Source organism: Gopherus flavomarginatus, chromosome 21 (assembly GCF_025201925.1).
Source record: "Gopherus flavomarginatus isolate rGopFla2 chromosome 21, rGopFla2.mat.asm, whole genome shotgun sequence".
NCBI lineage: Eukaryota > Metazoa > Chordata > Testudines > Testudinidae > Gopherus > Gopherus flavomarginatus.
Window position 1 is genome coordinate 13382153 of NC_066637.1, and position 121896 is coordinate 13504048.

General features: G+C 39.5%; 1 protein-coding gene and 1 long non-coding RNA gene across 8 annotated transcripts; both read left to right on the forward strand.

Annotated features, from left to right (window-relative positions):
• Positions 1-11662: 11662 nt before the first annotated feature.
• PRDM2 (PR/SET domain 2) lies at positions 11663-111344 on the forward strand. 7 transcript variants are annotated; one of them, XM_050931518.1, is made up of 12 exons: positions 11666-11744; positions 24559-24626; positions 27909-27957; positions 29840-29928; positions 30306-30379; positions 46729-46846; positions 50319-50422; positions 57142-57294; positions 71977-72103; positions 101351-101455; positions 103135-107575; positions 109741-111344. In XM_050931518.1, the coding sequence occupies exons 5-12, from the start codon at positions 30371-30373 to the stop codon at positions 109751-109753; spliced, it is 5070 nt and encodes a 1689-aa protein (XP_050787475.1). In that variant the 5' UTR covers positions 11666-11744; positions 24559-24626; positions 27909-27957; positions 29840-29928; positions 30306-30370; the 3' UTR covers positions 109754-111344. The 7 variants fall into 7 exon arrangements, with proteins under 7 accessions (XP_050787479.1, XP_050787475.1, XP_050787476.1 ...); XM_050931519.1 differs by lacking the exon at positions 27909-27957; XM_050931520.1 differs by lacking the exon at positions 27909-27957 and having other exon boundaries at positions 29882-29928.
• On the forward strand, positions 95402-96901 carry LOC127038733 (uncharacterized). Its single transcript, XR_007770773.1, has 2 exons — positions 95402-95543; positions 96838-96901. It is a non-coding gene; the product is annotated as an uncharacterized LOC127038733 (long non-coding RNA).
• Positions 111345-121896: the final 10552 nt, after the last annotated feature.

Sequence of the window (121896 nt, forward strand, 5' to 3'; positions counted from 1 at the left end):
AAGCTTGACGGTTCAAGCTGGGAGTGGATTTTGCAAGCCAACCTGCAAAATAATTTGAGGGACTTGAAATCTTAGCAAAACAAATAGGTGAAAATTTCTGCCAAAAAACAATTGACAATGATTTCACCTAGCCCTAATTTTTATTCTCATATCACAGATAGTATAAATGATGCACAGAGAGGTGAAGTGACTTGATTAAAGTATCTAAATGAGTCAGTAGAAGAGCCAGGAATAGAACCCTGTGTCCAAACTTTCTAACCTACTAGACAAACTCTACTTAACCCACTAGACAAACTCAACCCACCCATAATAGACTGTAGCCCTACATCACATTTCCTCCCACTCATTCATCTAATGTAATGATGTGTCTCTATGCAGAAGGTTATTAAAATGGGCAAAGAAAAATACAGGAAATAAATAAAATAACAAAGGAAGGGTAATGCTTAAAATACTCACATAAGAGTTGTTTGCTTATTCCTATGCATACATTTATATTTATGTAAATTAAATCCTTATTATGATAGTCTCAGTTTCCTCCTATAAAGAAAAGGAATGAACTGCCAGGTAACAAAACACCTAAATCCCATTCTACCTGGATCCTTCTGGCTGAATAGAAAGATTCATTTAATTGATAACAAAATTTGGTTCAGTCAATATCCGCTTTGCTGTTAAGCTCAGAACCCCACTCTGCCTTCTGGCTATTACACTTGGGTCTTTGTTGAAACCTTTATTCAAAGCTTGACTGGTTACAGTATTTCTCCCCAACAGGGTAAGACCTTGTGGTGATTGTAAGTTTACACAATGTCCTTCGGGTTGATCAGACTTCCTGATTGCTGCTCAGAATTGAGTGTGTTTCCTCTGATGCCCAATCAAGTTTAATATTTAGGCCCTTTTGAGACAGATGACACTCCCAGCCTGGCTGATGCGTAGGACCTTTGAGACTGGTTGAATTAAAAAGCAGAATCTTCCCAGGAAGCAGGTAAAGGCAGGATGGGTGCTTCTTCAGCTCTCTCATGATTGATGTAGCTCAGTTTTCATCAGCAGTCTTAACAGAGTCAGTTGGGTACACTCCCGAGCATTTGAACTGGATGCTAGCAATCTAAACAGTTCAGAGAATTCTTTCATCTCACCAGCATTCAGAAAAGTTCCATTTGAAAAGTAGCCAATATGTATAATTCAGGCCTAGTTTGAAAAATAAATCTCCCAGTGCTTTTTGCCAAACAAGCAGTTAATTTGTGTCTTTATTGCTATTGCCCTGAGAAATTGCTAACATTAGCCATACTAACAACACCCAGCACATTGTCTCCTGTGTTTACCAAAACAAGCAGGAGTGGCACAGAGAAGTTTGATAATATGGACCTTGTTCCAATTAGCAAAAGAAAAACTTACACATATGAGCATATCTCAGGTCAAGTTATTTTCAAGGCTACTTCAGACAGTATAGCTCATAGATTCCTTCCTAGTGATCCAAATTTCATTTGCCTCTAGTTTTATTAGTTACTGTTCAGATTAAGGTTCTGTAACACACATGGGGTTGGGGGAGAAGTGTGATCATGGATAGAAAAGTGATTATGTAAACAAGTCATCTTTTCAGTCATCACATCTTCTCCCTGTATGTATTCAGAGTCAGATCTGCTGATTCTTCTGAGAAAAAAAATTTTTTTATTTCTACTGGCACTGAATATAATATATTATACGCGTGCAGGCATGGATAAAACAGAGAGGGACAGACATTTTCTTCCTTTAAGAGAGAGTGAGTTGGATTCTATTCTTGTTTGTGCAACATATACACAATAGTTAACTGAGTTCGTTAACTCAGAAAATGCAGAATTTTTTATATGGTGCTGGCGTATGGAAAGGATCCAGTTTGACTTTCAAATCCCAGGATGAGTGTGCTGGGTGCTCATTTACCAAAACCACCTCTTTATTTGTAAGCCAGCAAACAATGAACCCTGCTATGCTATGTAAGTCACTTCCTTGAATAACACCACATGTTAAACAAATTTCGATTGCGACAAGAGGCTCATTCTGACAAGAGGCATTGCTAGTTTTCATTGAGCTGATAAAAAGAGGTGCAGAAATTAGAAACTCAGGGCTAAATATAGGGTTATTTTAACGAGAGTCAAAAAGAATGTGTGTGCTCTGTGTGATTCATTCAAGTTACTCTTTGGGAGAGGAGACTAAGGTCTGTTTTATATCTATACTACAAGGGTTTTTGACATAACTCAACTTTTGCTGACAGTTTTGCATGCATCTACAGCTAAATTTGTCTCTCAAGATGTAGTCCCCCTCATTACATCATCTCCTCAAAAGACTTGAGTCCAAAGCTGACATACTTCCACCGACAAAACGCCAGGATGGACACTGCTTTACCTGTGTCACCTCTGACAGTCCTCCAGCAACAACGCCCGTGTCCTCGTGACAGTGACTGCTCTGATCACAAGTTTAAACTCCACTACCCAAGGGCCACGGATACTGGAAGTCTGTCCCCTCCTTTAAAATCCTCAGAGTGTTTTGGAATTGCCTTTTTCTGGTTGCCCGCCTTGACGAGCATACCTACTGGCCCACCTTTGTGAGCAGCCAGCCATGCCGGCTCAGTGTAGAAACAACAGAGCCATATTATGTTTATTTTTCCTTTCTCAAGCTAAATGCACAACAGTTTTCAAGTGGAAAAAAAACACTAAGAGTATAATTTAAACAAATGAGCCTATGTGACTCTTTGGATTAAATGACAGAGTTACTAACTCTCACAATTTTATCACGAGGCTTACAGTATTTGATGTGTTTCTTAAAGCCCAAGCTCTGAGAGACAGGTGATTACATGAGACACTCAGCTTTCATTTAAACTAAAAAATAAGTTTCTAGCCTCATGGCTGCGGACTGAGAACAGGAACTCTAAGGGCAAGACTACAAGAAAAATAAAATGAAACCGACATTTATTATTTTATAAAATGCCATGACTTTTAAGCCAATCTCATAACTTTTCGGGTCTGACTCATGATTTTGGAAGGCTTGGGGTTGACAATCCTGAAATCATGAAACACATAAATATGGCTTGCATGGTCGACATCACTCTAGTCTGTGCCTGTATTCAGGTAAAGGTCTGGGGACTTTACTGAGTGAAATAAAATGGAAATTGAATTGTATGTCTGCAGGATTGCCACCAGATGGTGCATATTTTCATACAGAATAAATGCAGGAAAAAAGAAGAAAGCATTTCTTATGTGTGAGTAGCCAGATTCACGTAAATGACTTCAAATAGAAGCAAACGTGGCTATCCCAAGAAAACAAATCAACGAAGCCAAACAGGCTTGCAGGCAGCAGAGTCTAATGGCATCCAGTCTGACATATTCTATGCCAAAGCTAAGCAACCCAGTTTGGCTCAAAATGGCTGAATGATCAACCACTGAGAAACAACACAGAGCTAAATCATTGATGGACCATGAAATACAAACAACTGAGTCTTGTATTAAAATGCTACAGAGGGAAGAGATCCTGAGTTAAGTGTTGCATGAGACAGTGAGGTTGCTACTGGAAACTCTTCTGTTTTGAGCTGTAATAACAGAGTTAATAAGGTGTCATGTTCACTGTCTGTTTTTGATTTGTTGTTTTTTCCTTAATGCTGCAGACCTGCTAACTTTCACACATTCCGTATGAAACTCACTCAGCCTGGGTTGAGTCTGAAGTCTTTTTTTGTTTTTTAAAGTTTCTCACTCTTGTGAGGAAGAATTTTATGATTTGTTTTGACAAGACATTTATTATCTCATATTGCTCATTTAAATGATCACAGCATAAGGGCCCTGATAATGCATGAAGGAATTGTGCTTCACTTATACATATTTTAGCAGCTCACAATAAATGTAGGTTTCAAGTAAGTAGAAGCACCTGGCTGGTGATATTGAATTGTTGTGCATAAAGATGAAAGTATGGCCTCTACTATTTTTTGTCTTCCGTACATAAACCTGTAATGTCACTTCTGAATTGCAAATGTCTTGGTTTACAGCAGGAACTCCAATTTATCTAGTGTCAATACCTTTGTTATTGCAGTTATGATATGAACCTCGGTTATTTCCAGAGACAAATGTCGCTTTTGAATTCTGGTGAAGGTTCTCTCTCGTGTTGGAGACTATGACTTTGAAAATGTACTGTCCACACTGCAGGGTTCACAGAAGTCCCCTTTCACATGCTAATAAGACTTTGACAGCAAAAGGAGTTGATCTCATTAAAGTTTTTTCTCTGGTGATATTTCTTCCCCTTCAAGGTAAACACAGACTCAAGAGCTAATATTCTACCTGAGAAAAGCACCAGTTATTGCAATTGCATCGGACCTTTGGTTTTCAGGAGGACACATGGCAGCCTGCCATGTATTTTATGTGGTCATCATAATTGTTTAAATAAAAAATTGTTTTAAATGCCAGCCAGTAACACGCAAATATATCTCTCACTTTCTACATCTACTATAGTTACGCTTTATCGAATTAAAGCAGCAAATGGCAAGAAATACCAGAAAGATTTAGGCAATCTGGAAGGGAGTCAGAAAACAGCAACAAAAACCATGAAGGGGATGATCTAACTTACAAGGAAAGATTAAATTTACATTAGGAACGTTTTTGAAAATTTGCACCAGTGAGGTATTTATACCTGTGCACATTTCTCTAATGTCCCCAGACCTAAATATTTATAGCCTGATTAAATAAAAACTAATGAGACAATACAAGCACTTTTTATTAGTATTTGAAGGATATGAACACCAAGGAGGAGAAGAATTGTTTTGGGTCTAGTGAGCTGTAAATAGGAATAATGGGATAAAACAAGGAAAAGGTAAATACAGGCTGAAAAGTTTTGTAACAGTGAGGTCACTAAAGATTTCCTTTTCCCAGGGAAGGGGGTGGAATCACTATGATCTGACACATATAATACTGACAAAGCACCGTTTATCTGTCTCAGGTATTTCTAAAATTGCCTATTGCTAGGGTATCTTATGTGCTGAGACTATGCATTAAGGAATAGAACTGTTCGAATAATTCCAAAAATAATAGATGAATATTTACACATATAAAAGGGGTGGGTTCAGTTCATTGGGGTTGTATTGTTGTTTTTGAGTATTTGGCTGGCTAATGAGTATTTGTGAAAATTCACAAATCCTAAACAGTGTCAAAAATTTTAGCATGAATGATCACTCATTCAAACATTCATACTAGGTGTGTTACTCATTATTCTTTGTTTCTCATCATTTACCATTTGTTTGTCTGTTTAAAAAGTTTCAGTCATCAAAACAGGGAGCAGAAATACTCCTAAGTGACCAATCACAGACCATGAATAATGATAATCAAAGTAAAAGCAAGCCCTAAGCAAAATGTGTGTGCATAAGTCATTCAATGAAAAATTATCCATAATAAATGTTAGGTGTTTTGGCTTTTATATGTATATAGCACGCACTACTATATGTTTATACTGGAAAAGTCAAAGTCAAAGTCAAAGAAATGCACCTTGTACTTGGAGAGAAAGGTAGTGAGGTTTGTGATGATCCTTAGTTCTTGTGGGCGTCCATTCAGGCTTGGGTTGGTCCTCTACATTGTATTTCTCTTGTGGACTGTGATTTATATTGTAGCTTCACATGCAGTTCCCAAAATCTAAACAAGTTCCTACTCCCTTTTAAAATATGGCCTGCCTAGAAGTGTGGGGGTAAATTCCATTCAGTAGGAGAATCCCAAATATTTATTAAATATCAGGGTATTCAACAAGGACACAAGATCTGTGGGGAGGAGGTTATTTTAATCTCATTTGTTTTTGGTACTGGGCTAGACTGTCCCCATTTCTTACTTGGCTGAGCACAGAGTAGGGGATTCCACCCTATTCCATTCCCCCAGATCTTGGACCTGAAGACCTCTTTCAGAGCACGATTCCTGCTCTCCCAATATTCCCTGATGTGAGCAAATAGACAGAGGACAGAACGTTGGTCCTACCCCTGCCTCACCTTACTCATTGGCTACAGTAGCTGGACAGGTAGAAGAACTTTCTTCCCCACCGCCCATGGAGCAAGAGGGGAGGTAAGCAAGGAATTGTGACATAATTCAGTCCGGAGGCCAAGCAGTTACACATGTCCCCTGCCTAAAGGCTCAGACTGGCCCACCCATATGACTCAATGAACAATATGAAGATTCCAGCAAGAAAACATATCTTCCAAGAACTGCAATGAAAACCCTTGGTCACAGATGACCATTCAATTTGTGGGTGAAAGAAATGAATACCTTTTTTCTAATGCTCACCATTGCTTCTGTTAAGTGCTAATCCTTCGTAAAATGCATTAAATATCTCAATTTAATTTTTTATTTTCAATTTAAATAATACTAAGCCAGGGCAAAACCAAAAGCCTGGATCCAAATCCACTGATCTTTGGATTTGATCAAAATCTGAACTTGGATCAAAGTTTTGCAAATGACTTCTATATATAGAGTGGATTAGTCATCAAAACCTAGATCTGAACATACCAGAACCTTGGACTCTTTAAAACCTGGATCCAAATTCTGCAGCTTAAGCCCATCTCTGGTTTTAAAAAGTTAGTTATGTGGCTACAAACAGAGCTAATTATTTTTAAATCATGTTGTTTTTCTTGCTGTAGTTTAGAAACTGCACTGATTATGTTTTACTACATTTCATTGTGATCCCCAAACTCACTTTAAATGAAGATTTTAGTTTAGAAATGATTTGGCTAATGCTCTCTCTCTCACTCACACTTTTTGAAAAGACAGTGATGGCCTTTCAAATGAACAACTGAAAACATTAGGCTTAGATAAGAATATATGTGAAAGAGAACAGATGGACTGCAGACAGACTACCAGTACATTGGTGCATCTACCATCAAAAAGCAGACCACACAATGATATTAACCTCTTAGTAATGTTTAATTGGAAGAGTAAGACTAGATTAGTCATCCCATTGTTAACATGCTGGAGGTGTTAATTATCTAAAGAGCTGATAGACTGACAGCTTCTGATGAAGAGTTTTATACTGAAAAATCCTTTTTCTCTCTTCCCCTTGAAAATGTGCATGTAACCCCATTAATGATTATTGCAGTTCTGCATATGTATTGAAAGGCTAACGATACCTAGTGCTTTATATCTTCGAAGTACTTTACAAACATGAGCTAATAAATCTTCAAAACAAACTTGGGAGGTAGCTTATGTAATAGCCTCTTATTTTAGTGAGGGAAACTAGCAGAGAGGTTAAATGATTTTCCTAAGCCAAAGAAAGAATTATAGTTTGGCAGTTCCTGGGTCCCAATCCCATGCTGAAAACACTAACTCATACCTTTGTCTATTTCCCTGACAGCTAATGTAATCCTGTCTGTCTATTATCAACTAACCAGCCTAACTACTTTGGAGGGAACTATTACTGTATTTGAGTTTTTTCTGTTCATATGATCTCTGTTGCCTGTTTTAGTGTTCTGTTTTTGTTTCTTAAAATAGCATACAAAATATTTCTTTTTGTAAAGACAAACACTTTAATAAAGTTGACTTTATGTTAGAACAAAGCTTTATTTTCTCCTTCAGAAGCAATGCTAAAAGTGATTTGGAATTAAGATATATGTTAGTTCACAAGAATTTATCTAAACAGAGTTCCATAGCACTTCTAACACTAAATACCTAAATGGGTAAAAAGAAAAATGACAGTAGGTCATTGCCTTAGATCAAGTATAAAGCCAATTCCAATTTAAAAAAAATAAGAAGCACAAACAGTCCCATAATGTAACAAACTACCAAACAAAATCTGACTGCTTCTCCAATACATAAACTAAGCCTACATTTTATTTTAAAAGGTGTATATGGCTTTCTTGCCCCTTTATAGGGAGACAATTTCCCAGAATTCCCACTCACCTGTTTCCTTATACCACCATCTCAAGCTTTAGCTTCCAGTTTAGGACTACATTTCCCATGATGACCTTTAATCAAACATCCTCCAATCAGCTACAAGCTGTGTCTTTAAATAAGGCTTTCATAGGGGGAGGTTCCTCCCTTAAAAAGGAAGGAAGGTTGAATCAATTCTAATATATGGAAAAAAAAAAAAAGTTCTTTCTCCTTCTCTTCCCACAAATAGGTGAGTAAACACAGATCTATAGGTAATAAACATTGTAAAAAAACTAACAGGGTTTAAAGTCTTATGGAAAAATATTATTTTGCATTTAGTACCATAGCTGTGCATGGTGCTTTACAAGTGAATAAATAATCAAGGTCCCCTATCCCATGGAGTTCATAATCTAAATTAGACCAGATCATAAAATGCCAGCATCTGGGATATAAGGAGTGAGAAAGGAGTAAAAATGGAGTGGGGAATTCTGCTGTTAGGACAGCATATATTTTTAAAGATGAATGAAAATCTACTTTCATATGGGTAAGTATAATATGTAAAGGTTATATGTTGTATTTTACCTGAGGATAATTGGTAATTAATTAAAGAAACCTTAATTCTAAATGAACTTTTTTGTGGGTGGGAGGATTTGTGTACGCTGGCCAGGTTCCCTCCCTTCCCCATTTGACTTCATCCCTTCTAACACAACAATTCTCCAGTTTCTCAGCATATCTGAGGCTTGGCTTCTATTAGAAAACTCGCACTGGTAGAATTAAATTGATTAGTAAAACCAGTACAGCCCCTAATATAGATGCACTTTAAGATTTTTTCATTTATGCTTAAACCAATTTAGTGTACTATAGTAAGCTAGAACAGTTTAAGCCTGTCTGTTAGTTGTTTGCTGCTGGTGTAACTAGACTAGTTTTAAATTGGGTTTGTTACACTGGTGCACATTTTCTAATGTAGACAAATTATGAATATTCCAGGTGAGAAAAGTGGCTGATCAACCTTCTAAAAAAAGAGGAGGAAAATAAGTATAGTAATATATTTACATTTATACAGAGCCCCTTTCTCTCCAAAGTGCTTAACACACTATGAACATATAAATCCACTGAAATGCATCCACCTCTGGGTATAAGCGAGGTAGGGATCAGCATAATAATGGAGGAAAAATTTTGCCCAGGACACTGGAGCATGGTCCTACTCTTACAAAACTGAGTCATATAGAGGCTGAAGTTTTCAAAGCAGTACAAAGGAGTTAGCCATATATCTTCCACAATAGAAAAAAAAAATCCTTTGCACTCACTTTAAAATCTCAACAAGGGAGCTTTAATGTCCATGAGGCAGAAAGGGCCTCCTTAGTTATCAGATCATCCCATGCAGACTACAAGGAAACTCAATTTATCTGTCTTGAGAGAAGGGATGAGAAGATCCTGCTAGGAATTGAATTTCTGGTTCTGAAGAATCTTGCCATTACAAACCCGAATTTAGCTTATCTTGTCTCAAGAGCTTTGTAGGGTCTAACTTATAAAAGGATAGCTCATAATCAAGAATGTTTATTTTGAAAATACTTGTCTTTGTATATTCTGTACTGTCTTTGAATTTACCAGACACCCAATAGCCTGAAGTAACTACAAAATGTAAAAGGGGGAAGGGCATCGGTGAGGAGCAAGGAAGTGCTGCCTTGGTGCCACCCAACTTCTGGGAATGGTCCTGGGATTTCTGACAGGCTGCTCAGGATTTCATTTCTGAATCACTTTCCAGCTAGCAGGAGTTAAATTTGAAACTCTACTCACCTCTCTGTGCTGGAAGGGAGAAGGAGTTTTCTGCCTTCTCTCCTACATTCAGAGTTTCCTTTCCTGCTGCAAGGATGGAGGATTGGGTTTTGCTACTTTCCATCCCTCAGAGATTCCTAGTTATTGGGAGGGAGAAATGGTCTGTTCTTATTATACACTTCTTCTCCAATTTTGTGTTCTTGGGACTGCCTCCGTGAATAACTCCAGGACCTGCTTCAGCTACCTGTAGTTTTGACAAGCTGCTGCAGTGAGAAATGAACATTATTTTTAACTGTTTCACTACTAACCACAGGGATCTGATTTCTGAAGAGCAGCTGTGAATCTGGCTTTTGTCCTGGTAATTTCACACTGCTGTTGCATGGGAAAGCTATGGACAAGAACAGAGGCACGGGAGTTCTGTCTTCAGACTCTGCACTCTTTAAAGTTGAAACCATAAGTATCAGAAATTATCTTTGCAACCATAAGTATTAGAAATTGAATGGGTTATTTTAAATTCAGCAAAAATTGTCAAGTTAAGTAATTTTTCCTTGCTTGCTAGGGAAAGTTTCCAACTCATCATGTGGAACAGTATTCTTAAAACCAAATATTGTATACTTTGTAATGATCCTTTGCTCATATTTGTCAGTAATTTTATTCTACCATTTTATGTACATGCAACAATTAATATGAAACCAAACCAAATCAAACTTCAAAAATACCTTACTACATTTTAGATCTCTAAACCATAAACAGTCTGGTAATATCAACCCTCTCCATCCCCAGCTGTGTTTAACAGAAGAATCCTTTTCCATTTATGTTTGTGTTATGAATGGCACATTCTCAGCTTGTCTGTGGAAAAGGGAAGAAACTCAGGCCACCTAATTCTCCTTAGAGGGGTTCCTGTCATTCAAGGTACTATGTATACAGAATTTCAAGTTCAAATCATTATAGTCAGTGTATGCAGAGCCCCTATTATACTTGATGATACATATGCATAAATGTATCAAGAGATGAGTCTACTCTGGTTTTTCATTAAATACCTGCTCAGAAATTACAGTGAGAAATTGTTTGTTGCTACAGGACAATACGTGGCTATGTATCGCAATATGTTTGCTGTTTCAAAAGGACATTAAAATTTCACGTTAGGTCCCAACAAGTCAGGAATTTCACCATCACCCTCCCTTTCTACACCTGTGAAATCTTACTTTTTGGGAGTAGGGAGGTCTCCCAAACCTGTGCCCCCTGATAATGAAGTGTTTCTCTGACATTGAACATCTCCATTCATTCCAGTTAGTTTCTGACAGCCTTGACTTCAATCAGCTTGAGGGGTGAGAACTCCCTTGTGGAGCTGAATTACTGAGAGGAGAGAAGCAAGAAAGGGCTAAGAAGGGAGAAGAATCTACTCTTTGTGGGGTCGGGGGTAATTATGGAGGTGAGCCCTGGCAATGGATTTGTCAGGAGGGATATTGAGGGAGGGGACAGAGTCAGAGTTTGGGTGTCTTGTGAAACAGGGCCTTTTGAACTGCTCATAAAATGGGCATTTATATTTTTTAAATTGTGAAGAAATTGTCCTTTTTCATCCCAAAATGTCAATGTTTCCCCAGCCATGGAAGAAGGGGGTCAAGGTTGAAGTTTTGTGGGTCTTGAGAGTTTGGGAACAGGTAGGGAGTGGGCAGAGGCAGGGGGCGGGGAAGGAGTTTGGGATTGAGTAAGGAGGAGGCAGAGGTGGGTTGAGGGAGTAGGGAAGGGTTATGGGGAGTGGCCAGAGGTGGGTTGGGGGGGGATAGGGAGGGGGCACAGGCAGGTTGAGGGGTGGGAGAAGTAGGCCAGAGGCAGGTTTGAGGGGAGGGGCAGAGAGTTTTGGGGAGGCAGTTAGGACAGTGGGGAGGGGGCAGAAGCGGGTCGGGGTGACCCGCAGGAAAGCTGGGGGCGGACGGGGGGGGGGCACTGGCTCGGGGTTCCCTGCTGGGCAGGGGGGCCCGTTCCTCAGCGCCCCCCTCCTCTCGACGTCACTTCCGAGGCCGGAGACAAAATGGCGTCCGGCTGGTGCCGGAGCCTGGGGCTGCTCCGGGACACTTAGAGGCGGGCTGGCCGCAGGCGGAGGTGGCGGCGGCGGCGCAGGTAAGCGGGACCCGGCGCCGCTGCCCGCAGACGCCTCCGCTGCAGGAGGCTTTGGTTCCCGGGCTGGGAAACTCGGCACGGGGCCGCTGGGGGCGCCCTTCCCGGAGCCTGGGGGTGGGCCCTATGGGGGGAGCCCGGGGACGGCCCTCCGGTGGGAGGGGCGGTCAGGTGGGTCCCCTGGGGGAGCGCTGTGGAGCCGGCTCCATGGGACGATACCCCTCGATGGGGGCTGCCGGAGGGCTCCGGGTTGTGTGTGTCAGGTCCTGGGGTGGGGGCTGTGCGGAGTAAAGGCCCCCCTCAGCCGTGAACCCCAACGTTGTGCCCTGGAGGAGCAAGCAGGGCTCCTGGGACACCCCCCTGCCCGGCGCGCTGGAGCCTGGAGGAGAGGGTCGAAGGCAGAACTATGACGGGTTGGGGGACAGTGGATGGAGTGTTGTGCGAAGGGGGTCAATGAAGGGTGGCAATCTATTGGGAAAGTGGTGCTTTCTTTGCGAAATAACGTTTTTGCAGTGGTCTGGGGTGTTCGGACAGATGTTGGAAATGCCCCAAATGAAATATAAACATCCCAAATGCAATGACAGTCCCCACGGCCAGTTTGAACTTGCAAAATAATAAACCTCATTCCAACACCTAATAATCTCTGGCCTACCGTCTCATCAAACGCCATGAGAATTGATAAGCCTTGCAGCTCACCGAAAGACCAAGAATCCAAGCTCTGTTTGACCAGAGACAAATTAATTTCAGAATTAAAGGCCTGGTTTGCTCATAAAAATTAGATCGACCTAGCTACGTTGGTCAGGGGTGTGAAAATCTTCAAGCACTGTGCATGGAGTTGGGTTGCTAAATTGGTTGATGAAGTAATCCATCAATTTAGCTACCACCTTTTGAAGAGTTGTATGCAGACTCCTCTCTGAAAATACCCTGTAACAGACTCTATTGCAAAACCAGAGAGCTCTTGCTTGGAGGTGAAGCAGTATCATTGAGGAGAGAGAAAGATGGTTCCTCAGGTTGCCTCAAACATAAAATAGTTAAGGCTGTATAGGTCAAAACTCCAATTCCAGACTGATCGGAAGCCAGTGCAGGACACGGAGTGCTGGTATGATGAAATGTTCTCTTTACAAAGCACTGTGTAATGAACAGATAGACACATTCTGCACTAAAGTTTTCAAATGATCTTAAAAACTATAGAGTGTACTGCAGGACTTCGATTTTGAGGGACAAAGAAAATGTCACACCCTTTAATCAGTTGCAGATGGAAAAAAGCTGCTTTTGTTAGTCACTACCTGAACATCCAGATGCAGCAGAGGATCTAATAACCTCCATATTCTGAATTTGAGTAGTAAATAGAAGACATGCTTCCCGGTCTAGTGGAGCTGCTAACATCTCTCCAATTTGTTCTCCCAATTTACCAATGGTCTCTGTTGTATGAGAGTTGGTAGCTGAATCAAGACAACTCCTGTTCTTGGCTAGTCATCCCTCTGGCCAGCTGAATCAGAGAAGATGGAGATGGTAGAGTAAGGTGCTGTCAGTGTCCAAAAGGCTCAATAACTCATAGCATCCTCTTCACACACCCTGCAAAGTCTAATGTTTAAACAGTCTTTTCATTAAGATTTTCAAACTGTCACTACCACTGGTGTAGCTCCGCTGTTAGAAGCATTAGTAAAGCTTGACCTCCAGCAATTTAACTCCTGTGCTCTCTAGGCTTGCTCTGTTCAGGTGAGATGACAGTGATTAAAACACTGGTGGGGGTCAACATTGGCGCTCCCACTGTTGCTACTACAAATGGAATTGCTGACAGCAGTGGTGGGTGATTTTAAGAAACAAAAGACCTCTCAGACACACTGAATAGTAGGTATGACAAGATAGAACTCTGTGATGCCCTGCATGAAAGGCTTCAGGCTGATGGGTCAGCACTGTCCCCTGGGATCTCTTAGGCCACGTCCAGACTAGGAATTAAAATCGATTTTAGATACGCAACTTCAGCTACGTGAATAACGTAGCTGAAGTCGAATTTCTAAAATCGAGGTACTCACCAGTCTGGACGGCGCGGCATCGATGTCCGCGGCTCTCCGCGTCGATTCCGGAACTCCGTTCGGATTGATGGAGTTCCGGAATCGATGTAAGCGCGCTCGGGGATCGATACACCGCGTCCAGACTAGACGCGATATATCGATCCCCGAGCAATCGATTTTAACCCGCCGATGCCGCGGGTTAGTCTGGACGAGGGCTTAGAATGAAAGGAATAAAGCAACCCTCTTTCTATCTTTGGCCACATGTCTACAATAACTGCCAAAACTTCAGGCTCAGCAACGTTGTAGGCAACTTTCATATGTAAAACATCACACTTATTTTGTCTTCCCCGTGATTTTCTATGATGGATGTGTTAGTGGGGAGACAAAGGTTTAAGTTCCTGGGAACGGGACTGTAGATGTACAGTTGCGCAGATGTGGGGATTCTGAGAACAAAGCCTCTTTCCAGGGGGGCAGATGTGAAGGGGATGCTGTTTGTGTGTTTAGCTGAGGGTGACAGGTTTTCAGGAGTTGAACTGGACATCCTCAGTTCTTCCCTTTTCAGGAGTAGGAACTGTCGAGATAGAAACACTGGCTTTTGTTTTAAAAACTTGTATATGTGAGTTTTTATTGTTAAAAAATAGGTAACGCATGACTCTGCATGTGTGCAATGTATGTATGCATCATTGGAGTAAAAGAAACACACATGGACAAGTCTCCTTTATTTTGGCTTTCTGTACCATTTTTAGGCAGGGGTTGAAAGTGAAAGATACAGTAGTAAATGAAAGTGAATCTAAATTTCTCTCAACTTCCTGGGCTGTTAAGATTTGAAATGGTTGATGAAGGGCTGATGCTCCTGGTCTCCACCCCTCTCCTTTGAAGTCAAATGTGTAATTCACGGACAGTGAAGATCTCATAGAACTCTGTGTAAGAGCAGTATTGTGTCCTGGATTCTTTTCCCAACCTTCCTTTCCCCAGCACTATTGTGCAGATTGTGATAGGCCCATTAGTGTCAAATCTCCACTGCAGAAATGGCTGCGTTTTCAGTGCTTTATGCAGGTACTTTCTGAAGCACTTAGGGATGAGAAGGAATGATATAGATGTAAAATATTGTGCTTTTCTAGGTGTCTTTCTACTGCAGACAGAAATGTACAGGCTGCGCACTGTAGCTGACAGGTGTAGTAAGATTGCTCTATACCCTTTCCAGGGGTATATAAACTCAGCTGGAAAAAAAAAATGCATGGTGCTGAAATTTATATGTCAGATTTTTTCTTCAAATTTAAGTTAAATCTTTTTCTGTTTAGTTAGCATTGCTATTGTATTTAATGCTTTCAGATGTGTAATTTTAACACTCCTGTCTATTGTGCCCTTCTGGATCATGTTTTCACAAGCTTTACTAAATGGTTTAGGTACCAGTAACATTTTTATTCTTGTGCATCAGTATATTTGAGATACTTTTAAGATATACATTAACGTTTTACCTGTCACAGGTCCTACTCAAAACACTGACTTTCTACACGTCATGGAAATATTTGTATATGAACAAACAGTTCAACGGTATTATCAATAGGTTTCCTTCTGAAACATTATTTGTATTGTGCCTATTATTTCAATGCAGTACTCACAATTTTGGGTGCCCTACCTACGGCAGATTTTTTTGAGGCTGCTTTGAAGTGTGCCTTTGACACACCTTAGGAGATCCTTACAGCACTGCTTCTTATTTCACGCTGTCTTTGTTCGATTGTTTAAAGGGCAGCCATCAACTCAAAATTTAATAATTAAAAAAAAAAGTTGCCATATCAATTTGTGGCTTGGAAATCATATGTTAGCTTATTTTTTCTTAATTTTTGCTATATGAAAGACCCATAGAAGCTAAAAAGGGGGAGAACTGATTAACTATATAAAGGAAAGAGTGACATCGATCATGTATAATGTGCTGTAAAATCAATAATGTAAATATCTGAAAAAAATAGAAACATATTCTTTAATATGTCAATTACACTTAAATGCTGCTTGCAGCAATGGTAGTCACATTTTTTCAGGCTGAAGTGTAATTTTTAAGTTAACTGTGTTCCTGTAGATTTCTTTTGAATTGTATCTTTAAAACAGGCTTCATGAAGCAAAGAAACTATCTATCTATCTATCTATTTATTTAAGGGGGTTATAGTCTTTAGGGTTTGTTTTTTTGTGGTATTTAGAAAACATGGTTTAGAGGTTAGAGTAAGGGATTGGGAACTTGGACTGCTGAAATCAGTTCCCATTCTGTTGTTGACTTTTCTGTGTGACACAGGGACTAATCACTGAACTTCTCTGTGTCTGAGATTACCTGTCTAAAATGGTCATAATACTTATCTCAGGGGTACTGAGAATTAATTGCTGATTATAAAGGGTTTTTTGAGATCCTCTGATGAAAGACTAGATGAGCACAAAATGTTAACATTGTATTTGTAACATGTAAGCGTTAGCTTTTTGCTTCAGTTCTTTTCAGTTTTATTTTTCTCTATTGTGTCCTAGTTTGTAGATTGCCACACAGGTAGGTGTGAATGTGTCCTACTTTGTAGATTGCCACACAGGTAGGTAGTCAGAAAGAATGGGGAGCTTTAACCCATGATTACCTGGTTTGGGTAGTAATCAAACCCTAGTTTTAAAACAGCTTTAAATGTGTGTAACTACACTGCTACCTTGATATAACGCCACCCAATTAACACGAATTTGGATATAACGCGGTAAAGCAGTGCTCGGGGGGTGGGGGGAGAGGCCGCTGTGCATTCTGGTGGATCAAAGCAAGTTCAGTATAACATCCATGCAACAAACCTCGATGCCAACTCTGCCCACATATCTACACCAGCGACACCATCACAGGACCTAACCAGATCAGCCATACCATCACCGGTTCATTCACCTGCACATCCACCAATGTAATATATGCCAGCAATGCCCCTCTGCTATGTACATCGGCCAAACTGGACAGTCGCTATGGAAAAGGATAAACGGACACAAATCAGATATTAGGAATGGCAATATACAAAAACCTGTAGGAGAACACTTCAACCTCCCTGGCCACACTATTGCAGACCTTAAGGTGGCCATCCTGCAGCAAAAAGATTTCAGGACCAGACTTCAAAGAGAAACTGCTGAGCTTCAGTTCATCTGCAAATTTGACACCATCAGCTCAGGATTAAACAAAGACTGTGAATGGCTTGCCAACTGCAAAACCAGTTTCTCCTCCCTTGGTTTTCACACCTCAATTGCTAGAACAGGGCCTCATCCTCCCTGATTGAACTAACTTCATTATCTCTAGCTTGCTTGCATGTATATACCTGCCCCTGGAAATTTCCACTACATGCATCTGATGAAGTGGGTATTCACCCACGAAAGCTCATGCTCCAAAACGTCTGTTAGTCTATAAGGTGCCACAGGATTCTTTGCTGCTTTTACAGTATAACATGGTTTCACCTATAACGGTGTAAGATTTTTTGGCTACCAAGGACAGCGTTATATCAAGGTAGAGGTGTAGTCTGTTGTTTTCAGTTTTCAGATCCTTGCTTATGTAACTGTCCTCTGACCTTTCCCTGACTATCCTATTACTTAGTCTACAATGGGAAGAAATTTGTTGTTGTGGAGAGCTTGATGTGTGGATTTGGTGAACTCAGGTTCTATTTTTGCATTGAAGATTTCTTAGCATGGGTATCAGTTAGAAGTATTTATTTAGGTTAAAGCAATTCACTTGATTACTTAATATACTGGTGCTAGTTGGGGTCCCCCAGGGTTAATGATGCAACAGTGCTTACTTATGGTTTCTGTAGGATCACTGATTGACTTTTGCATCCCATCTTCACTTTGTTTTTGTTCTGGCAGTCCGGAATGACTGAAAATGTCTTTGTAATTAAGCTCCCACAGACAATGCTCATTGTTTCTATTTTTTTTGAAGGTCTGAATTTAAAAAAGCTTTTTAGGGTTAACATCAATTAAGATATTTCTAAAAGCTGTATTTCACTGAATTTGTTCAAAATTGTTATTTATGTTAAAAATACCTCATTAAATAGTAGGAATAAAAATGGAAATAGGACTGTCCTTTTTCTTATTTAAAATTTTTGTGGTATAATTAAAAAAAACAAAAACAGCTTTTCTGGTCACAAGTGGTGGAAAATCACACTGTATGGCTTGAGTTCTCTTTTGTCTTCTGTCACTGATTTTTAGTGTGAGCTGGGGCAAGTCGTATAAACTGTCTGCACCCGGTTTTCAATGTCTAAAATGAGAGTAATCTTTTTCTGTTTTTCCTATCTATAAATTGGAGGTAGACGTCCTTTTTTTGGATTAAAGAGTTTCCACATGTACAAAGATGATTAATATTGCTTATATAATCAGAATTTACTCTATTTAGTTTAAACTTAGAACTTTTGCTAAAAATACTATAAAATCTAGATAAAAATATGGTCTGCAAATACAGTTTTTTATGCTGGATGACTTTTGTTTATTTCTTAATTTTTTTCCATCTGTGGTGGTTTTCCTTTTCAGTGTAAAATATCTTTTAATCATAAACTTTGCAAGTAAAATTCAGAACAAGGCCAAGGTATTTTGTCTGTAAATTAAGCCAGTGGTCTATTTCAGAGCTACTGCAGTGCTTTCTGTACTAAGAATGTCATGCATAGCTTCCTCAAAATAAACATAACTTGTTGACTAAGACTGAATGTTTCTAAACAGGTTTTTCTGAAACTCCAATCAAGGTTATGAGATGCAGCAATTCTTGTTTTACTTACAACTGTTTATTTCCAGTCAATTTTGTAACTAGCAAAGGGACCTAGTAATTTTGTAGAATTGAATCTTGTGGCAGGTTTTGGTTTGAGGTGACTATTACTCAGCAATACTTGATTTAAATTAGTTTTAAAAAAATTCAGATTGCTGTATTAGTGAGAGTGCCACCTGGAAAATGCTTGGCAAACCTTTTCATTCAGGACTTCTTTGTATTTCAGGTGGACCTCAGGGGGTATCTTTTTTTTTTTTTTCTTTTTTATAGACTTACTTAAAACTGTTTATAAAAAGCCTGAAGACTATTTTTAGGCTTGTGCATTAAGTTCAAAACCTACTGATTTTTGTTTTGTTCTGTTTTGTTTTTGGTAAAGAACAGTGTAGCAGAGATTCTTGTAGCCAAATTCCTCCCACCCACATGGTGAGTGAGAATTGGGAGCCAGGGCCTTTTACCATATTCCTCTCTACCAGTATGTGAGGTAAGAGTCCCATCCCACTCGTTTAGTTCCTGGGAAGTGCCTGTAAAAGGGCATGTCTCCCTAGGAGGGCCGAATAGCAGGGGCCATAATTTCTTTACTGCAGCTATCCAACTGACATCACCATCTGTTGGCTTTTGGTGGTGTTTTGTTTAAAGGGGATCTGGCAATTTGTAGAGGAGCTGAAGTGACTGAAGCTGAAGGAGGAAATGGTCGGGAAAAAAAATGGAATAATTAGGGACTGACATTGCTATCATAGGCTTTTTAATTACAATTATACTAGAAATATAAGATCTAAAGCAGAACATAAACAGGGACTTCTGGAAATAAAGCAAAACAATTAGTAATACTTATAAAATCATTGAAAATATTTTGATCTAGAAGAAGCTTATGATCGGAGTGGGGTAGAAGGATGATAGTGAATATATGAAAAGAACAAAAACAAAAAAACTTTTGGGCAGAGGCTAAAAAAACCCCAAATAGAAGAAGCTGTGGACTAAGTACTTGGACAAAATGGGCAATAGCAAAGAATTAATATTTATTTTAAAAGTAAAATATAATAGATACATAAAAATATAACAGAACATGAGCTTAGACCTGTGCTAAGCATCCTGACTGCTTTACCTGTATGTTGCATCGATTTTTCTCCTCTCATCTTCTGTCTTGTCTTTTGAGATTGTAAACTCTTAGGGGCAAATATCATAGAGTCATGTCTGAAAAGTGCCTAGCACTTTGCAGGTGGTACCACAGAACAGATAAACAGTAATAATTTTGGCTCTGATGCATTCTCCACCAGAGAAAGAGAAAATAGCCCTCAAGTGTAGTGTTTCTGTAGGAGGGATAAAAATGTGATTCCCTGAGGGAATGGGTCTGAACAATATTATAAAACAACATTTCAGCAGAGGATACAGAATTTACAGTGAAACTGTCTTTTTAGGTTAAATTATCCAGCTCTTCATTCAAAATTTATATTTATACCTTCCTTGAAATGGTTAGTGGGAACAGTTCATTTTTATCCGGATAATTTTAAGGATTTCTGGGGTTAATGAGCTGGAGATCAGTGCTTTTCTGATACCACTTGTCTGTTTGCATTGTGTAAAATAAAAATAAAGCAATCCCTCCCCCCCAAAAAAAAAACAAAAAACAACAACCCACAAACAAACAACAACCCACCCAGAACCCTAATTGGAACTCTAGTTTTTAGACATGTATTTAGTTTTGAGAACTTTGCACTGCAGTGTTTTGCTACAGAAGCAAGCAATATGAAACATACTATATAAAAGATTAGGCACCCCCTCAGAAGAAAAAGGGCCTGTTTGCTCAAACTGCTTAATTGGAGACTTTCCCTCTGATGTTTAACCACATACAGGGCCCCCAGTCTGCCTTCTCTGTGCAGGGGATGCAGTGCTCCTACTTAGGAAAAAGTGATGATATTCTACAACATTCTCCACTTTTTCCCCTCTTTTTTAAATTTAGCAACAGTGAGTGAGATGTTGGCACAACCGCCCATGCCACTGGACTTTCTATTAGAGTAGTGGTTCCCAAACTTTAACAGCCCGTGAACCCCTTTCACTAAAATGTCAAGTCTCGCAAACCCCCTCCTAAAAACGAATATTTCTAGGGATTTTCTCCTTTACCTGAGTATAAATTATAAAAGCAATGATCTTGGAAATACAAAATTTGTTTTATGACATGCTTATTATACACTATTTATTATTATTTATCATCACAGTATTTTTATTACATTATGAAAATGGCAACATTCTTCGAAGATCTCACTTTCGTAGCTTGTATCACTTTGAATAAGCCTGTTATAAGACAAGGCTCCTATGTTTCATGAAGGAGTGTCAGATGTGAAATGGCATGAAGGTATTTAAGAAGCCAACTCGGAATTCCTCCTACACAAGCATTCAGGTCTTGAACAGTCCAGGCAAACAACGTACAGTACAACAAAGCTTAAACTGGTTCTTCATAATAATTTTAAAAACAATACTAGTTGCCTATTTAATTTAAAACCAGCAAAAAATATCTACCTCCCTTTCCATTTCTTATAAGGAGTCTTGAAGTTTAAATCTCCGCAGTCTGATAGATATGCTTGCTTTGATCTGCTTAGCCCTTGGAAGCCCAGGGGCTCCAGGCTGCTGGCCCCATGCTGCCCGGGATCCCTAGGGACAGCTCTATCCGCCATTAGGGAATTTTTTCCCAAGAACCCCCTGTAACATTTCACGAACCCCAGTTTGGGAACCTCTGCATTAGAGCATTATGGGGGTGGGAAGAAGAGAATATTGTACCTAATGTGTAACTAATAAACATGAAACAATATCTGAGAATACTGCAAATTTTGGGGCAGTCTGTTCATGCTTCATCATTTATAAGGTTTTATTGAAAATGCAAACCTAGCCAATATTACTCATTTTAAGAATAAACAAACAAGAAAAACTTTCTTCATAAAGCAGCTGTCTTAGAGTGTATTGGAAAAAAACTCTAAGCCTAGGTAACAATTAAGTTAAAAAAAGATTTAAAAACAGTTTTGTTGGGTTTTCTCAACTGAGGCAACTTAAGCTTCCATCTGGAGTTTCTTAACTATTCCTTGGTTCAGAAATCCCCTGAACTGTAAAACAGATACTGCTTGTTGAGGATTCTCCTCAGCTAAGTCATATTATCATTATTTTACTTTTGCATGTGAATAGCTTTCTCAGTCTGCAAGGCATCATTCACACAAGAAAACAGTCTCTGCCTTGAAGAGCTTGCAGTTCAGGTTGGTTACTTCAGTGGTATGCGAAATTGTCACTTTGGAGAAGGAGAGCAAAAAGCCTTATACTTGGCATTCATGATTGGTCCTGGGTCTGGGAAGCAAAACACCTTTGTGCCCTGTATTAAATCATGCTCATTATAGGATTTTTATCCTTCTTTGGGGTGGGAGTTGTGAATAGTAGTTTTAGCAGATTTTACGTTTTTGTACTTAGTGCTGTAAATGGTGTGATTTTAAGAGGATGTGAACATTTATTTTCTTTTAATAACACAAACAACTGGCAAAGAGGTAGCTTTTTCAAGTTTTTGTGAATGGCCTGGGTGAAAGTTAAAGGGAGCAGTTAGAGATGATACACAGAAGAAAGTAGGAGGGGGATGTGGGAAGAAATGAAAGAAGAGGTGGGATCAGGCACAGAATTAAAGAAGCTTGAAGGTAAGGACAAATGGTTATGTCTAGTGTAGAAGGAGAGGAGAGGCTGGTTTTCCTTGCAGTTTCCAAATAGTGGGTCAAATTCTGATCTCAGTGAAACCAGTGCAAAGCTAGAATAACTCAATTGATTAATGTATTCTGGTGTAACTGAGAGAAAAATTTAGTCTAACCGTACTTCACAATCTTCTTTTGCATTGATGAGCCCAGTATTTTAAAAAGAAAATGATTGCTTGGGCATGGGTGTTTCACCTTCTTCCTCACACATTTTTACAGTTGAGCCTGTGTTTAGTTTTCTGAAAGTTCCTTGTGGTAAGAGAGTCTTCATTTAAAGATGGAAAAACAACCAGCATTAAGGTCAACCAGCAAAACATCCTCCTCTATCTTTCTATTTCCTCTTATTCTATATAGTTGGGAGTGTAAAGTTTAAATGATGCTTCTGAGAATGTTTAAAAGGTAAACTTCAAAGGGAAACTCAGTATTGAATTGAGCTTTGAAATTTGTGCTGAATTGTTTAATGGGGAGTTTGGGAGCATTCAACACTTAAATGTAGCCTTAACTCAATTCTAAGTTTCTCTTTGCAGTTCACCTTTTACGTGGCTTTTAAAAATTAAGGGGTGTCGCACGTTCTTCCCAATTCTAGTGGAGAGAACATTTCACAGTCATATGGCCATAATGGAAAATAATGGTGGACCATAGTAATTTTTATTGACAATACAGTGGAAAAAGAAGTAGAGTCAAGCCTTTTTTGCACAGTAATGGTTTGACAATACATATGTTTCTGATGCACTGTAATTTTATGATAATTTAACACTGCTCTGATTATTTAGCAGAATGATTTGGGAGGCAATCGTGTAATGAATCAGTTCATTTTGATCTCTCAGTATCATTTTATGGCAGTAGTATGCTCCTCTTGGTAGTGCAGTGGATTTAAAATCTCAGGCTGCATTAGATAGGGTTATATTGCTGTAATCTAGTGTGAGAATAGTGATTGCTGTAGTCTTCAGCAGTTAATGTATTTTATCACTGTTGCTGGGAAAAGTGAAGAGATAATACCTCTTAGTCAGAGGGCAGTTGTAATTGCAGCTACTAAAGAATGTGAAGATTATTAATTTAAAGCTAGGTGGCTGGAGATGGGGCATATGACAATTACAGATGTGTTCACTGATTGTCTGCTACACTGTTGTTAATATCTTGCCATGTAATGGAGATAGAAGAAATGTTAAATAATCTGTGTGTGTGTGTGTTACTAGTAGAGAGAATTTTTTTTCCATCTGGTGAACAAAGGCAAATATGTAATATACCAAAGGTCTGTACATTTCACAGTTAATGTCTAGGCAGGCTGTTCTGCAGGATTGAATTATTTCTTTTACTTGTGTTTTTAGATGGAGGCGGGCATTCTTATTTAATTCTTAAGCCATGCTGCCTTGTGTTTCTCCCATGTTAATTTTTATGTATTGGCAGCACCCTTTCTTCTGCTAGTCATTGCAGTGATTGCTTAATGCTGATCAGAGTACATGGACTGTTACGTTTAAGGAATTACATGTTAAACAAAGGACAAGTTATAGAATGTCACTTCTGGTTTGAGGAATTTATGATGTTGGTATCAGGTTACGGCTTCCTTAAATATTTTCCAGTTTTTAATGCTTGCATTGTATCAGTTTGCCAGCAACGTTTGATCAGTTGTTTTTGATGAAAGACTGAAATCTGCTGAGCAGGTGCTGTAGGTTTATCCTATAATAAATATAACAACTTAAGATATTTTTCAAGCATACAGCTTAACCAGTAATGAATACAATATTAATTTAACCTTAATCTTGGAATCATTCGTGTATCTGGCCTGTATAAGCCTTGCCTTTCATAATTACAATGTATTTGAAGTTTTCTTGATTTGATCGGCCTGTTGCAGTTATCCTGTCTGCTGATCAGCAGCATCAAATGGGTAATGCAGAGTTTTTAAAACTTGAAAGTGACTCTTAAACCCCTTTTGGAAGTTGCAATTTTATTTTTATTAATAAAGATTTTTTATAAGGATCTGGGATTTTTTGGTTTCTTTGCAAGTCATTTAACAACTGCCTGGAGAATTAACTAGATGGCTATTAAAAGTCCAGAAAACTGTCCAGGTGGTGAATGGTATTGCTTTCATTATAGCTGTTTGTTGTAAAGGAATCTGGATGTCCTTCCAAATTCTGATTTGATCATGTTACTACTTGTTAATGATTATGTATTCTAGCATCTAGAAATAGTATTATCGGAAATGAATGTTATGAACATGAATTAGCAGAAATAGAATGTTTAAGTTGCAGCCATAATTTAGAGGACCATAACTGATATGGACCCTTTCAAGACTTTGTTCATTTCCAGTAGTGTAGTCAATGTCTGAATATTATATTCTGATCTAGGTTATTGACTGAGCTTACCTGGTGGATACAACTGTATGTTACTGCTGAACGCAACAAATGAAAACACTGTGAGCTAAAATATATTTTACCTTTTCCTAATCTGTTACAGCAGTTGATGTGAGCTTTTTCCGTAGTAATAACACAGTTGTAGTCTATTAACATTTTTAAATATTTCCTTTTAGTATGTTTATGCTAACCTTTCTGAATCTGGTATGTCAGGAGTCTCATGATCATGAATAAGGGTGATGTGATTTCCTTTATTTTATTTTTATTTATGTAATTTGTGAATTTAGTCCAAAACTTACCATATATATGGCATAAAATCATTTCAGGGTAAAAATCAATTATTAAAAAAATCAGATTTTTTAATTTAAATTGGATTTTTTTGATTTCCTCAAAAAGCATTTTATCTAAAGATAGTTTTAATTAAGATGCATTATAGCTGAAAGATATCTTATCATGGAATAGGGTTCATAAATTCTAATTCTATAGTATAAGACAATATATTAATGAAATGTAAATTTTGTAAATGAGTTTCAATAGTTCATGGATTAAGAACCCAATCTTATGAGGTTCCAGGGGCTTCTGTATAGATTATTTAGGTTAAACTATCTAACTAATGGGACTCGGTGCTCAGTCTAGAAGATACCATCAGAGATGCTTAGTTTTGCAGTTCTGAAACTGGATTTGTGTCTCCAGAGATACCATGCTTATTAACAGCAAAAATGTTTTAAAATAAATAAATATATAGAGGTGAGAAATAACAGACCTCAACCCTGTTGTCTATCTGCAAATTTGTGTACCTGGAGTCAATCTCTTACCTCTCTCTAAAAGCTGAAAGTTTCAAAAAGTTCAATGAATAGAAGATTGTTGGGGGTGGAATAGATCTGGACAAGGAGAAGGCATCTGGAGATAAATGTGAGAAGCGAGGGACAGGCAGTAGAAACAAAGGTCAAACTCTTTGAGCAACATATTCCAGAAGTTTTGAGGTCTTTCTGAGCGTAAGCTTCACTGATTTGAGATCTGCCATACCATTGTCTCGCTAGAAGGGAAAACCTATAATGGCAGTGAGCCGTAAAAGAGACCCCGTTTGGGAATGAGAACCATTCAAGAAATATGTTTGCTCATGATGTTTTAAAGAAAGTCACAACAGTGAATTGGTGGAAGTCACTTAAGCACTTGGATTCGGAGACGGTTGAAGTGATAATTTCACTTTTACCAGCAGTAACTTCTTCTGCCGGTGTAAAAAGAATATTTTCTTCCTTTGGACTAATTCATTCCAAATTGAGAAATCGTTTGGGACCTGAAAAAGCAGGAAAGCTTGTTTTTCTTTTCCAGATTATGAACAAACAGGAAAATGAAGGAGAAGACAACTGAGTTAGCTGCAGAAGCCGATATTTTAAGTTTCTCATGTTGAGCTGGCTAACAGTCAATTTAATTCTGTTTTTAAAAAAAATATATTTCATTTAACTATTTTAGTTAAAAACAATTTTAACAAAAACAAATGATTTAAAAAACTTGAATGTTTAACTAAATTCAAAAATTCATATGCTTTGTTAAAATACTATGTTTGCTGTTGAAGAGAAAAATCCAGAATACATAAGGTTGTTGTTTTTAGTTAAATAAAACAATGTAAATGTCTGTCTGGTGATGTTCTGTTCCTAATACAGCATGGCAAGAAAATCCTCCAAATATTAATGATAGTTCACCTCCCAATTACTTCATAAATATCTGCTTCAATTATCTTTGGTAATGAAATAACCAAACAATCGTTCATTTTGTGATAAAGGTGTAAAACTAATCTGAAAAGTTTTCAAAATAAATCACTTTAAAAATGTATAGTGTGTACCATTTAAAAATGAAACTTGCACCTATCTCTGAGTTGTGAAGAATATGTATTAAGACTAGAACAACCAACATGAATGCACTTTTATGTAGAAATCCATGATTAAATTGCGTCTTCCTGACTAGTGATTTAAATCAAATTGATTTAAATCAAATCCACCCTGAGTCATTTTATCTGATTATGTAGTTAGGTCCTGATCCTGAGAACATTTGCATGTGTTGAGTAAGAATTTGTCTCCACTAGCACTTTTGCTGTCAAAACTGTGTTGGTTGAGATGTGAAAAAAACACCCTGCAGCTGACATAAGTTTCACCAACAAAAGTGTCAGTGTGGATAGTGCTGTTAGTGGGACATGCTCTCCCACCAACCTAGCTACTGCCACTCGTTGGGGGTGGCTTAAATATGCCCTCAGGAGAGTCACTCTATGCTGGCAAGAGAGAGCTATATGGGAGACCTTACAGCAGCTCAGCTTGCAGTGGTGCAGCTGCGTTGCTGTAAAGCCTGTAGTGGAGACACAGCCTAACTTTACATATGAGTAATCCCTTTGTATTCAGTGAGACTTGGTACATGTATGAAGTTACTGACATGCACAGGTGTTTGCAGAATCAGGGCCTTAGTCTTTCATTTTATTTGGTTTTCTAATTTTAAAATGGATATTGATACATTTTTGTAATGTAAGTTATTTACATTCTCTCCTAGCAGTTTAACAGTGAAATTCACTAATCACAAAGTATTGTCAAATGCACCAAGTTAAAAAACTGAAAAAGGCTGAAGAAAAATTCTCAAATCTCTTTCCATTATAGATGGGACTTGTAACAAAAATACTTTTTAAAAAAAGAAGTGTAACTCAAATTTCAGTAGGTATCGCTATAAAATCAAATTCTAGCTATACTTCTGCTTTGAGCTTAATTTTATTTTCTCTTCTAGTTTGATGCCTTGATGGTACCTAGTTCTCGTCTTTGGTAGCTTGTAGTAGTTTCAAAAGTAGCCAGTAATTGTTGTGTATGTTTAGGAAACTGTCTACAAAAATATATATATACATTTTTTTAAAGCAGTACATTGAAGTTCACTGTCTTCCCCTCATATTGTTAGAGACATTGTCAAGAAGTGTAGACAGCTAGGTTTTAAAAAAAGTTTAAAACATTTCTATTAGTACCTAGTTTTATTGAGTTTTTCTAAAAAGACCGTGACCATTTTTTGTGTGCTGGTTTTAAATACTCCTTTATAGTGTTCTCAGTATAAACATAACAGCATTAAGCTAGTATATCAAAACCAGGGAGAGAGAGTCTAGCTTCATTGTCCAGATAGAATAAAGTTAAAAAATTAAATAGCATGACTGGGGTAGAGTGAATTAGATGTTTACAGTTCTTTCAGTGTTGATAGTGTGTCTATGATTACCTTATTAACATAGGTAAGAAAGCTTTTTTAAGAAATTATTTTAATCTGACAGTTTTCATTTAGTACCTACCCCTCAATGGGTACACTGTGTTTACACTTTTTGTCAGGCTGTGTCAAATAACCAACATTCAGTGTGGGTGAGAAAGTGGTGCTGAGGTAAGTATGCCTTTTTCAGGGAATGTTTTTATTCCTCATTGTTTGCATTAATATGTCTGCAGTTTCATATGTAAATAAATTCAAAAGCTGTTCCCTATGCTTTCAGTTTTGAATTTGAGAAATATTTACTGCTATTGTGTCCAGATTGTTCCAGCTCAACAAGATCAAACACAAATGCTAACCTATCTGTTTAACAAAACAAAACCATGCTGGTTTTATTTTCTTTATATCTGGATTTTCTTTTGGTCTGAAGGCAAAATATTGTGAAAATAAGACCTGTAATTTACTAAAAATATAAAACATGGAGTCTTTCACACCACGAAATGTTTTGAGTCCTATATTAGTCCACAATATCTCATCTATAAATTGACTTAGATATGGATACATGGCCCAGTGAAACAGTTAATAAATGCTTTAACAGCAATGCTGTTAAAGTACTCTCAAACTTTTTCATGGTATAGGCTGCATCTTAACAGAGAAGTTTGTTATACTATCTACTTTTGCTTTACATATGATCACCGCCCTGTGTGACAAGCCATCTTTCCATAGACCACTTGTACGTCTCCATGGAACCTTAGCAGTCCATAGATCATATTTCAGGAGTAAAGCATTTACTTAAAAGTATCTGAAGTAAAAACTACATTATTCACGAGAGAGAGGCAAATAAAGGTATCGGAGCTGAGGACACTATGGGAGGCCCCTGTAAAAAAACGGTGATAATACGTAAGCATATGGAGCTCAGCCCAAGGACTAGGGGACAAAGGGACATATTGATGTCACTGCAGGATTTAACAAAATCAAAATGTTGATGCCATTTGGAAGCTGCTGAAAACAGAAGTGAAAAGCATTGAGTCTTATCTATTTTTCTTGGATCTCATTGGTGCTGCGAATCTGGAAAGTCAAATTTGTGGGTCAAGGAAAGATGTGAACATATTAGGACTGAAAATGAAATATTTGTGCATGCTTGAAGGGCGTGCTGAAATCTTTGGAATATCATAGTTAAGTTCCAAAAAGAGGTCCCTTCTTCAAACATCCCAGAGTTATTTAAAATTATGGGGCTGATCCTGCAACTGGTTTTGTTCAGACAGAGACCTATACCTGTGGAGCAAGTTGCCAGATTTAGGCTGGATAGCTTCCCAGCCTTTTGTCTAAACTTAAGTGTAGTAAGTGGACTGGAGGCCAAAATGAGTTATTCATAGAAGACTAGAATACAATAAGAGATTCTCTTTTCAAGGAAAGTTTTTCATTCATTATAAATCATATGCTCCTCTATTCTTAAGAAATCATTATGGGTATATACGTGACAATACCTGCTATGTTATTATGAGGCTTTTCAGCTTTTGTATAATTCAGAGAAGTGAGGAATTACCAGTAATTTATTTTGAGTATTTTGCTAAAACATTTTAAATTAATTGTAATTTTAACATAATTTAGCCCAAGCATTTGAAAACACATATTGTTAATATATTAGTGATTGTTATCTTGCTTAAGAAAACTGAAGACAGGAGAATAACAGTAAAAACTATACTTCCATAAAATACAGACACCAGTTAATCTCCAAGAGGAATAATGTGGTACATACAGTATATTTAATTTACTGCATGGTACTAAACAATGTTCATGTAAAAATTACAATGCAACTTCCAATAATGCTTTCTTGTACATAAATAACATCAGATAACTACAGTCTAAGGTGTAAATATAGACAGAAGTCGTTGGGGCCCCAAATTTAACTTAAAGCTGTGTGTTACTTATGGGAACACGCTTGTTCAAACCTGGGGCTGTTTTATTTTTTTTAAAAATGCTAGTATGCAATAAAAGAATATCTGTAAGCACCTTAGTGAAAAGTAGGCTGAATTTCAATAAAAAATCTCTGTTTTAGATGTGGTAAATGGAGACTTAGTTGCCTAACTCTTGTTGATAGTGGGAACTGTGCAGCTAAATCCTTTCAAACTGCTTTAAACCTATGAGGTAAGCATCATGACTGTGTACCTTAACTAAAATAAATCACTAAATTAGACTAATTCTTCAGCAGTGCTTTGTATTGCAAAACACTAACAGACCTGATTTGTTTATAAAAACTGATAAATCAATGTCAGTCATCTGAATACAGCTTGTCTCAGATTTAAAAGATGCTGTAGAAAGATCAGTGATAGAAACCTTTTTTGGGGTTTTAAGATTAAATTTGAATCAGTTATAATGACAATATAGTAGTCTGAAGCAGATTTGATATAAAGTAATTAGCTTCTTTTTGATAAGCCCCTTTTAAATAGAACTTTACAGATCTTGATGTAGTTTCAAATCACTGTAGGTAGGTCTGTATTACAATTGTCTGTTTTTCTTTTTAGGGCTCATGTAATCAAAGGAGTTTCTTTGTTGTGTGTGTCTTTTCAGAACACAACAGGAATTCAAAATGAATCAGGTGAGTTTAAACGTAAGACTTTCAAAGTACCTTACTTAGATGTTAAACCAGTTAATTATTATCAGGAATAGTAATAGTGATCTACTAGAACAGTGGTTTTCAAACTGTGGGTCGCCACCCAGTATTAGGTCGTGGAATGTAAGGCACTGAGTCACTGCGGCTCTGATCAGCACTGCTGACCAGGCCATTAAAAGTCCTGTCGGCAGTGCTGCCGAACTAAGGCTGGCTAGTCCCTCCCTGTTCCAACACTGCGCTGTGCCCTGGAAGTGGCCAGCACCAGGTCCAGCTCCTAAGTGGGCGAGGTGTGTGTGTGCGGTCATGGGGCTCAGCGCGCTGCCCCCGCCCTGAGCATTGACTTGGCTGGGTGGGGCAATGCCTGTGGGTGAGAGTGGCGTGGACCTCCTTACACACCTCTGCCTGGACCTGGACCTGCTGCTGGCCGCTTCCGGGGCACAGCATGGTCTGTGGTGCTAGGACAGGCAGGAAGCCTGCCTTAGCACCCCTGCTGCACCACTGACTGGGAGCCGCTTGAGGTGAGCCCATGCCCGAACCCTGCGCCTCAATCCCGTGCTCCAACCCTGAGCCCCCCCAAACCCAAAGCCCCTTCCTATACCTCAAACCCCTCATCCCCAGCCCCATCCAAGCGCCTGCACCCCCAATCCAGAACCCTGCCCTCCTCCCACGCCCCAACCCAGAGTCCCCTCTCACATCCTGAACCCCTCATTTCCGGCCCCACCCTGCAGCCCTCACTCCTGCACCCCAATGTTCTGCCCCAGCCCAGAAACCTGACCCCCTCCCACACCCCGACCCCAAGCCTCCACTATGAGCCCCCCCAAACCCGGAGCTTCTTCCTACAGCCAAATCTCTCATCTGTGGCTCCACCCCAGAGCCTGCACCCCCAGCACAAAGCCCTGACCCACTTCCACACCCCAACCCTCTGCTCCAACCCAGAGCCCCCTCCCACACCCGAACCCCTCATTCCTGACTCCCCCCTGCAGCCATCACCCCCTTACCCCAATCATCTGCCTCAGCCCTGAGCCCCTCCTACATCCCAAACCCCTCATCCCCAGCTCTGTTGGGTCGCGGGCATCAACAATGTTCTTCAACTGGGTCGCCAGAAAAAAAAGTTTGAAAACCACTGCACTAGAAAGCCAAAATGTTAGTCCTGTTCTTTAAAATCTTTGATTTAATTACATCTCATAGTCCTTTTCCATCCACAGTGTGGGTGTATGTGAAGTTGATCTAATTTTATTGATTTTAATTGGCTTTCCTGTGTGAGCTCCTGTTAATCAGATGTAAGATATTGAGGCTGGCACCACCTGCAAGAAAACCTCTCCAGGAGACCTGTCTCAGTTTGTACTTTACTTTTATCAGTTTACCTGCTTATAAGAACATTTTGAAAATTGCAGCCTTCTGTCTATTTTCCAGTTTCAAACCCACAATCATCAGACCCTATTATGATGACTGAAACTGATTCAAGAAGAAACCTTCACGTTTGGTCTAGATCCCTAAAATCTCTTTATTCTGAAAAGTTAAGAACATACATTGAAATATAAAAAGAACAGGAGTACTTGTGGCACCTTAGAGACTGATGGATTTGTTTGTTAGTCTCTAAGATGCCACAAGTACTCCTGTTCTTTTTGCGGATACAGATTAACACGGCTGCTTCTCTGAAACATTGAAATATAAGCATTTTTCCTTATAGCATTCCTGGATATATGAATATATTAACATGAGGTTTTTGTGTGTCCTGTAGTGTGGTGTTCTAAGCAGTGCTACCTATATATGATTTTATTTATCCTGAATATACGTGTAATCAATATGAATATTATATTTATGCTTGCCAGTTGGGTTAAGTAAGAAGACTTATGAAATAGGTAAATTCTTACAAAGGCTTCTCTTTGGATGGAGCTAAAAAAATCCCTTCTGACTGTGAATGGAAGAATAGGCTGTTACACTGAAGGGATGTAATCAGTTTTTGAGTTGACTGAAAAAAAATGACCATGAGCAGATGTTTCTTGTTTCTCTAACCAGAAACAACCTTGGTTGCACAATGACATAAAAAACGTAGTTGTGCACCTTCTTTTTCCTTGATGTTCGCTGTTTCTAATGACTGGCTTTATCACCCTCATGCCCCAGACATGTCATTGAGGAATAATGTAATTAATTTATATCCATCAACATACAACATGGATGCTACTTCAGTGAATAACACCAGACCACTACCATTACCATGGACTAAGTATAACTAATTTGGAATTGGTTGTTGGGATTTCCCCTCTCCTGCTCCTTCTTGTGTGGAAACCAAAAAAAAAGATTTATAATATTTATAATAAACAGTAATATAAAAAGATCTCTACCAATGGAGCTGTCCAGCTTGTAAAGTAATATGATAGTTATAGTTTTTGCATTAACACTTGTGCTAATGTCCTTTTGCAGTCATATATGGGATGGTTGGGGGAAATATCACATCACGGTTACATGTATAATTGCAATCAGACATCTTCATATGTGAGGTTTTTTTGCATGTACTCAGCAATATGAGAGAGGAGAACAGCTTGTTGCTGTGTTGCTGCTTGAATAGTAACTGGTTTAGTTCTTATTCTGATACATTTTGGGAATTGCTAAGATTCTGTAAGCTCCAAATTTTTGTTTTTGGTAATTACGGTTGGTGGTTCTGCTTCTTTCCCATATTTTTCAACAATGATTTATTTTTAGAATTAAATATGGTTTCCACACATTATGAAAAAACCATCATCCTTATGTTGAACTGCTAACGTTATTTATTCAGTGCCATATGCGTGTTTGGTGTTCTGCAGTCAAATAGAGGTCCCTGCTCCAAGAAGTTTTTCCTTAAATCTTCGGCATCTCCCACATTCAGATTTGGCCTTCCAAGTGTACAGAGTACACATGACTTCTTATGATTGAGTTGCCATTCAGATTAATTATATATTTAGCATCAACCCTGTGTTGATTTTTTCTTGTAGTGATTTTGTGATTTCATTCACTATTGACAAGTTATATAGTGCCAGGTCTATATAAGAGCTGTCTTTGATGCCTGATGCCAAACATCTCTCAAGTGTCCTGTTCTTGTATTACTTTCATTCTTCCTATTTCTGCTTTTGGTCTAACTTAAATGATCCTCAAGTTAATTGGGTTTTTTTCTCACATTATGCAGAGGGACATTGTGGTGCTGCCTGTGGGTGCTCCTTACATATTATTCACACATAAGTTTTTGTAATGATTATTGGTAGAGACCTCACATGCCATTCTTTGTTGAACTATTATGCCGATATCTGATCTGGGGCTCCCTGTACAACCCTATGCACCCATTGTGCACTCTGCCAGTTGGCGCCAAGGGTCCCTGGTCACAGACATTTGTTTCCTGGATCTCTCTATAACGTTCTTGAGGTAGACATGGAAGATCTTCTAAGGAAATAGTTTAGGTTACTAACTTACTTAAACAACATACCTGGATCTAGCAGAGGATACTAACCAAGTAGACTGCGAAAACTACAAAAGAATCTCACAAAACTGGGTGACAGGGCAACAGAATGGCAGATGAAATTCAATGTTAAGTGCAAAGTAATGCACATTGAAAAATATAATCGCAACTGTACATATAAAATGATGGGGTCTGAATTAGCTGTTACCACTTAAGAAAGAGATCTTGGAGTCATTGCGGATAATTCTCTGAAAATATCCACTCAATGTGCAGTGGCAGTTCAAAAAGCAAAGAGAATGTTAGGAATCATTAAGAAAGGGATAGATAATAAGACAGAAAATATCATATTGCCTTTATTTAAATCCATGTTATGCCCACATTTTGAATACTGCATGCAGATGTAGTCACCCCATCTGAAAAAAGATGTACTGGAATTGGAAAAGATTCAGAAAAGGGCAACAAAAATGATTAGGGGTATGGAACAGCTTCCATACGAGGAGAGATTAATAAAACTGGGATTTTTTAGCTTGGAAAAGAGATGATGGGGGGGTATGATAGAGGTCTATAAAATTATGATTGGTATGGCAAAAGTAAATAAGGAAGTGTTGTTTACTCCTCCTCATAACACAAGAACTAGGGGTCACCGAATGAAATTACTAGGCAGCAAGTTTAAAACAAACAAAAGGAAGTATTTTTTTCACACAATGCGCAATCAATCTGTGGAACTCCTTGCCAGAGGATGTTGTGAAGGCCAAGATTATAACAGGGTTTAAAAACTACATAAATTCAAGGAGGCTAGGTCCATCAATGGCTGTTAGCCAAGACGGAAAGGGATAGTGTCCCTAATCTGTCTGTCAGAAGCTGGGAATGGGTGACAGCGGATGGATCACTTGAAGATTACCTGATCTGTTCATTCCCTGTGGGGCACCTGGCATTCACCACTGTCAGAAGACAGGATCCTGGGCTAGATGAATCTTTGGTCTGACCCAGTATGGCCGTTCTTACGCATGCATTTCAGACTGCATTAAGATTGTATGGAAAAGAGGTTGCATGCTATCTGGGATACACCTCTACTCTGATATAACGTGACCCGATGTAACATGAATTCAGATATAATTGGTAAAGCAGTGCTCCGAGGGGCAGGGCTGCTCACTGCAGTGGATGAAAGCAAGTTCGATATAACGCGGTTTCACCTATAACATGGTAAGATTTTTTTGGCTCCCAAGGACAGCATTCTATTGAGTTAGAGGTGTATTTGTATAGGTGGCCATTTAAAAAAAGGGTGGGAGTATAAATTGCTTAAGTGAGCAAATGACACACATTCTTAATTCCCCCCTCAATCAAATCAGAGTTCTGCTGTGTGCATTCAGTTGTTACTAATATCCTTTCTTAGAGACCCTTTCAGAAACAGAGAAATTCAGGCCTGGTCTACATTGTGGTGGCGGGGGGCTCGATCTAAGTTACGCAATTTTGCTACGTGAATAACGTAGCTGAAGTCGACGTACTTAGATTGACTTACCATGGTGTCTTTGCTGCAGTGAGTTGACTGCTGCCGCTCCCCTGTTGACTCCACATAAGCCTCTTGCGGAGGTGGAATACAGGAGTTGACGGGAAAGCGCTCGGGGTCGATTTATCGCGTCTCAACCCCTGCTGGATACATCACTGCTCGCTGATCCGTTGGGTAGTGTAGACATGCCCTAACATCACTGCCAATAAGAGCAGCTGCTGCAGCAGCCAAAACATGCACCTTTGGACATTCTGAGAACTTCCTACAGTTTTGACTAGATTGTCTCTGGCCTGTTATAACTGGTTGTTTGCTTCAAACCCTCACTTTCTCACTCCCTGATCCTTTGTAGTATCTTCACCTCAGGCTCAGTGCGCCCCTGGCCTTCTCAACCCTTTCTTTTCCATGTCCCCTCTTCCTTGACTTTGCATTTGGTTTGTCCCCTCCTAGCAGCACCTACCTTAAAAAAAGTGGAAGTAACGTTTGCTGGCATCATATTGTATGGTATACTCTTTCCCTCACCTTATATCTGTCTTGTCTATTTAGTTTATAAGCCCTTCAAGGCAGCGACTGTCTACTTCTCTCTGTAGAGTGCCTAGCAGAGTGGGGCCCCATTCTTGATTGGGCCTTAGGCACTAACATAATAAACATGATTAATAATAATATTGCTTCAGAAATGTCTTCAGAGATTCTGTCAAGGACGAGTAGTTGTGCTCAACATTTTATTGTAACTTTAGTCTTCAGTCTGCTGTATATATAAGATTCTCTTCCACCTCTTCAAATGCTTTCTTGCGATGTTTTTCTACCATTTTACCCCCTGTAAATTTGAATGCCAACAGCTCAGTATTTATGAGCGACTTCACATTAACAAGTGTAAAAAGTAGTAATGAAACTGATTAGTCACTATTTTATTCAGTGAGTGCTAGCTTTCTTGAAGTATTCAGGTGGTGGACTCTGTGGAAAACGGTAAAACAATATCCACTATTTTAGAATTTCTTTTTCACTCTTTCAGGCTGGTTTTATCCAGATGTCTGTTAACATTGTTTGTAGCACATGGACTTATATAGTAGCCCCATAAAATATCCCTGAGATAAACAAATTCATTTTATATCAAAAGTTATTTGAATACGTTTCTTCAAAGTCTGTGAGAAGTGACTGAAGCCGTAGTATTTCTGGATTATGTTTATGCAACTGCATTCAAGTTGTAAATAAATGGGTTGCAGTGATTTCACTGAGAATAGAATTTGATCCATTGTTTATTGTATTGAATAGCATATTTGGTTACTTATTAAGAGTTTTGTTTTGGAGGTGTAAATCTACAGTGTCATGAAACAGGCCATTGTCAATGCTCTTGAATAAATAATTTGTGAATTCCATTAGTACAGTGGAGGTGGAATTCAAACTGCTGTGTTGAATGACTTTTAGATGCTAATCTCTTTGATTTATGTAAGTAGAAGTAAATTTAGGTACTGATTTGTATTTTAATACCTGCAGATACATGCAGGTTACATACTCTGTTACGTGCTAGGACTGTTGTGAAGCTTTTGAGGCTGAAGGATAGTGCTGGTATTTAGGGAAGAATTTCTGACAGGCATAAGTGGATAATCTAGTAAAATGCCATACAATTTTTGTCCAGACTAGTTGACTCTATACTATTTATTTGAAAAAAAAATTCATGAGAGAGTACATACTTACATGGGGATTAACATTTTTAAAATGAGCAGTACTGGGAACATGTCCTGGTCTGCTAACATTTTCTGGTCCTGACATACTGGGAAGAGTCAAACCTTAAAATTATGTAATTTTGCTTACTACCTTGCAGTTTTTCATGTATTCTAGAAGACACCTTCTAGCCAGAGACCAAGATGAAAAATAAAATGAGGGGTCACTAATGAAATCCATGTCCAGAGCCCTGGTGCGGAGCCCAATCCCATTTGTCCCAGATATTGGGAAGGGGAGAGGTGCTGGAATTCCAGTCACCATGCTCTGTCATCTCAGTTGCCTTCTGCTTCTATATTTGTTTAAGGCTAGCAAGTGTCTGAAAGTCACAAAACCTCCCCGTTACTCCTGCCTTTCTCTGCCTGTTGAAAGAGGAGAAATTACCTTTTCTCTTCCTACATGGACTTGTAGCTACTGGCAGCTAAGAAGTATGGTAAGTCTTTACCCATCCCCTGACCTCGTGGCTGCTGTGGGTAGCAGGGGATCCCTGACATTCTGCATCTTCCGTAGTTTCCAATTTTTAGGTCATCCTCCTCTGTGTACATGTCTTTGCAGCTGTTCCAGGCTTACTGAAGCACAAGGCAATAAAATTGATATGACCACAGTATTGTCATTTTCGCTCTGCTGCTGTTTGGGAATGCTGTAGTAGTGGCAGAGACACTGAAACGAACTTTCTGAACTCAAGAAATAGCACTGTATCATTTCATATTTGGCGAATCACAAACATGAGGGTTAGAAAGTAAAAATATTTTAAGATAAAAGTCTAAAATAAGCAAAAACTATTGGTTAGAGCTTGCCCACTTACTGTGCTTCCCAACTCACTTCTGCTGAGATTTACGAAACCCTGTGCATATTTGCGCTATGCTTGTACATAAATGGGGAGGGAGGGAGAAGGAGGAGGAAATTCTTAATATGTCTTCAAACGTTATAGGTTGCTACATCCAGCAGGGCTTCAAAAAGTCTGTACAATTCAGTGACCTCTAACAGGAAGAAATACACATTTTCCACACTTTGCTAATTAATAAATGGATTGAAGAAGACTGATGTGGCTAACTACTGTAATCCTGACCTAAAAGATTTTCAAATGATGTTTAGCTGACTGCTAAATTCTGCCGACCTATGTTTATCATTTTTAAAGGAATGGTTCTCCAGCATCATGTTATGATGATGAGTATTTGTTTTACCTGGCATTTTTCTAATTAATATTATAATAATAGGCTGGACATATTACACTAATTCTGTGTAATTTTTTTCCAGCCTCATCGAGTAACCTAGTCTGTTTGTGAGAGACATTCCCCTGGCTTTGTAATCACTGACTATGAGGCTCTGTCAAGGATACATACCTTTGAAGGAAAGGAAATTGCTATATTTACCTGTAATAGGAGTTCTCTGAAGGTCATTTCCTCTGTACATCTACATTTCCCCTCTTAGTTTTCCATGAGAGTTAGGATTTTTGTTATTCCTTGGTACTTAGAAAAGTTCTGTTGAAAAGGAACTGGCAGTTAACGGCTGAGATGTGCTATGTATGTTTATATGTCCATCCGCCTGGGCACGAGGCATGTGCATGGCCTGCTTCACTGTCAGAGGATGTTAAACTACACTGTGCTAGGCTGTCAGCTCTCCAGGGCATGAGATGGGGTACAGATTTATAGTGGAGCCTTCCTTTAGAGAATTGCATTTACAGGGAAGTAATTTTCCCTTTAAAAGTGCAAATGAGCCAAAGTCTGCATTGTTATATAGACTACTACATTTAAATAAAAATATTATTTGGTCTTGAGCCCCCAACCCTCTTCTTGGTTGAAGCATTACAATAGGGTCAGAATAGCCATTCAAAAAACAGTTGTTATATAGTTTCACAGGCCATTGCAAAGAACAGAGAAAGTAGAAAATGACCCTCTTTACATGTATTAAAATATTTGTACATTTCTGCCTTTTAAATGAAACTACAAATCTAAGATTGGTGTTTTTATTTTAACTGTTCAGAACTCAAATCATATTAATAATGTTAGTAAACGTCTGATTTCAGCAGATCTTGCTTATGCTGCGTGTGTGGATAGGTATACATACAGACACACTGGTTCACAATCAACAAATATGAGAATTTTAAACTTATTTTAGTATTTAAGTTTGCTAATGTGCAGGACAAGCCTCTCTTTTTACTTATTTTTTGTATGGAATAAAAAAATGGCAAAAAGCCAATATGTTCAACTAATGGGGGGAAAAAGTATCTAGTGACTTCTGCTGATGAGTCAAAACAAGTTTAAAACAACCTGAGGTGCAGGCCTCTCTTTGATACATTAATGCTTAGTGTTGATTTACAGCAGTGGAAGTTTATATTTTAGTACTGTGATAGCAGTAGACATTTTGGGGTGTACTCTTTAAACTGCTGGATTGATGTTGATACTTTACTGGTTTTATTTAGCAATGGCCACACAAGTCTCAAATGTTTAAATGCACAGCTGTCACAGTAAGTGTATAGAAAATGGTATTCCTTAGCCTTATCACTATTATATGTTTTGGTGTTTGAATCTTAATATTGCATGTTTTTCCAAATGCTTGTTACTTATATTGAAAATATCGTACTACAAGGATATATTTTTCATTGCTTAAGTAAGATATGAAACATTTGTAAAGAAACATCGCAGGGATGGGGAAAACTCTAAGAAAACAAATTTGTGATGAGGAGAAAAAAAATGTTCTGAGGACAGTACCAATGGTTAAAACTGGCTAGATTACCCCATTATCTTTACAGTCTACATCTGCCATATTTTTTTGCTTGCAGTCCTTGCTGTCTTATCATTACTCTGTCAGTACTTCTGGCCCAAGGAACTGTAGCCTTCTCAAGGGTATGGTATAGTCAATGTTGCTGATTAAATTACAGGACCTAGAGTTTTCAAATCAGTACAGCTATCCTTCTCTTGAAAACCCTGCTCAGGAAATATTGTGATCTTCCCTAGAGAAAGGGGGTACTAAAGATTATTTCCCAAACAAGGCGTATCATTTATTTTATTAATGCTTGTCATGTTCAATTATTCTGTTAATGATTAAATTTGTAAAAAGGAGGGCCTAGGAGCACTGCATATACTCTACAGTCCTATGTGAAAATACAGTTAAATGTCAAAACATGGTCTTACACATTTCAATTTTTAGCTCAGTTTATATAGTTGATTCCAAAAATTTTCAGCAATGCACCCAAAGTTTCTCCTAAATTATTTATTTCTTTGGGGGTCACCTTATTTATTGACTGTAATTGATATGTACAATGTACACAATATCCCCAAATTGACTGTTTTGTTTGAAAAACTTAAGTTTTTATACAGTCATGTAGCAGTGATCAGTGTGATACAGTTAGTATCAGAGCTACAAAGTTATAATGTCAAAAATTGTTGAAAATGCTGCTTATACTGATTGGTTATACTGTGTACCTAGTACTGGGAAGTGTTTTACTATTTTTAATCTCAAACCATATCTTAAGAATTGGTCATTTCTGGAAAGATCCCTAGTTCACAAAGTGTTGACACTGGAGGTTCGGGGCAGGAGGGTGTCTTTTTATCAGTTTTGGCTTGAAGACACACAACTGAATTTGGTGCATACACAAATGTGCCCATAATTTCTTTTCTCAAACATTTACCTTTTCGTTGGTTTAAAAAAAAAAAAAAAAAAAAGCTGGGCACTGGAAGACCTTTTTGAGTATTGGTATGCACATGAGCATTGTTATCATCCCTCTGCTTTGTCTCCTGTGTAGAAGCAAGGAGGATTTCAAAGTAGAGCAGGGTTACCCAGGCCAGTTGTGCAGTCCCTTTGTTTTGGTTGATATTTTGATACCTTTCCTAGATATTTAGATTTGTTGTTTTCATCTTTGCTACTGCCTTTTTCTGTGGCCTAGAACAAGTAACTGTGGCCAGAATTATCAAACCTGGATGCCAAAAAATTGGTACAGATACTCCCTGGGTTATGCAAACCTGACTTACGGAAATCTGTTTTGTTTTGTTTGTTTGTTTTTTGCATAATTGTCGGAGATACTTTCCAGACTTATGCAAAATTCGACTTACGCAAGGCATTCTGGAATGGAACGCTTGCGTAAGTCGGGGAGCTTCTGTATTTACAGATTTTCAGTTACCTGAACATCTTCAGCACCTACCTGACGCAGTTCTATTAAAGAGCAATGACCTCAGTGGGCGTTGTGCATGCTCATAACTCTGAAATGAAGGGTACATTCATAAATAGCTTATAAAAATTAACATGTTAATCTACGTTGGAAGCATGTTACAGACATGTAGTACAAATGATGAGCATAACAGAAGATGTTATAATTGATTAGAAGTAACCTATTGGGCTTCTTAACAGTTTAAAATAATTGATTTGCCATTTATTAGCCTTTTAGAACCTGACTTTTCCCCTTAATACAGTCTGACCAAATGATTATTTTTATTTGTTAACTATTTGTGGCTATTGGAGAATTCTGACTTTAGAATGTTCATGATTCAAATTCAGAATATTAGAAACATTATTTTTATTTTGTGACATTTAAACAAATTAGCAGCAATTTATAATGTTTTTGTACCAAAGTAGGTAACTGAGAAGCAAACCTAGCACTAAAATACATTTGTTTTCATGCTAATTTTTGGAGCTACAAGGTTTGTTGTAGATAGGAATTGTTCCAGTAATCCGCCCAGCACTCCTGCAGGGGGTGCTGTGTGTTTTTGGCTTTTGTAAGTTTCCTGGATGTAAGCTTGCCTTTCATTTGTTGCCTTGCTGGTCCAAATCATTGTATTTTGCAGAATTCAAAGTGAACCTTCCCAGTGTCTTTTATCAAGTTGAATTGTGCAGCCTACATCGTGCTTGGAGCAAAATGGTATGGACTGGCAGGGAAAGGCATATGGAGAAAGAAGCAATCTGTAGTGCCTTCTGTGAAGTGTCCATAAAGAGACACCATCAACTTAAAAAATCACCTTATTCTGAATTTTTTTTAGTTACTACAGTAGAACCTCAGAGTTAAACACCAGAGTTACAAACTGACCAATCAACCACATACCTCATTTAGAACAGGAAGTATGCAGTCAGGCAGCAGCAGAGACAGGAGGGGAAAAAAAGGCAAATACAGTACAGTACCATGTTAAACATAGGCTACTAAAAAAATAAAGGGAAAGCAGCATTTTTCTTCTGCATAGTAAAGTTTCAAAGCTGTATTAAGCCAATGTTCAGTTGTAAACTTTTGAAAGAACCACCATAACATTTTTTTCCTAGTTACAGACATTTCCAAGTTAGGAATAACTTCCATTCCCTAGGTGTTCATAACTCGCAGGTTCTAGTGTATTGAGACAGGTAACACCAAAGATTACAATAGATGAAAGAGAAACATTTTCCACTACTTTTCAATTTACTCTGGGCACTTCACAGCACTTTGTTTGTAGTCAGTTTCACTGTTTGTCCTGTATAAATGACTTCCTCCTGTTTTGCCTTTGTTTTCCACACAACAGAAAAGAAAAACTTGTAAAATTAAGAAATATGATTGCAGAAATTTACAGGGAGACTCAGGGTATGGTGTGGTACCTGAAACTACTTATAATTTGTTTTTGTTTGTTTTGTTTTGTTTTAAATTGAATAGATTTCAATGTAATGTCCCTTAAAAAATCTGCATCTACCATAGCAGGGTTTTTATCTATTTGTGGTTTCTGAGTGCTACTGTAATACAAATAAGTAGGCTAATCATTACCCTAATCACTGTACTTGCATGTTGCATCTCTTTTTCTGTCTCTCCTTTTTATGTCCTGTCTTTCATTTTTAAACTCCTTTGGACCAGAGCAACAGTGTAGTTGGAAATCACGTACCACATTGTGTGGCTGTTACCACAATATAAATAGTAAATATTTATCTAGTAGATAGCATAGCCCAGCCAATGTGTGACACCTTCTTCAACACAATATCATTGCCATCTCTTGGTATCTTTTGACTCATTATATCCTAAACATAAGTCTTAGATATGAAAAACTGTTTGTACTGGTATGAAAACTATTTTATAAATCTGTAAACAAAAGTAAAATAGGATATGTTTTCTTTAGCCATGTTTTTCACTTACACTGTCAATTTATGATGAAGATAGATGAATTACAAGCCAAACATTTGAGGCAGATCCAGCAATCCTGTGTAAAACTACTCTCCTGTTGAGGAAAATTGCTTTTACTAACTTCAGCTGAAGCCAGCTTATTGTTACAGTCATTTTGTTCAATTTCATAGAATTTTAAGAATCATAAATTTCATGATTCAGCCATTTAAATCTGAAATTCCACAGTGTTGTAATTGTAGGAGTCCTGACCCAAAAAGGAGTTGGGAGGAGGGAGGGGGGTCACAAGGTTATTGTAGGGAGGGTTGTGGTACTGCTACCCTTACTTCTGCGCTGCTGCTGGTGGTAGCGCTGCTTTCAGAGTTAGGTAGCTGGTGGCTGCTGTCCAGGAGCCCAGCTCTGAAGGCAGAGCTGGCACCACCAGCAGCGCAGAAGGAAGAATGGCATGGTATGGTATTGCCACCTTACTTCTGTGCTCCTCCCTGCAGAGCTGGGCCCTCAGTCAGCAGCCGCCACTCTCTGGCCACCCAGCTCTGAAGACAGCAGTGTAAAAATATAATTTTGCCACTCTTGTTGCTGCCAGCAGGGCGTTGCCTTCAGAGCTGGGCAGCCTGCCAACAACTGCTGCTCTCTGGCTGCTCCGCTTTGAAGTGCAAAAGTAAGGGCGGCAATACCATGCCCCCCCCCAGTTACCCCTCTCCCACCTGCAACTCCCTTTTGGGTCAGGCCCCTTAACTGGAGAAATGCTAGTCTCCCCCTTGGTATCTTTATAGTATAGGGTAAAAGCACACAAAAGACCAGATTTCATGGGGAGAGACCAGATTTTCAAAGTCCTTGATGCAATTTTTATGGCTGTGAATTTGGTAGGGCCCTACTTATTGTGGATCATAATTGAGTAGATGTGTTCCTCATTCCCCACAAATTTATTTCATCTGGATTCATTTTTCTCTAAAATCACCACAGTGCTAGGCCGTAAGAGTCAAATCAACAGACGAAAGTTAAAGGAGAAGTATATCAGCTGCTCTTCACTTCTTAATAGCATAGATTTCAATTTTTTTTTTTAAGGCAAACAAGATAGCTTAAGAAGTGGGGTTTCAGCAGTGCTTTGAGAATAGTTAATGTAAATAAATGGTTAATTTAGTGGTGACTGAATCTATTTTAATATGGAGTCCAAGTGGGCATAGTACCCCCAGTCCAGTGGCTTTCTCAGGTTTATATTGTCTTTTGGGTACCTAACAGGTAAAATATCTTCTCCATCAGTGTTGCTTTATAATATACAACTGTTTGAGCTGTATTGCTGATACTAATTTGAATTAATGTTCTTAGCACAGCAGCTGACCAGCTTTCATAGTTATCTTTGCTGACTACAAGGTTGTGCTGTATCATTTGTACAGATGAAAACAGTGCCTTCTCTGAAGAACTCACAGTCTAACATGATTCCGTTGTCAACTTTCTTCAAGTATTCAAAGCTCAAAATAAAAATATTGAACTACCAAGTTAAATTTTATAGTCAAAACAGTCATATTAAACTTAAAACATGCTGCAGCTGAAGAGTAAATCTCAACACTTGCCTTACTCAACTAGCTTCTTTGGGCAAGGGTTAAATATGTAAAAAATGCACTTCACTATTAAAACCCAGTTTCTTCTTTTTAAAACCTGTTTAGTGTCCGTTGTCATATACTCAGAGAAGGAGGATAGGCCACTGGGTCAATATTTACTAACCTTTCTCTTCTCTGGCTTGGGGCATGAATCTTTCTGTTTATGTACGTCTTGGCTAGTAGCTGTGACACAAGCTGTAGGATAAGCCAAACACCTTTGAAAAAAATCCTAAAATTTAAAAAGCTTTCTTTCCTTACTGCTAATTTTTAGAGTAGTTAAGTTCTGAATGCATATTTGTAGCACTTCCTATAAATAAAGTTATGTATGCATTTTCCCACTAAACTGTCTATTTCGGTGACTTAAAACTTTCTCAGAATATTACCCATGGGATGCTATTTGCTTGGGATTTTTTTAAAACTAGAGCAAAAGTTGTGCAGCCATTATCCAGTTTGCAGAGTGTGGAAATAATTACACTTTTTTTTAATCAAACAATTGTTTAGCAGATTTAGAACAGCTCTAGCACCTCAACAGGAAGCTGTAGAAATTTTAAATTTCATAATGATAATAGTCCACAGGCACTAAACCTCTTCATATACCAATATTTATATTAACTCTTTTTTTAATACGAATTTATTCATCATGATATGATCCTGCAGTTGATGGAGTGCAGGTGGTCTCCAGTGCTTGTACAGAGTCCCATTAAAGTCAATTGCAGGATTGGGGCTTTTATGTACCTCTTTTATGTGTCCACAGCTTTGAAAAGTGGGCGGAATTAAGAACTGAGTCTAGCCATAGCAAAAGTAACTTTGCCTGCTTATGCCTAGGCATTGCAACATGCAGGATATGCAAACTTACCTACAGTTCCGAGATCTCTTCATAACAATTTGAGCCACTATGAATTGAGAAGGGAACGTTATACTGAACTGAATATTCTTAAGAACACTGAAAACTAAACTTTTTGGAAAACATTTTGTTAAGGAGGAAGGATGGTCTTGTGGCTAAAACAGTGGACTATGACTTAGGAGATATGGGTTCAGGTCTCAGTTCTGCTCTAGACTTCAGTTGTTACCCTCTTATATTTCTTTTCCTTCAGAAGGAAAGAGGTACTCAGAGGGGCTGTATAAGTAGCTGGACTCCAGACTCTTGACCAAATAGTCAAACTTGTGTGCACCTGTGCCTAACTATGGATTTCAGATCCTACTTAGAACATTTTGCTTCTAATGTGTGGAATGCTTGTGTAATGTTCTTGTTTAAGATTGATTTATAATTCTGCTCTGTAGACCAGTTTTTATTTGAGTAATACATAAATTTGCACAGTTTTCAAAACATTAGCTGAACAAGAATGAAAAACACACTTGAAAAATGAGTTAATTTAGGTAAATTGAATAATGGAAGAAATATAATTTTTTTTCAAAAGCATAGAAAGAGCGCAACCTTTGTTTTTGTTCCACTTTTTGCCTTTAATATTACTATTATAGCTATTGTTAATAGCGATCAGGTAACCCATACCAACACTGTTACGTATACCAAGTTCAGGCACATATGAGATTAAATATTTCTGAGATGGAAATTCTGAATTTTAAATAAAACACAAGGCTGAAGTAAGTGGCAAATGGCCTTTGGGGTATAAACAAACCTAAGTTGCATTTGTTTGCCAAATAGTGACCATAGACAAAATACATGCATCAACTTGTCAATATCAAACATGAGCATAGAATAATTGGAACAAAGCAGAAAGATTTCCAAAGGAACAATTCAGTACATTTCTCACTAGGAAATTTAACATGATTTTAGAACTGTCTACAAAAGTATAAACAAGTGTGATGGGAGTACCAAAGACCCTGCAATGCCTTCATGTGGAAGACACTTGCAATATTGAATCCCTAGTTGAAATGCCAAATTAAAATTTCACTTTCGTTTTGTCACCAGTTTTTCTGTCTTGTATGGGTTGATCATCTGTTGTGCTAAAATGTTTTTCTTTCATCATGGTCATGGCCCTTCTGTTTTTTGACTTGTAGAACACAACTGAATCTGCAGGAGCAGCTGAGACCTTGGCTGATGTACCTGAGCATGTGCTTAAAGGACTTCCTGAGGAAGTGAGGCTTTTCCCATCTGCTGTTGACAAGACACGGCTTGGTAAGTGCTGTAACTGTGAAAAGATAATGGAGAAATTAGAAGACAAAAATCACATTCTGGCAGCTATGGAAAGTGAAGCATTAAATTAACAAAGAAATGGTGCAGTCCCATTCCTCAAAGAAAAAACACACAGGAAGGAAACTGAAATGGGGTAGGAAGTTAAAATTAAACAAAGTGTGAATTATGAAAATGTTTGTTAAAGGACAAAGATTGCAATTGTGTAGCAATGAGATTGTGTTTGTAGTGGAAAAAGCCTTTTTGTTCTCCTGCATCATGCATTTTATCAGATCAGAAATGATGTTTAATAGGTTTCTAGTGTTCACCAGTTAAACTTGCACTGGTAAATTCTTCACAATCTAGAGTTAAGATTTTCCTCTCTGTGTTGCTTGTGAGTCCTCCACAGTCACCCTATTGGACACCTTCTACTTGTACCACCGGTTTGTACATAGTAACTCAGATAAGTTTTTTTTCCACTTTTTTATTGTGGCAGCTTGATTCCCAGATGGAGAGTAAAGGCAAACTTCTGTTGAACTTATGACGAATGATCCACAGTGGACTGGCTAGCAAGGTCTCTGTGAGAATGATCCGTCACTGCACTTCAACAGACCATGCTTGTCTGCACTGAATGAACATCAGAATGTGAATCGGAGTTAAATTTGATCTTTCTGCATCTTGGCTTTATTAAGGAATACTGTTACATCACTAGGCTGAATCACCTTCACTCACTGCTCATTTACCTCCTCCATAGCTTAATTTTTTGCTAATAGTTCTGTGCAGTCATCTTGCTGTTCCATCCAAACCCCAATTTTGCTCTCTGATGATCACCATACAGCTCTTTGACTTCGGCCTGCAAGAGGGGATTCACTGCAGATCTGGAAAATACAACACAAGATTGACGTCCTTGCTGCAGATATTTTCCAAGATATGGCATAAAAAAATGCAGTCTCTCTGGATATTCAGCAGCTGGTAGAGTACAATGAAGAAGTGTTTTGAGAGAGAGCAAATTTGATAGCAGAAGTACTTCACCATGCAGCTTCACTAATGCCTTTCGAAGAGGTGAAGTTTCCATTATGAGCTTTGGTGGAGCTTGTTCTCTCTATAGGGTAGGGAATTTGTGCAGAAAGCTAGCAGCTTGAGAGTACCAATTAGACTGTAAGTTGTTTGGATCAGGGACAATGCCTTCCAGTAGGACCCTGATCCTAATAGAGGCTACACAGTGCTACAACAGTACAAATTATAAATAACACCTTGGACTGATTAAGTGACCTGTTGATCTTTAAAGTATGCAAGGACTTATGATAACCTACTAATGGAAAAATATTAGAATCAATTTTGAAGAGTCTTGCTTTTCCAATCTGAGGCAAGGAAATACATTGCTGAAAATATAAACAAGGTCTAATTAGAAATGTCATGCCTTGAGTTAAGTCAGATGTGGGGGGGAACTTAGAAACTTTCTTTGGTTATAAAGGTTATAACAGTATATAAGTGTTATACTGAAATGAAAAGTTTGGTAAAAATATTTTTAAAGCAAGTATCAAATTGTCAGTGAAATCAAAATGTTTTATCTTTGTAGACCAACAGTTATGTACCTACTAAAGGTTAATTGTCTGAGCATGGAGCTTGTCTTTTAATTCTAGTGAAGGATGGGTAGCTTTAAGAATTAAGGTTGCTTGGAAGACATCAGTTTTGTGTGTCCATATATAATTAATTTTCTTATAATTTGACAGCTTTTCAGAGTAAGATGTTTTGAAATGATCAAAATTCTGTTAAGGTGTAGTGTGTGAATAATAATTTAAGGGCCAAACATGTAGATTTTGAACAAATCTTAATTAAATTTTCTCTTACTATTAAATACCGCCTAAAAACTTCTGTATGCATTTTATTTGCCTTTCTTCCATTATTATATGTAAAACAGGTGAAAATGCGTTTTTCCTAGAAGTGTCTTCAAATAACTTTATAAGTTGTTCTTTAACAAGTTAAACAACCCTACATAGTAGCTGGCATATGGGTCTTTACTATCTTAAAAAAAAGACACTAAGATAATATAGAAAGGCAGCAGTTCTCAACTAGGGGTTCGGGGCCCCCTCGAGCAGGTTTCAGGGAAGCTTCCAAGCAGGGCCAGTATTAAACTCACTGGGGCCCAGGGCAGAAAGCTGAAGCCCCAGTCCCTGAACTCCGCCACTCAGGGCTGAAGCTGAAGCCGAAGCCTGAGCAATGTAGCTTCGTGGGGGCCTCTGTGGCACAGGGCCCCACATAATTTCCCTGCTTGCTATCCCCTAATGCTCGAACTGGCTTTTATATGCAGAAAACCAGTTATTGTGGCACAGGTGGGCCATGGAGGTTTTATAGCATGTTGGGGTTGGTGGGGGGAGAAGGGGGATTAGAAAGAAAAAGGTTGAGAATCTCTGTAGTAAGGTATTGTGAATATGATCAGATAAACAGACGGATTGGAGTGGTCACCTTTACCTTACTGTATAAAGACTGGGATAATGGATACAAGATAAGATGGGGAAATGCCTGAGTTCAGTGTATGGTACTAAGTAGAGAGTTCTCTTCCTTTCCCTTTTGTCAGTTGTACATTAAAAACCTGGGATAAATTACTGTAGTGTAATTCCAAAGTTCACTCCACTGAGGTCAGTGTAGTTGCTTTAGTTTTTCAGAGGTATATTTGTATGCAGAATTTTACTTCATATCTACAACACAAATAGCATTTGGTTTTTATTCTGAACTGGTCTGAGACAATGGAGGTTGTTGCCTGGGTGTGTGGGCTGCCTGTATACCATCAGCTGAATAGTGTGCTTAACTGAAACAGTGCAGAAAGTGGTTTGACAAGCTGTTTGTGTAGCTTTATAGAAACTTACCATAAAATCTTGCATACAGCACTATGGGGATTCAATGCTTTTACCTGGTGATGTGATACGAAGGATTCAGAACAACATTTTTTAGATAAATACCGTTTTTCATCCTTCTGAAATAGATTCTGCCATTCTGCTATTGCTTTAATGAGATAGAGATAATAGCATGCTGGGTGTGTGTGTCAGAATATCGCCTCGTTTGCTTCATTTCCTTCAGAAGACCACCTCTTTTCCTCTTCACCATCCCAACAGTTGATCAGTTAGGACATTCCAACTAGTAGTCTCCAGGTTTGAACTCTGATCAGTAGAGACACTGCTCTCATTTGTGAGTAAGGAAACTGGTCTGGAATTTGCTTGCCATTCCTTTGGTTCAGCAAACCTGGAGTTTATTCATGTCAGGTCTATAAATTTACTGAAGTCTTTCATGGGTAAGTTTCTTTTCTGGGCTCGGAGTTGGCTTTGTAAGTTGACTGAGTAAATTTTTATTTTTCTGTTCTGATACTGTAAATGCTCCCTGAAGTTAATTGGCATGTATTTGATAATTTTTGGAAATGTTTAAGAAAGCTGTTTGTCAGAAATAAAGTAGACTAATTACAGTTACTGATTTAACTCTCCAGGTGTCTGGGCAACAAAGTCAATTTTAAAAGGCAAAAAATTCGGACCATTTGTTGGTGACAAGAAAAAAAGATCCCAAGTTAAGAACAATGTATTCATGTGGGAGGTAAGAAACAGCTGGTAAAGGAAGTATCCAGGTATAGTTAAGTGATTATTTTTTATTTGACATTCAATTTTTTTCAGAAATTATAGCTATTGATCATTGTGTATGATTATTTAAATCAGAACTATTTCCTTTTCAGAAAATATGCTTTGTTGAAACTACAGATCAGACTGCAATTGTTTTGAATTACACAGCTAAAACCCTGCCATTGTCATTGATAAAATATTAAGTAGATGTTTTGTAAAACAACATGAAGTACACCTGACTACAAGCTATCTTAACTTCAATTCCCTCTGTCTTCCTGAAGGCGATAATGTAGGGACTTGTAATAGATCTATTAATAGATATTATTTCCTACTAAGATCATTGACAGGTGTGGATGGGTCCATGGGCGGCATTAAAAGTATACAGTGTTGGAGAAAAGCTACCTTGAAATTTTAGACTAGTGGGCAAACTTGAAAGTAGGAACAGCAACTTTTAAGAACAATATGCAGCTGTAATCTCTCAATAGTAATGCTGAGAATTTATTAAACAATGAACAATAGAAATCCATGCTAAAAGTAAACCTAGGCTCTGAAAAGAGATTTTTCAGTTCATTTGTGTTTTTAAATTAGAAGGCTTATTTGGTGACTGTACAAAGCATTAAATATGGAAATCTAATCTTCCCCAGAATCTCAAGGTAAGAGGTAAATCTATAACATGAATACCTTCTGTAGGAAACTTAGTGGTGGGAAATTACCAGATAGGCACTGTAGCTCCATTAAAAGCCATTTTGTTTGCTGTAACATTCTTACATGTTAAAATTATTTTAGGGGACACTTTGGTTTGTTCATTTTTCAAGTAGTTCATAACTATTCAAGTCCTGAGTTTCGTTTTGGCAAGAAGACAGAGTTAAGACTGCTGTAGAGGGAACGAGTAAGGGACAGTTCATTATACTGTCCTAAAGAGTTTATAAACTATTTAGACTGCGCAACGAATGAGCGTTACAAACAAACTGAAAGAGTTGGGGGAAGGATGGATAACAGTGATAGCAAGTCTATTAATGTTACTATGTGCACATTTTACAGATTTCAAGAAACTGATTTTAATGATATCAGTAATCCCTGTTGGCCACCTGCCTAATAAAATAAAACAAATTGTGAAGCACTGTGTGCACACATGCATGCACACACACATCAAGCTACTTGGTGAACCTTGGCACAGAAATGGACCTAGAATGGTAATTTCCCATATAAGCAAACTAACAGCCAGTAGAATCAAAATAATTCAAGTAGAATGCCTGATAAGCCATCAAGTGCCTCTAGGCATTACAAGAGGATATTACAGTCCCATGTATCTCAGACTTAGATCTAATACAAGGACAGTTAATAAGATGAAATCAGTCAGGTAAATTATTTACCTCAGCTGCACGTTTTTTCTCTCTATCACATAGTGAAAGTTCATACAGCAAAAACCTCTTACACCAAGTAAATTACTAATTCTGTTTGACAATTACATCTTGTATTTATTTGACCTTTCTGAACCACTTGTTATAAAGTGATCTACTTTGCAATGCAAGTAATGAAAGCGTCCAGGGCCAGACTTTAAAACAGTTACAGCTTGCTTTAGTACTGGTTTAGAAATTGAAAAATGTAGATTGAAAAGATTTGTAGGCTGCAGCAGTTGGCCCCCATACACATATTTACCAGCTCTCTCACATCTATAAACCATTCTAGCATCTTAAGTGGAACAAGGTAAATTGTGAAAGAGGGTGCTGCTCAGCAGTGGATCTTTAAGAGAGGTGACCATTGCTGCCTTTTCCAAAAACAAAACAAAATAGCAAAGCTAACAAAAAGAACACTGAGGCTTATCTGGAGAAAGGGGGAGACCCTTGAAGTCAGTATCTCCATCTAGTTAATAATTAGCAGTACTTCAGGCAAAGTGGGCATTTCTGAGTCAGCTCTGTATGGTATAGCTATGTGTCTGTATGCTCAGAGCCTGGATGAAGAAAGATTGTAGGTGTTTTCCTTCCTTGTAGGAGAAGGCAGCTAAAAGTGGCATTGCTAGAAAACCCGTGGAAGAACGGTTATCTGCTGACGAGCCCAGAATTTGAGGCACGTTGTGGCGAGCCATCTAGATTCTGTCCAGCAGGAATTCTGTTTAGTCACAGCATCCTAGAGAGTTGCAAATGCTGTTTCCTTGTCCACTGTGGACAAGACCTAAAAGAACGTCCGACAAGTGAAGACTGGTTGAAATAATAAGTAATCTAGTTATGTTTGGCCCTGCATTCTGTATCTGCTAGGTCTTCCATACTGGGATTGCACTCCCTAACAACGTTACATTGCGCTGTTCTTCCATTTTAACTACACAGACTGATTTTATAATCCTGATCTGTGGAAGAGTTTATTTTCACAGATGTAAGGATTTGGTGCACTTACAAGCACAATCCTAGAAATCAGCTGGTGAAATCTGAGCAATGACAATGGTCACTCTTTTTCTATCGGTGATATAACGAGAAGACTTACAAATGTGCAGATATTTTTGGCAGATTCTGCTGGGATTTTACCCTTAGTCATCAACACCTTATAATTCATTACAAACCAACATGGTGTGGGCACCACAGAACTAATAAACTTTAGTAAATCATCCCTGTTTTAATGAACTTTGGAAGTATACTTTCAAATGAAGATGTGTAAAATATTGGGGAGGAACAAAAATGTATACTTCAAGTGTTTTTAAACTAAACATCAGAAATAATTCAAATGATGCAACACCATGCAACAAAATGGAAAACCTGGGGTGAAATCTGGCTTTGGGTTTATCACTTAGGCTTTGCAAAGATACTAATTGAAGGTTCATAGTGAACCACATGTCTTTTCACTGTGTAGCATCCCCCTAGCCAAAGTATTTCTGAAGCTGAAGAAAAATGCCATATTGAAAATTTTAGAAAGAGGATTGGCTCATTACTTACAATTTTTCACCCAATCTATGCTAAAATATCCAGTTATTGTTTTTACCCCATCCACATCTTCCCCCACCTCCTCCCATTGTCTGTCTTTTGCTGACCTTTTTTGTCTTTTACAATTACACACTATATTCTGTCGCTTATTTATATACTGGAGTAGTGCTTAGCCTATGGTGCCCTGCCACGGTTGAGACCTTTTGGTGCTGCTGCAGTATACATAACTACTAGATAACACATCATCATTCTTGCTAAATATATGGACAAACAAGTAGTTCTTACAATTCAATTTACACTAAAACACCATTTAAAAAAAGCAGGTTTCAGTTAGCAGGTCTATGCTGTAGATAGGGCCCAGGTCATTTGTTTTATTCAAATGAAGACTAGACATTCCCTGGCTTTAACAGAAGGAAAACATTTTAACAAAGTTATGCCCCATTTCCAGAGGCAGCACAGCCTAGCCTCTGAAAAGGGGTTATTTTAAAATGCTCTTTGAATAGCACAGTGGCATAGGCCTTGTATAGCACAGGTGCAGGCATTTTTGCCATTGTCATCTGACCCTATGCCTTGTAGGCAATAGCACTTGCACTGTTGCTACTATTGGGAGAACTGTGCTTTGCTAAAAACAGTACAAAAAGCCAGGGCCTAAGAGAGCTTGGGGGTGGAGAAAAGACAGGTTACAATTCCAAGATATAATTGAGAGGAGTAGAAGCAAATACTAAGTTTAAACAAAACTTTCAGAATCTATCTGTACTTTTCCTTTCTTCTTTTTCTAGTTGTAGCATGTGTATGTAAATCTTTCCCCCAAAACTTCTATGTGAGTAGCCCAGTACTTGTACTGTACAATCCACTATGTGTATCAAGGTAGGAAAAACAATTTTAAATTAAAAAAAAAAAAAAAGGATGTCTCCAACTTCAAAAAATGGTTATTGCTGTAGTTTGGAAAGAATGTATGACAATCCATGATACCCGTATAGACATCTGTCTTTGATTCAAATAGTAAATGTGGTTGGCATATAGTATATCTTAAAAGCAAAGGATGATTTATATGTTGTCAGTGAACTGATTTTATTACAAGCTGTCTTTTGATATGTTAAAGTTAATTAAATGGAGTTACAGCCCACTTAAACAATTTATACAAGATCTTGGAATATCAGACATTTCAAACCCGTAGCTGGATAGATTTTATAAAAACCTCACAAGATCGCCTTCACACGGTAAAATGGTACTTTATCCACTGAAACAAGATAAAAAGTAAATTATTTTAACTTCCAACTTTTCTGATTGATTACTTTTTTCAACCCATCAAATGGTGAGAATAAAAGTTAATGCATAATCTAACATTTAATAGACTTTAATAAATCATTTTAAAAATTCCTTGAAGACTTGCCAAATTGATAGATAAATAAATCATTTTGTTCATTAACTTTTACATTTCATAAAACAATGTACCTTTAATTTAAAAAATCATGAACAGTACAATTTTGTTCAATTCATTTTAATTGCAAGTATTAGGATTTGTCTACATGTGAAAGTAAATCGGAATAAAGTGGAGAATGAATTTAAGGGAGATTAACATTTTCTGATGAATGCCATGTTTATTTTAAGAATGCTTTCACAGCAGATTTGACAAAACTCAAAGAAGGCACCAATGTGAGATTTCTAAAAATTGCTACAGTGCTCAACCCAAGGTTTAAGACTCTGAAGTGCTGTACGAAATCTTAGAGGGATGAAGTGTGGAGCATGCTTTCAGAAGTTTTAAAAGAGCAACACTCTGATATGGAAACTTCTGAACCTGAACCACCAAAAAAGAAAATCAACCTTCTGCCTATGGCATCTGACTCAGATGATGAAAATGAACATGCATCGGTCTGCTCTGCTCTCAGTTGTTATCGAGCAGCACCTTTCATTAGCATGAACGCATGTTCCCTGGGATGGTGGTTGAAGCATGAAGAGACATATGAATCTTTAGCACATCTGGCACATAAATATTTTGTGACACCAGCTACAACAGTGCCATGTAAACACCTGTTCTCACTTTCCGGTGACATTGTAAACAAGAAGCAGGCAACATTAGCTCCTGCAAATTGTAACCAAACTTGATTCAGTGATTGGCTGAACAAGAAGTAGGACTGAGTGGACTTTAGGCTCTAAAGATTGATGTTTTTTTTTTAATTCCGTTTTTGTGTGTGTATAGTTTTTATATTTGTAAGTTCAACTCTCATGATAAAGAGATTGCATTACAGTTTCTGTAATGGGGGAATTGAAAAAAAATACTATTTGTTGTATTTTACAGTACAAATATTTGTAATAAAAATATAAATTGAGCACTGTCTACTTTGTATTCTGTGTTGTAATTGACATCAGTATATTTGAAAATGCAGAAAACATCCAAAATATTTTTTAAAATGGCATTCTATTGTTTAATAGCATGATTCATTGTGATTAATGTTTGTTTGACAGCCCTAATATTAATACAACATAGATACATTCAGCACTGAAAGTATTCCACTCAGGGAATCTGAGAACTATTATAGGAAGAAAAGATGAGCACATTAGGTCCCATTGTAATGTACAATTCATTGCCAAAATTATAATGCACACGATTACATAACCCTTTTGCGACTTGGTCAAATTAATTTTGATCTCTTAATTTCACAGTGAAAAACATTTTTCTCTTCCTAGAGCAAGAGGTTCTTTTTACTTTTACACACTCTCTCTCTCTCTCTCTCTCTCTCTCTCCTCGTTCTCTTGCCACTCCACTTCTGGAGAAAGGGAAATCTAACAAAATACTAAAACATTGATAATATAAAAACAAGTTTCTAGATTAGCATGTAAGGATATACATAGACTTGAATCAGAAATCCCAGTGCCGAGCATGAGGGATGCACCTACAAAGTACTAGATTAATATGTGGCTAGGTGGACACAGTCATTTGAATTTTTAAGGCTCATTTAGTTCTGTTCTGACTGCCAGCATTGACCCAGGTGGTGCTATTTCAGAGTTCACAGTTATGTAATATACACATGAACAGTTAAAGGGTCATATTTCCCAGTTTGACTTCCCATAGTTTTGCATCCACGGAACTGCAGGTACCTTATATAGCACATATCCTAGCAACTCACTGTAAGTATAGTCAGAGAGAGTGTTAAGTGCTGTAAAATACATCTCCAAGCGCAACTGCAAAATCAGAGGCCCCTTTTGAAAATCAAGCCCAAAATATGCCAACTCGATCAAGTGACTAGTTCTTTGTCTGCAGTGCACCAAACACTGTTACTTGAGGTAAACAATATGCTCTGCATTTGAGAGGATTTACAAGTTTATAATGCTTTCTGACCTTTTCCTAAGCCAATAGCTTCAAATAACGTGAAAGTGAATTCCTGGCCCCACTGAAGTCAATGAGAGTTTTGCCATTAATTTTAGTGGGGCCAGAATGTCATCCCTTGTGTTTTAGGATTAAAATATGCCATTAATATTCAAGAGCCATTTAGTATAACCATCCCCGCCACCCCTCAAAAATCAGTCAAATTCTATACAGACTGAGGGAAAGTGCCTGTAGATTTCTATTTTCCAAGCTCCCAGAGGTCAGGGGTGTTATCTAGTTTGGCAAATTTCAGTAAAATATTTACTTTGTACCATTCTCAAATCTCTATAATCAAGCAATGCCTTTCTGTCATAAATTATTGAACATGTTTTCCTGTGTATTTAAGCATCTATATTTAAGGCTAATTCAGTTGTCCCTTTACTTACCATGAGTAACTCATTCTTTTCTATTTCTCAGGTATATTACCCAAACTTGGGATGGATGTGTGTTGATGCAACTGATCCAAGGAAAGGAAACTGGCTACGATATGTGAACTGGGCACTTTCGGGAAAGGAGCAAAATCTATTCCCTTTGGAGATCAACAGGACCATTTACTACAAAACCTTAAAGGTAGCACTGTCCATTTGTGAAGTGTCAGTGATGACTTTTTGGTATCCATTTCTTCTTTCAAGAACCTGTTTTATTTTGGTACTTCCTGTGACGGATTTGGGCCCTTTAGGGGGTAACCTCATGTGCTGGAGTGCCGCTGAGTCAGCCTGTTCTACCAGCCTCGGTCTCCTTTACCTTGCTTTGCTGGGGTAGACTCACAAGCCTCTTCCAGCCAAGCACACAGGCAGGGCCACATGTAGCTGCACAGAGAGACAGATCGGTTCTGGAAAGATTCAGCATTAGGGCTTGCTCCAGCACTCTGGTGCCCACTCCTTTTAAGGAGTACAAACTGAAGAGGTTTTAAGAAATTCGCCCCCTTCCTCAATGTGGAGGGAAATATGCACAACTTCTTGCCCTCACTCCCCAGTTAGAAATTACATAAGTTGGGTTATAGTAGAAACAAGAAATTAGCTTACTAACTACAGAAGGGTGAATTTTAAGTGAGCACAAGAGATAACAGCAGAACAAAGCAGAGTATTGAGCAAATAAAACAGCACGCAAGCTAAGCTCAATATACTTAGGAAACAGGTTACAAAATGTAAGTTCTCACCTAAATGTTATTTTAGGCAGGTTGCAAAGTTTCTGTGGTTCAGAGTTCGTTACATGCCTTTCCAGACTGGACTCCTGACTCTCCCCTTGCCTTCCCTTCAGGTGGCTTTAGCAGACTTTCTTCTTGGGCAGACAGGCCTTGGAGAGGAGAAATCCCATTTGCCTTCCTCTGCACCCTTAAATAGGATTTACATAAGGCGGGAATCCTTTGTTTCCCAAACTTGACCCCTCCTTCCCTTCCAGTGGAAAGTTACAAGAAGTCCCAGGTAATGTTTAGTATCAGGTGACCAGACCACCTGACTGACTAGTCAGTCATGAGTCATTGGCAGTATGGAGCAGTCCACAGGAAGGCCCAACCTTTTCACAGTCCACTGTCCTCGCTGATGAGCCATCAACCCTGTCTGGCTTTTCCATTGTTGTACCCAAAGTAGTATAGTTGAAATACAGATATGTAGTCAATACTCCTTACTTCAGATACAGAAATGATACAGGCATACAAATTGGATATTTTCATTCAGTAAATCATAATCTTTCCAGTGATGTCTCACATGAGCCATCTTGCGTAAAGTATATCTCAGTTATGTCATTCATATCATAAACATACACCTCTACCCCGATAGAACGCTGTCCTTGGGAGCCAAAAAAAAATCTTACCTCATTATAGGTGAAACCGCATTGTATCAAACTTGCTTCGATCCACTGGAGTGCACAGCCCTGCACCCCAGAGCACTGCTTTACTGCGTTATATCCAAATTCGTGTTATATCGGGTCACGTTATATTGGGGTAGAGGTGTATTTTCATAAAGAATATGGAATGAAATGTCACACTTCCCATCTTAGCAACCAAATTCTTGAACAGTGAGAAAAGGTACTTGAAATGTCAGTTCTAGCAACCCAAGGTGTCTTTTTTTTTTTTACTATATAAATAAAATTGCAAGCCACTGTTACAAACTGAGATACGTATGAACACTCTGTTTTGTATTTGGGCTTGTTAATGGTTTGATACAGCACAACTGTCAATACTGAGCTACAGCAAGTGACTACTAGTGATAAGCATTTCTCAATTCCTAGGCATGCTCAAGGCACACAAATCATTACCCAGCACAACGTGCCTGCTTGAGATGGATCCTTTCAGACAATAACAAGAAATCCATAGTTCCTATTGGTCTTTTCATCATTTAATAAAAGATGTAGGCAGGGTCTGTATTTTACTCCTCTCCATTTTTTCATTTCATAATGCATAACCTTTGACAACTCTCAGATCTCCAACTTTAAAAAAAAAAAAAAAAAAAGGCAGAGCTGTGATGGCTTACATATATTTTAAAGACGTTAAATACTGTAACCTCAGTTTCATGAGATACACTTTGTTTCTCTGATTAAGGGAGGGATTAACCTACTAGCTATGAGCATTGGTATCATTGTTCCAAATAAAGGCAGTATAGCTTCATGTACACCTAATCTTGTCATCACTCTTATCGCTTATCTAATGTCTCACTTTAATATATGAAGTGCCCTTTATCTATGGACTATATTCTGCTCATTCATGAGAATTGATTCCGTGCTAGTGGGTCTTACTCTGTCATTAATAGTCATCTCAACTTGTCCACATAGTCAGTAAACAGCATTTCCCAAACAAGGGGTCACAAACAACATAGATTATACCAACTATCAGTTTGGAAAACTGTCTGGGATCTGTGCTATATACACGGTATGTGCGCTTTGATCAGTTTGGAAGCCTGATTGGAAGATCCACAAGAAAAATTGTAGTTGCTTTTGCATTTTCCTAGCTCCAAACTTCTCAATCAACCTTGCCAAATATGGAAAGATTTTTCAAAAGAAATCAGCATCTTAACGTATGACGATGAGAATAATTAACCATTGGAACAATTTACCAAGGGTCCTGGTGGATTCTCCATCACTGATAATTTTTAAATCAAGGCTGGATTTTTCTCTAAAAGTTATCCTCCAGGAATTATTTTTGGGAAGGTCTGTGGCCTGTTACACGAAGGTCAGATTAGATGATCTGAAAGGTTTTTTCTAGTCTTGGAATCTATGAATCTATCCAGATTTTGAAAAAATTGTTTGTTGCATTCTTGCAACTTTACTGCACAACGAGATCTGTTCATAGAGGGGAGAAAATATTTTGCAAAAAAGATCACTGACAGACAACATGGCCATTCTCCATCCACTGAACAGGATTTCAACAAAGATGTACTTAATGCAAATTTTAAATATAGATGTATGGTTTGCTTTTAGGACTTTCAATAAATGGGAATAACACAGATTCTTCTTCGAGTGATTGCTCATATGCATTCCAGTTAGGTGTGCGCGCGCCGCGTGCACGTTCGTCGGGAAAACTTTTACCCTAGCAACCCAGTCGGGTCGGCTGGGCGCCCCCTGGAGTGGCGCCGCCATGGCGCCCAATATATATCCCAGCCGACCCGGCCACCCTTCAGTTCCTTCTTACCGCCCGTGTCGGTCGTTGGAACTGTGGAGCGCGGCTTCGCTGAACTCCACACTCCCTAGCAGCTCATTTAGCTTTCGTGGTATATAGTTTCTCATTGTATATAGATAGTTTATAGTTGTCAATAGTTAGTAGTTTAGTGCTTTAGTTTAGTTTTTAGTGGTAACGAGGGGATCGGGGTACCCCCCCCTCCCCTCCCCCCACACGGGGAGCCGGAGCCCATGCCCGGCTCATCAGGTTTCAAGCCCTGTGCGGCTTGCCATAAACCTATGCCTGTGGGAGACTCTCATGACTCCTGCTTAAAATGCCTAGGGGAGTCGCACTTAACTGCTAAGTGCTCAATCTGCAAGTCCTTTAAGCCAAGGACCAAAAAGGAGCGGGACATTAGATTAAGACAGCTCCTAATGGAAGCGGCCTTGACACCTTCGCCCTCGGCTCAGAGCGCAAGCAAGCCGGTGAGCAAGGGCACCGCGGCACCGAGTACCTCCTCCAAGAAGGCGGCACCGAAGCCGAGCCAAGGCCGCTCCACCTCCCCGAGACCAAAGGCGGCGAAGGCACAAACCGTCTCGCCATCAGCCGCCCCGCAGCCAGACCCTGCGAAGACAGCGGATGGCCCGGCACCGATACCAGCCGCGGCACCGCCCAAACCGGTACCGTCGACTCCGGCCCCGAGAGGTCCGTCGAGTCCGGCACCTGGTAGCTCCCCGGTACACGCAGTGGTAGAGCTCTCTACACCTACTACCCCGGAGACATTTGCCGCGGCGAGGGAGCTGATCGCCATTACGGAGGCACCCATGCCCTTACCCCCGGCACCGCCGGTGCGGGTCCTGTGTTCTATGGGCAAGCCGACCCTGACCAGACCAGCTTCGGTCAGTGTAACAGACCGGCACCGCTCTAGGTCGCGATCCGGCAGACGCTCAGCTTCAAGACGACGTTCAGACTCACGGCGTCGGTCCCGATCTCGATCCCGATCCCGGTACCGATCGGGCTCCCGGCACCGATCACCTCGTTGGCGATCACCCAGGCACCGGTCGAGCTCTCGGCACCGATCACCTCGGTACCGCTCACGCTCCCGGCACCGCTCCGGCTCCAGGCACCGCTCCGGCTCCCGGCACCGGTCAGGCTCCCGGCACCGGTCGACGTCACGTGCGTCAACTGAGTACTCCCGGCACCGATCCAGCTCACGGCACCGCAGGGAGCACCGCGCCTACAGGAGCAGATCCAGACAACGGCGCTCGCGATCCCGGTCGACCTCCCGGCACCGAGCCGGTCGCAGGTCCCGGTCTCGCTCTCCCCACCAATACCAGCACCGGTCGCCAGTATCCAGAGGTGTGAGGTCGGTCGGCACCGCGGCACCGACCTTTGCAGCACCACCGTGGCCATCAAGAGCCACGTCGGCATCCTCCCATGCGGGTAGTTATTACGAACCTGAAGTACCGCTGGGCGAGTTTCAAGACCCACATACACAGGACACGAGTGCCCAACAGTGGGGCTTCTGGACACCATGGGCTTACCAACAGACCCAGGGTGCCCCCCTACCTCAGCCGCGTCCCGCTACCGCAGAGCATCGGGTGCCAGAGGCCACTGTTTCCCGACCTCCCGCGATTGAGTCGGACAAACAGCCACGTCCAGACTCACCGGGCTGTCACGAGCTGGAAACAGAGGAACAGCGAGACACCGCACAGGAGGACATCATCCCCGGTGTCTCCTCCTCCTCCTCGCCAGACGAGGCAGTGGCGGGGACTTCAACATCGGGACCTCCACCAATAGATCTCAGGGCCCACCAGGACCTCCTCCGTAGGGTAGCACTTAATATCAACCTCCCCGTGGAGGAAGTCTCGGAGGTTCAGGACCCGGTGGTGAGCATACTATCGGCAGATGCCCCTACCCGGGTAGCTCTGCCGTTTATACGGACTATTCAATCTACCACCGAAAACCTGTGGCAGTCACCGGCCTCCATCCCTCCGACAGCTAAGGGAGTGGAGAGGAAGTACATGGTACCCTCTCGGGGGTACGAATACCTCTATGTACACCCTCCCCCCTCATCCCTCGTGGCCCAGTCGGTCAATGACAGGGAGCGTCATGGACAACAGGCACCGGCCCCCAAGTCCAAAGAGGCCAAGCGCATGGACCTCATGGGTCGCAAGGTCTACTCAGCAGGGGCCTTGCAACTCCGTGTGGCCAACCAGCAGGCCCTTTTAGGGCGTTATAACCACAACATATGGGTGGAGGTGGGCAAGTTCGCGGAACTGCTCCCCCACGACTCACGCCCAGAATTCAATGCATTCCTGGAGGAAGGTAAGAAGGTGGCCAGGACTACCCTCCAGGCCTCCCTCGATGCAGCTGATTCGGCAGCCAGAACCATTGCGTCCGGAGTAACAATGCGGCGCATCTCTTGGCTTCAAGCATCCACACTACCTCCGGAGCTGCAATACACGATCCAAGACCTACCCTTTGACGGGAAAGGCTTGTTCTCTGAGAAGACGGACTCAAAATTGCAAAACCTAAAAGACAATAGGGTCATTATTCGCTCATTAGGGATGCATACCCCGTCCACCCAGCGCAGACCCTTCAGGCCCCAAACACGGCGCCCATACTTCCCACCCCGTCAGAGGCAAGACCTCAATAGACGGCGTGGACGCGGGGGACGCAGACGCCAACCCAGCTCCCAGGGAGGCCAGAACCAAGGGCCTTCCAAGTCGCAACCGGGCCCCAAGTCCGGCTTTTGAAGGTGCGCCCGGGGACGGCTTATCAGTCTCAATTCAGGATCCTTTCCCTACTTTCTACAACCGCCTCTCCCGCTTCCTCCCAGCGTGGTCCCAAGTAACGTCAGACCGTTGGGTGCTACGCACAGTGAAGCATGGATACCATCTACAATTTGCTTCTTCACCCCCTTCCCGCCCCCCTTCCCAGTCCCTCTTCAGGGACCCCTCTCACGAGCAAACCCTTCTACAGGAGGTTCGCTCCCTCCTGGCGGCGGGGGCCATAGAGGAAGTACCTCTAGCCGAGAGAGGCAAGGGATTCTACTCCCGTTATTTCCTGATCCCCAAATCCAAGGGAGGTCTCAGACCCATCCTAGACCTTCGGGGCCTCAACAAGTGGATGCTCAAGTTGAAGTTCCGTATGATCTCCCTGGGAACCATTATCCCATCCCTGGATCCTGGAGACTGGTACGCCGCCCTCGACATGAAAGACGCGTACTTCCATATTGCCATCTTCCCACCGCACAGGAAGTACCTCCGCTTCACGGTCACACATCAACACTTCCAGTTCACGGTTCTACCATTCGGTCTCTCGACAGCCCCGAGGGTGTTCACCAAGTGCATGGCCGTCGTGGCCGCCTACCTCCGTCGGCGGAAAATCCACGTCTTCCCGTACCTAGACGACTGGCTCCTGAAAGGTTCCTCCCAGTCGCAGGTACGACGACATGTAGAGGCTGCCACGGACCTCTTTTCCCGACTGGGACTGCTGGTCAACATCGAGAAGTCCAACCTAGTTCCAACACAGAGGTTGGACTTCATAGGTGCGACCCTGGACTCTATTCAGGCCAGGGCCTTCTTACCTCAACCTCGTTTCCAGGCGATGGGGGCGATCATCCGGAGCTTGCAAGCATCCCCTCTCACCTCGGCTCGGACATGTCTCACACTCCTCGGTCACATGGCCGCTTGCACGTACGTGACAAAGCATGCCAGACTCAGAATGAGGCCCCTCCAAACGTGGCTTCACTCAGTATACTGACCAAGCAGAGACCACCCGGATGTGTTAGTGACGGTGCCCCCCGATCCTCTCCGCTCCCTCGACTGGTGGCTGACCCCATCGTTGGTATGCGCGGGGATGCCATTCCATCCGCAACAGCCATCGGTGACTCTAACAACCGATGCGTCATCCCTGGGTTGGGGAGCTCACTTAGGAAACCTGCGCACCCAGGGCCTGTGGTCGACCCTCGAGCTGTCACTCCACATAAATGTCCGGGAGCTAAGGGCAGTCCGCCTTGCCTGCCAGGCATTTCTCCGTCACCTCCAAGGCCGTTGTGTTTCCGTACTCACGGACAACACAACGGCCATGTATTATATCAACAAACAGGGGGGAACCCGGTCATCTCCACTGTGCCAAGAGGCCATTCGACTCTGGGACTTCTGTATAGCCCACTCGATAGACCCAGTGGCATCCTTTCTCCCAGGGGTCGAGAACACGCTGGCGGACAACCTCAGCCGATCCTTTCTCTGCCACGAATGGTCGATCAGACCAGACGTCATCCATTCCATCTTCCAGAGGTGGGGGTTTCCCCGCATAGACCTCTTTGCAACCAGGTCCAACAGGAAGTGCCAGGAGTTTTGCTCCTTTCAAGGTCTCTCCCCGGGGTCGATCACGGATGCATTTCTCCTGCCGTGGACCCGCCATCTCCTGTATGCCTTCCCTCCGTTCCCCCTGGTGCACAAGGTCCTCTTGAAGTTGCGCAGAGACAAGGCTCACCTGATACTGATCGCACCTGCGTGGCCCAGACAACACTGGTTCACCACCTTGATGAACCTATCTGTGGACCCCCCAATTCACCTTCCTCTCCATCCAGACCTAATTACCCAGGATCATGGCACGCTTCACCACCCGGACCTGCGAGCCCTTCATCTCACGGCGTGGCTCCTACATGGCTGAGCTCGGCAGAGCTCAGCTGCTCTACGCCGGTCCAACATATACTGCTTAACAGCAGGAAGCCCTCCACTCGCTCTACGTACAGGGCCAAATGGAAACGCTTCTCTTGCTGGTGCGCTTCCCAAGGGGTGAACCCCACGCAGTCCCCAGTTTCCACAATCCTCGACTACCTCTGGTACCTTAAACAGCAGGACCTGGCAACTTCCTCCTTAAAGGTGCACTTAGCGGCCATTTCAGCCTTCCGGCCAGGTGAAGGTGGCCGCTCCATATTTTCTCATCCGCTAGTCGCCAGATTTCTTAAAGGACTGGAGCGACTATACCCGCCTGTACGCCGCCCTGCCCCTACGTGGGACCTTAACTTAGTCCTGAACAGGCTCATGCTCCCACCATTCGAGCCACTGGCGACATGCTCGCTCACACACCTATCATGGAAGACAGCTTTCCTGGTGGCCATTACATCGGCCAGACGGGTCTCAGAGCTGAAAGCTCTCACAGTGGACCCACCTTACACCGTCTTCCATAAGGACAAGGTACATCTACGACCCCACCCGGCGTTCCTCCCTAAGGTGGTGTCCACCTTTCATACCAACCAGGACATCTTCCTTCCCGTCTTCTTTCCGAAACCACACTCTTCTCGGCGGGAGCAACATCTACACTCCTTGGATGTACGTAGAGCGCTTGCCTTCTACATCGAGAGAACCAAGGGGTTTCGGAAGTCCCCTCAGCTTTTCGTAGCGATTGCAGAACGCATGAGGGGACAACCTATATCCTCTCAGAGGATCTCCTCCTGGGTGACTGCTTGCATCCGCACATGCTACGACTTGGCTCGTGTCCCATCTGGCCACCTCACAGCACACTCCACAAGAGCCCAGGCGACATCAGCGGCCTTCCTGGCGCACGTGCCTATTCAGGAGATATGTCGTGCGGCGACCTGGTCATCGGTACACACTTTCACCGATCACTATGCGTTAGTCAGACAATCTAGAGATGATGCGGCCTTTGGCGTAGCAGTTTTAAATACCGCCACATCTCGCTCCGACCCCACCGCCTAGGTAAGGCTTGGGAATCACCTAACTGGAATGCATATGAGCAATCACTCGAAGAAGAAAAGACGGTTACTTACCTTTGTAACTGTTGTTCTTCGAGATGTGTTGCTCATATCCATTCCAAACCCACCCTCCTTCCCCACTGTCGGAGTAGCCGGCAAGAAGGAACTGAAGGGTGGCCGGGTCGGCTGGGATATATATTGGGCGCCATGGCGGCGCCACTCCAGGGGGCGCCCAGCCGACCCGACTGGGTTGCTAGGGTAAAAGTTTTCCCGACGAACGTGCACGCGGCGCGCGCACACCTAACTGGAATGGATATGAGCAACACATCTCGAAGAACAACAGTTACAAAGGTAAGTAACCGTCTTTTATTATAACATTCGGTTTACACTGCTGCCTCCCTTACCGGCAAATAAATAAGTAAACCTACCTTGCCAGCTATGCAGATGTTCCCAGTCACATCTGAAAGCATTTGTTTCATCAGCTTTTGCTCTTCCTGTTAATATATCCTCTTAAGAAGTAGGACAAGGGGCATTGGCCAATCTTCTTAATCTCAGTTTATACTAGAAGCTAAACAGTTTTTAGTACCGTTACAACTATCAACATTGGGTCAGTTTCCTAGTATAGATTAGGCTTTGGAGAGTCACTTAGCGCTGCTTTCTATGTACACAAGTTAGTAATTTTCCTTGTAATATTTTAAAGAGTATTTGAATTAATCTGAAGTTTTGTTTGGTAATGAAGCTTGTTTGATCTAAAACACTACAAGATAAAGTATTTTGTAGAATGTTATAGTTACCCAAAATGATTAAATCAGTGGTAATTAGCCTGCAAAATTATAAGAGCCAGATTCCCAAAGTAAATTTGCTGCAAAGAAAAGCAAGCAAATGTAGCTGCAGAAAGACTTTGAGAACATAGTATCATATAGAAAAGCATTTCAGACTTTTTGGAACCTCAAAGCCATATCACTGCATGAAATTATTTAAAACATATATTCAAAAAATAATGTTACTTGTCTGTCTCCTTGAATGCAAAGCTTATTTTTCACATCATTTAATGTGCCTGAACTTGCTTCCTTCTTAATGTGTCCTGATCTCTTTCTCAGGTACAGTTTGCACCTACTCTGGTGCATGACTTACCTGTTACATTAAAAAATAATAAATACATAAAAGAAGACATTATACAGCTCCATGTTCCTTGATAAAATGCTCTTTAAAATTAATTCCCATTTCTTTTTAATGTTTCCTCCCATGCCGTACCCACTATATTCAGTTGTTGTTCTTTGTAATGTCTGATTTAAATTGCAAGCTCTTGGAGGCAGGGACTTTGTTCTCTTATCTAAAGTGGCAGGTACCACTGGTTCTATGAATTTATTCAGAGGGCTGAAGTACTCTCAGTGTTAGATGGAGTAGTCTTGCAGTTAACATGGGTTCATGAACATTTGGAATGGCGCTGCTCTCCTCTCCTAGAAATTTTGCACAATATGTTTGTGTGTGTATACATTAACCTTTCACAACTGTCACATAGATATTACTAGCCTAGGGACGCAATTTACTCACCTGCCCCTTGTCCCAACAATTGATGAAAATGAATAAAACTAAGGAGATTTCTCTTGGAAGTAAAAGAAAAAAATCTACCCTAGAAAAGAAGAATTTTGCAGTCATGGCATGCACATAAGAAAATTGCTTCATTATTACGATAGTAGCACTGAGCAAGGCACTGTATAAACACATAAGAGACTGTTCCTGTCCTGAAGAATTTACAACCTACTTAGATAAGATAGACAAATGCTGTAAAATTACTTCTATTATCTCTCATCTTCACAGTTCCAGAGTGCAAGTCCAGAACTGTTAAAAAAAAAAAAAAAAACACAAAACAAATAAGTACACTTAGGTCACAATGTTCAGTAAATGTACAATAGATAGGTTATTCTACAATTGAATACCTACGGATGGATATTAATACTTTGAGGGAGAAAGCAGATGTGTTTTCATCTAGTGCAGTGGTTTTCAACCTGTGGTCCATGGATCTCTGGGGGTCCACAGGCTATTTCTAAGATATCCAAAGTGGTACACACCTCAATTTGAAATGTTTTAGGGGTTCACAAATGAAACAAGGTTGAAAACCACTAATTTAGTGCCTTCAGCTAAGAAGCGAGAACACCACAGGATAAGGGGAATATACCACAGGATAAGCGGAATATACCACAGACAGTGCACCACAACCTTTAACTTGGTCCCACTAGGGATGCTGTACTTTACATCATACTTTTACCCAGCTGTTTCCTCCCAATGCTACTGTACTGAACATCCAATCTAATAGCTTTGGTAGAAGGTAGCTGGTAAAGAGATGTGTTGTGAGGGTTGTGTTGAGGGGGTCAGAATTCAGGTTTCAATGTGTGGTCCTTAGCGTTACGGTAGTTGTGGTAATGATTAAGGTGTGTGCCTCTGTGTAGAGGAATAGAGGTACGTATTGTTCAGTGGCTTAACTTTTCATTTCCTTGCTTTTGTGCATTGGTCAGGTATGTTGTGTGTTGCAATCCTTTACCGCTCTTACGAAAAACTTACAAACAACAAAGTTCTTTCTGTATTTATGTTCAACACAACCTTCAAACGTTGGAAAATCATGTACATCATAAGAACCAGCACCACTACTATAATGTACATATGTGCTTACTATTGAATTATGCATTACCTTTACAATACATTATTATTTTGTAACTTTGTAAAAAGGTTGCTGTAGACAGAATTTAAGGGAGTGGCTCAGATAGGTAATAGATTGGACTCTCTCTCTTTTTTATTGAACACTCTTACATGGGAAGGTTCTCTGATGCTAGCCTTCAGTTTCTAGATACAGTTGTATGCTTAGTCTACATCAAAATCAAGTGATCGTGGATTTCCTCAGAGAGCTGTTGCTTTAATTAGTATTGCTAACATAGGAGCCGTTCTATTGCAGGAGCTTGGACTGATGAAGGCAGGCCCCATCTCATTATGGAAGGACAGGGTCAGAAGACGTTTTAGACATTGATTTAGCAACTCAAACACTACACTCAGCAAATTTAAAAGGGAAAAACAAGCAACCATGGAACTGACAACTTGCATGCTTAACACAGCACTGAATTGCATTGCTTTTTGTTGTCAACCCACTGGCGGTTTTGACTGGAGCAGGAACCTTGCCTTCATTCTTGGTTGTACAGCACTACCACACTGATGCTGTGCAAATAAATAATTTCCCCAACACTTGTTCCATCAGGTCTCCAAAACTGCAAATGGAAACCAAAATCTTAGGCCGTGTTATATAAAAATTAAACATTTTTAACCATATTGTAAGTGAGTTTAAACTTATGTAAATGTCTATGTAGAGACTTAAATTGATTTAAACCTAGCATATATTGCTTGGCTTTATTTTATGTATGTGAACATGTCAAGTATAATAGTCAGTGCAGTTTTACACTTAGATTCTCAAACAAACCTTTTCACTTTCCTGATTGTGAGGATTAATTGAAAAATTTATGTGCCTCGGAATTTAGCAAATCAGGAGACAATGGCTTAGATAGCCAAATAATAAACACTTTTAACAACAAAGTATATAGTTTTAAAAAAGCACTGTATTACATAATTTTTAGGAAAAGAAAATAAGTACTTATCTAATAGATACCATATTAGCTAACGCTTAATGTAAATATTATTGAACTATATTAATCCCCTTGTACCAGAAACTTGAAACCTTTTATAAATTGTAACAGAACTCCCATTTGTTGTTAGAAGAATCTTACGTCAATAGACTTTTACCAGTAATGAATGCTAAGCTGTGCATGTCACATCTTGTAATGAAGAGATTCTGTTTATAAGTCCTCAAAACAAACTTACTTATTACCGTTTTTTCCCAAACTAACTTTCAAAAACAGTAAGATGTAAAGAATTCTGGCTTGATCCAACTCCTATTGAAGTCAGTTTGGTGTACGCCTTTTGTTCACAACCAACTTCCACAGAACCATCACAACACATTAATCAGTTCAGCAGGATGGGGGACCATGAGTAACTCATGGTTGGCAGTAGAGGGGAATAGTGAGCGCTGCATAAATAATGGTTGTTAAGAAAAATTAATGACATTTTTTAATGCTATGAGCTGACTTAAATTTCCTTTGCAAAGAAAACTTCTAGATACCCTTTTAAAAAAAAAAAAAAGGTAAAATTGATTGTTTCTAGGTGTCCTTCCGTCCCCGCACCACCACCCCCCCAACCATGAGGGATTGCACAAGCCCCAAAGGCTAGATCTGATCATGGTAAAAGATAGTTACAATGTGGATGCCTGGAATCTTGAATCTCTTGAGTTCTTCCAGTATGTGAGGGTGAAATAGGGTTTTTTTTCCCCCTCTTTGGCTGAGGTGAAACTTAAAAATAGCTTGAGATCCCCTTTGCTCTAACCTAATTACTTTAAACTTAAAGGATTTCTGGCACCATATTATTCTTCACCCACTGAAAAGGGTAGTTGCAGTCACAAGGAAGAAAGGCATTTGTATCTAGGGCCAATGGATTTTATTCCCACACTTGAGTAGAATTGTTCTGAATGGAGAAATGTTTGGGAGATTATTTGAAAAATATAGGTACAGAGGTATTTCCCTCTTTTACTCTGCTCAAGTGGGGAAAATCTTTAATGGGATTCACTAAAAAATTTATGATCCTGATGATGCTATTTAAGACCACATATAATTACCAGGAAAACCATCAATTCTAGTATTGAGCAACATGGTAATGGCACTGGGGTATCAGAGTAGTAATCGCAATAACCTGTGGTTAGTTCAGTTTCTTGTTCCTTTCCTTTTTTTGAGTTTCTGTGTTGGGTAAAGACTTAGAAATAAATGTGGAATGGCACACAATTCCCTTATTATTGGGCCTAATTCAAGGGGGCTCAGAAACATGTAGTAATTACCTTCCATTTTCTTCTCTTCCTCAGCCATGAACTTTTCCTGCCAATGTATTCCTTAAATTAAGTTCCAGACTCTCAACTTGAATAGATGGCTGATTCTATATGTTTTCTACTATAGTCATTTCTTGTTATTTTGTTGTATTACAGACAAGACTGTCTTGTTTGTGTAATGTAAATCGTTCCAGTTAAATCTACTAAAATGAAGAAAACATTTAAAATTACAGTATATAGTTAATTAAAAGTATCTGTTAGAGACTGTATCTTGAGTTCAGAAATTACGTTTTTTAAAGAAATATGTAATATATACATGCCGATCAAATTTAGAAATGTAAGCAGAGTTATGCCTCAGTATAATTTTGCTCAGGTTAACCCGAACGTTCAAATACATTTTTAAAATTTGTTTTATTAAAAAAACCCAATAGATTGGGGAGAAAGAATCTAGAAAGTATGTCATTAAACTAAGTGTCGTCATTTCCCCCTGCTAGGAAGAAAATATGAGTTACAGGTTTTCTCCATACTATATCTGAATTTAACATCTTCTATGACCTACTTTCTCTAATCTTACTGCCTCGCCTTCTTTTAATAACAGAGCTAGCTTTCTAAATCTTCTTCCAATCAAAACTGCAGTATTTCCCGCATAACATGTGGGTGATCAATATTTGCTACGTCGGGCTTGAAGGAAGAGTGTTGTATGCCAAGCAAGTAGTGTTAAACGTGGGTTCCTACTTGAAATTGTGCCCTGAGCCAGGGCAGTGGGGTGTGACACATGCAGTCCTCCTTCCAGCAGAGGGGTGTGGTGCAAGCCGCTCTCTGCGGTGCCGCAGCCCAGCCGGGGAGGGTTAAAGAGTCCTTCCTGTTTGGTTAGGAGCTCTGTCCTCAGCGCAGCGTCCAGCTGTTTGCCATCCCCAGCGCGAGCTCCACGCCCTCTGGCCCGGAGCCTGCTCCTCCGCCGGGGCTAACAACCCTCCCTCTGATTGGCCTGGCGTTTGTCTCCCTGCCTCCCTGCAGCCAATCGAGCCGGGCGAGGAGCTGTTGGTCTGGTACAATGGGGAAGGCAACCCAGAGATAGCAGCTGCTATTGAGGAAGAGCGAGCCGCCCACCGCAGCAAGAAGCACTCGCCGAAAGCCAAGAAAGGTAAGCGCTGCCTCTCGCTTCCCCCGCCGCAGCCCTCGCTCCGGGGCTAAACCGAGACCGGTGCCGAGGGGCTGCGGTGAAACTTGCAAACTTTTCCGCGAGCCCGCCTGCTCGCTCCGTCCCCACCGCAGGGCTTCTCAGTGAGGAGTGTCGTGGTAGGAGCAAGTCTGTCTGGGTGACCTTTTCCAGACTCCACTGCCTGCTCGGCCAAGCAGCTCGGAGTTAAAGGGACACGTCCCCCCTCCCGCCTTTCCAAAGCCCTGTCGGAATTCTTGGCTACTTTTCGTTGCATTTATTGCTTTCTAACTCTGAACATAGGCACTAGGAAGCACGGAGGAAGGGGCGGAATCATGGATTGGGGATTACAATATTCAAGTTTTAACTTTGTCCTAATTTTAAAAAAAAATTAAAACTTGAGGAAAAAATGGATTTTTAAAAGTACATAAAATCTGTTTTTGGGGTTTTTTTTTTACACCTATTTATTTTTATGATTTGCAAGGTGGTACTATATTAAATAACATTTACTATTTGCAGATTTTACTCTCCAGCTGACACTTTAGAATGGATTATGGTAACAGTATTGCAGGCCTCACTAGGTGAATTCAGACAGAAGATGAGAAGAGCAATGTACTCTTTTAAGAAGAGCAGTAGTTAACTTAAAACCCACCGTTTTATGTTTAGTTCTTTATCTGCTTGTGAGCTCCACTGAAGTTCGTGTGGTGATACATTCGATGTTACCAAATATGATCCTAACATTTGCATTTCCTTGGTGTGTTAACATTATTATAAGAACATACAATGTGTTCGCACCACAACACTTAAGACCGGGTCAGTATTTTTTTATTTCTAAATGTAAGCTCTTTCTGCATGAGTGGGGTTGCTGTTAACTTTCTTCATGCAAATAATTTTATCATGCAAAGTGTCCACAGAGCAATAATTTGCTTTTACAAATTATAAAAAGCTGTTCAGCAGTAGAAGTGAAAAATGCAGATGTTGATTCATAAGTTTTTTTTTTTTTAATTTTTAGGACAATAGCAATTTTGTGGCTTATAACAATGTGCAGCCTGAAAATATGAATTATTGCTTTTGGCTAATTTTTTTTAGAGAGTTTAGGGCAGGAGGAGGATAATTTTGGGGAGCATAGGGATTATTTAATTTATATAGTTACACTGAACATGTCTTAATTTTTCCATATTTAATTTAATAAAGATGTTAAAAATGTTGACTTTAATGTGCTTCTAGGACAGCCAGGTTGGTAAGTGTGGCTGTATTCAGCTGTTGTTTTGATTCAGTTATTTTAGGTCAAAATCACATTTTTTGAGGGTGATACTCAGTTTAGACAATGTTAAGGACTGAAGAAAAAGTAAATATATACAGTAGTGTGCATATGTTATGCTACCATTTTTGTCTCAGGCGTATATATTTTGTGAGATTCCTGAATGTGTTTTAAATGAACCAATAAAAAAGTTTGTGAGATTTTGAAATGGAATCATACCTGTAATATTCTCTTAAAATACAAACTTATGGCCCAGTCATGCTTGTCCTGAAGTTGACTGTAAAGCTCATATTGGGAGCAGGACTTTTAGAAAATAACATTTTGTCCGTTATTCAAATTTATTTTAGCATTGGGAGAAGATTAAACGACTGTTTAGGTTGCAGTAGGTAACAGAACTCTAAAATTCAAACACTGATTTTAATTTTTATGGCAGTGGTAAAACACCTTGTTAGCACATACTTAACAAGAATTAAGTCCATTAAAGGCAGATTTATGCCTTTTAATAAATGTGCATTAGCCTAGTAATTTAAAGTTTTGGTGTGCATGTTGTTTATCCAATAGGCAATAACGGCAACCTCAGAGATTATCATCATTTTTTTTTAAAATCACAAAAACGAGGAGAGAAACATTTCCAAGAAACTGAAATTGTATTTATGTTAATGAAATTGTGGACAAATCTTCACTAAACTAACCTCACAGTTCCTGAAATTGTTGTTACTTAGTATTCCCAAACTGTTAGTATGATCAACTGTTCATGTCTGGACAAAGTTTTAATTAGAAATAATCATGTAGAGGATATTATCTCTCTTTTGTATATTTAAAAACCTCTTATCCCAGGCTCTAGGCACTTAAAAAATTAAAAAAGCCCACAATCTATCAAAAAACCAAAATAAAATAAAAATGTAACTGTTTGTAAAAGGTAATTTTATGTGTGGAATTATACTCTTTTGTCACTAGGCAAAAGTAGAACGAATTCATCACAAAGAATTGCCAGCCATCAAGGCTTCATAATCCATGCTTTAGATGATATAGCACATGCACATCTAGATGCATGGTTGAAAGCTCCCTGAAAATATCTGCTCAATATGCAGTAACAGTCAAAAAAGCTAACAATGTTAGGAACCAATAGGAAAGGAAAAGATCAAAAAACAGAAAATATCATAATACCACTGTATAAATCCATAGTATGCTCACACCTTGAATACTGTGTGCTGTTCTGGTTGCCTCATCTTAAAATAAATAAATAAATAAGGCATTAGAATTGGAAAAGGTGTAGAGAAGGGCAATGAAAAGGAGTAGGGGGTATGGAACAGCTTCCATAGGGGAAGATATTAAAAAGACGGATTGTTCAGTTTAGAAAAGAGAAGACTAAACGAGGATATGATAAAGATCCATAAAATTGTGAGTGGTATGGAGAAAAAGAAAAGGGGTATGTTGTTTACCCTCCCCGCTCAAGAACCAGTGGTCACCCAGTGAAATTAATAAGCAACTTTAAAACAAACTAAAGAAAGTACTTTTCACAGTCACAGTGCACAGTCGACCTGTGGAGCTCATTGCCATGGGATGATGTGAAGGCCAAAAGTATAATTAGGTTAAAATAAGAATTAGATAAGCTCATGGGAGATAGGTCCATCATTAGCCAAAATGATCAAGGATGCAACCCCAACCTCCGAGTGTTCCTAACCCTCTGACTGTCAGAAGCTGGGAGTGGACAACAGAGGATGGATCACTCGAAATTGCCCTACTGTGGTCATTCCCTCTGAAGCAAGTGGTACTGCTGCTGTCAGAAGACAGGATACTAGGCTAGATAAAGCATTGTCTGTCCTACTATGGTCATTTTTATGATAGTTGTTCCATACTTTCCATCTTTTGTTTGCTCAGCCATGATTTCTATTCCTTGTTCTATTTTTGTTTTGTTAACAAATTTTATTGGAATACTTTTAGAGGAGGAAAAAGGTGTACACAATCTGTTACATTAGTATTTGTAATACTGTGGTGCTATTCTTTGGTATTCAAGCTAGTTAACATGTAAGTAATACAGTATTTTTTGCTTTCACTGGGAGCAACAGCCATAGTTAAGGGTGCAAAATGGTTTCCAGTATTACCTCTTGTCTTTTCTCGCTCTCCTTCTCTCACAAGCACCCTCCCCCTTTCTGGAAATTGTATCTCATGTCTGAAATTATCCAAGCTGACCTCAGCCCAGAGGTTGAACTTTTATGGAAAATTTTAAGAAGTTGCAATCAGTCATTTGTGAATTCAGCAATGATGAAAAAGAGGAGTAACTTTCCCTTTTGAAAAAATTCTACCCCCAGTTGTTTAAACAATAGTATATTACTTGACTGTAGTTGGTAGAACTGGAAGCCAAAATGTCAAATAATGTTATAGGTTAATTCCTACTTTATCAAAGCTGTTGTTTGGTTCCTCAGGAGAGTTGTGAAATCTGAATTATCATTAGAAACCTGACCAGGACAATTAACTGCACATGACCATCTGTATTCTGCGTTGCAGATTTTATCCCCTTCATAGGTCTTAAATATAACAATAACTCTTCAGGAAATATAAAAGCATACAGTTTAAACAGCCATTAATGTGTGTTTACTTTAATAAATATACCTTGTTTTACACAAGAGCATTTTTGATGGTTTAAAATGTAAAAAATAGACTATAGTATTTTTAATTAATTTATTTTTTACATTTTAAACCATCAAAAATGCTCTTGTGTAAAACAAGGTATATTTATTAAAGTAAACTCACATTAATGGCTGTTTAAACTGTATGCTTTTATATTTCCTGAAGAGTTATTGTTATGTTTAACATATAATTTTATTTAGCAAGCTGAATAAAAATATACTAACAGGTATTTGCATGTTTGTATTCAATTAAAGAAGTATTCCCTATTAACCAGTGTAATGCATTTAATAGGCAAGAATTATCTTTAACTAGTCATTGGATTTTGAACAATTTGCAGTAAACAATTGTCTTTGGTTTTTATTTAGCCAACTGATTATTTCAGAAGTGTGATTGTAATATTTAGCTAACAGATTATTACCTTTTCCACATTATCATAGAAACTCCATTGTGAATTTCCAAATAAACCCTCAGTCTCCTCTCAGACAAAGTCTGTTTTGACAGTGGTTTCTGTTAGTGTGAGGTTGGAATTATTTGCTTTGCAAAGTTCAGATAGCAATTAAGCCTGGCAGGGAGAGGCTGAGAGAGGTGCAAAGGATAATATTGAAATTATATATTCTCCACTGATTCTCTCTGGCCTCTCAGTCTGATCTCTGTTTCCAAGTGGTCGGTGGTGGTGGTATCCCTTTTAAAGCAAACATTGGAGGACCTCTGGTATTCCCCACTTTATCCTGGTGTTTCCTGTTGCCTTTGCAACCATTGGGTTTTGTTTTTGCCTAAGTTATGCCTCACAGAATTCCAACTTTATATACTCATGCTGTCTCTTCACCAGTCACTTCTGATCATACAGCGCAGCTTCAGTATCTGCATCCTTCTTAGAACTCCACTTCCAGAATGAGAGAGAAGATAAAAACATGCAAACAGCTAGTGTCTGATTAACTTCTAGCTCTTCAGATTGAAATACGTGATTTACCATTTTTCTTAACATTTCATGTCAGCCTAAGTTACTAGTAAGGGTTCCCTAAAAAAGACTTCAAAATCAATTATTTCTTTATATATACTTGAAACTTTGCATGTAAAAAGACGGTACTGATGTGGAGTGTGTATTCTAGGTTTGGGGGGAAATTCAGAGTAAATAAGCAACTGAAGAATCTCTTTTTGAGCTTTCTTAGGTGGCATCTAAAATTTTTCTCAGCATAATGAAGCTGCATTTCTTTTGTGACATACATCACATAGGAAAACCGTGAAAACTGTAGATTTGAAAGTGATAGCAGGTGGGATTGCGACAATTTACATGAGAAGATTGTTTCAGTGAGGCCTCAGCATGCAGAAAAATCCTCTAGAAAGCATATTTTTAGCTGAATTCTGTAAATTCCAAACTTTCATTAGAAAAAAGCTTTCCTTTTTTAATTTTTCTGTTGTGATAATACAACCCTCACAATTTTTAAAATGAGGTGTTTTTGACTTTCCTCACCCAGGATTGAAGAAAACTGTCTCAAGCCAAACAATGGCATTAACATAGACTTCTTCTTTGCATTTAATTTTTTTAAGAAAGGTAAAAGTTTCTAACGACATCAGGTAAGTAGGATAGTCATTAATTACTCTTTATCTTCTATTAGCCTATTTTTCCCCTCTACACAGCAGACTTTAGGTGTTATAAAATTAATGAATAATACAAAAGTTGGAGCCCTTAACTAAGGTCCAGAGACAGCATCTGCCCATTTCTAGATGCTTGAGGTGAGGGTTGGTTTCACATAAGGGCTTTACCTCATTAAACAGAGGCAACTCCCCATATTTTATACCAGTTTTTGGCCTGTATGTGTAGGTTTAATCATCTGGACATTTGGTGTCTGATGCATTATTCGGTTCCTGTATATAGGAGCATGGGGGGAGGTGGAGGTCAAGGTGTGTGGGAAAATTTTCAAAAAAAGGGGGGGGCAGTGTTATGGAAGGAGACATGGGAGAAGAAAGGAGCGGAGAAATATAAAGGAGGAGGCAGAGAAGTCAATGCAAAGAAAAGGGTGAGAGAAGGAAAAAGTGATACACTGAAAATAGTAGAGGAAGAAATGCATCGTGGTTTCTTAAAGAAAAGAACTGCAGGGTAGCCAAGGGGGTAAGGTACCATATCAAAAGCAAGAGAGATGCAATCAGTTGCATTGTAAACTAGTGGTAAATAAAAAGTTGATTGACCATATGCAATTAAATACAGTACATAACTGTTTTATTTCTTTGGCCTGGTCTACACTACGCATTTAAACCGATTTTAGCAGCGTTAAACCGATTTAACGCCGCACCCGTCCACACTACGAGGCCCTTTATATCGATATAAAGGGCTCTTTAAATCGGTTTCTGTACTCCTCCGCAACGAGAGGAGTAGCGCTAAAATCGGTCTTACCATATCGGATTAGAGTTAGTGTGGCCGCAAATCGATGGTATTGGCCTCCGGGCAGTATCCCAGAGTGCACCACTGTGACCGTTCTGCACAGCAATCTGAACTCGGATGCAGTGGCCAGGTAAACAGGAAAAGCCCCGCAAACTTTTGAATTACATTTCCTGTTTGCCCAGCGTGGAGCTCTGATCAGCACAGCTGGCGATGCAGTCCGAAATCCAAAAAGAGCTCCAGCATGGACCGTACAGGAGATACTGGATCTGATCGCTGTATGGGGAGACAAATCTGTTCTATCAGAGCTCCGTTACAGAAGACGAAATGCCAAAGCGTTTGAAAAAAATCTCCAGGCTACACAGTGCTGTGTGACAAGCGTAACGGAAAGCCAAAGAATCAAATGGACGCTCATGGAGGGAGGGGGTACTGAGGACTCCAGCTATTCCACAGTCCACAGCAGTCTCCGAAAACTATTTGCATTCTTGGCTGAGCTCCCAGTGCCTGTAGGTTCAAACACATTGTCCAGGGTATAGCTCGTCAGTTTACTCCCTCCCCTCACCACATGAAAGAAAAGGGAAAGAAATAGTTTCTTGACTTCTTTGAATGTCACCCTATGTCTACTGAATGCTGGTGGTAGACGCAATGCTGCAGCAGTGAAGAGCAGTATCCGCTCCTCTCCCCTCCCCGGTGGCAGACGGTACAATATGACTGCTATCCGTCGTCACCATCAACCCGTGAGTGCTCCTGGGTGGCCTCAGGTGAGGCTGGCCTCGGGCGCCTGGGTAAAAATAGGAATGATTCCTGGTCGTTCCCAGTAGATGGTACAAAACGGCTGGTAACCGTCCTCATCATAGCAATTGAGGGCTGAGCTCCATCAGCCCCCTCCCTTTTCTGTGTGAAGAAAAGATTCTGGACTGTCCTAGCACGGGGAGGCTGCCTCCCCCTCATTTTATCTCACTAACAAGTCACTATTTCTTCTTCCTGCATTCTTCATAACTTCATGACACAAATGGGGGGGACACTGCCACGGTAGCCCAGGAAGGTTGGGGGAAGAGGGAAGCAATGGGTGGGGTTGTTGCAGGGGCACCCCCCCGTGAATGGCATGTAGCTCATCATTTCTGCGGGTTCTGACATGGAGCAGCTGTGTGCTCTCTGATACACTGGTTCTCTAGTACACTTGCCCCATATTCTAGGCAGGACTGACTCTATTTTTAGAAACCATAAAGGAGGGATTGACTCGGGGAGTCATTCCCATTTTTGTCTTTGCGCCCCCGGCCGACCTCAGCCAGGGGCACCCATGATAGCAGCAGACATTACAGAACAACAGATAACCGTCATCTTACTGCCAATTTACAATGGCAGCAGACTGTACAGAACGACTGATAACCGTCTCTGCTATCATGCAAAAGCAAACGAATGCTGCTGTGTAGCGCTGCAGTAACGCCTCTGTTAGCGGCATCCAGTACACATAGTGACAGTAAAAAAAAAAAAAAAAAAAAAAAAAGCTGAGTAGGCTCCATGGTTGCCGTGCTATGGCGTCTGCCAGGGCAATCCAGGGAAAAAGGGCTTGAAATGATTGTCTGCCTTTGTTTTCCCGGACGACATTTACCCAGAACCACCCGCGACAATGATTTTTGCCCCATCAGGCACTGGGATCTCAACCCAGAATTCCAAGGGGCGGGGGAGACTGCGGGAACTATGGGATAGCTACAGAATAGCTACCCACAGTGCAACGCTCCAGAAATCTACGCTAGCCTCGGACCATGGACGCACACCGCCGAATTAATGTGCTTAGTGTGGCCGCGTGCACTGGACTTTATACAATCTGTTTTACAAAACCGGTTTATGTAAAATTGGAATAATCCCGTAGTGTAGACGTACCCTTTAAATTGCAGTAGGGAGATTGGAGAGGGCATGTATATTTCACTCTTGTAGCAAGCAATTCTTTTAGAATTTGGGGTAAATTTATCAAGCTCTAGATAAGGCTAGAAGATGGATTTCATGCTTACGCTTTTCTAATATTTATTTCAATCATCAGTGTGTGTATGTTTTGGTTTGGTGGGTAAACGTCTTCTTATGGAACCAAGGGCTTTTAAGCATTCATTTTTCACACTACTTTCATAGTTTACCTTGTCTTTAGAAGTGTTTTTTCAGAACTAAATCCCTCTTAAAACTGGATCTTTAGGGTACACCACATTATCTAATGTAGTCTACTGCTTCGAGGTATTAAATGGAGAAAAACTATCTGGAATATCTACAACCAATGACCCTCTGAACCAAGAGAAGGAAAGATTGGTCCAGTTTAACCATAAAACTGGTTTCTTATTTACTGCTTTCATAGTCTCCCACACTCCCCTCTAGTGTAACTTTTTAACAGTTTGTTTTTCTTCTGTCTGTCCTGGTGGTGGTTCGCCCCAGGCTGTGGTTCTGAGGTGTATTTTTGTGTCTGCTATTCACTTAGTACTGCATCCAGACCCCAAATCCCAGTGGTATAAACTCAGTTACAGTCTGGCAAGAAAACTGTATGTGCCTCTCCTTCATTTCCCCCACCCCTTTCTACAGTAAGGCTAGTAGATTAGAACAGAGTATGTGACTGCATTTTGGTAAGCTCAATATTTTCTTTCAGGAAGAAGTGAGCAGGATTCTCTGATACTCTAGATCCTGTCTGCTTTACAAAATAACCATGTCGAGTGACCCAGTGAAAACACACATTGTAGTATAGACGAGAACTGGTCGTACCATCAGATCCTACCAACATCACAGTCCCAGTGCTACTGATAAATCCATTTTAAAATTCTGCTTCCATAAGTGGTTCTACCACAGTATAAATAATAAATTTTGATATTTAGCATAGTTCTGATCAGATTTCAGTCATGGCCTGAAAGGTACAGTGGTTCTCCTTAAAGGATACTGTTCCTTTTGGAGCCGATGTGGATATGAAGAGGGTAAATTAACAATTAGATTAACTCTGATCAATTATACTTAATTATTATGACATCATCTTTTTATTAAAGGCTCCATATAAAGTTCAGTTTTATTCTCCTGTTTCAGAGACATTAATGGAACACTCAGTCTTCTCTTCTCTTCGGTCTTTCACACACAAACGGAAGAAGAGGGGAAAATGCAATTGCAAAGCCACAACAATTGGCAGAGGGATTAATTTTATTATGTTTTTGTCAAAAAGAGGTCTGTATTTCCATGTGGCATTGCTTCTTTGAGATGGTTTTCAGACATGAAACTTTATATAAAGAACTGTAGTACTCTGAATAGCAGCTCTTGAGGATAATATGGTGTGTGTTTCTTTATTAGAAATACTGCATTTTTTCTTTAACTTCCCCTTCAGGATTAATAATAATTAACTTATTAAGTAGGAAGGAATATCAACATCTCTTTGATCAGATTTTTTTCCCATGAAGAAACTGTTTCAGAAGTAGCTGTGTTTTGACCTATTGCAGAATTAAAATTGAAGAAGGGTGAAATGACTTGCTTAAATGGGTATGCTTATTGGGACACCTTGCAATTTCCTGCTGATTTCACAAGTCCTTTTGCTTTTGTTTTGTTCCAAATTATTTTTTCGTAGACCTTAGTTCATCCTGTGCTTTGCAGCACATTGTGCTACTCACATTTGCACTTTTTTTTTTTCCCATCGAGAGCCACTTAAATATACAATTTGGACTTGACGACACAATGCAGGCCTCCGGTTACCATTTAAAGTTAAAAGACTAATTTCATTTGAATAAAGGAGAATATGACCTTGTAAACTGTACCATGTTTGATACATTTTTATATTTAAAAACATATTAACTCCAAAAATATTTGAAAGGAGGAGACTTTTTCTGAATTTAAAATGAAATATATATTCAGTGGAGAAGGACATATATTTAATATAATTTATAAATTGGGCTTTAAATAACTACATTTGTTAGTGTTCAGCTGCTTGAATATTGCTTTATGGTGATGAGATCCCTACATGTAATAACATTCTAAGCTATGCAGTGTTGCCAATCAGCTGAAACTGGTTTGGGCCAGTGGCTGAAAAACTTACTAGACACCTAGTAATTAAAAAGTTTACACCTATTAGTCCCATACAAAAGATATTGAGGGAGGTCAGCAGCAAGGTCTGGAGGCAGTGCCCTCATGAGAAGCTTCACTCCCACTCCTCTTCCCCAACTGATCTGAAGAGTGAAGGTGCTGGTACTCCTATTAGAGGGATGCTTGTGGCCCTATTTGGAGAGTGTATCTCTCATGTTAGCTTCAACGTTTTACATATCCAATAAATATGAGGTCACGAGGGCAATGAAACTTTTCTCTTTTGCCTCTTGATTGCCTGAGTTTTGCATGGGGGGAGGGAGAAGGGGGCAGGAGGGTTGCTACCTCATATTTTTCCCTCCCTCTGCCCCTATCCTCCCCACTGAATGCCTCCAGTTCCTGCCTCTGCTCTGAACTATCCCAAGAGTGAAATTGACGTGATTCATTCTAGCTTCTCTCCTGCCCCCAGGGGTTCAGCATAGCAGAAGATTGTGGCTCGGTTTTTAGGAGTAAAAAAACATCGTTTTTTTAAAAAATTGTTTGCCTTGAATGATGTACGTTTGTTCTCAAATTATGTAAACTGATTCCCTCAAAGATCCATGCTTCCAGGGATAAGCTCCCAGAAAGAGTGGGAACGCAATGTGTTCAGGTAACTTTGCTATATATTTCATTTAAAAAAAAGAAGAGTTTTTGCTTCAGAGAGATTATTACAGTTTCACGTGAACCCTGCGAACTTGTTTACTCTTTGACTAATTCAGCATCAGGCTAAACTTAAAAGCCTTGTCTACTGCATGTATGTAAAATTTCTCTGAAAATTTCCAAAACTCCTACTGCAATTTAATTTCACACTTATTAACAATGGGAGCACTATTGCTGACCTGTTGCCACTGAGTCTTACCTTACTCAAATCAGAACTATGTAATGCTTAAAATAGAAGTGGCTATAGAGTCAATGCTAACATCCCCACTCTTAATACCTCTTGTGGAACTGAACTGGTGGTAGCAACAGAAACTAATGGTTTTTGTTTATATAAATTTCTAATCCTTATTTTAATCCCATTAAGATATTTGCCTCTATTGCAGCACTGATTTCCAAGAGGTAGGTTGTTTTGTTTAAAGTAATTCCTTCCATCTGTTTGGTTATTTTTTATTTCTTGCCTGTTAATTTAATTGGATGTTTCCTGACTCTTTTACTAAGAGAGGTGATCAGGAGGAAGCGCATGATTGACTTTATATGTAGTCTTATTTTATTTACCTTCATCATGCACATCTTATTCTCCTCCTCTCTAAATCAACTAGTTGTAATATTTTTAAATTCTCCTCATCTGGAAGTCTTGCCATGTGTCTAATCATTTTAAGTGCCCATCTCAGCAGAAATAGAAGGAGGCTAGATCTTTTTGAAATTCTTTGAGTGATGATATACAAGAGGGCATATTATCAATGCTATATTTTCAGTAGTAGTCTTTGTTCCTTAATGCAATCCAACACCTTCTGTGCAATCTTTTGTTCATTGAGACTGTTTTCATTTAATATTTTCATAGGGAGTTCTTGGTTTTTTTTTTTTTTTTTTTTTAACATTTCAGTAAGGACTTGTCTACATGCACAGTTGTAACATATGTGGAATTTTAAACCAGTTGATTAAATCAGTGCAAAAAGTTGTGTGGACACACTTAAAGGCTTGTTTAAATATAGCTTAAGTCTCTAAGGCACAGGTTTAAATCAAACTAAAATAAGCCTCTGTACAGGGTTTTGTAAAGGGTTTAAGTTTGTGTATGAGTAGTTTGGATTGCTCCTTTCAATTGTCTCTTTGCTTTTTGAATTTAATTGATCATTGTGGGTTTTGCCCAGTTAATGTTTTAATTAACCCTTTAAATTTCTTGTAATACCTCTAATCTTGATTAACCTACATAACTCATGCGTCTGACGAAGTGGGCATTCACTCATGAAAGCTTGTGCTCCAGTACATCTGTTAGTCTTTAAGGTGCCACAGGACTCTTTGTCGCTTTCTACATAATGTTGTCATTAACAAATATTTCCACTTCATTGTCTGTCTACTCTTCCAGGTCATTAATAAATACATTAAATAACACTGATCCACTGATATCTGTGCGGCATCCCACTGCTAACCACCTTTCGTATTAAAATGGACCATTTATAGCTAATTTTTCAAATGGCTAAATTTCTCAACTCTTGTTTTATGCTTTCAGAGAATTCTAGTAGGATTGACAGGGATGACTTTCTTTTACAGAAAATATGCTGGTTTATGCCTACTATATTATAGTCATTTAGATGTTGTTTTATAACTTGGTTGGTTTTGAACCAGTTTACCCGGTACTGAGGAAAGACTCAATGATCTTTAAAACTTTTGGCTGAGTGAATTCAGGATCTCCTATTGAGTGTCAGATACTCATTCCTTAATGTTCAAGTTTCAGCATCTAAATCTCTCCTCCCATACCGTTATTCCCCCTTTGCTTGAGGAAGGGCAATCTCAGTTTGACCACCATTGCATTTTAGCTATTCTTGGTGGGCTAGTCAAAACCACCCAAGTGATTTAAGTCAATGGAACTTTTTCTGCTAAACCACTTGGATGCTTTTGAAAATCCCACCCTCAGTTTCTGCTTGCCACTAGGTAGGTAGTTTTCATTAGGAGTTGATTTAGTTATTAATCTTCTCTGCATAATGCTCCTCAGCAACATCATTAGAATGCTAAGATGTATGCTTTTTAAAATTGAAGATAATGCTATCATTTATTGTAGTGGCTGTATTGGAACTATTGTGTTAATATTCATATTTGCCCCTTTACTATTCCTAAAGGTTGACTGCAGAAAAGGATATTAAAATTAATAAAAATATTGGTATATCTGGACACATTTACCAAAATGTTGCCACGCTTCAGACAGATTTTGAAAATTATAAACTTACATTTTTGCAGCTTTAACCGCTTTAGGATTTAATAAGATAAATAACTCTTTGACTTTCAGTGGGAGACACGCACCCTAACTCCCTGAGGCCCTTTGAATATCCAGTCTTAGTCACATGTAACTTCCATCTGAATGAGATTTTTGCTTCAGAAAACATCCTGGAGTTCTGAAAGTGGTTTAAACCTAATAACGTTGTGAGGAGTTTCTCCCTCTGTTCCTATTTCACACTATTCCAAGCACTGCAGAATGAATAGTTTTCAGACCACTTCCATTGGAATAAGACATCTAAAGTAAGAGCTTAATTTTTGCTGTCAGGTAAATAAAATTGAGCTTTTCTTACCCATTTCACGTAAGAATTACAAAGCAGTAATAGTACAAATGTTTTCTGAATCGTAAGTTTAAACCCATGGTTTGTAAAGAAATGCTTTAATGGTGCAACCAAGTTACACATTATATTCACTCAGTGTGGTTTTAAGAAAAAAAAAAAAAGCTTGTAAGAGAGGTATAAATCAGATATTATATTGAAATTATGTTCAGCCTTATAATAAAGCTTCACACTCAAATTCAGTCAATTTTAGGATAAATAATTGTCTAAATCACTTTATTTATAGCGATCTATTTCAAGTTGTAGTAAAGCAAAAAGTACGGTGTTTCAGCTGGTATGGACCCTTGTCAGGAGGTGCAAAAGCAAAATGGACTTTGTTCTAAAACTTTGTTAGTGGCAACCACATTCTTAGCTGTTGAATGTCAGTTTCCATGTTCTCTGCTGTCCCAGTTGTCAGATGATTTTTCCTGTTCATTCTCTCATAAAAATTTCCCTAAGTGCATTTTAGTGCAAATCCTATTTTGTGTGTTCTTTTTAAATCTATATTCCAAACCATCCAAAGAAATACGTATGCAAAAAGAGCCTTTAGAATGATCAGAGGTTTAATTTGCTCAGAATAGGTTGCTGACTAAAGTAATTAATTGCCCAATAGATTATCATTATACTTATGCTCCAACTTGTATACATTTTAACCTTTTTGGTTGAAAAGTAGACGTTGTTGCTGTTCTTGATAGCAGTTTTATGTTTAGTGACCTTTTCTTGGCTCAGCCTCATATACTATTTACTGTTTTGTTCTCTTGTGATTTGATGCAAACTGTAACTTCTGTTGTTTGTTCTGTCAACCAATACACCAACAGTACTGCTCCTTCTGTTGGGCAAGAAAGGCACTAACTGAGCAACTGGAGTATTGCAGCTATAGTTGTCCTTTGGATCTGCAACTCAATAAGACTTTTGGTCTTATAAAGGCCTGAAATGTGTTACTCTTGGAAAATGTTCATTGGTGCTGCTCTTGAAATGAATGAGATTCTTGCCTTCATATAGAAAGTTGAGGGAATATTCTGGAACCTAACCGTACTCCTTCATAAATGTGCAGGAGAACGTAAATGATTCCTTCAGAGACCCTACTGCACTTTAAAATAATGGGCCTACATAGTGTTTAACTTGTTACCCTCCTCTTGTGTCTCTGTTGATCCAAAAACATGAATTGTCACTTCAGAGTTGGAAGGAGATGACTGCAAGTTTAACAGATGCAGGGAGGAAGCAAAGTTTTTGTGCCATGCATAGCCTTAATAGTGATTGCCTAGCAGCAGTGAAAGGTATATTTGAGCATTGTTAGATTGGAAAATTGCAGTTTGTGATATTAACTGAACCTTTTCACTATGGCCTTTGTTTAAGAAAATATTGAAAGAGCCTTAGCAATGGTGTTTGGGGTTTTTTTGGTTTTTTTGTCCAGCAGTACTTGCTGAAAGAAACAGTACAGTATTTAACTTTGTACGCTGATAGTTGTCTTCCATTATTCTGAGGCTTTTATGTCTCGCTGAGGGCTGGAATGAACCATTGCTTAATCTCCAGTTTTGCATCATCTCTGTTCAGAGGTTTTTAGAAAATGTAATGGTTTTCTTCATGGCAAATTATAAAAACATCACTACATTTCATTTGACATACGCTTCCATACAGCTATTGTGCTTACTTCTTCAGTGAGAATATATGCACTGTTGTCATTTCTGTTATGTGGTGTCAAATTCTTAAATGCAGAGCAAAAGACCAAGGAGGAGAGTAAGCACTGTAAGAGGGAGGTGAATAAATAGCCCTTTCTGGCTTTAGCAACAGATGACAACAGCATGGTTGGTTATAAAGTAGACTTGCATAATGAATCAAAACTGTCCCCACAGTATTCTGCAGTTTGTAGAATTTGCAGATACCAGTGAGGCAGTGAGACTCTCAATGTGATGCAGAAGTTATTGCTGATCATTCCATCCAGATTAATTTCTTGAACTTCTGAGTGGGATCTTAAAGATGTTGCCTATCTGGCTGGAAATTGTTGGTAGCGTTACAGAAATTATCGTCATTGGTAAGCATGCATACTGAATGGTTCTCTGTTATCACAATCTCCCATGAAACATGAATTCTAATCTCCCCCAGTTTTTGTGAGCACTTTTAGTTACAGGTCTTGTGATTTCATTCTGCTTACAAACAAGGAAGAGGAGGAGAGGGTTTAATGGTAGGAAACTAGCAATGTATAATGATAAGGTAGGTGAAAATGCCGAGAGAAATGTTCCATTTTGGTGGTGGAGAGACAAATGACATTTCCTAGATCCTGCAGGAATCCTGGTTTAAAATAAAATAATATTGTAATAAAATGGCTAACAAAAAGGAAAACTTGGATAAATGTGAATTTAACGCGTGCAGTTTATTTAGCAACTCTGAGTATTTTCAATTTCACACTAATGGGGAAAATACCTGAGGGTTATAACACTTGTAGGTAATTTTCTGTTTTCAACACCTCTGAAAGACTTTGGTCTTTCTCTCCCAGTGGTAAACAGCCAGTCCTATGACAACAGTCCCAATGCTCCAGCTGGATACAGTGGCAGCCCTGTTCCTGGGTATTGTAGTCATTGCACAGCTGTGTTCTCCAAGTGAAGCCACAGCCTGTGTTTGGACAGAACCATTTGGATAGATTCCTTTGCATTTTCAGACTTCTTCCGCACAGTCATATCTTGGTGCACCAATCCTTTAAAATCTCTGATTTGGATGAAGGTGCAGAAAGAAGCCTTTCATAGTGGCAGCAGCACCAGTAACATTTACAGGAGGTACAGTAAGGACATCAGCTTTTGAGCCAGCCTTAACACTACTACAGCCTTAACCTGTGTTGTCTTTAATAGTACCTCTACTGGAATTCAATATTTTTTTTAATAGAAATAGAAAATACCAATAAAAGTTATCATATAATTGGATAACAGATGGATAATAAATATCCTAGAATATCATAAAGCCAGTGGTTTTTAGTACAATTCTTGAGTAAACTTTAAAATATAAAATACTACTCTGTATAAGGCAAACATTTCTTATTGGAATTGCTATCCAAATCATAGGTAGCTGAGAAGCACTACTACTTTTGAACAAATGGCATTTTAAGCACATTACATATGAGCTTTGTGGGTAAGTTACTGTGATGCAAATAGTGATACCTAAAGTGTATACAGGTCTGTTACGTCTTAGGCACGTTTAACATGCGTGATTTCAGCTTTTTACGTGGTTGGCAAAAACAAGGAAAAAAATGAGAAAAATAACAATTTAAATACTGTTTCAGTAGTGCGGGTGATTCCGCCCACCATTACACTTGATGTAATTTTGACTATACACGATTTTCGCTTTATGCGCTGACTGCAGAACATAACCCCAGCATAAGACGAGACAGACCTGAACGCTTTCTTACTATCTTAAAGCAGTGACTGGTTATGATTGAAAAAAATACCTGCTTTAGAGAGTGGGGAAGAATGGAAAAACAAAAAATTATTTGATTCAAAGTAATCATTCATATTTGTTACATTTCAGATTTGGGTTCTAGAACAACTCTTCTCCATTTTTGTCATGTTATAGTAATGTGTTCCTAACTGTATTGCACATGAAGAGTGCACTATTTCTAGAAATCTCATTGAACTATTTATATTCCCAAAATCATTTGTTTGCTTTTATTTTGTTGTTTAATAGTCAGCTAAACAAAATCTAAAGGAATATAACCAAAGGGGAAAGTGCATTTCATATATGGTTGCAGAGTGTATGTGTTGTTAGCTATCAATAGAGGCAGCTCCAGGCCCTAGCATGCCAAGTGCGTGCTTGGGATGGCAAGCCACTGGGGGCACTCTGCCGGTCGCCACGAGGGCGGCAGACAGGCTGCCTTTGGCGGCTTGCCTGTGGAGGGTCCGCTGGTCCCGCGGCTTCGGCGGCCTGCGGGAGGTCCACCAAAGCCGCAGGACCAGCGGACCCTCCTCAGTCAAGCTCCCAAAGGCAGCCTGCCTGCTGTGCTTGGGGCAGCAAAATGCCTACAGCCGCCCCTAGCTATCAAGAGACTTGCCTGAAGCTTGTAATGAAGTATTGGAAGCCATGTTATTAACAAGAGTGAGACATACTTTCTTGTAATACCTGAAAATTTTTACAGCAGTTCTGACATTCTATAATACAGATTTGTTTGCTTATTTTAAGTTATACATGCTGCTCTTTTAACTTCCTAAGTGTCAACATAGATGTAGGAAACAATTTTTTAATTTCATAAAGACTGTAAAACTCAACTTTAGGTATTTACGTTCATTTTTTTAATTCCTATGCATAGGCCTGGCTAAAAATATCAACATATACCATACTGTGGTATTTGATTTAAAAAAAGAACCAGCTGTCATGATCCAGTTTGCAATTTTTGTATAACTTCCCTTGCTGCATAAAGAAAACAATATTTGTATACAGGAAAGAGAAATGTTGGTATCTTTGAAAGGTAAACTGCAGAAGAAACTAACTACTTGATTCCTATCAATATCCTTAAGTTACCTTTAGTTCCCAAGGAAAATGTTTTGACAGATGCCAGAGTTTTCAAAAGTGGGACTTTTTTTCCAATGCCCTTAACTGACTTAGGCCCACAAGTCGCATTGCCGTCAATGGCACACTTTCGAAAATCCCCCCACCTAATTTTAAGCTCCTGTTTTGAAAATTTTGGCCATACTCCATAGAATCCTTTTCCTGTTCTTTTAACTGGGAAAGCCATTTTGTTGCAAAACAGAATGCATATTTTCAGATCAGGATGTAAACATGCCACCAAGCTTAAATATTATTTTGTGTACTTAGAGTGTGTGAATGCACATAGAAAATAGGCATACAAAGTTGTGATGGTGCTTGCTTGTGCTTGTTTGCCAGATAGATCATGCCCTGTTAGACAAATCCTGTTCATGGTTCATTTAACCTCCTACTGAGTTGAGAACTGATACCATGTCAGGTTACTATGAAGCAGTTGTCAAATTTCAGCTGTTTCCCCTAAGAATCTATAGGCCGTGTTAGGAGCAAGTTCTCTTTTCTTCTTGATATCTGTGTATTCCTCCTACTCCCACAATTTATTTTTCCTCTGTTCAATTCCTAGTTGTGTAATAACTTTTTCAGTGCAGTTTTCATGTGAGTATTTTTTGTTTTAATGACTTTGCTGCTGCTTCTGTTTTTTCACTGTGTCCAGATTTAATCATGATCCAGTTTCCTGGGACATTTCTCTCATCTGTTGTGGTAGGACACATCGACCCACACTGATGTCGAGTTCTACCTGTCTGAACTTTTCTACTCTATCTTGCAAACATGTGATAAAGCAGGGAATTAAACCACATAAGTGTTTATCTACCCATTTTAAATAATTGGTAGAGAACAACAATCTGCAGCATTTAAATCATTGTGGATAACTAAGTTCCATGTATTCAGTAGTTACAGTAATTTGTGTATGTTATATTTGTATAGATTGGCTTTATGAACTAAAGTATACATTTAATGAATTGAATGAAACTACTGGCATTGTAGAGAGTATATTATCTCAAACAGCATGTTTGTTTTTACTCCTCTTCCTGTCATGAATGGCGATGGCATACAAATAAATAACACAGCCAGTGCATGAGAGAGGGCGCAGGATGTTCCCATGTCACTTCTTCCTGATGATTAAAGTACTGTGCAGGTAGACATCTTTCCATTTTTTATAGCTCTTCATCATAAAACAGTTCTGTTCAGAGGACCCTGTGGACATTTTAAGCTCAGTTTTTCAGGGATTTTGTGTAACTTCTTATAATGGTGATGTTGCAAGTCACTGTTTCATTTTTATATCATCTCGTGACACGTGTCACGATTTCATTTGTCCCATAGGGATTAATATACAGTTTCAGGAATTTGTGGCAAGATGAAATAGTGAAGTGTTAATTCCTAATGGTGCCATTAAAGTGTCCACCAATGGGTATCTGTAAAAACTAATTTAAACTTCCATAAGTCACTATATTTATTGACTAGTACATAATGCCTTTTGAAATATTGTAGATTAAACAATATATTTTGTTGTGTTACTAATTCTAAAATGTGCAAAACAGACATGAGTGCATTTGTAACCCTTCTGCTGCTTTTCTCCTATCCTTCCCATTTTTTGTTTGCCCTAATTTGAATGTCTTGTGTCATAGTTCAAATGTAAGCTCTTTGCAGGGAACATGTTTGGTTTTTGTTTCTTTGTGAGACATCCCGCATACTTTTGGATGCTTCAATAATAGGTAGTTACAGTTGACTAATTTCATCTTTTATATAGATTGGAAACAGAATCTCTGAGGATATAGCCTTTCCCTACCCATATTCCAATACTAATTTCTTAGAAATAGCACTTACCAGGCAAAATTATATTTGCTCATTTTGTTGTAAGTGATTCAGCAATTGCTTTGCAGTAGTAAAAGACCTTTGGGGAATACCTCAGGCAGTGCCATCACATGGAAAATATGACAAAATAATGTGACTTGTGGAATACTCTGGGCCAGCTCTGGTGTGTGTAATAAAGCCTGTATTTAGATGTTTTGGGTGTATCCTCCCAAGAAAAGACAGAATTCTCATAGTTATAATTTTGATGGACATTCATTGTATGATATTAAAAAATGCTGAGGTATATGTGTGTGAGGCTAATAGTTGGTGTGTATGTAATTAAGCTTGCTTCATGTGAGCTAAGAAAGAAATCTTAAATTCCTGGGTTGGCAGCAATATTTCTACAAAGTTTCTATTTCTTTTTCTGACATCTGTCATACCTATCCTCGTCTTCGCTCTGCTGAGAACCTTAAGTGTAATGGATTTAAGTATGTAGCTAGGAAAGAGTTGAGTTGGGTACAAGAGAAAAAAAAAACTTTGATCAGTGAAAGTGTATTCTTTTTTTATTGGTAATTGTAGTTTATTGCTATTGTAGCAGAAGACATTTCTCTCTTAATTGTGCTTTTGTGTTTTGTGGTGTTTAGATTCTCAAGTTAAGATGTTAAAGTGCCTTTGGTAGCAAATTCAATGCCTGTAAAACTTCGGCTCGTGCAGCATCTTAAGTTTTTGGGCCCAACAATTCCTATGGTCAGGTTTTGCACTTCGGTGACTTTTCTTTTTAATAGAGGACAGCTGAATGGAGCTCTCTCTGGAGCACTTCTCTAACACTTGACAAATTTGTTAGAGGCAGTCACTGAGCAAAGACAAGTATAGTTCCTTACAGCTCTCGAGGCTCTTGCCAGTGTATAGAGAAGGGACTGTGCACCAGACCTGTATTTAGGATCTCCATGTGTCAGGGCATTGTGGTCATTCTTCTCTTTACCTGTGTATATAAAATAGGCTCTGTACCAAGAAGTTTGAGCAGCTCCCAAGAGTAATGCTAAGATCTTCATTCTGAGCATGAGCTTATAGTTTCAGGCAACAGCTAAATTGTAAAATATATAAAAGATACCAGTATATTATTATATTTTTTATACTGACCGCTGCCTGTAACTCAACAGTGCTTTAATAGATGTTCACCAGGTTAATGCTGTATTATTAAAATGGTGTTGATATATTTTTGTGATGAGGCAGAATCTCTGAGGGTTTTGTGTGTGTATGTGTGTGTGTTTTTTTCTTGCTTAGTCTAGGAGCATTATTATTTTTATCTACCCATTATTCTTGTCATTATTTTCCCTTAGTTTCTTCTTTTGCCCAGTATTTGCATATCATTTTAAGTTGGGTCGATTGGCACCTGATCACCATTTTGCTGTGCAACAATTAGAGGAGTGGGATCACCTGGCCAGCATCAGACCACTGGAAACTCTGGACAACTTTTCAATGCCTGTTTGTTTTACAGAACTGGGAAGTGGGTGCAACATTCTATATTCGATCTTGGATGCTACATTTATGTGAATTGTCATGTAAATTGTCAAAAAATATTTTCCAGTGCAGCAATATTGGTGGATGTATAGATCAGCAGTGCTTCACATATAGCCTTAAAATGCAGGTTTACTTTTTTTTAATGTTAAAATGTTCACTTATTGCTAAGCTTTACATGTATTAATCTGCAGAATCTTGTGGCCTGGGGTGGGAGCAGGGAGAGGGTTCAGCAGATTTCAGTAGTCCTCGTGGTTATGTAACAATCCACTCACAGCATGTGGAATACAACATATACAAAATTTCCATAAAGTGTGAAAAATTTCCAGCAGTTTTCCAGTGTTACTGACTATAAGCAGCCCTTTTAACATACAGGCTTTGTAGTGAGTTATCAGTCAGAAGGTGTTTGTGATTTGGCTTTACTATCTCAGCAGGTGTTGTGATAGATTGGAATCAAAGGCTTTGAAAACAGGATTTCTTTATGAGGTGCGATATGGATAATGATAGACATTTCAAAAAGCAAATGCCAAGACACTGAAAGTGTTAACAGAAAGAAAATGTATGTTGATGGAAACGGTATTAAAGCGTTCACATCTTTACCAACTGCCATTTTGTCATCTGTTGATTTGTTCTCTGGCTTTCTCTCTTGCCACTAAATCTGTTCCCATCCCGCAGCATAGCCGCTGTTTAGGCCCTTCCACATTCAGAACAGAACGGTGCTAGGAGCCACATTGCTGCTAGAATGTTTCTGCATGTCGTCGTTTAAATTTTTGACCCATTCTGTCAACCTGAATTATTAAACACACAGAGCTGTATTCTAGACAGAGTTATGCTTTGCAACTCTTACAGTTTACGCAAAAATTAAAAATTGCGTAACGTAGCACTGTAGCATGTTCCCACCTGTATTTTGTGCTTCTCTTGTATGTAAGGGGAAGGATGACAAATTCAGAAGGAAGTAAATCAGGGTGAAAAAAGAGCTGGCTGTCCCTGTTTTACCTAGTTACACCAAGTTTGAAACATAACATTTATAAATAGAGTATTTTAAATCATGCAGAACTTTAAATTGCTGTTGTATTTCACTAACATGGACTTAATGTTTTTGGAACAGTCTCTTCTATTTTGGACATGGTCTTTCCATATAGACTCATAGACTTTAAGGTCAGAAGGGACCATTATGATCATCTAGTCTGACCTCCTGCACAACGCAGGCCACAGAATCTCACCCACCCACTCCTGTATCAAACTGGTGTCTGAGCCATTGAAGTCCTCAAATCATCGTTTAAAGACTTCAGGGTGCAGAGAATCTTTCAGCAAGTGACCCGTGACCCACGCTGCAGAGGAAGGCGAAACCTCTCCAGGGCTTCTGCCAATCCTCCCTGGAGGAAAATTCCTTCCCGACCCCAAATATGGTGATCAGCTAAACCGTGAGCATGTGGGCAAAGACTCACCAGCCAGACGCCCAGGAAAGAATTCTCTGTAGTAACTCAAATCTCACCCCATCAAATATTCCATCACAACCCATTGGGCATATTTACTGCTAGTAGTCAAAAACGAATTAATTGCCAAAATTAGGCTATCCCATTATACCATATGTGTAAACTGCATTTATATCTACAATATTCAACAGTTGAGATGGCTGCAGGCGCCTGGAGATTGATGTAATTCAATGTTACCTCCAAAATGAGGCAGGCAAACGTGACTGCAAAATTATTGTTAATGTGCATCTGTATTCTCTATATAAGCAGTCCTCTTCTGCCCATTCTGTTGTTACCCAGAGTAAAAATAACGTGCACTGAGAACTGAGTGTAGTGGTTATGGTGTAGTCTGGAGAATATGTGGACTGAAATGCGAACTCTTGCCCTTTGTCCATAGTAATTATTGCTATTCAAGGTTCCTTTTAAGATGAAGTAGCTTCTCCCTTGTTTTTCAGGGGAGACAGGATTTTTTGGCAGTCATTCTCTATTGTGTGCCTCAGCAGCAGCACGTGTGTAGAGTGTTTTTTCTATGGTAGGTATTTACACATAGCCAGTAGCAATTTGATATGTTGATTTCAGACTTCTAGGGAACTTTTGATTTTCAGTGACCAGTGATTTTTGTTAAATATTATCCCTGGTTCTTGGTGTTGAGAAGTGTGTTCTGTACTTAAAATGATCAGAGCACTGTTTGAGAGAGAGAATTATTAACTATGAGATTCACATATTGAGTTATGGCGTGCTCTGCATCCCATTGAAGCCTTACTATTTTAGTTAGGGTATCCCTTTGAGACAGCAGCACCTTGGTAAAGCTGGTAATGTTTGTTGATCTTCTGCAGCTCCAATTTTAGGAAAAGATGGAGGTTGATCCCCCCAGCACGTGTACCTTCTTCCATCTCTCCAAAAATCACCATCAGCAGAGGATGCAATTTACGGCAGCTTTTTGCATATTCATAGACTATCAGGGTTGGAAGGGACCTCAGGAGGCATCTAGTCCAACCCCCTGCTCAAAGCAGGGCCAATTAGCAAAGTCCACATCAGCATAAATACTGTAGATTGTTTTGAGGCTGTTCTCCTGGTCTGAGCTATAAAATGTTAGGGATAAATAGAGAGGGTGCTCCTTTTTCCTAAGTACTGTTTAAGTTCATCTGACACAGATTGATTTCTAGACTTCTAGGGACAGCTCCTCAGTTAAGTTCCTAACTGTCAGGGTGGTTAGAGACTGGAATAAATTGCCTAGGGTGGTTGTGGAATCTCCATCTCTGGAGATATTTAAGAGTAGGTTAGATAAATGTCTATCCGGGATGGTCTAAACAGCATTTGGTCCTGCCATGAGGGCAGGGGACTGGACTTGATGACCTCTCAAGGTCCCTTCCAGTCCTAGAATCTATGAATAATGTAAATCAGTGGAACTACATTGATTTACATCAGCTGAGGATCTGGCCCAAAGTTAGTAATGTAGGATTTCTTGCATCTATGTGGTTAGATAGTGTAATGGTGGGCAAGCAGTCGGTGCACCCGCCCTGTTGCTGTCAGAATCCTGGATGAGTGGCAGGAGAGAGAACGGAAACACAATTGATATTAACCGAATGTGGCACGGAAAATCAAAATACGCAAATTGTGGCCATTCCCCTTTTTGACCTTTGTCGTTGTAGGCAGTGTAGCTGTTCTTCATCTGTTTCTTTCATTCAGTTTTCTCTAGCATCCTTCCTTTGCAATTCTTTTTATGCATATACATATATATTTAATTCTACCTTTCATTTATTCTTTAGTCATTTTGTTTCCATTTCACTTTCCCTGTGTTTCATTCCTGTATCTTTCTTGTTTAGACCAAGTGGAGGATCCAGCTGGCAGTAGCAGCCATGTAGGACCCTTCAGGAACCTGATGGTAAGTGCACGTGTGTACTTATACTCAGGCTTCCACCAGGTTCAATACTGTATTTTTTCCCCTCTGTAGTCTTCTACTGGTCTTGAAGTCTTAAACTACCAGAAAATTAAGGGGCAAAAATTCATTAGCTAATCATTGGTATCAGTTCTTATCAGTGCTGTGGACATTACTTTTGCTTGGAAATGTGTTGGATAAAATATGCAAGTCTTTGAGAGTTGTGTTACTTGAACACTTTTATAAGCAGACCAGAACCTGAAAAAGGCAAGATGTGGCTAACTGCTGTATTGTATTTTAAAAACAAAAACAAAAAAACCCTGTTGAAAAGCAATAGATATTTCCGTTACTCCTTGGAAATTGATCTGACTAATCTAAAATTATATATACATGCAAGTCAGCTTGTTAGCTATTCTGAGTAAAGGCAAGTAGGTGCCAGATGAATCTTCTCTCAAATGTATTTGTTTAAAGGCCATGAACTTGAAAATGTTCCAAGTATATCAGCTAGGGTTTTTTTTAAAAGCAGGAGGCTTTTCTAGAGGGGGCTTGGAAATTACCTTCTTTTCATCCTGGTATTGAGAGAGGAATTTTTAGTAGCCCATAAGCAACTAGATGACGCATTAATTTTAGCCCTAAGTAAATAACTTCAGTTATGAAGACTGCTCTTCTTTTGTTTTCTCAGGTCATAGTAGTAGTTTGAGGATTACATTTTTGGTAGTGTATTGTATAAATGAATGAAACTTGGGAAAGTTTGCATTCTGTTTATCACTTAAATACAAAAGCAAAGCCCTTGTGATTGTTTTCTACATTATTTACTTAGCGCCTTAATCTTAGACATGCATTGTGATAATTATCAGAAGTGAAGAGTTAGTTGTGTTCCCAATTCAAAGGTTTTATAGCAGTCACATTAGAAGTGGCAGTATAGGTTTAAAATTCCCAGTGACCTGTTCCACACTGTTTTGGAAATAGTTTGTCTACTATAGCTCCAGCTGCCACAGCATGTAGGGCAGGCAAAATATAGTCCTCAGCCACCGCCGGATTTGATGTGAAGGTGAGGCTCCTAGAGATTTCAGGTCCTGAAAATGTTCCTTTATTAGAGTGGAATGCCTCCCTGTGTGTGTGTGAGAGCAGACTGTGGGTCAGAAGACCTCAGAACACTACATATCTTGACATTTGGACCAAGAGACCCAATTTTTCTCTTCACTCCCACTCCAGCTTCACCAGAAGGTGAGAGAAGGAACTGTGGAATTTTGCCTGTGCTCTCAAAATTCTATTATTGGGTTTCAACCCATACGTTGTTTCAAAGCCCATTACAGGCAGTGTCCAAAGGATACATAATGGCACTTGGTGCGTACAGTGGTTTCTAGAATTTATTGCAGTGAACATTTGAGCCTTTAAGAATGTACTGAAACTTTGTATTTTTTACTTTTGGTCCCAGAGGTAAGTTGCATCAATTAAACTTGCTGTAAGCTTCAGCAGGGATGACAGGTGTGTTAGCACAGATATTTGGATGTGTACAGCTCTGAAGCCCTTTGTGCGCAGATAGGGAATTGCATTAAGGATCCTGGCTGTGGCTCCTTTTCTTTCAAAGGTTATCAGAGGTTCTGACTAATGGCATATAATATTGAATTGCGGAGCTTGGCAGGTAAAGATGCACAGAGAAACTCATTACGGTCAGTCGGAGCATCAGAAAGCATGCTGAAACGTCTGATTAGTCTCCAGCTACATTTTCCCAGCACTTGATAATGATGCCCAATTTCAGGTCGGTATGACAGGGACGTTCTTAGAGACAAAACATTATAGTATTTAGGGGTAAGATGAGGTATAAAGCTGCTCAGCTGAGAGAAAGCGTTGCATAATGTATGATCCAGAGATGGCCCCAAAAAATATTGTAACACATAGTGATCTCTTCATCTGATAGAAATCTGTTAAGGTAAAAGAAAACAAGAAAATAACCAAAAATGGAATGAAACACAATTATAAAGCTATATAGAGAACTGGAGAAATGCTGGACAGCTAATTAAACCTATGTTTGTCAAAGAAGAGGGAGAAACTATAAAATTAGTTCATACATCAATGGTGTCCAAATAAAAACTAGTAATTCTTATTTTCTCTAGTGTGAAGCTGAGCTTTCTTTGATCTTTAAACTTTTTTGTAGGAAGGTTAGCATGCTTTAAACATTTCAGTAGGAATGGAGAGGAAAATCTTTCAGTAAAAGATGTGCAAAATACCTGTAAGAGTAAAGGAATAATCTCAGATTTAAGTTCAAAACAGTTCATGTAAGGCAAGTCCAGTGGCTTGTCAGGTAGGAGTAGAGTGTGGTGCTAAGTGAGAGACATGGATTCCACAATACATTTCACATCTGTGGCCGGAAGGTCATGCATTAGAAAGGTAATGTTTTGTGTCTGAGAGACCAGACAGAGGATGTATTACTTCTTTTGTAGAGTTACCATTCTAGCAGCTGGGTAGATAGAGGTTGCTGTTTTTAGGGCTTGCATACAGTTGAAAGTTAATTCAGATTAAGGTAGGGTGTGCATTTTAAAGTACTGTAGCTAGTGCTGAATAACTCCATATGTTGACAATCTTATTTTGGAATAAGAGTTCCTTGTTCCTGTTTCACTTAATCCACTTCTGAATAACTCCACATGTAGACAAGCCATTAGCTGCAAGGGAAATATGTAGCATACATCAATGTATCAGAAGTGTGAGATTTTTTCAAGGATGGAAAGTTTACCCAGAATGAAGATGTAAACAAACATTTTTCCACCTTACGTATACCTGCGAGAGCCCATCTCTTACCCTTTGAATATCATAGAATTGGATGAAGAGAGACCATATATAGGAGCAGGAGGAAAACTCTGGAGAATATACCCTCAAAACTAATTTGTAAATGAAGTTTCTATGCATCTTTCAAATCATTGGCTAAGTCTTCTGATAATTCCATATTTGGGCCCCTTTCCCCCCAGAAGGCCTCCCTTTGCAGATAGTGCACACACAAATGGAGAGCAGCATGTTGACTATAGTTAGAAAGTTGTATCTGACCTACATTTCTTTTCTTGCTACAGCTTCTTGGACAGAGAATTTCTCTGTATTCTTTTCTATCTCACCTTAGCTATTTCTCAGGGAGAGAATTGTTTTCTCATCTGCAGTAAGCATGTCTGGTTCTTAAGCTTTCATGATAGGTCTTACTTTCTAAACAATTCCTTTTTTTCCCCCCTATTCTCTTAACTTTGTGAAGTGTACCAGAATGTGCTGCCCAAAGGTTACATGCGGCATTCCCAAGTGAGGCCTAACCAATGTCTGATAGAGCAGACTAGCTACCTGACTTGCTTTCTGGTAGTGTTCCTTTAGTATTTTCTGGTTTTGTGTCAGCATTGCATTATTCGTGTATATTATGTTCATCATCCCTATCTTTCTGTAATTCTGCTCACTAACAGCTATTACCCAATTTTATATTTGATTACTCTTTATGTAAACCGCTTTATAGTTACCTTTATTGAATTTCATTGATTTAATCTTTCTCCAGTTTGTAAAAATATACTGTATTTTAATATTTTCTTTTGGCATGTTTATAATCCCTCTGCTTTTTGTATCACTCTCTTCCAAGTCATGGTTGAAAAGAGATGTAGAATTATTTTGAAAACCTACATGTGGAACCCAGAATGGAACCCACATAGAATACCAATTGACAGCACTTCCCAAATTGACACTATGCATTAATGAGTGCAGTGACATTGTAGCCATGTTGATGCCATGATGATAGAGAGACAAGGTGAGTGAGATAATATCTTTTATTGGACCAACTTTTGTGGTGAGAGACACATCTGAAGAAGAGCTCTGTGTGAGCTCAAAAGCTTATCTCTCTCACCAACAAAAGTTGGTCCAATAAAAGATATTACCTCACCCACCTTATTGGCTCAGATACCATTAATGCATAATATCATCCTTTATAGAAGTCTTGTTTGTCTGGTATACCTATGAAGATGTCAGCTACCTGTATCTGATGAGTTAGTTGAGTGACACTGCATTTCTTTTATCCTCTTTATGCTGTCAGTGAGAGAGAACTAGTTCAGCTTGTTTTTGTTTCTGACAAACTCATCTTACCTTGTACCGATCATTTCATTTTTCTCTAGGCATTTATTGCTTATTGCTTTATCAGTTATAGTGACAGGTATCAAGATTAAATTTGCTGAACTGTTAATTTCTTGCAAGTCACCTTCTTTTCCTTTGTTCTGTGCTTTGGCCTTTAGCAATCTTTTTGCATACACTTAATGTACCCTTTGAATGTTGCTATCCTTTTTATTGTGGATGTGCTATTCATGTTCCTCAGGAAAATGCAGTAATTATTCAAAAATGTGGAGTTTCTCTGAGGCTGGGTTTTGAATTTTGTCACTCCAAAAAAAATTTTAAAAATTGTTGAGCAGCAGTAGACAGACTTTTTTTTTTAATTTATTTTTCAGGGAAGAAAAAGGAGTGTAAAAACAAGGGAAAAAAGGCAATAGATACAAAGCCGAGAAAGACTGATTTGGATTTTACTTCCACAGACATGAGGGAGTCTAAAGAAGGTAAGATTTTTTTTCCGTTATCTCATATGAATTTCCTTAGGTATCTTATTGAATTAAAGGAGGATACACACAGAGACCAGCAGCACTATAAAAATGTTCATACTGCATGCCCAGCTATCTTGTACTGTTAAATAACTTGAAGTTACTAGTTTCACGTTCTGAGAAGTATGTCATATGTTCACACCTTGTACAGTGCAGAAGAGTTAGCTTAGTACAGAAATTAAACATAAAATCCCAAACCCTCAGATGGAGCATAATAAAGAAGTCCTTAGTTTAAATTTAAGTCTTCTGAAACTTAGAATTAGGATCAAGATGTAGTACCAAATGACTTTGGGAATCATGGTATAATTTTGTGATATAGCCACTGGCTGCCCTAGCCCTTTGCCCAGCCATTTGGATTGCTATACAATAGAATAAAACAAAGTGCAGTATAACGCAAACAGAATAGAATTTTTAGAGGTGGTCTTTTAACACACAAAACGATTGATGCAGTCTACCTTAAAGGTGACCTGCAGACCATATTTTTCTAAATTGGCTTCTGCCCTTTTTCACTTTGTGATGTATATTTTAAAGGCCTGAAGGATCTTAAGATATTTTCCTGATTGTTTTTTTGGTTTAGAAATATCAGGAATGTAAAGTCTGTCTTCCCTGGCTTTGTTGTTGGACCAGTGGGAGGTATAATTGAAGGAGGTAAGGGCAGCATGTAACTACTGGCTTCGTTCAAGATCTTTTCCTCCAACTACCCTCTGACCAACCCACTGAAAAATATCAATCCTGGGAATCTGACACCCCCCGCCCCCTGATACCCCAGCATTCCCAAGCTAGACATGTAAAAGAGGTAGAGGAATTTTTGCCTTAACTGCATAGCTGCTCTGCTGACACACTCTGCTTGTCCACATCATCATCAGGATAGCTGCATTCGCTTCATCAGTAGGTATTGATGATGTCTGAAGGCCGGTAAATGAAACTGGCATACAAAGGTGCCTTCAGAGCCAGTTTACAGCAGCAAATGATGCTCAGAATGTATCTGATTCAAAAAAGGATGGTCTTTGCCTGTGGCGATTCTACCGCTACTCAGGAAACAGAATTTAGAAAATGAAAAATAACAAATTGAATCCAATAATATGTTTTACAATGTGTTTTAAAAAAACCAAACCCAGATTGGTGTATTATAAACAAAATTTAAAGTAATTTTAATTTTCAGCCAAACTCTAAAACTTATTTGACTGAATATTTTAGATGTGTGTCCAGGCAGAGTTCAAATTTAAGATCTTGTTGCCCTAAGTTTAAAAATGATGACAAAAGTCAGTTAATTTCATCTGAGATTTTTTGTTTTAATACCCAAAAATACACAGTGAAATGTACCAAAACCATGCTCTCTTTCTTGGAAGAGGCTTAGCTGGCCACAATGTTAGCAGTAATTCTGAGTTTCTCAGTGTATTGAATGCAGTCCCTTACATATTGGCCAAAAAATTGCAAACAGGAAAATGTGAATACAGGTTTTTGTTCTAAACACTACATTTTAACAATAGGAAACAGTAGCATTCTAGTACTCCTTAAATATTGAACATATTGGCAACTGGGGGTGGGGACAGGGGTAATGAAATTATTATATTGTGGAAAACTTGCTAAATTCACTAATGCTTTTCCTTCTCTTCCTCCTTTTCTTTCTTTCTTAGACCGCAAAGAGGAAGATGAAAAGCCATCTGTTTCTGCTGTGCTGTCACTGGAACAAACAGCTGTGATTCAGGAGATGGTAAATCAAGATGTTCTTCCAAAACTAATGATCCCCAGTCCTACCAGTGAGCCACGAACAATGCCTGAAGACAAACCAGGAGCAATAACTTGTGGATCAGATGATTTGGAGGAGGAGGAGGAGGAAGAAGAGGAGGAGGAGGAGGAAGAAGAAGAGGAGGAAGATGAAGAGGAGGTGGAAGATGCTAATTTACCTGAAGAAAGCCCTGGAAAAGAGCCTACAGCTGTATGTGAAGAAAAGCTAGAATCTATGGAAGAACAAAAAAGCATATCGGAAGAATCTCTAGAGAGCTCCCCGAAGAAAACACTGGTTGTAAAAATTCCTAAAGCAAAAGGTGTATCTAATGGTGACCTCCAGGAAACATTTATGTTTCCCTGTCAGCATTGTGAGAGGAAGTTTACAACAAAGCAAGGACTTGAACGCCACATGCATATTCATATATCTAGCGTCAATCATGCTTTCAAATGCCGATACTGTGGGAAAGCCTTTGGCACTCAGATTAATCGACGAAGGCATGAGCGGCGTCATGAAGCAGGGCCAAAAAGGAAACCATTCTTAACACTGACTTCGGCCCCACAGTCTGATGATGTTGCTGATGGACAGACATTTGCAGATGATGGTCTTAAAGATGAATTAAACGTTTCTAATCTTGTGCAAGACTTTGCAGTCTTGGATTCTGAGAAGGTCTCCCAAGAAATGTCAAATTCTACCCTTGTTGAGAACAAGGAACCCAAAGAATTGCATCCTTGCAAATATTGTAAAAAGGTTTTTGGAACACATACAAACATGCGTAGGCATCAGCGTAGAGTTCATGAGCGTCATCTTATTCCCAAAGGTGTCAGGAGAAAAGGATTCATTCTTGAAGAACCGCAACTTCAAACTGAGCAGGCCCAACCAGCCCAGAGTGTGTATATAGCAAGTACAGAATTAGAAGAGGATGGTGAAGCCGATGACATATATATTATGGACATTTCTAGCAATATCTCAGAAAATTTAAATTACTATATTGATGGTAAAATTCAGTCCAACAGTAGCACTAGCAATTGTGATGTGATTGAGATGGAATCCAATTCTGCAGACCTGTATGGAATAAATTGTTTACTTAGTCCAGTCACAGTGGAAATTTCTCAAAATTTAAAGTCTTCGCAAACACACATGACTGATCTTCCTAAGGAGCCTTCTAGCAGTGGAAGCAATGAATCCAAAAAGAGGAGAACAACCAGCCCTCCTCTTTTACCTAAAATAAAAACTGAAATAGATCCAGAACCTATAACTCCTTCATGTTCGTTACATCTTCCTCTTAGCATTTCAACAGCTGAGAGCTTACCTTTTCACAAAGAAAAAAGTGTTTATTTGTCGTCCAAGTTAAAACAACTTCTTCAGACACAGGATAGTAATAAGATAACTCCAGCAGCAACTGAAATCCCTAAATTAGGTCCTTCTGCTACATCTTCACCCATTTTGCCTTCAGTATCTAGTAGGTTCAAAAGGAGAACCAGCTCTCCTCCCAGTTCTCCACAGCATAGTCCAGCACTTCGAGACTTCAGTAAACAAGGTGATGGAAAAACCACGTGGAATGATACAGTTCTAGGGTCAAAGATGCCAAAATTAGAAAGTCACAGCAACTCACCTGTATGGAGCTTATGTGGGAGGGAGGAAAGACAGACTATGAGTCCTCTGAGCTTTGATGACTATAAAATATCTAAGGAATGGACAGCAACTCCAACTTTTGGTAGTGTGTGCAACCAACAGCCATTAGATTTATCTAGTGGTGTAAAACAAAGGTCTGATGTCAAAAGCAAGACTCAGGTTCCTTGGGAATCAGTGTTAGATCTAAGTGTGCATAAGAAGCCATATAGTGACACTGAAATTAAGGAATGCAAAGAAAATAATTCAGTGCAGCCAACATGTAGTGGTATTAAAAAGAAGAAACCAACCACATGCATGTTGCAAAAAGTTCTGCTGAATGAATATAACGGAACGGATGTAGCTACAGAAAGCACACCAGATTTGATTTTGAATAGAAGCCCAAGTCCATGTAAATCATCAGTACCCCAGCTTGAACCTGATGTCGATCCTGGTCTGTCAGCACCTACTGTTGAGTCCCCTTCTCATAGTTCCCCTGCTTCCCCTTTACCTCAGACATCTGCTATATCCTCCTTGTGTCAGCTGCCCCCTCTTCTAATGCCAACAAATCCTTCCTCCCCACCACCTTGTCCTCCTTTGTTAACACTTGCTACACAACCCCCTCCACTCCTTCCTACTGTTCCTTTACCACTTCCAGATGCCTCTGCCAGTGTCACTCCCACTCCTTCGTGCCCATCACCACTCTGTAACATTGCTGCACAGTCCTCACTTCCAGTCCTTTCACCTACAGTTTCTCCCTCTCCATCTCCTGTTCCTTCTGTTGAACTTTTTACTACTGCTTCACCTGGTCCTCCAAACCTCTCCTCCTCGTCCTCATCCTCGTCTTCCTCTTCTTTCTCCTCTTCCTCCTCCTCTTCGTTTTCCTCCTCCTCCTCCTCCTCCTCTTCTTCTTCATCATCTCCTTCTCCTCCTCCTCTTTCAGTAGTCTCTTCTGTTGTTTCCCCTGCTGATCATCTGGAAAGTATTCTCCCCGTAATAGCTTTTAAACAAGAGGAAATGGAAAGTGAGCACCTGAAGCCAAGAGAAGATCCAGAGACTTCAAGTGAAGCAGATGTAGTTCAGGAAACGTTCAGTAAAAGCTTTGTGTGCAATGTCTGTGAATCACCTTTTCTTTCTATTAAAGACCTAACTAAGCATTTATCTGTTCATGCTGAAGAATGGCCCTTCAAATGTGAATTCTGTGTACAGCTGTTTAGAGAAAAAACTGACTTGTCAGAACATCGCTTTTTGCTTCATGGAGTAGGAAATATCTTTGTATGCTCAGTTTGTAAAAAGGAATTTGCCTTTTTGTGCAATTTGCAACAACATCAGCGAGATCTCCATCCAGACAAAGAATGCACACATCATGAGTTTGAAAGTGGGACTCTAAGGCCCCAGAATTTTACAGATCCCAGTAAGGCAAGTGTAGAACATATGCAAAGCCTACCAGAAGTTTCCTTGGAACCCTCAAAAGAAGAAGAGGATGAAGATCTAAATGACTCCTCTGAAGAGCTTTATACTACCATAAAAATAATGGCGTCTGGAATAAAGTCAAAAGATCCAGATGTTCGTTTGGGCCTCAATCAACACTATCCGAGCTTTAAACCACCTCCATTTCAGTATCATCACCGAAATCCTATGGGTATTGGAGCCACTGCTACAAATTTCACCACCCATAATATTCCACAGACCTTTACTACTGCCATTCGTTGCACAAAATGTGGGAAAAGCGTTGATAACATGCCTGAATTACACAAACACATCTTGGCATGTGCCTCTGCCAGCGACAAAAAGAGATACACGCCCAAAAAAAATCCAGTACCACTGAAGCAGACTGTGCAGCCTAAAAATGGCATGGTCATTATAGCTGGCACTGGGAAAAATGCCTTCAGACGAATGGGGCAACCTAAAAGACTTAATTTCAATGTTGAGATTAGCAAATTGTCTTCTAATAAGCTAAAACTAAGTGCATTGAAGAAGAAAAATCAGCTTGTCCAAAAAGCAATCTTGCAAAAAAAGAAATCTGCACAGCAGAAGGCAGACTTGAAAAATAGTGTATCTGAGTCAGACTCTCACATCTGCCCCTACTGTAATAGAGAATTCACTTACATTGGAAGTTTGAACAAACATGCATCTTATAGTTGTCCCAAAAAACCCATCTCCCCTTCCTCTAAAAAAAATTCATCCAAAAAAAGTGGTAGCTTCTCATCATCTGCAAGTGGCGATAAAGGCAACAACCAGCGCAGGCGAACGGCAGATGCGGAGATAAAAATGCAGAGTATGCAGGCTCACTTGGGCAAGACGAGAGCACGAACCTCAGGACCTGTGCAGATTCAGCTGCCTACTGCATCCTTCAAATCAAAGCAAAATGTAAAATTTATACCTCCAATTAGATCCAAAAAGCCAAGTCCCTCTTCAGTGTTAAGGAACTCCAGCCCTGTAAGAGTGGCCAAAATGACTCACATTGAGGGGAAAAAAACTAAAGTGGTAGCCAAGAATAATTCTGGAATCTCAAGCAAAACATCCCGGAAACTGCATGTCAGAATACAAAGGAATAAAGTCATTTTGCCAAGTAAGTCTGCTGTGGCAAACAAGAAAAAGACAGACAGGTTCAGTGTAAAATCTAGAGAGAGGGTTGGAGGACCTATCACTCGGAGCTTACAGCAGGCAGCTAATGCAGACACAATAGAAAACAAGAGAGAAGAGAGCAGTACAAAACAAGAATTAAAAGACTTCAGGTAAGCTTTTAGCTTCAAGTTGAGTAAAACAGCCACATGTTGCGTATGAGCTTTTCAGTTCCCTGGTCTTTTTTTAGAATTTTTCTCAAATTTAAGATAAAGAAGGTCGAGCTTTGCAGAACTTGCAGCTGGATCTGTTGTTCAGTCATGCTGAGCTACACTGCACATACTTCATCATCTCTGCATTTTGTCCAATCACACCATGAGATCATCCACAGAGAGATGGAGCAAACTGAATTGGAAGGCCTGGCAAACACATTTAACAAAATTTGTATGTCATTGGATAACATGACCTTGCTACAACATATAATGTGCAGTCAAACACAGTGATCATAGATTTAACACATAGTGGTTCTGTATGTTAAGAATCATGACTGAATTCCTCCATTATTTACCCAGATATTTTGGATCAGCTATTGTTTATGTATTGCCTTCATAACATAAAGAATAATACAGGAGTATAATGAAAAAATAAATAGAGATAGTAATAATACAATGGGTTGGTCAAAATCTGTTAACTACTTTCCTCAGTGTATAATTAAGGGCAAAATGATCTACTCCACTTTTAGCTACCAGTTAGAATGGAAACTCATCAAGCCCAAAATTTGTCAGCAAGTTGAACCTGAGTAGAAGTATTCTCCACAAAACATAGCAGAAATCTCTCAAAGGTTTTTGGGAGACTGACTAACTCAGGCTTCCCCACTCTACGTGGCATTTTCTGCCAGCAAACCAGTGGGGAAGTCCTGGGTGGAAATTCATATGGCTTCCTGGTCCAAACCTCTCAATCCCTCCAGAGGAGTTGTGAGGTAGGTATTGACAGGGATTCATGGTCAGCATGGTATCTAATGGACTCTTAGGCACACGTAGATCCTAGGCAGATTGCACAAGAGTCTAGCCTTCTGCATAGGTGCTTCTGAGATCATTGGGAATTCCTGTGTATCTAGGGATATTAGGGATATCCATTGATGGAAATCTCCTATCCTTTAAAGCTGTTCAGCCCCTTCCATCCTGGAGTGGATAATGTGGTGGCATATTTACAACTTCAAGGCCACTGAGTTTCCCCGCTCAATACTACTTCAGTTCTTTTAGCAGTGCCTCCCTCTTTGGGTGATTATTGTAAACATCAGATGTGATGGACAGAAACTGCCTGATCTTACATTTTTTTCTTCCCAAGTTAACTGTTCCAAAATTCATATAGGGGAGAGAGCTGTCTGTTTGTGTTCTCAGGGTGTTTTTTCTGGTTGCAGTACAGTGCTTGTGATTAAACAATAATGCAGACCTTTAATTGTTAATGATCCTTTGGAGGAAGTACAGGTTTCAACACAGGCGCATAATTCCAGTGGGCAAAAGGGGAAATAGACTCCAGTTACTTTGAACTGTAAACAAATAAATCAATACACACACAAGAAAGAGAAGCAGAAAAAAATTTTTGAATGTCAGCCAATTATACAGAAAAGTGTCTTCAAAGAGCAAGAGAAACCAGCTAGCCCTAATTATCTCACTACATCAGTGTCTCTGTCTTGAAGAGAGGTCTGTAAAACTGTTTTTAGTAACCAAGGATTTTGCATGAGACATTGTACTAAAAATCAGTAGAATTTGGAGCCAGAGATGTATATCCTTGCATCCAGATTAGCTATTTAATAATGTACATTGGAAAAAAAGTGATCCTTTGCACCTTGTTTCAAAGTGTTCATGGCATGAATAAGGACTTAAATAGAGTCAGCTTTGACATTCTGTCATTTCCCATTGCAGCTTGTGTTGGCTGGTCTTAAGGATAGTTCAGCTAAAAAGGAAGTTTGCTGTTTTGTTTTAGAAATATACCTTTTTAAATTCATAACCCTGGATTTTATTTGCCTGCTTATCCTTGATATTTATGTCAAGAATCAAGGGTTTCTTGCCCTAATACATTAATTGATGCCCTACACACCAGGCATCAGTCGGCAAACTTTGATTCTGTTCTGCACACAAGCATTTCTGTGTTTTTTTTTCTGGGAAATCTTAATTAAGTACTTTTCAAAACCATCTGCTTCAGTAAGCAATTGTTTGTCTTCAAGTCCACTTCTCACACTTTGGTTTGTGTTTTCTTTGGAAGTATATTCAGTTCATAAACAGCTTATACTATTATTTTTGTCATTTATCTTCAGTTTTTGTTTCTTATTTTCTAGGAACCTCCTGTAAAAACAAAACAAAAATCCCTAAATGCTCAATTTAGGATAAGCACTACGAACATGGATGTGAAATCCATCAAGCTTGCGAAACCAGCTGAAACTGACTCTCAATCATAAAATGCAGCTGATTGCCTGCAGGCTTCTTGCTCCAATGTTTAGTGTCAGGCATATGTTTTCTTCATTGGTGTCTGATACACACGCTGGGCTATAGAATGTTTTACATACGAAGAGAAGGGTACTATTAATAAATAAAGGAAGGAAGCAATATGGGCTAAACTGAACAGAATCTGCTGCCTCCTTACTGATAGCTCAGATTTCTGGTTTTGCCCGTATCTTGATGAATGGCATACAAAAAGACATTTCAGCTTAAAACTTTGCAAAGCAGGTTCCTGTTTTATCAATAGTTCGTTGTAGAGTCAGGGACGACAAATGTTGCTGCACTCAAAGTATTTTTGTCATGTATTGAGTCTCCTGAAGCTTTTCTTTTAAATTAACTAGTGGAGAGGAACCTAGTGTGACAGAATTTTCTCCTTTTCTCCTTCCACCCCTACTTTTGTTTTTTGTTTTGTGTTTTGTTTTTAAGTCTTTTAGATGCCCAGCATAGATGTGGGAAAACCAGGTTTGGGAAATTCATAAAATGTCCTATCTCCTATTTATAAATACAAATAAAACTTTCTTCTTATAGAAATGAAATACAGGCACCAATTTCTGAATTCCATATAATTGGATACTGTGTACTATTTTATTAATAAACAGGCCAGAAACGGGGCTGTGTAGGTGTATATTTTGAAAGATAAATATATAATTACTGTACAAGGTCTGACACCTCATTATCTAATAACTTAAAAGCAACAAATTAACTTACTGCTCATAAAGAGCTCTTTGTGGAAATATAATTTCTCATGCCTTTATATACCCTGCCGGATTAATGACTCAGTTGATGGAAAGCAGCTAGTTTCATTATGCACCCTCCCCCTCTTCTCCTCCCGCCCCCCCTTAACAAGTAATCTACCTCTTAAAATTTGTAGTTTAATACTTGTTTGGTGAATTTGTGCCACTTCCACGTTCACTATCATTCCCATTTTGTTACATTTCTGTTATGGGGACTTTATGTTGGAATATTGTATAAAGCATTTGTAGCAAGTTTAAAAAAAATAAAATATTTAAAATTATTTAAATTGTTTTGGACACTTCAATTGTATTATATGTGATTTACATTTTACATTAATTTCTTTTTGTTTTTTGTTTTGGGTTGTTAATCTGGAGAGTGTGCCTGTATTAAAGTTTGCTTTTAGTTATATTTTCTTTTGTTGGAGAGTGATATAAAGATTATTCTAATGAAAACATTAAAAATTACAATTTGACATACAATGGGGTTGTCCTTGCTTTTAAACATTTTTGCCTTGTTGGATATATTTTAAGTGCAGGCAAGCAAATGAAGAGTGGTTTTGTTTTGTTTTTCCTCCAGCATGAAATAAACGTTGGAAATCTCTCAGATGTATAAGATCTCTCTGCTGTTGCAAGCACTTAATGACCAGCTAGATGGGACTACCGTGGTACATTTTATATAACTGTAACCAATAAAGTAAACTTTTTAAAAACTTGTGAAGAACTTGCTTTTTGTAGCTAAATGTGGACTACAAGAAAAACATCTAGAAGGAATTAAGTAAGCTTGCGTCCTTTAGATAATAACACAGAGCTCAGCAAAGCAAATGTACGTGAATCCTTCAGAAGGGTTTGTTGTTGGTTTGGATAAAATTAATACCTTGAAATAATACCACTGCAAATGCAAGGACATTAGACTTGTGTAATAATCAGTGAATTTTTGATTTTTTTTGTAAGAGGTAAATAAAATATTCCATGTACACAATACTTAAAGTTTATGCACTGATTGTATTCCTAATTTCTGAAATAGTTTATCACAAAACTAAATGTTAAGATTTATTGAACAATTTGGATTTTTAGAAGTTACATTCCAAAGCAAGGAGGAATTATGACATGCCTGATACCCAACCCAAAATCTTCCAGTAGTATAGCTGCTACAATTTACCAATTTAAGACCTGCCCACCTAGCATGACACTTAGTTTCATTTATCGTGGTTCAGACTGTAACTGACTCCACGCATCTGAAGAAGTGAGGTTTTTTACCCACGGAAGCTTATGCCCAAATAAATCTGTTAGTTTTTAAGGTGCCAGCAGATTCCTTATTTTTGTGGATACAGGCTAACTTGGCTACCCCTCTGATACTTCTGTTAAGTTAATCTTTATTCATAGACCTCTTAGAATATCTATCCTTAACACTGCAGGAGCAAGTTAATGTGTTTTACAGTGCGGGAAAACATAGGACAAGATATCGTGTGATATTCTCTCATGATTCCTTTCACTATGTACACAGACTTGCCATTGAATGATGGGAAATATCCAAAACTGAAGTCTATTACATAACTGCCTATCCAAATAAATACCTTTATTTATTTGGATGAGATTCTCAGACAACTCCATGTTTATTTCCTGGTATGGAAGTAAATACCACACCAAATATTTATTTTGTAGGCTTTGCTACCCATACCAGAGGTGCCAGTCAGGAGCAACTGGCATAGTTCCGCAGAAGACCCTGCGAAACACTTAACATTTTTAACGTGTTTAAAATATTCAGGCTGCTCCCTCTAGTAGTATTCAAACTGTTTAAAAATTGTAAGGAAAGTAGGGCCTGTTTGTGCTAAAGGACAGTCCCAATGAGGCTGTGTTTTTTATGGTGATTTTGTTCTTGAACATTGTTTTATGCATAAAATCTAATTGCTGCAAATAAATTGTGGATGAGGAAATACTTTTAAAGGCATTTTGTATGTGGCATAATGTTGTGCACTGTAGCTTGATGCCTTGATGTGGTCTGGACACTAGAATGCTGCAGTGAATCGCTGTTAGTGCTGGTTACATTAGCAATTGTATAACTGTATTCAGTTGAATAGGATGCGACACTGTAAAATGTGTAATAACTGGTTAAGTTTTGCAATTTTTGGTGATTGAAAACATTTTTTTATTTATTATTTATGCATAGTTACATGGCACACTCCAGGAAAATTAAGAAGTGTGAAACAAGTTTAGAAAAGCATCCTACACATTACATTAGATATTAGATTGAGATTTTTAAAAGTTGCCTAGGGACTATAGATCCATTTACCTATTCATTTGCAGTCCTTCCAACATTGACACTGAAACTTCTTATCAAATGCTTATTTAGTGCTCAGACCACTTTCCTACTGGTGGTTGTTCACCACTGTTTGGCACCTTGTGATCATTTTCACCAGTAAGATCACCAGTGAATTAGTCACTGCTCTCCCGGTTTTGATGTTTTGGTAGAAGCTTCCATTGCCATTGTATCTTGCCTGTTCTGTGATTGTATCCTTCGCTCTGTAAGGCTCTCAGTCTATCACCTTTCACAAACACAGAATTCACGCACAACATTTTCCAAAGGGAAAAGCTCAAAATAGCATAGATCTGCATTCCGAAAGGAAATCTGATCTTTTTCAAGAGAGTACAGGCATTACCATTGCTAAAAGAGGTGACAGTTAATGGAACGTGCTCTTCAAAGCAGCTCTTTTCTCCCAATTAAGCAAGCTTACATTTACCATTGCATCTCATTTATGTAATTGACTACCCTGTGGATTTATCTAACCATCACTTTATGATCTGATCATGTATGGAACAATGAAGGTGGCTGAAATATCTGGACTCGGGAATGAAAACATGAATCTCTTCCCTCTTACCTAGAGACTGTACCTGACGTGTTGGTAAGATGAAGTGAGAGGTATCAGCTTAATATTTAATACATACTCTGGCACTGTAGTCTACCCTTCTATGGAACTAGTGAGCTAGTAGGTCTTTTCCACCTCTTTTAACTACTATTATCTTCTAGACTAGCAGGAATAGAAATTAGTCCTGTAGACTAGGACTAGTAGCGTAGGGAACAATGCTGCCGTGGCAGGACTGTGGGCTAGCTCTCATACTATCTCTAACATCCTTTTATCAACTGCCCCAGCCAGCCAATTCAGGAAGCTGTTGCAAACATCTTGATTACCCCCCCGAGAGCTCACCTCAATGAAGTTGCCTGGCTTCACAGACAGACCAGGTAATCTGGCCTGACAACCGGGCTCTGCCCCACAAACCCATGCTGGCTGGGAAAGGCCAGTGTGTCTTCTAAGATGCATTTGATGTGTTCATTCTGAAATTAAGGCTTTGTATATTAACACTAGTTTCTGCTGCTATATTTTGTGTGTCAGCTTTTCCCATTGTGAGCCCTTCTTTTAAAGCCGGTGGTCTAATTTGAGTGTAAAATATTACTTGGCAGTTAAGACATCTTAAAGGTTCAGACAAACAGCTGTTAGTAGTTTTAAAATGTTTATGGGAATTTAATGTATAATTTTTCTTTTTAACCATAAAGGACAGAAAGGATTAGTAATTTCTTATCACTCTTGTTTTGTTCCTGGATGAATCTTCCTTAAATATTTGGTGGTCTCTCATTTCCATATTTTATTGCAATTTCCCATTTTATTTTTAATTCCAGATTACATTTTCAAAAGTGAATTTTCGTCAGATCTGAGATCTAGCCCTCCTCTTTTGATCTTCGGATCTATAGACATTCAGGGACTACAGAGATAGGTGGAACAGTAAAACCCCTCAGAGTTACGAACACTTCAGGAATGGAGGTTGTTCTTAACTCTGAACAAAACATTATGGCTGTTTTCAAAAGTTTGCAATTGAACATTGACTTAATACAGCTTTTAAACTTTACTATGCAGAAAAAAGTGCTGCTTTCCCTTTGTTTTTAGTAGTTTACACTTAACACAGTGCTGTACTGTATTAGCTTTTCTTTTTTTTTTTTCTTTTTTTTTTTTTTGGCAGGGGGCTGGGGGGTGTCTCTACTGCTGCCTGATTGTGTACTTCCAGTTCCAAATGAGATGTGTGGTTGACTGGTCAGTTTGTAACTTTGCGGTTCTACTGTATATGAAAACATACATAGAAAAGAATGTATGTATTTTATGTGTCCTTTCACCTGTTAAGGAAAATTCATTTTTTGCCCCCACTAAACACAAGAAAATTTGTGTATCCTTCAAACTTGGAGTGGGGTAGATGTCTTGATTATTTTATTTTGTTTTTTTTGTTGTTTCAGTTAATTTAATAGATGTTCCTTTGGAGCGCATGAGCTCATTCCCCAGGGTTTTTTGCAGCTTATAAATATGACAGTCAAAAGTTTTCTTTTTCTTAGTCCCATTTTTTTGTAGGTATCAAAAGCTTAATCCTGAAGTGCACCAGAGCTCTATCAGAGCATCCTGATGATTCTCTGCATTATGTCATGGGGCTCGCACACCAGGAAGGGATCACTCAGGAATCTTCAGTAGCCTGTGAATGGCAGCTTTAAAGGCCCCACCTGCTACCAACAGACTGGCACGAGCAGCAGAATGGGACTATAAATTGATGGTTCTGGCTGTTAGGGACTCCACAGGTGACCCAGAGCTGGTGTCATAGTTGTATGTACCTCCTCAGTTTCCCCCCATGTAGAGGGTGAAATTCACCCATTCAGAGTGGCTCTACAGACTCCTTAAACCTAATGAGATCTTAAATGGGGTTTTGTGCATTCCTGTTACTCTGGGGCAAATTGCACCCTGAATGAATAGCTGAAAATATTGATGGACAAGAAATTATCCAGCCCTTTTTTCAATCCAGCGACATCATTTTATTCCGTAACCACCTCGTATTGAATTTCACATGCTGTGTATTGGGTTGTGTTCTACACTCTCTTCAGAAGACACCTATCCCAACTCTCATTACATTCATAGGTTAAAATTCACCAGAATGTTAAGTAGGCTTCACAGAGCTTCCACACTGAATAAAGGAATCAGTGAGGGAAGGAGGTTTAAATCTTACCAAGGTGTGTGTTCTACAAGAAACGAAGTAGCATAATCTTTAGTGTTTATAGTCCTATTCCCTTATTTATTTTAAACCAGTTTTGTTTGTATGTGTGTTAATGGGCCTATCATCCTGATTAACCATAGGGTACTTCTGTGCTGCATTTTGATATTACATGTCTTGTTAGCTGCAAGTAATAATATGCAGTGTGTAGCCTTACAATGAGCACTTATTTTGCATTATTGTGAGCCAGAAAAGATCCATGTTCCTGAATTAATCCCTCTGTAATGTTATGAATCTAAGTAAGTTGTGCACAGGATAGCTTGTGACAGCCTATTACTTCTGTGTTTGTATTCTCTAGGTTTCCATACCACACCCATCACTACATACCTGAACACTTTGCAGAGTCAGCAAATTAAGCAGAAAAGCTAGCGTCTATAAGTTGAAGTTTCCTCTGCATTTCTGTTCATCCCCATGGGAAAAATGCATGTATAGTACTTTTTTAAAGTTAATGTGCTAGGTGGTGGGGCTGGGGAAGTCAAGTTAAAAATTTGATTATTTGTCTAATAGTATTCGAACCCCCACCAAGAACAAGGTCTTATTCTGCTAGTTGCTGTATGTATGCAGAATAAGACAATCTCTGCCCCCAAAGAGCTTACAGTGTAAATAGCCAAGAGAACTGGAGGGGAGGGAGGGGGAACAGGCACAGAGGTGTGAAGTGACTTACCCAAGGCTACACCTGCAGGTCAATGGCAGAACCAGGATTAGAGTCCAAGTTCCTTGATTCTCCAGTGCCCCTTCAACTGCATTTAGGCCAGAATGTAGTGATTTTAGTAACGTTTGGTTCCTGTGTGGGTGAATTCTATGGCCTGGGATTCACCCCAAGAAGGTCCCATCTCCGGCACCAGCCCTGATGGCGCACAGTTTTGTTGCTGAGCTCGGTCACTGGCAAGATCCTGGAGACAGAGTTGACCTTTTAAGTATCCTTAGCCCAGATCATTTAGCACTTTGGACAATAACAAAGCAGGGCTCTATGAGATGTCAGTGTATGCGGGGAAGCCCCAGGGTGCTGCGCTTTTGACAGTCCGTGTTGCTGAAATTGTGCTGTTGCATTCTGCTCTAGTTGCAGTTTTCTTGTGGCTGATTCAAGCCCAAGTAAACTACGCTGCCATAATCCATCTGGGAGGTTATGGCCAGCCTGAGTATTGTGCCACAGAGTTCTAACCACTTAGCAATGGTAAAAGGTGGATGCTGCTAAATGAAAGCCCGGCTTTAGCTAAGAGTCCAGAACTGCTAAACTGCAGGCTGTTTTGAGCTGTTTGAGTGGCATGTAAACCAGGGAGAAATATCTATTTTACTTTGTGTGGTAAAGCAGTCATAATAGGGTTAACTGGGTTAGCCAGAATACTGTTGGGTAGTCATGGTTCAGTTTTTGTGGGAGTTACACAAAGAGGGAGAGAGTTATGGTGCAATTAAATAGAACAGCGAGTTCCCAGCCTGTAAACCTGTGAGCAGACTTGGTTTTTTTGCGCTGAGTGTTCCGTTACAAACATATGTCCCTAAAATAAATTCTGGCCTAAATTCCCCAGGTGTGGGCCATCCGCAGCTCCTATTGAATCAGCAGGAGCTGGAAGTGCTTGGCACCAATGAAAATCAGGCCATCAGCTTGTAAAATGACCTTGAAGAGGAAATGCACCCTAGCTGATAAAGCCATGGATAAGAAGCTGGGATCTTGGGTTCTAATCTCAGCTGCTTAGTTACTGACTCCCTGTGCAACCTTGGTAAGTCATTTGACTTTCTGTGCCATGGTCTGCTCAGTAGGGAAACTAGGTAAAATGGAGGATCTCACTGATGACCAGGAGCTGCAGCTGACCTGACCTGACCTTTGCATGGTAAGTAAATTCTCTAATACTCCCTGCATTTTATAATTAGAATTAAAGTCTTGGAAGTAATATAAAATTTTACAGCACAGCTGAAAAAATAGGAGATCCTAGAGCTTATAATAAAGCAAAACAATGCATTAAGGCGTAACTATTTAGGATCACCAATGTCCCATATTTAATTCTAAGAGAAGATTAATGCTTGTTATAAACAAAAATTAGGATATTACAGACAATGTTTTTGAGCCTTAGGCTGGGATTTGCAAAAGCACCTTTGAAATTCAGTTGGAGTCAGGCGCCTGATTCTAGACTCCTTTGTGAATCCCAGTCGGAGTATTAACTGTGCCCACATTAGGGGAGTGCTTTGGTTTAACTATCAGTACAAAACCTGTGTGTAGATGAGTAAATAGATCTCTTTATAAATTCCAGCCTCAGTGCCTAAAATTAGGCTTCTAACTCCATATTTATGCCCCTATACAGAAAAGCTGTGTGCCTACACTTGCCATTGAAGTCCACGGGGCCTGCAGAAGCTGAGCACCTTTGAAACTCTGGCCACATCTATTAAGGTGCCCAAATATTTTTGTTGCTTCAATTTTAATCAAAAAGATATGAATACAAAGCTCTACGTCAGGGATGGGCAACCGGCAGCCCAGCAGCTGCATCCAGGCCTGCCAGAGCCCAGCTCAGGGCAGGGGAGCTGGTGGCATGAGGCCAGGAGGGAGGTAGGGTGTTAGGGTGGAGGGGCTGCTTGAGTGCAAACAGGCATCACATGATGCTGTGGTGAGAGGCAACAGTCTGAAGCAAGGGACCAGGCCCAGTCGTGTGGGACAGGAGCTGCCACTGCAGGGTGAGTGTGGGGTGGGCTCGTGCTCCAACCCCCCTGTTCCAGAACCTTCTACCCCTCAGAGGCAGGGCTTGACCCAACCCCACGCTAGCTCGTGTCACACCCCCTGGGAGGACCCACCTGCAACACACACCCCAGCCTCCCAGAAGGTTTTAGTGGATTTTGTGGTCCTCTGCTACCTTATAGCTGCCCATCCCTGCTCTAGGTACCTTAATACATAATTAATACAGCAAAATCCCAACAACATTAAAGTATTCAGAAAAGGAATTCTTCCAGCTTACTACCTACTAAAAAAAAAAAGCTCCCCTCTACCCTTTCATCATTCTGTGAAGCATACTCAACCCTCTCCAACAGATGTCTTTTGCAGCCTGCCTGGAAAGTCACCAGATTTGGGCTATTTCGGATTTATATGATTGAGTAGCCGAAATTTAGGCACACAGATTTGGAAATATTTGTCAATGTCAAGTAACTTCCTCCAGTTGCTTAAATTTGATGGGCATTTTACTGCCTTGTAATGTTGCCCATGGACAGTGGGTGGCAGGGAAGAAAGTGCATTCTTCTGGATTTCACGGATCCTCTGGACTTGTTAAATTGGAGAGTGTGAATTTAGTGTGGCATTGCATTAATGTCAAGTTATTTAATTACCCTTCCTAAATTCAGGGGAAAACCTTTCTCACTGAGGTCCCTTATCAATTGTTGCACTCATTGATCAGAAATCATCCCAGGGGCTGGCTAAATGATTTGAACAACCTGATGAATATATGGATTCAGTTGGAAGTAGATGGATTTGTCATTTCAGAATAAATTCCTGGAATAATTGCATGCAGTCTATTCATAAAACTGTCTAGGGAATAATACACATGGTCTGAAATGAAATATCAGGAAATAAATCTTTTTAAAGGTTCTAGCAATGATATAAACCATGTTTCAGTGCATGTGCTAATCATCTAAATGGATCATGATATGAAAAGCAAATAGGCTTTTACTTCTGGAGTTGTTGGTGTTTTAAGTTCGGGGAAAGTTCTGTGGACTGCATTATACATAAGGTCAGACTAGATGATCACATAATCCCTTCTATGAGCTCAAGTCTTCTGACCTCCTATTCCTAAAATGCTCGTTTTCTAGGTATGTGTGTATTGTTTCAACAGTGTGCCATCACTCTGATGCGAGGGATGGAAGAGCATGGTCTTCAGCTGTATACCATCTAATAGCTCCATTATCCCTATCTAATGTGAATGAGTGATTCTCAGACTGTTTACCTTGTGGAGCATTTAATTAATATAGGTGGGGCCATAGGCACTGACTTCCTCTCTACCTCAGAAGTGTTCGACCTCTGCCCCAGGCCCCATCTCCACTCCACCCCTTCCCCCACGGTCCCCCCGCCTCACCTCTTCTGTCCTCACACTGCCTCTACCCGCCCCGCCTCTTTCCACCTCTTACCTGAGTGTACCCTGTCCCAGCTCCTCCTCCTCCCCCCTCTCTGCGAGCACCTCCTGCATGCCACGGAACAGCTGATGCACGGTGGGCGGAGATAGTGGGAGGGAGGAGGAGGAGTTGATTGGCTGGACCGCTGGTGAAAGGCGCTGAGGGGAGCTGGCTGCTGGTGGGTGCTAAGCACCTGCTAACTTTTTTTTTGTGGGAGCTCCAGCCCTGGAGCACCCATGAAATCAGTGCCTGTGAGTGGGACTGGGAGCTCTATGTATTATTCAGGTTTCCTGACATTTCCCATTAAAAGATGCTGTTTTCAGTTGCTTATAATTTTGCCAAACTTTAACCACTTGGGCAGGAATTTTCCATACTGATTGTGTCTCTCAAGCTGAAATAGTGGTTTGTTTTTGGGGGTGGGTGGGTAGGGGGGGATTCAGCCATAATAGCTCAGCCATTTCCAAGAGCAAAACCAGGGGAAAATATGGAAAAGTAATGCTATTTTGCTCTTGTTAAAAAGTGCTTAAGACCTTATCTTTGAACAGGTGTAGCACTCCCCATGCTTTGGAGCAGGGACTTGAAATTTGGCAGAGGGTGTGGCCTTTCTGTCAGAGATGTGCCTTTTGCCATCCCCAAGAAAAAACACCTGGTTTCGACCAAGTTCTAATCCTTTGAAAAAGGATGCTTAATAGAGATATGCTAGAGCTTAGCAGATAAAATCTCTCCAAGTGGGAGAGCTCTGTGTGGTGGCTTTAAAGGTTCCAGCCCTGTTTGACCCATGTGGGTGTCAATAGGATGCCATTTCTGTTTTCAGTTTTGCTTTTTTTAAAACCTGGGAAATGACACACACAAACTCAGTTAAAAGGTAGTTATTAAGGTTGCACAGTCAAGCATTCAAAAGTTAGGAAATGCCAGAATTAAAGTTGCCCGTGCAACCTTGACTTGGCCCCTTTGTACATGAATGTTGTTATAACCTTTAATTACTTGACCACATACTATTTTTCCATGGGACCTCTGCCACATTCAGTGCACAAGGTAGGGATCTGCTTTGGGGATGAATCAGGGCATATGGTGCAGGAGACTGTAGGCCCCTTGATTCTGTGTTGCAGACACTGGGTGGTATGTATGTAATGTAGTGATTGAGGCAGGGGATTGCAGGAAGAGAAAATGGATGGTCTCATGGTTAAGATGGGAGAATGCTTCGTCGGAGTGCTGGGCTCTGTCCCTGCTTCTGCCACGTAGTTCCTGTGTGATGCTGGGGAAATCACTTAAATCAGACCTCTCAGAAATGGTCACTAACTCTGTATTTCTCATTTTCTGGAGGCCCAAAACTGAGACATGGGGCCTGGTTTACAACTGTGTGCACTCAGCACTTCTGCAACTGAAGTCTATGGGAGCGGTACTTGAAAATACAATGTTTTATTATAATACTATGAAATCTGAAAAATCAGGTCCTGGGTGTCTCAAATTGAGCACCCAAAATTAATGGGATCGTTGGACCTTAATTTTTGTGTGCTTCCATTCCTCATCTGTAAACTGGAGATAATACCCCTCACCTCCCAGGGTGTTGTGAAGATTGATTGATTGATGTTTGTGAAGAACTCGGATACTATAGTGATCAGCCCCATAGAGCAACCCAACAGGCAGTTCACAAGTCTGTCTCCAGAGCACGGTTTGCATAATGTACTGTAAATAGGGCCTAGGGCCACACATTGAACAACGGGGTTAAAAAGAAAACATTGAATAGCAGCTCATTAAATGAACCCAGTCAAATCTCTGTACTGAATGTGGCAGGGATCCTGTGGGAAAAAAAGTGTGTAACCATGCAATTAAAGACCATTCCATAATGCAGATGCACCCAGAGGCCAAGTTAAAGTTGCATGGGCAACCTTAATTCTGGCATTTGCTAACTTTGGCGTGCTCGATTGTGACACCTTCATACAGTAGTCTTTTAACAGTTTTTGTGTGTGTAATCAATATCAAGGCTGTGTTGAGAGACTTGGACAGATCAAAGCCCCTTTGTGCTAGGAACTCTGCAAACGTACTCACAGTCCCTGCCTGGAAGAGCTGACAATCTATATAGATTATTAGACAAAC

Excerpts from the sequence above, each read along its gene's own strand:
- PRDM2 (XM_050931522.1), top strand. Across the intron at positions 46,847-50,318 it reads TGTTGACAAGACACGGCTTG|GTGTCTGGGCAACAAAGTCA; the intron begins GTAAGTGCTGTA and ends TTAACTCTCCAG. Across the intron at positions 50,423-57,141 it reads ACAATGTATTCATGTGGGAG|GTATATTACCCAAACTTGGG; the intron begins GTAAGAAACAGC and ends TCTATTTCTCAG.